At 41.0% G+C, this 144179-nt stretch overlaps 2 protein-coding genes across 2 annotated transcripts; both read left to right on the top strand.

The window, feature by feature from the left end:
* Positions 1–83213: 83213 nt before the first annotated feature.
* LOC147905318 (uncharacterized) lies at positions 83214–86130 on the top strand. Its single transcript, XM_087399889.1, has 7 exons — positions 83214–83408; positions 83637–84153; positions 84257–84484; positions 84572–84926; positions 85048–85178; positions 85292–85427; positions 85540–86130. The coding sequence occupies exons 2-7, from the start codon at positions 83810–83812 to the stop codon at positions 85777–85779; spliced, it is 1434 nt and encodes a 477-aa protein (XP_087256015.1). The 5' UTR covers positions 83214–83408; positions 83637–83809; the 3' UTR covers positions 85780–86130.
* Positions 86131–93577: 7447 nt separating this feature from the next.
* Positions 93578–136334, top strand: LOC147905317 (uncharacterized). Its single transcript, XM_087378926.1, has 13 exons — positions 93578–93760; positions 94363–94436; positions 94521–94625; positions 94813–95056; positions 95372–95452; positions 99271–99462; positions 99548–99670; positions 122915–123031; positions 123238–123603; positions 123729–123893; positions 124241–124326; positions 124529–124643; positions 136131–136334. Exons 1-13 carry the CDS (start codon positions 93578–93580, stop codon positions 136332–136334), a joined length of 2055 nt encoding a protein of 684 aa, XP_087235052.1.
* Positions 136335–144179: the final 7845 nt, after the last annotated feature.

Genomic DNA, 144179 nt, shown 5'->3' with positions numbered 1-144179 from the left:
GTTGTAAGAAATTTGCATTTTGAAATGGATATTACTCCTTCTATATATATTGATATATTTTGAGCAATTCAAATGATGTTGTTGACAATAGAAGTGGAACCGAAGAGGGTGAGAGAAAAGGAAGAGCCAGAAGAGAGATCCACACAAGTTTTGGTGGGTGCAAAACACCCTAATCTTCTATGTCATCCATATATATATGTGTTTGAGTATTGTACATAATTGGGGTTAAGGTACAGTGGCCTTTCACCCCCATAACCTCCCACTGAAAGGCCAATGTGCCTTTAAGGGAGAACAACCAATGGACATACTATCCAATGCCCATCAATACACGGGAATACTAAAATCGCTAACTAGGTAGACTCTTCGTCAGCATATCTACAGGATTATCATCTTTATGACCTTGACAAGCTCTATGTGCTTGTCCTCAAGTACCTCCCTGATGAAATGGTACCTGACCTCAATGCATTTCATCTTTGCATGAAATACCGGATTCTGTGCTAGCAAAATAGCACTCATGGAATCACTATGCAATGTCGGTACACCTGTATGAATCCCTAAATCTCCCACTAGTTGATCAAGCCATATAGCCTCCTTGCAACCCTTTGTGGCTGCAACATACTTGTCCTCTATGGTAGACAAAGCAACACACTTTTGTGCACAAGACATCCACGACACTACACCACCTGCAAAGGTGAACACATAACTAGAAGTGGATCTCCTGCTATCCACATGTCTTGCATAGTCTAAATATGTGTACCCAAGTGCACACATCTCTCCTTTGCCAAAGAAGATACACATCTCCTTGGTACCCTTCATGTACCTCATGATGCACTTAACTGCCTCTCAATGCCTCTTTCTTGGATTAGAAATATACCAGCTAACAACTCCCACTGCAAATGTAATGTCCAATCTAGTAGCTATCATAGCATACAGAAGCCTCCCAATCATTGATGCATAAGGGATCTTGGCCATCATGCCCTCTCTTCATCTGATTTGGGACTATCTGCCTGACTATATTTCACATATGGAGGAAATGGAGTACTTATTGCCTTCCCCCCCTCCATATTGAAACACCGCAACACTTTTGTAACATACTCCTTCTGTGAAAGCCAAAGGAGATTCCTACTCCGGTCATGCATGATGCGCATACCAAGAGTATGACTTGCAGGTCCCAAATCCTTCATGTTAAAGGCCTCATGCAACTTGGCCTTCAATGTATCCAGCTCGTTAGTGTTCTTGCTAACCAATAGCATATCATCCACATTAAGTGCTAGGAGTACCAGGCTCTTATCCTTAGCCCTTTTAGAGTAGAGGCAGTGATCAATCTCAATTCTTCTAAAACCATGGGACCAAATGAAGGCATCAAACTTCTGATACCATTATCTATGCGCTTGCTTAAGGACATAGAGACTCTTTTTTAGCTTGCAAACCAAATTCTCTTTGCCCTTTTCTTCAAAGCCTTCTAGCTATACCATGTAAATTTCCTCATGCAAATCCCCATGCAAGAAAACTGTCTTGACATCCATTTGCATCAGCTCCATATCCTCTGTTGCCACAAGTCCAAGTATACATCTAAGCATGGTCATCTTCACAACCAGAGAGAAGATCTCATCAAAGTCCAAACCCTTCTCTTGCTTGAGCCCCTTAGCAACCAAACGGGCCTTGTACTTAGGCACATCATCACCTATGACCTTCATCTTGTAGACCCATTTACATGGCAATGATTTCTTTCCATGTGGCAAAGAAACCAAGTCTCAAGTCTTATTTTTCATGAGTGAATTCACCTATGATTGCATAGCATACTACCACTTGCGCTAATGCTCATGCACCATAGCCTCTTTGTAGTAGCAAATCTCTGGATCAGGTTTGCCTAGAACAAATCTCTCAGGCAGGGTCTAGACCCTCTAGTTGATCTTCTCAAGGGCATTTTAGCTTACTGTCCCACCTGTATATATTAGCCACATTTGGGACATCATTTTCACCAATAGATGATCCATCATGTACCCTTCATTTTGTACCTATGGAAGTACTTGGGGCACCATTCGGTGCATGAACATCTTGCTGTCTATCAACATATGCAGATGGATTCACATCATGGAAAGTGATTCTCCTCATTTCCACATCCCTCATGGGTGTCTTATGCATCTTCTTCTCATTGAAGACCACATCATAGCTTCATATGATCTTCTTTGCTTCTGGATCCCAGAGACGATAGCCCATCTCTCCACTTTCACCACCATATCCTAGAAAGACGCATTTCCTGAGCATTTCCTAGACTTAGGATCTAGCTTCTTTTGAAGCTCTTTTGGCACATGTGCATATGCCTCACACCCAAATATACACAAATGAGAGTAAGAGGGATCCGTCTGTAGGCATTTAAGTGTTCTACCTGACTGATTTTCAGCCAAAGTCAACCATTTTTTAAATACCTGGAACACATGACTCTTTCAAGCTATAGTATAAGCCCATACTTTCCTAGTTGCATCATCAATGAATGTCGCATGCGACCACATACATCTGAATGCACCAAATCAAGCCTTTCAAGCTCTTTCTTTCCCCTTCTTTTATGGTATGATTTAGTCTGCTTCTCATAGAGACAATGCTCACAAAATTCAAAGTCAGAGAAACTCAAATGTGGTACATAACCCAAATAGCATAAGGTTTCATTCCATTTTGGCTCATGTGCCCCAACCTGGAATGCCACAAAGAAGTAGTTGGCTACTCGGTTATTGCAACAACATGATTAGACACCCCTGATACATGTAAGGGATACAATGTCTCACACTTGGCACCTCTTGTCAAAACCATAGAGCTCGCAAAAGGAAGTTCAAAATACAGGTGGAATGGAAAGTAACGGGCAATGGTCTACATGTCAGATTTCATGGATTAGTCAGGACCCATTGCATCCCATACACGGTTGCGATAGTAGAAGTTGTAAGAACTGGATGCAGAACCATTTATTGTTGAAACAATTGTAAGAGAAGAACCCTCCAAGGTGGACGGTACCATCCCAATCAACGTCTTAAGATGATGTTGGTATGGCTCCAATAGACGAACAATTATTGTTCTCTTTGGTTTTGGTAGTCAAAACTATGGCATTGTCTTAATTGTAAACTAATCATCACTCATGGTATGACCCCTTCAAGTCATAGGGATTGGACAAAGTAAGCCAGCCACAAAATTTGAAGATGAGGAAATTCGTGCGCCAATAGTAGAGGGGTTGGAACTCATAGTCGAGAAAGCAACCGAAGAATCTAACAATGATCAATAGTTTAGTAGCACTCACAGCAATCCACGGTATCCAAATCTAGTATCAACCAAAGGAGGCATCAGAACCATCACCCTCTGAGAGGTACTAGATCAGACCAAACAAAGGAGAAAGGAGATGCTAGTACAAAAGACAATATACGTAGTACCATAAGACTTAGTAGGACCCCGATTCCCATTGAACCCATTTAAGGAGTTCACTTCAAATGTTGCAACTTTATTCAGTCTAGATAAGCATAAAGATCCGGTAAGTCAGTTCATCCCACCAACATTTTTTAATCTGGTACCAGTAATCCAAGTGAGCTGAGAAAACTCAATTGCTCCATGGAATATGGAAGGTTACATATACCAAATGATACCAGTTAATCCAACCATCCACCCACAAGTGCCAGTAGTGCCAGTATTGAAGTACAGTCTTGTCGAGTTCAGGGGTCAAAAAAGAATGACCTGGATAGCCATGTAGCACAATTTGAGACCCCATGGTAGGCGAGCATTTTCAACACAATGTTTGGGGGATCCGAAAAAATTACAACAGTTTGTAGTTACCTTGAGTGGCAAGGTGATGAGCTGGTTCATCTCGTATGGCCTCGCACATTTTGTGGATTATCCAAAACTGAGAACTTTCTTGCATAGTTTCCATAAATAGAAAACTCCAAATGACATCAGTAAAAAATTATGAGAACTTCAACATAAGAAATTGATGGTGGAAGGTTGCGCACATAAATTATAGAACCTCAATGCTAGGTTGGAGGTGGTGGAAAGACCCACAACCGGGACATTTGTGGAATATTTTTGCAAAGGATTGAGGCAAGACATACGTAGCATAGTAATTGGATTGGAAATCCAAGGCATTAAGGGCTTCAATGATTTGATAGAGATAGCTAAAAGAGAGGATAGAGATGTGGATTGTTTTAAAGTTGATCCAAGGGTGATGATTTAGATAGTGAGTCAAATTTTGACATAGATGAATCCGAAAGTGATACAGAGGATGAGGTTACAGAATCCAAAAGTGAGGATTCAAAAATTGATTCAGAGGATCAGGACAAAAAGTCCAAAAAGAAGTGAAAACATAAGAAAAAAGAAGTCCAGCTTGAAAGAGACAAAGAAGTTGAATAAGGAGAATAAGAAATCAAAAAAGAAAACAAGTGATAAAATGAAACTGTTAGAGGAAAACTGAAGGGTTTAGGAGTGAAGTGCGAGATATGCATAGAGAACCACCCAACTGGGGTCTGTTGGTCTAACCCCAATGCTCAAATGAATCTGGCACGATAGGTACTTGACCACTGGTAATCGGTGCTAATCAAGTGGCCATCGACCCAGTAGTGGCATAGAATGTGACCCAGATTCAGCAAAGGAATACTTGGGATTAGAGAGGCAACTAAAACTAAAGGGGAAAGTGGAACCCGCAAGTGGTCAAGGGCCAACAAAATTCTAGCATAGATAAAGATTGTAGGTACTATTTGCAGAATGGACATAGAGAATGCTCAAACTACCCACTGTGGTGCAAACATAGAATGGAGTGAGGTTTGGAGACCACGCACTAGCTACCAAGGCAAGGAATGCCTCCACATGACCAACCACTACAAACAAATGCAGTATTGATTGAAGAATGGGAGGACACCTCCATGTGTTGGATGAAATGCACAGCACAGGCTTACAAATGGCAGCAATGCAAGTGCTCAACGTGTACAAAGTAGGTAGGATTTCCATAGAATGAATTAAAAAATATCAACATGTATGGTACAACATGATCCAAGGGTCCATTTTGCAAACCTATAGAGGAAGTGGAGCCAAAGAAGAAGAAATGTTAGAAGTGGAAGACCAAGAGGAGATTCGAATGGTGGTGACATTAAAGCAAATTAAGAAAATGCAAGTGGATGGGAAACCAGAAGTGGAACAACAATAAATCACATTAGAATGGGATCCCAGATGCTCTTCTCCCACAACTAGTGTAAAGCTAGAGAAGGAGACATAAGTAAACCCTATAGTTTAGAATAAGGACAAAACTCTTGGATTGGAGAATTTTTTGGAAGTATTGTTGATGGACCTTAAGAAGGTGGAAGTAAAGAGGATGAGAAAGCCCATCATAGAAGTGCGCATTGTTACATCAGAAGATTCGACACCTGATGAGGGATTTGAATCAGAAGAGGACAAGCCAACCATACCAAATGCCGAACCAGATGGGGGGGGGATCACACTATACCAAAAATATGGACCGGAGTTAATCTTGAAGGCTGAAACGGCGTATGAAGATCAGATGTGGAGAACATCAAGGGTGAAAGAAGATGACTTGGAAGAGTTCAACCTGGGAATAGAGGCTAACTAGAGCATTTAGATAGGAATTGGTGAAGTTGTTGCAAGAATATAAGGATGTATTTGCATGGGAGTATACATATATGATGGGAGTAGATCCGGCTCTTTGTGTTCACCATATTAACCTAAAAAAAGGCATCAAGCTCATAATTCAACGATGGTATCGAATGAACCCAAATTACCTAAAGTAGTTAAAGAAGGAGATAGATAAGCTATAGAGAGTAGGAGTCATTTACCTGACATATAAAGTCACATGGCTATCACCAATTGTAATTGTGTCGAAGAAAATTGGAAGCTCTGAATCTACATGGATTACAGGAAGCTAAATGCAGTGAGTGATGATCATAGATCCATTTTATTTACCTTTTTATGATATGCTGCTAGATGCGATGGCAGGGTATGAAATATATAGTTTTCTATTCGTCTTTAGCTGCTAGTACAATTAGATATAGACAATCAAGGAAGATAAAGACAAACATCATTTGCCACAGAATGGGGACTATATGCTAGCAACATCATGACATTTGGATTAAAGAGAATGCACCACCAACATTCCAATCATGGATCCAGAAGGCCATTGAAATGTATCTAACCACATTCATGCAGGTGTTTTTGGGTGACTTTAGCGTGTTCAGAAAGAAAGATGAGCACCTAGATCAGTTTGCGATTGTGCTTTGAGAAGTGTAGAAGCACTAGGTTAAGCTTACACCCAGCAAAGTGTGCGGTTGCAGTAAAGACAAGAATGTTACTATAGGTAACATTATTTCAGAAGAGGGAATGGAAATAGATCCCATGAAAGTGGAAGCCATTCAAAAGGCCAAGGTCTTGTGGAATGTTAAGGAGTTACATAGATTTGTGGGTCAGGTGAAGTGGCACAATCGATTTTTGCGGTATCTGTCATATGTTTTCTAGCCTCTCACCAAGCTGACGAAGGATGCTCCATTTATGTGGGGGCTAGAACAGGAGAAAGCATTCCAATTGTTGAAGAAGATCCTAGTAGTTGCTTCGATACTACAGTCACCGGATTGGAGTCTGCTGGACTTCCATGTGTTTGTGGATGCATGGGACATTGCCATCAGCATAGCCTTGATGCATAAATGATGCAAGGGATGATGTCAACCAGTGTACTACACAAGTTGGAAACTCACTAGTGTGAAAAGGAACTATTCAATCACGGAGAGAGAAGGTCTTGGAAAGATTTCTTCTCTGGGAAAATTCCATCATTGCCTACTAAGAAACAAGATTGTATTCCATGTACATCATCAGGCACTATTGTACTTGGTAAACAAGTTGCAACCAACTGGGAGATTGGCACGATGTGGATACTCCTTTTGCAAGAATTTGACTACATGGTAGTGCATACACCAGGAAGCTAGCACTTGGTATTAGATTACATGAATAGGTTGGAATCAAGTGAGGTACCTCTAGAAGGCTTCGTGGATGATTTACCAGATGCAAAGTTGTTTACAGTAGAGCCTATTCAGAATATGTATTGGTATGACAACATGATACTATTTTTATAGATGGGGTTTTCTCGAAAGAAATGTCCCGGGATCAGAGGACGAGGATGGCACTGAAGAGCTAAGCGTTTGTGGTAATTGCCACAGGTATGTTATATCACCGAGGAGTAAATCAGGTGTTATGACGATGTGTTCTAAAGCATGAATAGAATGCAGTGCTAATAGAAGTGCATATCAAGGGTATCTGGTGGTAATTTTGCAAGAGAGATTACAGCAAAAAACATCTTCCATGTAGGCTGGTGGTGGCCAACAGTTATCAAAGATGCACATGAATTCACAAAATAGTTTTGGTACTATTAGAGGGATGATCATCCAGTAAATATAGATAGGATGCCTTTGAACCCAATTCTTCCATTGGAACCTTTTTAAAAGTGGGGCCTAGATTTTATGGGACCATTTAAACTAGTAGCCCAGTATATAAAAAATAAATACGTAGTGAGGGCTACAAATTACTCAACTAAATGGGTGGAAGCACATGCATTCAAGGACAATATGGTAGCCAACAAAACAAAGTTTTTATACAAGAATATCATCACAAGATTTGGGTGCCCAATTGAAATAGTATTGGATCAAGGAACTCATTTTTTGAACACCATAGTAAAGCAACTGATGGAGGTACACAAGGTAGTGCATAAAATGGCCATGACGTATCACCCATAGGGAAAAGTAGAGGCAGAGAGAGTAGCAACAAGTCCATGAAATGGATATTGAAGATGACCGTATCAGAGAATGGGAAGGATTGGGATACATAGCTTGATTCAATACTATGGGCATATAGAACAACATTTAAAGTAACTACAAGCATGACACTATTCCGTTTGGTATACGGTCTAGAGGCAGTTGTCCCAATGGAGTTCATCGCATCGAGTTTATAGATTTCGGAGGAAAAAATGACCCTAGAGGAATCCATGTAGTTTTGGCAAGAACAGTTACTCCACCCAGAGGAAGACGATTCATAGTCAATATACGGTTCAAGTCATTCAAGAACTGTGTAAGGCATGGGTGAACCTAAACATTAAGTTCAAGTTGTTTGGAGTGGGATATATGGTATTTCTAGATCAAGAATATTTCCGAGCAAGCTCAAATTGAGGTATTAAGGCCCATACCAGATTGTGGAGGACCTCAAACAGGGGAATTTCTAGATTGTAGATCTACATGGCAACGGGTTCCCAACTCCAGTTAATAGATTCTGCATGAAGACATTTGTATGGGTACGGGAAACGATGGCTCAGTTAGAGGATCTGGAAGCAAAAATCTTGGTTAGGACAATATCTAGGTATAATACAGAAGAGGTGATGGCCCGTATTTAGTGGAGTGACAATTTGCATGTGGGTCAAAATCAAAGGGATGGCTTAAATATCACATGGTTGATTCCTATACCAGTTCAACATCATCTTAGTATTGCAAATTGTTGGGAACATGTGTACAATCAACTTTAAAACTCAACATGCAAGGCCTCCTATGTTGGTGGGAACATGTGTACAATCAGCTTCACTGATTCAAAACTCAACATGCGAGGTCTCTTATGCACAAATAGACCATTGCCCACAGTAGACACTGCAAGCACCACTTTGCAAGCCTAAGTAGACTCAGACTCTTAGATGCAGTAGAAAAGTATGGGAAAAAGAAAGGTGTCTTTTGGAACATCCAAAACACTACATTCTAAAGCCCAAAAGTTGGAAGAGCTTGAGGAGCAAGTCGTAGAGTCGACCTAAAGTGGGCAAAGCAAGTAAGTCAATATGCTATAGCTGAGCTGTCTACATTTGTGGATTTTAAATTTCAATTGGATGATGATTTATCCAAAAATTTAGTATGGTTAAAGAAGATGGAGCTGGAAGGTTACCACAACTGCCATTGGTGCAGGTGGTAGATTAATATGTAGGCCGATAAGTAGTTTGTTTGCTTTCAAGAATCAAGGGGTTATGTAGCACCAAGACTATGAATGACTTAGTAGGTGGTGTTACAAGTATTTAACTTACCATGGTATCCAGAGGCACATAAAAAGGAAGAAATAAAATGCACTTCATAACAGATGGTTGCAAAATACGGGATGCCTCAGACCACCAAAAATTACTATATGATTAGAAATTGCATAAACATAGTGAGACAGGAGCAATTTTTATGGTTTCTAGAGTGCATAATGTTTCTTATGAAATATGACTATATGTCAGAATCCAATTACTCACTAATTCTTTTAGTAGAAAGTGGATGTAAGTATAACTCAACAGGGATAGTGCATCTAGAATAATGGGATAAGTTTTGGGTAAGGAAAAATGTAGAAGTGTTACATAGTCAAAGGTCAAACATATGCTGGTTGGACTTCTTGAGTATGCAAATATAGTTACACGGCCAGAACAACCTTTAAAAGAAGGGGATGATACAACTAACCTAAACAAGATTCCACTCATAGAAGAGGAAAGGGCCAAGTTGAAAGAAATTGGATACATAGACAGGGATCTTGATGAGTCCTACAAGAGGTTTAAAATTGTTGAAGATGTGTTGCCATCTCCTCCATGGAGTAGTTATCCTACAAGAATATTGATGAAGTTGAGATTCAAACAAGGGAATGCTAAATCAAAGACAAAGGAGGACAAGGGATTGGAAATCCTAGAGTTACTAACCAAATACAAGGATGTATTATTGGTAGAGCAAGGAAACGATAAAGAAAATATCAATCCAAAGGAGGAGAAGCCAATAGAATAATGGGACAAGAGGAGCCAATAAAATGCAAAGAGTTTATCTTAATCCCATGACTAGGATGAGAAGAATTGCAGCATCAGCAAATTCCAATTTTGAATCTTCCTAATGTGAATGATCAGAGTATGCTTGAAGAAATTTTTGAGCAAGAGGCAGATTGGGTAGTAAGTCGAATTGTATCTTTTGTTAAATTTTTGACCACATTTCATCGATAGTAAAGGCTAATATCTCAACATGAACAGATGTTGCTAGAAGAATTAGAAACAAAAGGACAGATGCATAAGAGCTACAAGGAAGGCCATGAGAAATTTTCTAAACATGTGCATATTAAGGTGACAAGATTGCAGATTTAGATTGAACAGCTTACAGATGAAAAGGCAAGGTTAACTCAAGAGAGAAATCAATTGCCATAGCAACAAAAGGAGGCCCAGGAGAGAGAAACAACTAATATGTTGATGATGGGATAACTAAAATAGCAAAATGCATAGATTTAGGACAAGACCAAGAAGTTGTAGAATTTGTTGATTGGTATGGTTGAAAATATACAGAAGTGGCTACTGGAGGTGAAATCACCCTAATTGAATAGTTAAATATCTTGATGGAGGGAAATTCAAAATTGTCCAATGAGAATACAATATTACAAGAAAGAGTGGATGCATTGACAGATGTAGAGGCTCAGATCAAGGTCATGAATGATGAAGATACTCTTGAAGTAGAAGGCATGTTCATGAGTAGTAAAGGTGTAGAAGAGAAGAGTTGCAGAGAAGATTGTACCATTACATGACTAAAATGTGGATGAACATAAAATAGAAATTTTTAATTACACTTGAGCAACCATTTGGATAGCATATCAAGACTGCAGAGTCAATCTGGGTGAATATACTATAGGAGCAGTTGGAGGTCTTGCAGAAAGAGTTATATTAAAGAGGAGAAATCAAAACATATAATATTAGCACCCTCTATGTCTGAGTTGGGGGAGAGTCCCAATTCACAAAAGAAGAATTTAGGACATCAAAGAACAAGAGGTAGTCAGTGCACCAATTACTAAAATAGCAGCAAACTTTGTTTTTCTATTGTTGTAGGTCAAGGCCGATGTTGTGGGGGCTACTCGTTTGCTGATTGATGTCTTCTGGGAGCTTGCTATGGTTTCTGTGGGAGCTTGAGTCATTGTAGCCTCTGTTTGGACATTGTAATCACATGTGAGTTTAGCTGCATAGGAGCTTCAGTGCTGTCGAGCCTATCATTGTAGGCATAATAGACTTGTTGAACACAGAGTCTCTGTGGAGCTAATCTTCACCATTAATGGTGCTATTGAGAGATAGATCTGTGTTTGGATGGAGTCGATATGTTGGAGGTTATTTGATGCAAGCTGGTTGGCTTGTGGGTGTAGCATGACCGTGTGCAGTCCTTCATTGGTTGCTTGTCCATACCCACTCATGTTGTTGCCATAGAGGGCTTGTGAGCTTGCTATGTGGGATGGTCAAAGCTCTTTTCTTTGAGCCATTGAGGAGCTGTTGACGTTGTTTTCTTGGCAAAATTGGAGTCATCACTAGAGTCAAGCTTCTTTGAGTGGCATAGTCCTTTAAAGCTTTGGATGGAGGCTACCTTTATGCCTTGTCATTGCAGCTAGGGCCCTATTGTAGTTTCAGGTTACCTTAGAGCCTTGTAGGTGGGTGAGATGTGTCTTTGCTTTGAGTATTTGAGCTTGCTATAGTAGTTTTTGAGTCATAGTAGGCTATCTTGCTGTTGAAGCTCAAGCATGGTTCTGAGAGGAGTACAGAATTCTCAACAAATAAAAATTATAGAAATATACATTTCATATATCTTGAAGAGTCCAAAAATCTCTCAGAGAATACATCACAATGAACCTCTCCATCTCTAGACACAGAGACCTAAATGATCATGTCTCAAGCTCCATAAGGCAAATCTTGGGCTTCTTGAACCAAAACGGAGAGGAGAATGAGCTCTACATGAAGAGCTAGAGAGGATGAAGAAGATGCCTCAAATGGAGTGCTTACACCTTGACAAGACAAAGGATTTTGTGCCTTGACAGAACAAGGGATTGCACTCTCTCTAATTTAAAACTCACTCACAAAGATTGAATGCCTTGCATAATGAGGGATTGGTAACTTGACAAGATACAAGAGCTTGGGAGCACCATCAGCTTTGATACCATGATAATAGAAGTGACAGAGGGAGAGAGAGGATTGCACACAAGATGGACTAGCTGTACACTGTATTGAACATAAACATGAATATGTACATTAAAACCCCTTTGGGTATGGTTAGGGCTTGCAACAAATGACCTTAAGGTATTATGTAATTACACCATGGTACTCACTACCTTCCCCCCCTCCATATTGAAATGCTGCAATACTTTTGTAGCATACTCCTTTTGTGAAAGCAAAAGGAGTTTCCTACTGATCTGGTCACATGTGATGTGCATACCAAGAATATGAATTGTAGGTCCCAAATCCTTCATGAAAAAGGCCTCATGCAACTTGGCCTTTAATGCATCCATCTCATAAGTGTTCTTGCTAGACAATAGCATATCATCCACATAAAGTGCCAAGAGTATCAAAATATTATCCTTAGCCCTTTTAGTGTAGAAGCAGTGATCAATTTCACTCCTTTTGAAACCCTGGGACCAAATGAAAGCATCAAATTTCTGATACCATTCTCTAGGCGCTTGCTTAAGGCCATAGAGAATCTTTTTTAGCTTGCAAACCAAATGCTCTTTTCCCTTTTCTTCAAAGCCTTTCGACTACACCATGTTAATTTCCTCATGTAGATCCCCATGCAAGAAAGCCGTCTTGACATCCATCTGCATTAGCTACACATCCTCTTCTACCACAAATCCAAGTACGCATCTAAGTGTGGTCATCTTCACAACTATAGAGAAGATCTAATCAAAGTATACACCCTTCTCTTGCTTGAATCCTTTAGCAACCAAACAAGCCTTATATTTAGGGACATCATGGCAATGCTTTCTTTCCATGTGGTAAAGAAACCAAGTCCCAAGTCTTATTCTTCATGAGTGAACCATCTCTGATTGCATATCATACTCCCACTTGTGCTAATCCTCGCACATCATAGCCTCTCTATAGCAAGAAGGCTCCCCACAATCAGTAAGCATCACATAGTCTACCCTTGGAACAAACCTATCAAGTGGTCTAGACAATGCAGCTAATCTTCTCAAGGGCATTTCAGCTTGCTCTCCCGCTTGCATATTAGAAACATTTGGCTCATCATTTCCACCAATAGATGACCCATCATTTGCCCTTGATTGTGTACCTATGGCTCACTTGTGGGAATATCTAGTGGTACCATTTCCTACACATTTGGTGCATGAACAACTTGTTGTCTATCAACATATGCAGTCAGATTCACATCCTAGAAAGTGATTCTCCTCATTTCCACATCCCTCACGGGTGTATTATGCATCTTCTTCTCATTGAAGAACATATCATGGATGCATATGATCTTTTTTTCTTCTGGATCCTAGAGATGATAGCCCATCTCTCCACTTTCACCATAACCTAGAAAGATGCATTTCCTAGACTTGGGATCTAGCTTCTTTCGAAGCTCTTTTGGCACATATGAATACACCTCACACCCAAATATACAAAAATGAGAGTAAGAGGGCTTCTTGCCACTCATGCCTCTTCAAGAATACCACCATCCAAACTCTTACTAGGTGATCTATTGATCACGTGTACTGCAGTCTTCATTGCCTTAGCCAAAAAACCACCAGAAAGACTTGCATTGGAAAGCATACATTGCAACCTTTCCTAAATGGCATGGTTCATCTTTTCTGCATCTAAAGTTTTGCTCTAGAGTACAAGGGCACGTGATTTCCCTCTTGATCCCACGTGTATTACAAAATGTTGAAAGTCATGAGAGAGATACTCTCCACCATTATCAGTTTGTAGGCATTTAAGCATTCTACCTGACTGATTTTCAACCAAAGCTATCCATTTTTGAAATACCTAGAACACATCACTCTTCTGAGCCATAGCATAAGGCCACACTTTCCTAGTTGCATCATTAATGCATGTCACATAGTATTCAGCCCTACATAATGACCATCTAGGCATGGGATCACATTGCCTAAATGCACCAAATCAAGCTTTTCAAGCTCTTTCTTTCCCCTTCTTTTATGGGCTAATTCAATATACTTCCCATAAAGATAGTGCTCACAAAATTCAAAGTAAAAAAGATTGAAATGCAGTACGTAACCCAAATGGCATAAGAGTTTCATTCCATTTTGACTCATATGGCCCAACTGGCAATGCCACAAAGGAATACTTGGCTGCTCAGTTATTGCAACAACATGATCAGACACACCTGACACATGTAAGGAATACAGAGTCTCACATTTGGCACCCCTGGCCAAAAGCATAGATCCCTTTTGAATTTTCCAAATCCCAAAATCAAAGATGGTCTAAAAACCAGCATCATCTAGCTGACCCACTGAAATGAGACTCTTGGTTAGCTTAGGCACACGTCTCACATTTTTTAAAACAAATGTAGACTCATTTGCAAAAGAAAACTTTATGTCACCTACTCCCACTTTGTCACATGCATAGTTATTTCCAAGATGCACACAACATGTCTTTCTCCTATCATAAATGGAGAACCATTCCCTATGGGGATTAACATGGAATGAAGCACCAGAGTCCAAAATCCAATCTTGTGAATATGCATAATCTAAAGTGGTGAGCAACTATGGAGGTAGACTAGACATGAAGAGAATGGCATAGTTACTATTATTAGTCATGATGCTGCATTGATCTCCTCAATCTTCACTTTTCCTTTGTCCTCCCTTGGACTCTCTTGCTTCTTATTTGCACCCGAAATTTGCATTCTTTTTCTTATCCTTTTGCTCTCCTTTCAACTTTTAGAAGAAGGATTTCATGTGGCCCTTCTTGCCACAATGGTAACACTTAATTTTCCTGCCCTAGATTTGTTATGAGACTTCTCTCTTTCTTGAGACTTCCCCCTGAATTGTGATCTACCCCTTTGCACATTTAAGGCTCCATCCTGCTTGTTGCCTTCCATAGACTTTCATCTAATCTCCTTTGCCAACAAGCTAGCCACAACATCATCAAACTTTAGTGCTCCACTAGGTGCAGAGTTACTGATAGGTAGCTATATGGAAGGCATCCCATAAGCATGGCAATGAACATAAGAGGAATATTTCCTTAGTCTCCACATCAAAATTTTGAAGCTGGCTGAAAATAATATTGAATTCATTTAAGTTAGAAGCAATGGAGACCCCTTCCTTCATCTACAGCTCAAACAATGTCTTCATGAGGTAAACTTTATTAGAGGTAGTTTCCTTCTCATAAGTGGCACATAATTTCTTCCACAAATCTTTCGTAGTCTTCTCATTTACTATTGTGAAATTGCAATATGAACATTAGACCTTGGTAATGCATCCAACTCATTCCAATCATCCTCATACATAGCTCCTGTAGGCTTAGCCTAATCCAGGGGTTTAATCTACTTCTTTTGAATAAGCACATTCCTTATCTATTCTTTCCACAAAGAAAAGTTTGTCCCATCAAAATTTTTAATGCTAAAAATCTCCAAGAGAATGTTGGTGAGGCAAGCAAACTACAGTGTAGACTGTAACTTTTTGCAATTTTGCAGGTCCTATAATTTTTCATGCATAACTCGGATGCCAAAACTATAAACAACAAATCTGTAGCCAACTAATAGCTCTACAAACTTCTTCTTCATTTTTTTCCTTGAAAAAGACTTGTATTAAGTATGAAAAATTACCCGCGTGAGCAAGCTCATAACGGAAATACATCATGTTGTACAAGAGGAAAAGTACTGAGGACCCTGGAAATTCCCATCCAAATGGTTCTTGCATGCCTATAGTCCCATAGAAATGATGAATCAACTCTGCAGCAAACGAGCACCTAAGACAACAAGTGGGGTCTACCCCAAATTTAGACCTCCACCTGTTCACTGCAATCCCTCCATGAATAGAAAGCCAAAAAAATAGAGCGACCTTTGTATTTCTTTGGGATCTCCAAAGCCTCCGCTAGAAGATCCTCTACAAATCAATGAAAACGTGATACCTCTCCCAATGAGGGGATTTGGAAGGTCTCTAGCATCTACAACTAATCTAAAACCTCCTAGAGTTATTGACCGCATGATCAAAAAAAGGAAGGCTCTTCTCTTGGTTCCCTCAACAATCCATTCCCACGCTTTGGAGTCCCACTAAATAAACTTTATGGGGACTCCTCCAAAGAGCAACAACCTCCAAGAACCTAAAAGAGAAAGACGAGCGCTTGAATCAATATGACATACAGAGTCCTTGCCTTGATCTAAAAAGCCTATGATCCTGTGACAGGCTAGAAAGATATGCCCAAAAGAATATCTTCTGAAGAAATAACCAGCTTGCCATCTACCTGTACATAAAAAACCAAGGCATCCTTTTGTGCTCCCAAAAAAATTCCTATCCTCAAGAAGACCCCCATCCACATGGAACAAACAATAAGCCAATCATTTATATCCACCCAATCAAGGGGAAGGGCTGCATCAATCTAAAGTATCCCCTTCTGCGGTGACTAATTGTTATTGTTGACAAACTTCTAGAAGCCTCTTGGAGGCCTCTCTCCCACCTGAATCTTTGCATATAGTGAGACATACCAAGCTGCCTACCATGTTCGTCAAGTATACTATCATTCCACATAATCGGCTACCTATCAATCTCTTCGACAGAGTAGGGGAACTCTCCGAAGGATACTTCTAAAGCTGGCCTAAGCCTTCAAAATCGCAACCATAAGCGAAGAGGAAGAACACCTTAGATGGGCTGAGGTGAAGATCCATCTGGTGCTATCCATCCAATATCCCCCTGTGGAGGGGTTGCAAGCTTGAATATTATGAATGAAGAAAATTTCCCAAGGCTCATCTTAGGCGTAAGTCCTCTAACCCACCAGAAACTTGCAAAGCAAGGACTTGCATTGCAAGTCTGGATATATGATGCTTAGACCCCCCTCCTATTGTGACGTGGTGACTTTCCCTTATGATATAAGATTGTTATACTTAAGATATTATGCTTTGTGGCTATTATGTGTAGTATATAGATATGCTTATTTAGGAAATGCGACTTATAGTGCAACATGGTAGGCTAACCACTCTTGTTAATTGATAAATTAATCTTGCCAAAATGATTTTTAAACAAAGTTTTGTCACTCTTAGGTGTTTGATATACTTATAAATGTTTTGTAAGAAATGCTAGCTCCTTGAAATCAATTTTATTTTTAGGCATGCTAGATAAAGTTTTAAATCAGAGTGTTGTCTAGGTGAAAGACTGTGTTACCATAAATTTGTGAAAATTTTGTAATCACATGTAATAGTTTTTTGTGCCCTTATATTTTTAGATAATAGTCCTATGAGTCTACCGTTACAAGCTAAAGAGAGGAAATCACCCAAAAACACATCTACAACAAGTGATTTTTTGGCCAAAACCTCAAAAGGACACTCTTATGTCCTATTATGCTACCAAGTTTGTAAGACTAGAATACATCCAATCATTTGTGATTACTAAAAAAGTGTGGTGGGTTTAAGATTTACTATAAAAAGCAAGCACAATGGTTGGAGAACAAGCATAGTGGGGATTTACTATATGGGATTCACATAAAACAAGTGCAATGGTTGTAAAACGAGCACGATGGGTTTGGGATTTATCCATTTCTCGAGAATAAGTGGAACACATTTCCCTTAGAATGCATTTTCTTAGTTGTTCACTACTCCAAGACACCCCATTTTCCATGTCATGTTTAGACGGTTAGGGATTTAAACCTTGAGACAAAGTCAAATGCATGGGTTGATTCAAACTAAGAGGAAGCACCATATGATCATACCCAATGTTATTTTCTTGTACATGGGGATCATCATTTTTAAGCCATTCGCAATGCAATAGAAAAGCATGCTGCACAAATAAGGTGTTGTATTCCCTATCCTCTAAAATGTAGAAATGGTATGCACATTTTGCTAACCTAGACTCTGAGTCAGCAACAACAAGCATGTCATCTTGTTCTTGAAAAGAGTGGTTTTTGTAAAATATATGACAAGATAATAGTGTCATGGGGAAATTTGGTAAGGCACTTCCTGAACTACTTATCTTGGCAGCTAGTTGTGAAATTGTGAAGCATGTATTTTGGGATGGATGAGCCAAGTGCTCTACAAGCTCCCTCGGCTGAGTGCTCTTATCATGGGGTGCCAACTCAATATGTAATATGTTACTACCCTCGTCCAAAATCCAAGGTATGGGGGGACATGGACCAAAAATAATATGCATAGATTTTCGTTTTAAAATTCAAATATTCAAGGGAAAAATATGAAAATTTCATGTCCCCCCTCCCACAAAATATAAGGTATATACCTTGAAAAATAGGTAAGATTTTAAGATTTGTACATATTTTTCATAATATGTGAGACTTAAGGGGGGGGGGGGTCTTTTGGATGAGGGGGGGTAAGATGAAAATTACACTAAAATATGAACAAATGAATTCAACTTTTTCATGTGTTACCAAAATTTCAAGGTGTAAAGACATATTTGAAGCTCTTTTAGTGTAGAACACTCTGAATAATTTCTACACACGGCATATTGTTAAATTCATCTCATACTCAAGATTTTGATAGGTTTTCTTAGTAAAGGGAGTTGGTGCCCTAGGGCTCTCATACAATAGTAGCTATCCATTTTTCTTAGATCCTTCAACATTATCATGTTCAAATCTCATCCATTTTAGAGCAACAGGGTTGTCTTCCCTCATTTCATTAGGACATACATCATATTGCCTCTTCTCCAGATTACAATCCGTGCATGTGCCACAAATGCATTCAATCTAGTGCCACTCAGAGTCTCCCTTTAGACAAACTATTGGCTCCAATAGAGACCTTAGGCTATAAAGCTTGGTCTCCCTCACAACACATGGTGAAGATTTGGGTGGCCTACAAACTGCACATTCATTTGTGAGACATGGACAGATATCTCCATCGAGAAATGCTTCAACACGATAAGCTCTTAAGTCACTCAAAGCTTTTTGGGCCAATTCAAAGTCTATGTGTTTTACAATAACACACATTCCTATCTTTGAGTTTCCTAATGTACCAGGGGCTCACCAAGACTTACAATGCTTAAAGCTCCTTTAACCAATCAAAAGGTCAGGGTTTTGGGCCATAAACTTTAGATACAACTGCGTCTGCTCACCCAACATGCAAGAAATAAAATTTTGATGAAAGAAAAAAAATAGTATAATCAACCTAATTAAACTAATCAAGCTACTAGAAAGCAAAATAATTTCACTATACTACAAAACTAATCAAGCTAGTTAAACTAATTAAGCTACTGGAAGGCAAAACAATTTCACTACTACAAAATAAAACAATTTCAACCAGCGGGTTGGTTTAGGACAAACACATAACTAGTGCCTAACCTATACCAGCTCGGTGCTCCAACCACTGGGTTGGTTTGGGATAATCACACTACTAATTAAAGTAATCAAGCTAGTAGAAAACAAAACAATTAAACAACTAAATAACAATCACATTAGCTAGATAAATTATATATTGTTGTTCCAATCACTAGGCTAGTTTTTGATGATCACAGTCTAAGCATGATCCAAGCTAGACCAGAAAGTAAACTAAACTAATTTAATGACTAGTAAAATAAACTAATTTAACTACTAGAAAGCACAAACCACCGGGCTGGTCACATCAATTATTTAGGCTGAAAAATATGTTTCTATTTATTTTCTGTTCAACCATGTGGGTTAACAACTTTGTTTAACTTGAACCAGCTCGGTGATATATTGCACAATGTTCTAACTGTGGGCTGGCTTAGGATAATCACATAAGTCCAAGGCAACTTGGTTTGGAAATGACTAGTGTGTGATCCAAACCAGCCCAAAAGTAAACTTAAATAATTTAACTATTTTGAAACACAACAATTTCAACCAACAATTGGGTTGGTCATTAATTATTTCTATTTTTGTAATATATTTATGTTTCAACCGCGCTATTTAGGACAATCACATAACCCATGTTTGACTTGAGCCTACTTGGTGATATTTTCACGATGTTCCAAACCACTCAACTGGTTTAGGACAATAAGTACAAGCCAGACTGGCTTAGAAATTAACTGATATATGACCCAAATCAACCCAAAATTAAACTTAACTAATATTTAACTACTAGGAAAGACAACATTTTCAACCATCGTGCTAGTCATCAGTCAGACAATAACAATATATTGTTTCTTTTTGTTGCAAAATATGGTGTTCCAACCACCCGGCTAGTTTAGAACAATCACATTACGTCCAAGCCAACAGTTTGGAAATTAAACAATTAAACTATTCCAAAACTCAAGCAGAGACAACCACCAGACTAGTGATATATTGATGTTCAACCATAAGTGGTTTAGGACAATCACATAACCCTAGGGGGCCACTAAGAGATACGTAAGATAGCACACAAGATCAATAGAATGGGTTTTATATCTTTATGGAGTTACAAAAAATATACACACATAAGGGGTTTTTTAATTCAAAAAGTGAAAATTTTCATACATAAGGGATACTTTTATTATCTCAAAATTTATAGAAGGGCTGTATATAGGCTATAAACATCCGTAATTAGGGGGTTTTCTTAATACCCCTTGATCACACGTGCTATATGGGGTTGATAAATAGTGCCCCCCCTAGGCACATAACTAGTGTTTGACTTACATTAGGCTGGTTTAGGACAATCACATTAAGTCCAAGCCAAACCAGTTTAAAAGTTAAATAATTAAACTATTCCAAAAATCATTCATAGACAACCATCGGGCTGGTGAAATATATTACTATTCAACCACATTTGTTTAGAATCATCACATAACTCGTGTTTGACTTAAACCAACACAATGATATATTGCATGGTGTTCCAACCACCGAGATGGTTTAGGATAGTCACATTAAGTCCAAGGCATCCCGGTTTAGAAATTAAGTTGAACAATTCAACTACTCCAAAACTTATTCATAGACAACCACTAGACTAGTTTAGGCACCAACCGCTGACCTATGTTGTATTAAACATGTGTATGATGTGCTTGTCCCACTGCTCGCATTCCGTCCATTTTTGGCAGATGTCATTATTATTTGGAGAAACTCTCGTAATCTCATGCCAGAATGTTGTCACTCGAGAGTCACTCATTCAATAACTTCTGCACTTAAGCTGTTTCTCCTTTTCTTATGCTCTATTAAAGCTTGAAAGACTTCTCGGGTCGAGATGACATTGCAAAAGTGCCTTTCCTTGCCGTTTTGATAATGGGTCATTCTTTCCTTACCCCCTAATTTGTCTCTTGTGCCTTGATCAACCTTTTTAACTTTCCTACCTCATAGCCTATATTTGGCTCACTTACAAGCCATGACAATCTGCATCTTGCCATTGATGCCATGGCGGAAAAAGAATGAGCTCATGTAGAGCTAACTCTGCATAGGGCAAGTTGCAGGACGGGAGGAGAACGCACTTTGCAGGGTGGCAGGTTGAGGATGCATGCACTTTAATATTCACAGATTTGCCGAGCGAGAGGTGAAACAATTCAAAAGTGTGAAGGGATAGCACCTGTAGTGATTTTCCCCCTCCAGTGATACACGTCAGTGAAATTGGATATATCGGTTGCCCTCAACCAAGTGCAATGTGGCCCAAATTGCTTGAAAATATAAATAGGGTAAAGGGCACACAATCGGGTTTGATGTTGTATATTATGAAATGCAATGTCCATTCACATGCTTATGAGCCACATAGCAATCAAGTTCATGGAAAAAGAACCAATACAAAATTGTAAATAGTATTGGATTTATTAAGACATCTTTGCACCTGCACAAATTGCACATTTTCAAATTCCTCCATTTTAGGGTAAATCTAGATACCAATTCCACCAACTATCAATGTTTTAAGACCACCATGTAGTAGTCCCACCAGTTTGGATTCCAAATTTCCAATCTATTTTGGTTTTCAACAAATGAGGAAAAAGCTATGGAGCATGCACTCGAATGGGTGTGGAAAAATTTAGCAGAACATTGGAGTCCCCTTAAACCACATGCAAAGCTCTCAATTAGGTGTGTTGTTGGGTTGAGGAGAAGCTCACGTAGTGTACTTTTGAATGATTACTCAGTTGCATGCATGTGTAGAACAAAAATTTGATGCTTTTGAATTAATTGTTATATCCTATGCTCTTCAAGATACATGCTTCACATGCAACATAGCACTTGTAATAATTTAATTGTCTTACTCCAAATATTTATTCCATATTTTTTTGGTCTCATGTTCAGGATTAGAATGTACTACAATTAGAAGATAGATTTTGTCAAATTTCATTGAGCAATGCATAAGTTATGGGTCAAGCAAAATACCTATTTACAAAAAATGCCTTGAAACTCACCAAAAATGGCTACACCCAAGCAAACATCCACCCAGCAAGAAATCGAGTTTGGGCAAGAAAGAATATTTGAACCTTTGATTTGTACAAGCAAGAAAACTAGTTTAGGAGAGAAATCACATTGGAGTCCGTGATCTTTTTCAAAAATGACTCCTTGTCCAGTTTATACAGTTGTACATCCGTAAAGTTTTTGTTTCTTTCTCTTATTATGTGAATTATTTTGTACTTTCTTAATTTTCCCGACTTTACATTGGCCCTCTTGTTATTGGTGGAGAGGGATTTTTCATTTTGGCCAAAAGGCCCCAAACTGAGCTCTCTTTTCTCCTAATGCCGCAGGAGACCACATAGCATAGCAGTCTTGCTATACAACTCAAATGATGTGGAATTCAGGGCAAAAAAATGGTCATGAAGCTTTGAATCCCATAGTCCAACAAGGAAGCATAATGGTAACCACACATTGCTAATCCTCTCGTGAGCCTTGTAGTGGGAGTTGTGCTTGATTCTAGCAATATAATCCCAAAGAGACTTGGTGTCTTTCTACTTTACCTCCTATAGTTTGTTGATAGGGCTCCATTTGGGACTGCTAGGAGCAAACCCCACCCTTAATGACTTTCAGAGCATATCCCATTTAATTTTCTCTTTAGGGTTCAATGCTCTATACCACTGGCCTGCCTTTTCATCAAGGCTCAGTCCAAATGTATTCACCTTATCCAAGTTACTTGTGTCCCCAAAGGTCTTGCAAATCGCTTGAACCTCTCCACGTTGGATAATTAATCGAGACCTGATCTCCTTCTCCTAGGAATTTAGTAATAAGCTTGGAGAATGTGGTTGGTTCTTTGCTTCAAGAGTCGGTATCCCTTCTAGCAAAGGTTGGTGGTGTGGCCCCCCTTGCTAGTGCTTGCACTAGGATCCTCATAGCCTCATTAGTGGGAACCATTTGTCGTGCAGGAGGATTTGCTCCCAGTTTGTCAGCGGGGGGTAGGCATGGTGCCATAGTTAGATGGAAATCAAGCGATTATAAAAAGCCGTTGGCCGTACAAAACATGGCATTGGTAGGTCTTGGCCCACGCATCTTCCAAATTGTTGCAATGTGAGTCCACAAGATGAAGAGAGGGAGAGGAGAAGGGAGAAGAAAGGGAGAGGGGAGGACAAGAGAGGAATGAAAGAGGGAAGAAGGGGGGAGTGGCAATCACAAGGGTACTATGAAAGAACACAAGACAACTCATGAAAGAGAGGAAGAGAGCTTGTATTCCAAATGTGTGCATCATGAAACAGAGGAAGAGAGCTTGTATTCCAAATGTGTGCTACAATAAGGAAGACCAAAGTCGATCCTTTAGCTATTTATACATTCCATCTTTTAAAGGGATGACCAGCCCTATTCTCTCTCTCTCTCTCTTTCTCTCTCTCTCTCTCTCTCTCTCTCTCTCTCATCTTTACCAGGCAATTGGGTCCATATGGCTCCAAGTTGGACTTCTATTGTATTTGTCTCATCCTCCCCCTCTTCTCCGTGCTATCTTGCAAAATATCCAATCGCTCAATAGCCATTTAATTTTGTGTTTAGGTAACCTTAAACCCCTTGAAGAGCTCCTTAGCAGTTGTTCAAGTGCAATGATGATGGAAATGGAAACTTTGCATAAACTATTAACCGTGGCAGTTCACACGCCTCTTCAAAAATCACATTTAAAGGGGGCATACAAGTGTCCATGATTACTATTTTAAAATAATATTCAAGACAAGAGTGCTCTTTAGAGCAAAATGAAGCATGGGAGAACCTAAAAAAGAATCCCTTGTGGGTATCCATTAAAAGTAAAGTTGAAGAGGAGGAGGATGCTCTTTTGGGCTTCTACCCCAAATTGAAAATTTATTAATCCAAAATACACATTATTTGTTATATGCATCAATAGTGGTATACCTCAACTGTTTCTTCTCATATAAGTTTGTTCTCCTAAATAGTTTGTTTTTAATTGTTGGCAACAATGATAAGTGATAACCTTTAAAAAAAGAGTACCTTTTGAAAATTTTGAACTTTTGGGTACCATATTATTTTTGTTGCTCTTAGACGAAATCATTTAAAAAAAGAAAATGAAAAATGTTGTAATGTTCTTGTTTGAAATGTAGACATGTTGCTGGTTGTGTGACGTCCCCACTTTGACATAGGAGAAAATTTTGCAAACAGAAAAAAAAAAACATGCCAAGAATCACATACTTTTAGACTTTCAAACTACAATTACATTGTAAGGAGTAGGATGGAAACACACAATATACCCTACCAGAGAGGCGCAAGGTAAAGTTTACACAAATACAAGAGCCACTAAAGCAAAGTTTATGGAAGTAACCTTTTATCCCTAGTCTTCCACCTTAATTATGGATGAAAATAATGTATAGTTACCTCCAATAAAATTTTCAATGCCTATCCCAAAGATTGACTAAAACCCCATGATTCGTGAATTCCATTCACTTAGTGATTCCCCGTTAAGGCTGAATAATCAATAAAGGAAGCTGGAAACTTTATGTACTATAGCTAAATATGTAAGCTCAATGGGTGCATTTAATTTCCTCGAAAAGAAAGTTTAAACTTTTGATGAAGGGAGAATACTTGAACCCATATGTAAACATAGTTTTTACATTATGTCACAAATGCATGCTCTCATTATTGTCTTGTTATATTGAACCCTTAAGAAATCATAGGTGTACAATATAAAATCCTAAATCGTTTTGCTTTTTTACATATTGCAATATGAATGGTAATAGATCATATATGATGTTGGGTATTGCCAGGGGCCAAGGCTACTAACCCTATCTTGTGGGAGCTCTTGCATGCTTATTATAAATTATTTTTTTGCAAAGAGAAGATTTTTAGGAAAATACGAAAAGTACAGTCAAAGCTCAAGCAGTGTCTTTCAACGCTCTATAAAAATATTAACGTACATTATGTCCTCGAATGAATGGATTATGCCGATGATGGATAAAGACGTACAATAAAAACCTTTTAGCACCCAAAATATTAGGAATTGGATCCATAGAGCTTACAAGCATTTTCTTATAGTTTATGCTTAACACTTCTGGCCTCTTTGACTGTCAAACATGATATGAAGAATTCAAATTTTAATGAATGCACGGGTGGCCCTTATTGAGAGCTTGACCGTCATTCAACGAAGACCACTCAATTAATTGCTACTAATGCAAAATCAAGGGCATAGATTCCTTACTCGTTCATGACAATGTCTTGACTATACATGGAAACATGAAAGTGGGAATTCATTAGGGGTATAATATTTTACATCATTCATATCCGTAGAGGAAGTGATTAATATGAGGTTTAATTTTACTAGCTCCAATCATTCAAACATCTATGTAACATGATCTTTCATAAATTGTTTGGATTCTTTAACTAATGAGAAAGCTATGTTGAGCCAAAACTTTGTCCCTTTTGCTTGTGTGGTTACATAATATAAAGCCATCTTGCATAAGCATCATGATGCCTCTTTTCCTTGTTAATGCAAACGTTTTTGGAACGTTGTGATAGATGGGGTGGCTGTAAGTTTAGGATCTCCGAGAGGAGCACCCTGTCGGCTTTGCTCACTCAAGAAATGGTTGTCTCTTTGGGAACTTTGTAAAGAGTCAAAACGGTCAAGCTTTATGTAGAGCCAAACATTTGTCTTTTCTCTTGCATTTTTGCGTTTGTACACGAGAACAAGGGCTTAAGCCATCGTACATGACACGTCATGTTCTTATATGCCAGGATGCCATTTGTCACAGCCACATGGCAACGACGCCGGTCTGGTTGCGATGGACTACAGCGTTGCGACGTTCAAATGTTTGAACCGTAAATCCATAATCTTTCGCTAACGCGGGAAAGCTATTGTGATAAAGCGCATGAGCGAATAAGTACCCATTGGAGTCTCGACAAACGCAGCTACACTTTCAATGGGTGACACAAACAATTTCGACCATTCAATGCACAAGATGAATGGCGTCGATTTGTCTGGATTTCTGTCGGAGGCTCGATTACGTATGAAGTTATGAACTGAAATTTGAATCCTGGGCAGCGGGTAATATTTCTTCGCCAAAGTGAGATATGAAAAGCAGGATATTTCAACATTAATCGGATCAAGGTTAATGAGATCAGCTGTTTCGTAGGCTGCTTTGTTAACTGAGCAGTATATCCCGCTTTGTTAATAGCTATGCTACATGAGGATATGCCGCTGAGCTGGAAATGGGTCTCAAGCGTGCAAGTGGTCGCTGCGCCGGCGGCTTTCGATCGGAGGGCCAGGGTGACAGAATCAGCAAAATCCGATTGTTACCAAGACCTAATCTTATTCAAATCTTGTAGTTCCTTACCAGTCAGATTTTCACAAGTAACGAAGGGGGGGACAGGGTGAAGGCGGGCAAGGGCACTGGCACTGGCACTGGCATGGAAGTGGCGATGAATCTCACGGAGCGAGAATCAACAACGTGGGCAGTCGGCACAGCAGAATCAGACAGCGCAGGCCCTAATTAGTATCCTCTTCAAGAAAACATTCAAATGCCCTAAAAACAATTGCAAATAGCCGAAAGAGTCCACCAAAATGGGTCCGTTTTGGTAAAACTTGCCCATCACACCTCGCATCCTCTACGATGCATGATCCTAGATCACCTACAAACTTGTAATGCTACTTGAAGAAGGCTTGGCTCTTACAAGGACAAGAGGCACCATAAACGAAGACTTCTCTAAGGCTCCTAATTCTAAACATGATGCACAAAAATATGAATTGCATTTTGGTGCCTCCTCTAATCAAGCAATAATTTTACTTCAAAGCATTGTGTTATGCAAATGCACATGGTGGTTATTAGGCCATGTTGAGAATTGCCCCTATCCCTTCCCAAGGACAACATTGTCGTTATTAAAATTTCCACTCTAACCACAAAATGACGGGTGTCTACATCGACCTTGTATTTGTTACCTAGTGGATGGCAATGAGTTGATTAGTACAGTACCATGGTCATAGCCCTTGGTACCCATAGATTTACAAGGAAGGCATTTGCCTTCCACAAGGCTATTATTTGCATCACAAGCATGAACATTGGCCATGAATACATCATGTCTCTTGTGTAATGGAGACATCATCCTTTTATGCTTGGATGCATATGTTCCCTTGACTAACTTGTCTAGGCTTTGTGGGATGGATTCCTTTGGCTTTAGGCTAGCAAAAGATACGTACCCACTTTTTCATGTTAGTTTCATTAAGAATTGAAAGTTCTATAAATTTAGTGTTCTAAGTCTATAATTTTTGACAAAATTTCATCTTTTTCTACTATACATCTTAAAGGGAACACATATAATTTTATTGAAATTGTGAAGCTTAGAAAACTAACTATGTAAAATTTGAAATTCCATATTAATTATAAGATATAAACATAACTTACATAATAAAAACATGCATGGACCAGGTCATCTACTTGATTTTGAATACGTGGATTACAAGGGAGTACATTATCATGTAGACTCTCTATGAATGATTGTTCTACATTCTACACCTTCTTAGATCTATGTAACAAGTCTCTATGCATCTCTAAGCAAGTGTAGCTGACACATTTTCATTAAGATTTTCATAACGAAAAAAATCGTTCATACATCACCTCAAGTGGATTTGTTTTACTTGGATCAACTAGGACACTAATTTGATTGCCTATGATGACTATGCTTAAAAATATATATATAGCTCCTCTACTATCTCAGTTGGCAAGGTTGAGTCCCCCACTTCCTTATTTATTAGTGCTTGGTAGAATATCTTAATAATGTTTTATAGATATTGAGGAGCATACACGTCTAAGCATTTCTCATGTGTGCACTACCACTTTCAAGTATGCCATGCATGGAATACTTTGTGCATTCGGGGGAAACACAACACAACACACACACACGCACACACGCGTGCGTGCATGCACACCCCCCACACACACACATGTGTGCACATGCACGCACACAGAGAGAGAGAGAGAGAGAGAGAGAGAGAGAGAGAGAGAGAGTCGCCATGATGTATGGAACTAGAATCGAGATATAAAAGAAGCAACATAAATAACCAAGCCTCCTTAGACCTATGGGACTTTTTGGAGGACTACATAATAAGCAACCTATCTGATACTCACAAGTATAATGAGCCATAACAACCAACAATTAGAAATGGATGGGGGTAGCTAGCCATAGGTTGAGGAAGCATAAAGCTAAGAGATGGCCACCAAGAAGATTTCACCTCAAATGAAAGACCACAAACCACCAGATCCAGCTAATAAATTAATCGTTCCCTCACAATATCTGTCATGCATGCATGTAATTGCCATATGCGCTATTGACCCCTTGGCTGCACTTTATTAACCCTTTAACCGAAGTTGGTTCTATTAGCCCTTTATTACATTCTTCTCTTCTCAACACCCTCCCCCCAAACTAAAGGTAGAAGGTAACATGAAAACTGGTTGAAGAGTCGTTTGTCGAAAAATAATGAAGACTCAAAACCAAGAGCCCCACTTTACAAATATGTTAAATAGCATGCTGTAATGAGTAAGCCTTAAAGAAATCACCACCCTCACAAAATAAGAGAGGTTATCTCAAAGTATAAAAATTTGATTATTCTCCATAACCAACAGTCAGATCTGCCAAGACATGAAGAGCTAAATGTGGATAAGATTGACACAAAAAACACCAAACCTAAACTACTATGTAGTACTATGTAGAAAGTCTATTCATCATCATATGTGTTGGGTTCTATGACACAAAGTCCGGCATAGTTGCTTGTCACCATATTTTCTCCAACATTCATTTTCTTAGTATCATTTCTCTCCTTGAAATAATAGTCTTACTTATGATCCTACTTGTTTTAGTACACCAGCACTTGAATTGCTCCTGGGTTTTTTTCTTGATGTTTTTATTCATATGTGTGAAAATCTTATTAATATACCCCTGCTTATAGCCTTCATGTGTAGAAGTTATTCTCACTTGCAAGCTTTCACAAGTACTCAACAAGTCAAGATGATGGTTATACTCACTCCCAAGAGTTGTACCAAGAATTTTCGAGACCCATCATTTTTTGATTTCTAATGTGAGATCTTCTCTAAGCCTTGGTTATTGCCCAGCTCTTTCTCCAATCTAGTGACAATTGAACATAGGCCTCCATTAAATGAATTAAAAGCCTAAGCTACCATGCGGGACAGTGAGGGCAGATAAACTTCTCAAGTTATCCTTCATGTTCACAATCCATCAAACTTGCTTTGATACCATGTGCTGGTGAGAATATTTAATTTAAAGCATGCAATTAAAAAAACCTCGAAAACATAACATACCAATTTGACACGCGGCCTATTCTGGTCTCTTACACATCGTGCATGCTCATGCACATACAACACATACAATGTACATGTGTCAAACCCACTCTTTTTTGGGGTAAAAGATATGTGTCTCTCACTCACACACACATGCATGCACGTGCACACACACACACAGACACACACACACACACACACACACACACACACACACACACACACACACACACACACACACACACACACACACACACACACACACACACACACACACACACACCCAACACACACACACACACACACACACACACACACACACACACACACACTCATGCCTCCTAAAAGGACTTAGCATGATGAAAGATCATGAGCCCAACTAGACCAAATATGGGTGGCCCCTTATATTAAGCAAAATATAGCATTCTCTCAAATTAATAGATTAGCCTACGATTAATGGTTAAGGGATCATACCACTTGGGGATTATGAAATTTGCCCCTAAGGGGACTATGGCCATGAAAAATGAGAGCCCCCAATGGGGATACGAACCTTATAATAATAGCAATACACCCTAGGAACACGATAGACTACAGAGAACCCTAGCCACTTAGGCACAGTAATTGGCACGTCCTCCAATATGGAGCACTTCCCCATATACTACTACACACACGCACACACTACACTACAGGTATTAATAACAAGGCATGGCGCAGCCCGGGACCACAGAGCCTCGAGCCCTGAGAGGAGCCATTGGGATGCACAATCACTGAGGGTAGGGTCCAAGCTCTTAATGGCCTCGAGGAGAAGTAGCAGTAATTCAAGCCCCTGGTAGAAGTCCACATGCTAGCGTGATGGCCAAAGCAAAAGGACCTTTGAGCCATACAACATCAAAAGTCCTTTGGGTGGAGCGCCAGCGAAGAGAGCACCAACCCAAATCTCAAGAAAACACCAACAATTGGATCGGGAATACACCAAAGATCTCGGCCAAACAACGTATCCTAGAGGTGTTAGTTTGAAGCTCTGATAACAACTGAGCCCGATAGGAGCTCGAGAGCAATGCCAAAGACTTAGGAGGTTCACTATGTATAAACCCTCTATATCACGTGCATTCAAGGACTATTTGTAAATTCCCTTATCTGTAAAATTTTCACTAATAAAATGTACCCTTTTTCTATACAAATCTATTAAAAATTTTCAAAATTATTTTAAAAACTCCCTTTTGTATATTAATTTGTGTAAATTTTAGAAAATAAAAATATCCTTTTGTTGAACTCACGTGATAGGGTTACATATGATGACCGACCCCCCTGAGGCCAAAGATCCATCCACCAGCACCCTTAGAAGATATGAAGGCTACATAGGTAAGTTCGGGCATTTTATTTCGAGCCTCTTGCTATGCAATGCTGAAGCGCTCCCTATGAGTTACCACAAGCCACACGACGCCCTCTCCCCTTGAGACGATCAGCTCCCACTGAGAGCTAAGAAAGAAGAATAGGATGGAGCGGGGACCATGCAGGATGCAGTCGAGGGAGCCAAGCCCTGCATCCCCAACTAATGGGGAAGGCAAAGCCCTATGGCACCACTCCAGACAACCCTCCAATCTGTAGAGCCCCTCAGCTACTTAGCCGCAATGGGACATAGATGCTCCTCATTTTTGCATCATTTTTGCATCACTTTGTCGAGCCTCCTTCCTCCATGCAACTAATGGATATCCCACCATTGAGGCCCCGTTTAGAACATAGACGTTACTAAGTAAGGAACGGTACTAGGAATGCTATTGGACGTGGATATCCCGACAGAAGACGTCTGAGTGCTGGTATAGCACGGGGAAGACACATGGTCTGCACTTCCACTTACTAGACACTAGATTTATATGATCTAAAGGCACATACTAGTTAACAATTACCATGATACACCTACATAGAAATCTAGGTGATGTAATCCTTCTGTTATTATCCAGTTAGTATGAAAAGAAAAATGGTCTACAACTCGGATACTTAATCCTAGCTGATGTCCCTCCCTAAGGCTATGAAAAATTGCATTAAATGAAAAAGGCATGGTAAGCATAAGAGAGTAAGATGGAGCTCATGCACGACATAAAGACTTTTCCTAGTCTACTTAAATGCTAGAGATCAAAATTATGCGGAAGCTCCTACAATTTTTGAGATAGGAATTAGTTAATAAGTTTTTTGCTATAAATACAGATTCTAACATTGATGCCAGTTTTTGAACTCTTTAAGGGTTCACCTATAGTACATTGTCAAACATATTTCAACCCTTGAAACTTTCAGGGAAGAAACTAACTTTATGCCCTCTAAGATTTATCATCATTAGAGGGACCTTCTAAGTGAAGTCAATATACTTTCTGACATTTAAAATAATCAATGTATCCTTCTTGATTAGGAATTTAATAAGGTGGACATGGATAACAACTACAGCCAGGCCGTGAAGCCTGCAGTCCCATAATGTGTAGTATTCATGTTCTAACATGCTATGCTTATGGATGGATGCAGGTGAGTCCGGCTACTTACCCTGACTTTTTGATATAAGGGAAGGAAACTGAAGGAATGCATACAAACTACTCCGACCAATCTACAATGGTCCTTGGCTCAAGTACACTTGCCAAGGAAGAACACCTTTTGTTTTCCCCCTGGGGGTTTTTGACACTTTTTGATATTCCCTTAGAGGTTCCATGAATCCAATATTTATTTGGATAGTAAACTGTTCAATATATCCTGGCTATTATACCAACCAGATCAATTCAATGGATGTCCTTGATCAATCCATGTCTTAGACAGAATGGAAATTAAGACTAAGGAAAATATCAGATTGACAATGTTTGAATTTTGCACTTTGTATATATAAATGATATGAGGAGTTTAAATTGATTTTGTGATAATAATGATGTCTTTGCAATAGAATTGTATATGTACACCATCCTTGGATGCAGGCTACATCACCCTCATGAACCTATTGCAGAATGAAAAGCAGTAAATGCATGGGAATGGGGATACATTGGATGTAAAGGGCTTTTTACATATAAATCAAGAGTATGTAGTAGGGGAAGAGGTAGATTACACTGTCTTAGTAGGTCACACACACGCACGCACACACACACACACACACACACACACACACACACACACACACACACACAACTCCTTATGATATTTAGGCCACATTATATAGTAATAGGATAGGGGTCTATTCCATAGTTAAGTTTGCTAAGTCTTGGTTGCATCCAAAGGGAAGCAAGAATAATCAGAATAGTGTGACCATGATTATAAAAAATACAATTCTACTCTTGAAGTTATTAGTTGATGTAGCACCTAGGATATTCCCTTCATGATGGTGCAACATGGATCAAAGGCCCTGTTGTGAACGTTTGCCTAGGTATCCTTGTTACCCTTAATACAGAGCTATGAGTGCCTCACCCATATCCTTATCCTCCAACTTGACATGCAAAAGGGCTATAAATTTTACGAAAGAGACACATCAGGCATGTAGTGTTAAGAGTAGTAGATTGAGGGGTTAGGAGAAGGGGCCCATTTAGCTAGATGATGAGGAATAGCACTTGAGTTTTATCAAATTTTCAGATGTAGTGCGAATGTTCTATCGTTGCTTCGATGGAACTTAGTGCATTGTGATGCTAACATGTGCATGTCTAATGCACTCACAATTGAAAATTATCTTAGTGAAAATTTAGCACTCTTTCATAAGTGCCTAGCATATACAGAATGTATTTGGTATTTTTTCCCAAATGTATCATTTAGACAAATTCAATGAACCTTAAATAGAGGCAATTTGAAACTATCCTTTAACTTCTTCGAAAGTTTCATAGTATCTTCAAGAAAATTTAATCATCACATGCTCTCTAACTATTATTTACCATGACAACCATTTCCATTTGATCCCTTGGGACTATAATTTGACACCTCTCGGAAGAAGTTCACAATAATTTGATAACTTGAACCACAACAAATCGATTGAGGACATCCTTCATAAGTACCCCCTTTTCGAGTACTTACATAAATTTTTGTGGGCTCTAGGCTATTTTAGGGGGGGAGACATCTTTTGCCATTGGAAGTAACAATTCTTGTTCATTGTAAGGTTCAAATGCTATACTTCGAAATGCCTTTCCTCCCATAATGCATCTTCAAGTATAACCATTCACATTTCTCAAAATAGATACTTGTAAGGTTCCACTCAAACACAATGAGTTCTCACCCAAGCAATGAGCCCCTTGGAAACTTTTAATAATGGCAATAAATCCTTCCAACTTCATTAATAGAATCCTTAAGAATTAGTCCAAAGTTTCTCACCATAGCAATGGAATCCTTTTATTAGAGGAACAAGGGGTGATATTGTATATTATGTATAATTTGTGGCATCCCTTATAACCTCGGGAATCTACCTAATCATAGGCCATTGATGTCTCTGATAACCTTGAGTGTAGCATTAAAATACTACTATCATAGGCCATGATGTTGATTTAAGTGTATATATAACCTTGGTCTAGACCATGCACACTCTGAAAGTGATCATATAATTCCATTGAGTGTTCTTGCATACAACTTCTTTCTTAGCTTGCAACCATCTTTGTGATTGGCTTCTAGATTTAATTAATAAATATTTGCAACCTTATCCCATGGTCCTAAAAGAATGAAAAGGGTAAAGATGATTGGATATGGACATTAATGTTGCTCTAGATCATACATCTTTGTTAGCTATATGGAGGAAAAGGCTCGGTTTGCAAATTGGACCCTTGGTAGTTATACGAGTTTGGAATCCTTTTATTAGAGGAACAAGCGGTGATATTGTATATTATGTATAATTTGTGGCATCCCTTATAACCTCGGGAATCTACCTAATCATAGGCCATTGATGTCTCTGATAACCTTGAGTGTAGCATTAAAATACTACTATCATAGGCCATGATGTTGATTTAACTGTATATATAACCTTGGTCTAAACCATGCACACTCTGAAAGTGATCATATAATTCCATTGGGTGTTCTTGCATACAACTTCTTTCTTAGCTTGCAACCATCTTTGTGATTGGCTTCTAGATTTAATTAATAAATATTTGCAACCTTATCCCATGGTCCTAAAAGAATGAAAAGGGTAAAGATGATTGGATATGGACATTAATGTTGCTCTAGATCATACATCTTTGTTAGCTATATGGAGGAAAAGGCTCGGTTTGCAAATTGGACCCTTGGTAGTTATACGAGTTTGGATTTGCTATCGTAGGACATTAATGCATGGAATAGAAGAGTTCAATTCTTGAAGATACTAATGCATAGAGGACATCAATGCTGCAAACATATTGCATTGCTAACAATTGAACTCTTCTATATATAGAAGAGCTTTAAGATAGAGGACATTAAAAGCCTACAAGAAAACATTTGTGGAAATATTATAGAAAATTTTCACATTTGTTTGTAAAGGTATGGCTAATGCCACCAACCTTATGCATAAAAAATACTCAAAATCATGACAGCCTTTAATTACCTCTAATGAATTACTTTGTTGATAATCGAAATTTTGATATTTTATAATGTAAGTAACAAATTCACCTACCCTTTCTATTCCCATAAGGAATAATGACATCCATAGGACATCCGTTTTTGGGAATATTAAATAGGAAAAAATAGGGGAGGCTAATGTGCATCACCGCAAGCTAACTACTATCTTTTGATTTCTTTGACACTTTGGTTGTCTCCTTTGCACTAGATATGAAACACAATAATTGGAATTCACAAAAGGATAAATATCCCATATACAAATGTGGAAACGAGACATTCCATGATGTAGAGCATAATAGATTAAAGGTATATCTTATGCATGTATTAGATATTCAGTTGTGTATCCATTATAAGTTCCAATATATTCTATGTTATGGGCATGAATCAAAGATTTCATACGTCGATCACATATATGTGCTCTTTCATTTCACATAAAGCATAAAGGACTAGCGGTTGCTTACTCAAATGAGTAAAGAGTTTATTAAGTGCATTTCACTTAAAGAGACATAAAGATAGCTTATTTGAATGAGGACATGTTGGTCACTCATTTTGTCTGAAAAATCAATATACAGTGCACGCCACTCTGGTCTTTGGATCATTAGAGATGATAACGATACTACATAAGTCCATTGTACATATGGAAAATTGGAAAATACTCATAGAAGCAAACCATCTTGTATGGAAGATTTTATGATTGGGATTAGAAAAGGAAAGCTAGTATGACATTCTGAAGGGGGCACTAGGATAACAAGTAGATTTAAAACTTAACAAAGTGTACCCTTAAAGGGATGGGTAGCAAGGGAGAGTCAAGGGGGAGGATGTCTGATATTCATTGGTGGGAAAGCGTTATTATAATGTCCTAGGAGGATGAGCATCTGGGACTATTAAAGGCACACATGACGAGCAATTTTGTAAGGGGAGGGTGAGGAAAGGGGGGAGGAAATGCGAGGCACGATGGGTGATTTTGTGTGGGGGGGGGGCAAGTGGAAGGGGTATGAACGTGTGCATGCAGGAGATGAAGAAGGGAGACAAGGGGGAGGGAGGGCCAATGGGGGAATTTAAAAAAAAGGGGGGGGAAGGAAACAAAAAGGAGGGGGCAGAGAAAATATAAATAAAGAAAGAAATAAGAAGGGAAGAAGACGACGCTTACAACAAAATCAGCAGCGGCCACTCACTCAACGCAGACCGAGGAACAACAACAACAACAACACTACGATAACAAGAAGAAGAAGAAGAAGAAGAAGAAGATCGCCATAGCTAGCCATCGCCATACCCTCCCTTCTCCTCCTCCTCCTCTTCGTCTTTCCATCTTCTTCTTCCTCTCCCATCATCTCCCCTCCATCTCCACGTTTCTTTTCCTTGCAGTTGCTGCCGCCGCTGCCTCCTCTCCGCCTATCTCACCTTCCCATCATCATGCTTGCTTTCGTTGCCTCCCTGCACGCACGCACCCTCTCTTGCTCTTGATTAAACGGACACCACTGATCTGTTTTTGTACCTTCCTCGTCTCTCTTTGCCCCGCCTCGTCCCATACACACACGCGCCCTTTCCTTCGCCTCAACGTGCAGCTGCCCGCTCGTGACGAGCTCCCCAATCGTCCCGCAACGCCCCCCACCCCTTCTTGCATTTCATATATTGGAACTTCCCTTCCCTCCCCGGCGGCACCCGCCCTTGCAGTTGTCTCTGATTTCTGATCAGTGTAGTCGCACGAGGAAATTAAGGCCTCCGCGACAGCAGTTTTTGCTTGCTTCCCCCGCTCGCATGAGCTTTCACCCTCTATTGCCCTCATGTTGCAAATGTCTGCCTTCTGGTACCCTTTTTCCATTCTCTGATCTGCAAGTTGTCATTCCCTGCGTAGCTGCCTTCTGGTACCCTTTTTGGCAAACCTCGGATCTGCAAATTGTCATTCCCCTCCGTAGCTGCAGTACGTATACGTCCTTCCCTTCCGTTCTTGCGTTCTCACTGTCACTCCTGGGTATTGCTTCCTATGACCTGCAAGGAGATACCACTAGTGCACTACTTCAGGCTAGCTAGTTTACGCCTTGCAGCGTGCAAACCGTCTTGAAAAGAAAGCCTCACCATTGCCCTCGGCGTTTTCGAAATATTGTGGAACCTTGGTGGTTTTTTCCACTTCTCCAAAGATGCCAGGGCCTCAAAAGTGTCCCAAATCAGCACGACCTTATGCGAAAACATCAGGCGCGCTCAAGAGGACTCAACGCATAGCTGAGAAATATTTCTTCTCGGATTCCGAGGATGAGTTAAGTCCTTCAAGATCCAGGGTTCGGCCGAAGAGGGTACGAGTGATATGCACTGATCCAGATGCTACGGAATCCTCCAGCGATGAAGAAGTCGGGTCCTGCAACGTTCATATCAAAAGACAAATTCAGGACATTTACATTGATCCCGATTTTTATTCTCCCAGCATCGGAGACGATATTGACGCTGCAGCTGAGAGTAATCTGAAAGAGGAAGCTGAACATTCGGACCAACACGTCAGTGACTTCCAGAGGAACTCTGTTGGGCTGACTAAAAGTGCACCTCTGTGGAAGAAAAGTAACAAATTGTACACAAAGAAAGAAGCTAGGACTGTGAGAGGCAGCCCAGTACCGGGCAAGGTAGCTAGGAAGTCTTTGCCGCCTCCTCCTACAAGTGTGAGGAGCTCTCAAGAACGACAGAGAGCTCAGAAATTTCGGGGTGTGAGGCAGAGGCCGTGGGGAAAATGGGCTGCCGAAATCAGAGATCCCTCAAAGGGTGTCCGATTGTGGCTGGGTACCTATGATACAGCAGAAGAAGCTGCGCGTGCCTATGACAAAGCAGCCAAGAGAATTAGAGGCCCTCAAGCTCTTACTAATTTTTCTGCCCTGTTTCAAGATCGCAGTCGGGGGAAGTTTCAAAAGGTTTTAAACAGAAAGACTGCGCCGTCACTTGAAAGCTACTGTGAAGTTGAAGATGTTGGTCATTCGAGTGAAGCAATCAAAGCTTCCTCGTCGAAGCTAAAGTCCATCGATTGCTGTGAATCAGATCATGGCTATAAAGATTCCACATCGAAGCTAAGCTTAGTAGATTGCTGCGAATCAAGTGGTGCGCCCATGAGCTTCTTCGAAGTGCCGCAGTATTTCGAGCCCAAAGAAATTCTGTCTGTCTCTTCACCTTCTTCTGTTTTGATCAATCACTTGACCTCCGGATCCCCTGGATCACCTGGAGCTTGCTCTCTTTCCAGCAGTCTCGATCTTACAAGCTCCCTTGAGTTTCTGGATTGTGCAACCTCTAAAGAAGTGTCCTCATGCCCAGAGCGAAGGTGCCTTTTCCTAGAAGCCTCTTCTGCACCCTGCGAAGGCTCAGATTCCATGGAAAGAGACCCACCTTCTTCCTTGGATTGGCTATTAGACCAGCGGTCAGATTCTCTCTCTATCTCCGGCAATGTGTTTCAACCTGGGATTGCACAACTTTGTGACGATGCAATCGCTCCATTAATGGAGACGCAACAAGAAACCATGGAACTCAATTCCGAATTGATGCCAGACGATTTCGACATCGAATTCGGAAGCTTAAGCTTCTTTGATCTTGGAGGGCTGCCGCAAGAGAGTGTGGTGGAGCTAGCGGATGTTGCAGATCTCTTCAAGGAAGAGGATTACGTTGCGATTATGGATTTGGAGGACGATACAAATGCGCTCTCCTCTTGGTTCTAACTTCTCAGTTTATAGTGTTCCTACAGTTTGTATTATGATATCGTGCGTGTCTTCAATAAGGCACAGCTTCTTGTACTTTGTATGGCATTGTGTACCGTCCTCAGCAATTTGGGATCTTCCCAAAACTGGTGTGAGTTTTTGATTTGGACTAAAAGTCCTTCGCCTTTTGTAGAATGAGTTAATACTCTTCTCATTGCTTAAGCAAGCCCAAACTTTTCAAATTTAAAGCTTATATAAATAAAATTAGGAAGATTTTAAAAGTCAAACTTTATGGGTGCAAAAGACTAAGTGAATCTTGAATGGAGATGTTGATGGCTCCTTGTCCTTGACATTTTTAGACACTTTATATGTTGTTGGAGCCAAACATCTATTTGAAGCAAAGCTCCATAATATTTCAAGCTCCTACTCATGCATATAAAAAAGAGTTTCAAAAGACTACATGAGTGGGTACTAGAGGTGTCATAACACCCCTTAAGCAAAAACATGTTCTTCTCAACATTTCTTGCTATTTATAAAGCTTTTTAACAATCCTTTCTTCATGAAAAATCTTGAAGTCAATACAATAAAGCCTCCTCTAGACCCATATCAACACAATAATTCTTTGCTTGCCTCACCAGCTAGCTTCCCTCTATTTTGGTTTAGCATTGTCGTCTTTCATTGATCGTTGCCATGGCAACATGCAGCTCGCCATGGCTTACAAGAGAAGCAAACATAGGTTGTGAGATAGAAAAGCTGAAAAGCTTGGTCAAGGCACAAGGAACAAAAGACTCCTTGCAGAGCAGCAGCAGGAAGCAGTTGTTGCAGATGCACGCATTCGATCATTGCCATCAGAGCGAAGAAAACGAGCTGTGATGTCATGATTGGTGGTAGCATTCAAGGAAGCAACATTAGGCCATTTAGGTAAATATCATTCTCGAGTCTTCACAAGCTTTAGCTTGCACTCTAAAGTTCATAGAGTGAACCCTACCAACACCTTGTATTTTTATGCCAAAACGTCACCACTATTGCAATGACTTCTGTACTTAGGCTGTCTCTCCTTTTCTTGCGTTCTGTTGAAGCCCATAAACTACTCGGATCGGGATGATCAGGCATTGCTTCCACTCTTCGTGCATCTCTCAAGAGTTTCTCCAAATAACAAGGACATCTGTAGAAAGCAAACGGGATACAAGATGTTTGACGAGCACATCATACACACGCTTGATGCAACGAAGGTCAATGGTCGCCTAAACCATCCCAGTGGTTGCTTGTGATTGAGCTTTGGGATAGTTTACTTGTTTCATTTCTTGATACAACATAGGTTAGTGGTTGCCTAAACCAGCCCGGTGGTTGTTTGTGATTTGAGCTTTGGGATAGTTTACTAGGTTGGCCTGGACTTAATGTGATTGTCCTAAACCAGCCGTGTGCTTGGAATATCATGCAACCGTGTGGCTGGTTCAGCTCAAACACCAGAACCAGACTGGCTTGGACTTAATGTGATTGTCCTAAACCAGCTCGGTGGTTGAAACATCCTGCAATCGTGGTTGGGTCAGCTCAAACACCAGTTATGTGGAGGTTATGTGATGGTCCTAAACCAGCCCGGTGGTTGGAATATCATGCAATCGTGTGGCTGGTTCAGCTCAAACGCCAGAGCCAGGCTGGCTTTGAATTAATGTGATTGTCCTAAACCAGCTCGATGGTTGGAACATCATGCAATCATGATTGGGTTAGCTTAAACACCAGTTAAGGCTAGAGGAGGTAGGCACTAGCCAGAGGAGGTAGGCACTGGCAATGAAATGCATTTTTGTTGGTTTAGGATTACCTGTAACCCCCAAAAAATATAACCTTTAGTAAATCCCAAACAACCACTATGCTTGTTTCAATAAATCCCAAACAAGGGGAAAAAATGTAAATCCCAAATAGTATACTAATCCCAAACACTTAGTGACAATGACTATGCATGAGGGACCATCTAATTCATAGGTTCAGATTAGCATTTAGTCAGAATCAGATTGCAATAACAATGACTATGCAAGAGGGACCATCTAATTCACAGGCTTAGATTAGCATTGAGCTTAGAATCAGACTGTAATAATAATGACTTTGCATCTAGTTCACAAGCTTAAATTCGCATTCAGTCTATTTATCAGGCTGTAATAACAATAGTTTAAAATGACAACTAGCATTAAGTTGAGATAGACTATAAGAACACATCACATGGTTAGAATTACCATGTAATCGCATGTCATGAGTGAAGCAATCATAAGAAAATAGAACCTTCGAATCCAACTAAATGCAACATTTTCAAATTATAAGGTCTAGCTAAGTGAAGCAATCATATCCAAGGATGTATAAATGGCAAATTATTGCTTTAAAACTCAAGTTATATAGAAAAGCCAAATGTATAGTCAGTCCCTAAAGTTATATACCCAGGTAGTATACAACCAAGTTTTACTCTTCTACATTTTGAAAAGAGACCACCATCGTATCTAAGTATAAATAAAGACAAAGACAATTTACTTTTTTTTTTTCAAAGAAGACAATTTACTACTTAACTCAAGTTCGATTGTTGAAAAGCTGACTGTATTAGAGGGGTGGTCAGCCCCTAAAAAAGTCTTGGGTAATATATATCCAAGATTACAAAAGTCTAAGATCTTTGAAGGACTTTATATTTACGCAAGGATTCTAGGACGTAGGCTCGACATTTCGCACAGTGGAAGCCTTCAACAACATACTTCGCAAACTGTGGGTTCTTATAGTATTGAAGGCATTCCCACAGCTCCTCATGCAATACGACCATTTTGTGAATGACACTCTTAGGAATTCTATGTTCCTTCTCCAAGCAATCAATCTCATCTACGATAATCTTGGGTTGTCGAGGGACCCCTTGCGAAATGGCTTCATCAAGCTCAAGACAAGTGGCAAGAAAAATGTCATTGCCTCTGTGGCTTTCCATCTCTGTTCCTCCGCTATTCCTTCACTTGAGACCTATCGGGTTTTTAAACTAGTTTGCTCTCCTGCTATCTAAGATGTAATTGTTCACATATTCTAATCTATCAAATCAAGGCATCTTGACATGCTCAATGATGTAATCCAGTGAGATGTTTTCCATCTTTGAAGTACCATGTACCGATAGATTCCCCACACATTACATTGATGAATATGATAGGTTAGTTGTATGATAGTTAAGGCTAGAGGAGGTAGGCACTAGCTAGAGGAGATAGGCACTGGCAACGAAATGCATTTTTGTTGGCTTAGGATTAACTGCAACCCCCACAAAATATAATCTTTAGTAAATCCCAAACAACCACCATGCTTGTTTCAATAAATCCCAATCAATAAATCCCAAATAGTATACTAATCCCAAACAGCCATCGAGCTTGTTTTAGTAACAATGATCGTGCATGAGGGACCGACTAATTCATAGGTTCATATTAGCATTGTCAGAATCAAATTATAATAACATGGTTGTGCATGAGGGACCATCTAATTCATAGGCTCAAATTAGCATTGTCAAGCTGTAATATCAATGACTTTGCATGGGGGACCATCGAGTTCACAAGCTTAGATTAGCATTCAGTCAGTGTATCAGGTTGTAATAATAATAGTTTACAATGAGAACTATTGTTGTTATTATAGCCTGATGAACCGACTCAATGCTAATCTGATGTCGTATTTTAATCTTTCCTTTCTTCAATTGACTGTAATAACAATGACTTTGCATGAGGGGCCATCTAGTTCACAGGCCACCTAGATTAGCATTTTTCGATGACCAAGAAATTCTCCCATGGCAACCATCTAATCGCACATCATGGCTAGATGATGATGTATATGACCACCTATGCTAGGCTAGGCTATCAGCAACGTTGGGTGTATGTGCCACCGCTCCTCCCCCATCATCCCATTGAATTATAATGATCTTGGCTCCAATGACCGAGAAATTCTCCCATGGCGACCATCTAATCGCACGTCATGGCTAGCCGATGATGTATATGACCGCCTACGCTAGGTTGGGCTACCAGCAAAGCTAAGTGTATGTGCCACCACTCCTCCCCCCTCATCCCATTGAATTTATATGATCTTGGCTCTGATGACCAAGAAATTCTCCCACGGCAACCATCTAATTGCACGTTATGGCGAGTCGATGATGTATATGACTGCCTACACTAGGCTGGGCTACCAGCAAAGCTAGGTGTATGTGCCACCACTCCTTCCCCCTCATCCTATTGAATTATCATGATCTTGGCTCCGATGACCAAGAAATTCTAGCATGGCAACCATCTAATCGCACGTGATGGCTAGATGTGTACATGACTATCTATGCTAAGTTGGGCTACCAACAAAATCCAGCTGGTGGATTGTGTGCTCTTAGCAGTGATAGGCACCCAAAGTCGCACAACTGACACAAGATCTTGGCTCCGTTGACCAAGAAATTCTAGCATGGCAACCACCTAATCACACGTCATGGCTAGACGAGGATGTAGATGATTGCCTACGCTAGGCGGGGCTACCAGCGAAATCCAGCTAGTGTGGATTGTGTGCTCTTAGTAGTGATAGGCACCCAGAGTCACACAATTGACACAAGAAACAAAGGGGAAAAGAGTGGGAGGGTGGCAAGTCTAGCTATATAAAGTCCTTAAGGGCAAATAAACAATTCATCGCACTTAGGAAAATTTCTCTCATACCCCTTCCATGCTCTCTCCAAGCCTCCTTCTACCCCTATGATGAATCTTCTGCTACAACCTCGATGCCCCTTCATAATGCTTCCCAAGTGATGGGATCCATTGTTTGCCTTGGCTCTCCATCCTACAACACTCCACCAGCCATAGCCATGACCAAGGGAGTTGCAAGATGGGGACAAGGGAAATGTGTTGTCATTGAGTTCTCTCTACTAGTGGTGCCTTGAAAGAAGCAATTCTTTGATAACCCCACCAGTGCCTCAAGAAAGAAGTTGCTATGACAAAGGCAATTCCTTGAAAGACTTGAAATAAAAACTTCATGACCAACCATGTTGTAGGATGGGGAGCTAAGGGAAATGGGTCATCATTGTTCCGTGAGGCACTGGGAGAGAACTCAACTTGGTGTTGAGCCTCTCGTAATTGTGCACAACCTTCTATACTAGGGAAGGAACTCAACTTGGTGATCAGCTCTAATGCACTAAGAGCATGCGTCAGTGTGCTAGAGCTCACCACCATACTGTCAAATGTTGTGCTCGATTGAGCTCACCTCCAAGTTGAGTTCCCTTTTCCAATGCCTTGACTTCTGAAGTTGCTATGAAAAAGGTTATTTTAATTACGAGGTGCTTGTATTGTCCCCTACATACGAGGAGTTCCAGGTCAAAATTTTAAGAAAGTCCTACCTCTACGATAGCACTATGAGGTGCTCGTAATACCCCTGCATACAAGGCACCATGTCAAAAGTGTAAGAAAGTGCTAACAAGGGCAAAACGTGACACCTAGTCCTGCCAAAGTGGTGGTGTTGACAAGTGCTTAAAGAAGTGCCACAAAAACAAAGTGCTAGCATCTTTGTATGTAATCTGTTTTGTTAAATGTTTGCTTTAGATGTAATTTATTTTGTTTCAATTTTGATGTAATACTATTATCGCAAAAAATCTCGAATGTAATTTCTTTTGTTTCAATTTCAATGTGGTACCATTATCACCAAACTATTGTTGGCTGTTACTTTAGTAGTGAAAGTGGCTCTAATTGCATAAAGCTGTGTGGACCAATATCAGAGGACTCAGGATTGGAAAGGGTAATGGTAAATGTATGAATTGTCCCTCTACTAATGAAGATATCTTCCATCTCTTTGTGGCTTCTCCAGTGACCAGAAAGGTATGGAAAATAGTCCAACTAGAGATAGGGAGCAAGTGAATTGGAAGGCCATCTTGCTTGGAGACTCTTCAAGGACAAAACACGACACCTGGTCACCCTTGAGAGCACCTGCACTTTGGTTTATATGGGTAACCAAGAAAATCTTCAGTTTAATCAAGTTATTTTGCAAGCTAACTTACTGTTTGTTAACTGGCTGAACAGGACCAGAAGAAAATCATAGAACTGATCCACACTTTCCAAGCGGAGGTTGCCATCTTCAATGCTGACTTATACGAACACACTCAAAGCTGCTTTGGGATTGATAATTCCACACCCTTTGAATTCCCTGCTGAGATCACCGAGTTTCTTAATCAGGTACCCTCCACAAAGGTAAAAAAAGAACCAGACTCACCTTGTGAAGCCCAGGCAAATGACACTAATAGCTTTGGAGATTCAGAGAGTTTCAATTACTCTGATTACTTCAATGATGACAATACAAATGACATTAAGGACTCCTATGTCCCTCTCTTTTGATTTTGTTGCTATTGTTTATGTTTTACTCAGAAATGTTTTGATGAAACTCTCCCCATGGGGGCTGGTTGTTCTTTACCAAAGAACATGTAAATACTTATGATGATGATTTCCTAATATAACCAAAACTTTTTATGCCCCAAAAAAAAAAAAGTGGCTCTAATGAAGAACAAATGGCATATTTCTGCCCTCGTTTACATTTTACTGCAACCATAGGGATCGTTGCACAAGAAATTGTCGAAAAAGCCATTCTTACTGTAGCGAAAATGGTTCCAATAACCAAAGTGGTGCCTTAGAACTATGATAACTCCAATAACTAGTGCGATGGTTGCAAGGAAACTATACTAAATTGTAAATGCTACATTTTCCTTAGCTTGGAACTAAAATATCTCCAAGAATGTGTGCGGTGTTGAGAAATTGTTGCATAAGGAGTAATACGACTAAAATATCTCTAAAATAACACTATTTTCCTTGGTTTAGAACTAAAATAGCTCTGACATCCAATGCGGCGGTTGCGGATATGGACCTTGAGGGGTGGCATTAGAGATTGACATGCCACAGTGGTCTACCACAGTGGTCTTCATGCCAATGTGGTGGTCCCTCCATGCCAACATCATTGCTTGAACCAACACGGTGGTCAGCGGAGTAAAAGATTGTGTTGCGCAGCGATAGTTGGCGAAGGTGCATGATGATAGGTAGCAAGGAAAAAGTTTTGTGCTATTGTTAGGCCAACAGGGCTGTGCTTGAACCAGCACGGTGGCTAGTGGAACAAAAGATTGTCTTGCATAGTGACAGATGGTGAAGCTACGCAAGCAAACATGGTAAGGCAAAGGCTGCGTGATGTAGTCGAGGCAGAGCAATAGTCTCTGTGCTCATGAGTAAATGCATATAGTGCCATGCGTTGAGCGCTGTGCTATTGACCATGACAATATTGTGTCTCATTATTACACCAGTGTGTGTTCATGACGTCAGGAAAATTTTCGGCAAGAGCGCAGGTCCGTGCAAAATTCAAATATTCACCCAAAAGCGTATCGAGTCACGGCCCCAAAATGGCCTAAAAAATAGTTGCACGATTGGCTACACCCAAGCAAACGTTGACTCATAAAATGAGCCAAAAAATAAACTTTTTCTTAATGGTAAAAATTGTAATATTCCAAACAAGGTGAATTATATATATCATTCATGAGGCCTACCTGAATGAAATGGGCACACACCCAAATTTGAGGAAGACAGCGAGCGTGGGTGGCATGATGATGCTAAAGAGAATGTTCACAAAGGTAGCAGACCCCATAATGGTATTCCATGGATGGATAAAGAAAATTAGGCAAAGAGACTACAATGAAATAGGTAAACGAGGATGAAAGGGCAAAGTAAGGAAAGAGAAGGATGTCAAGGCAATGGAGATCAAAGGGAAGAGAAGAGGTAGGTAAGCCTTGGCCTTGTTTAAGGCTAACAATACTTCAAGGTTATCCCTTGCCATCGTATAGAAGATAGTCTATCACATGAAATGCTAAATTCCATTAGTTAGGGCTTTGATGTATGCAATCCCCTGATACTATCTATTTTCTTTTTGAACTTTTCTAGGAACTCCCATCTATCTTTCATCCTAACATTGAATTTGATAGGGATAACTAATAGCTTGAATATCTGTCCATGGGGAACCTTCTTGCATCCAAGCTATTCTAAAAGGTTTAGGTTGTCACCAAATAATAATGCATAACCTATTTCGAAGTGATTTATTTTTGACCCAGATGCATTACAGAATATATCCATACATTCCATAGCTCTTTGTATGTCTACATTTGTGTTTCTAATTGTTAGGGTAGTATCATTGGCAATTTGCTGGTATACCAGTTGCTTTCTAGAGGGGAGTTCTATACCATTGATTTCTACTGCAATCACCAGTTCTTTTATCAACCATCCCAAGGCATCAACAGCTATAGCAAATAATGGACCTTCTCAACATGAAGCTTTGAGACATATCACCATTCACACACACCTTTGTAGAGGCATTTGATATTAGCAGAGCTACATAGGAGGTAAATTTCTTCCCCAATCCCAAGCTGTTAAGTGACTGTAGCAGAAGGCCCCAATTCAGCCTATCATATGCCTTATCAAAGTCCATTTTAATAAGACAGATCTCTTAATTTCTTTCTTCAACATGAGTGCACCCTTCCCATAATTTGATGATTGCCTCTAATAGATGCATGTTCTTGATGAATCCTTTATGTTCCTCCAAAATCCACTTGTCCATCTTGTGTCTTAGTCTCAAAGCAATTTCTTTAGCATATATCTTATAGGAACAGTTTAGTATAGTGAGGGGCCTCCAATATTTTAAGACTGTCCTGTCCCCTTCCTTTGGTATAAGTTTAATTACCCCTCCATTTAAATGCTTTGGGAGTAGGCCCTGTTTAACACTCTCCCTCCAAACAGCCAGTAAGGAGGGGCCAACAATGTCCCAAAAGAATTTGTAGAATTCAACAGGTAGCCCATCTTCCCTAGGTGTTTTGCCATCAGTCATTGCAAACACCTCCTCTTTAAGTTCTTGAAGGGATAGGTCAATTTCCAACTGATTTTTGTCTAGGTTAGATACATAGGATTTTTTGGCTACATGGCACCTATTTTTGGCCTCCAAGACCTTGTTGTCTATTAACTCCACTGTGCTTAAAAGGTTTTTGAAGTGAGTGACTATGATCTCCATATTTTCTATTTCTGATTTGACCAATTCCCCATCCTCCTTTTGCAACCAAGGGATTTTGTCATGATTCCTCTTTTTTCTAATCCTTTTGAAATTCTCCTTAGTTGGATTGTCTATCTTGCCTACCCACCATTCCCTAAAGTAGACCTTGGCATTATGTAGCTTGATTTGTTCTTGTACTCTGACCTCTTTTCTTTTGACCAATAATTGATGTTGGGTATTGACATCATTACTTCTAGCTCTTTGTTCAAGACCTTCAATATTCTTCTTAAGCTTGTCCATTCTTCTTGCTCTAATGGCTACTCTATTTTTTTTGGCTTCCTTTAAGATTGTTTGGACCCTTTCAATAGCATCCTTCCAACCCTGACACAAGGAGTCAGCTACTACAAAAGACAAGTGCCAACTCTCTATAATTTGTTGTCTTTGAACTGTCTGAAGCTTAAACAGGGAAGGATCGGCCTTAAAGCAAGAGTCTCCTTTCTTCCCACACCCCAAATCAATACAAGCTAACACTGGCTTGTGGTCTGATAAGGTGAGGGATGAAAAGGTGGATTGTTTGACTTCTAGAGCTTGGTCAATTAGAGATTGAGAAATATACACCCTATCTAGCCTGGCTTCTCTCCTCAAATTACTTACCTGTCTATTGCTCCAAGTGTAGATGCTGGGAGTCCCGATGTATACCACTTGCAAATTTTCTTTGAGATCTTCCTATATTTGTTGTTTAGAACCCCTAAGTACTGATCCCTTCTGCATCCATCTGTCTTTGATATTCTCAACCATGTTGAAGTCCCAATAATAATACAGTCACTTCCTAGATTCAGCATTAAATCCCAAGTGATTCTTCTTTCCATAGAGCCTATTGGACCATAAACTGAGACAACTGTGAAATAAAAAATTTTCATTCTGCATTCTAAAGCAAGCCATTTGTGGTTTGGGTCCTGCCTGCACCTGATGACACAGTCCTTGTCATGAGACAATATCCCAATTGCAGTGCCACCCCTTCCTTCATCATGACTTGTGAAATGCCAAATTCTTATGATGTCAACCTTTTTTAACCTATTATCCAGGGTGACATTTGTTACTTTCACCTCTTGTAAGATAAGAAATGTAGGAGACAGAGAACTATCTCTCAGCCACTTGGCTAATTCCTGACTCCTCCAAGAGTCAGTTAATCCACAAACATTGTGAGAAAAGTGAATGGTTTATTTTACTCTTCCCCTTTTTAGCCTTGGGTGTTGGGCTTTTGGGTGGGGCACTCTAACCCTTTACTTGGAAATCCTTCTCTTATTCAGAGTTGTGGCTTGAGGTTTGGCAGGAGGTCCTATAGGATTACTCAGTTTTTGGGCCAAAGGAAGTTCTTCCTCTGAGTCTCCTAACTCTAATTCACTCATACTGGCATCTACTTGATTTACATCCTCCATTAGGGGAGAAGGGTCTCAAAAGGGCCTTCAATTAGTGTTTCCTAATTTTAAGGGATTAGAGAGTGATTTGAGGTGTATCAATGAGAGTGCTAGAAGGTGTGGTGCAATGGTATGCTGAGGTGGAGGGTGGGCATGCCTGCAGAGAGCCCCTATTGGTTGCTCCCCTTACACTAGGGACCACCCAAACCATCCCCCCCCCCTCAACCCATTTTTGACACTCCTACCAGGTGCACCTCCCCCACATGAGCCCAAAACTACCTTCAAGGGGATGGTATGGCCCTTGTGGCAAATTTTTCTTCTCCCCTCCCTCTTTCTAGGGCCTCTGCCGCCCACTGTTCTGGTCCAGCCTACCAAATCACTCAAATTTAAACCAAATCCTACGCATTTTCCCTCTTCCCCCTCTTTCTCTGCTCCCTCCTACTCTAGCCTGCTTGCTCCAGCTCCTCTCTCTCTCTCTCTCCCCTCTCCCTCTCTTGTACCTCTGTTGGAGCTGCTCTACTACCCCTCTCCTTCTCCCTCTCCTGTGCCTCTGTTGTTGTTGCCCTGTCCCTCTCCTTCTCCCTCTCTTATGCCTCTGTTGTTGCTGCTCTATCCCTCTACTTCTCCCTCTATTGCTACTACTTTGTCCCTCTCCTTCTCCCTCTTTTGTGCCTCTATTGGAGCTGCACTGCCTTGTGTAGGAGTCCCGTTCTTGTTGTTGCAACTGCTGCAAGCATGGTGAGGAGAAAGGCTACAAGACCATGCAATGCTGTGACCTCTTGTGTCTTCCACAACACCAAAAATGCATTGGATGATTAGATCCCTTGCACCTACAACTTAAATGACTGGATAGTGATGAAAGGATCGGCCAAAGGTCCACATAAGATTCCCAAGTGCAAGAGAGGTGACATCTTGCATGAGTGGAAGGGGTGCATCTTGAAGTTCAAGTTTGGGAAGAAAGGATGGCTCGCAAAAGTGCAACATGTTTACATGGGAAAAGATATGCAGCTTCCTCCATCATTCAATCAATCTAGGATACCATCACACTGTGAGCCTTTCTATCTATGTATCTTTTTCACCTATAAGTGTAATGCGTCCATTTGGAAATTTTGTGTTTGGTTTCTAAGAGCTCTTATTCATGGTGGCAAATTTTTTCCCTTTGGACCTCGAGGAGTGGGAACTAGTTGAATCATTCATAGGCAAGTTCACTGCGATTCATGAGGATTTAGGTGAGCAAATGCATGCCGGGGAGAAGTTGGCCTCCTTGTGAATGAAGAATGTGTATTGATATAATGCAACATACATCACTCCAACGACATCATCAAGCTATGGATGTCTGTAAACCATTGCACTACCACAACTTCAAGACATGGATTGCAGCAATGTGGACTCGAGGACATTGCAATCATACAAGGACAAGATTGCAAAGGATGTGGGCATGGCCATGAAGTTTACATTTGGATCCAAATGGGCAAGGTTATCTTGGTTTATGCCTCTGCACATTTTTGCTTCTTTATTTCAGAATATACATATGCATAGAACAAAAACTATGTGGTCCTGCAAGCATGTAGATGAAAATGCTCTTGAAGATTTACTTGGGATGAATTGGGAAACCAGGTCAGGTGACCAAAAGGGTGATGTGTTTCAATGTCATGCATGTAAAGACAATGTGGTTATTAGATACATGCGAAATGTTGTATATAGCTTTTCAGTATAGGAACTGGAAGAAAACAAATGGCCGGTGGCTTCCCCTAGACTCTAATGATGAAGACAATATGGGGGTAAGTTTGTCTATTCATGCTGAAAAAGGAGATGTCAAGAATGTGAATGTCACATTGCAATGGACTCTAGGGGATGTGCGAGAACCCCTATTGGTCATGGAGGACAGCATGTCAGAGTTCTTCTACTTTACCTTAAATGGTGGTAAGATCAGCCACCATGTGGAGAAGTGCATGCATAGTGCCAATTTCATTCCTCCTGCAACTTTGAAGATTGCTAACAATGTGTTTACTAGTGCAGCATTTAATTTTTTGTCTATCAAATCCTAGTTATTGATTCAAAAGATGATGGACAATTAAATTAAAATGTTATTTCTTTTAATGTTTTCTCCTTTCAGTTCATGGTAAATGTTTTTCAAAAAATTTGGGGATTTTATGATTAATTTTAATTTTTAGGGTTTTTATATATATTAAGGGGTAAGAGCCCTTTTTACATCACATTCTCACTTTCACATTTAGAGAGCCATAGAAACTCCCATCCTCAAAAGTTACTCCCTCCATCAACTGCTATTTGCCATGGATTCAGCTAGAACTACATTCCATGACTTCATCTCACAAACTGCATTTGCAAATCATGAGGAAGAGCTATTTTTAGTGTTTGATAGGAGTTTAGATGTCCTAAGCACATATATGCAGGCCAAGGATGACTTTTCAGATCTCATCCTTTACATGTAAGATAATTTCGCAAATTTTGCCTATACACTTGACCACACTTTAAAGAGATGGGTTCCCATAGATTACATAAAGTATCTGTTCGTAGAGGAACCCAAGTTTGTAAAGCGCTTGGCCCGCTTTTGTGACAACCTTACATACGAAGGGTTTAGGACAGTCGAAGTTCAAGACATCCTAGACGCAAGGATCATAAGAAATACAGGCACCAAATTCCTTTCATGGGAGATGAAATTTAGAGGAAGAAACCTCATCGTCTAGCACCCCCTCTATCAGAACTACTGATATGGTCGTCCCTAGACTCGGAAATCTACATGGAAGAGATTCTTGATGATCCAATAGAGGAGATGGAAGTAGCTCAAGCATTGAGCCTGCTTCAAGAGCCCCCAGTAGAGCAAGAATCTGCATCAGAGACCGTTGACCCAAACTCAAAATTATGGTCCTTGTTTCCCCTCGTCATCGATGGAGAAAAGTACGTATTCCTCCATGACATAGAGATTCTTTTTGGACTACGAGAGGATGAGGCACTCAGAGTCCTATCGAGGTTTGATGTTGACACAAGTGTCAAAGATCCTAGGGTTTTAGGTATCAAAGACTAGACAATGAAAGACTTTCTCTTGACAATGCTGGTTTCAATGAGGGATGTAGACATGTCCGTATACGATGCACAACCCTCTCATGCAGAAGCTTCCACCTCCAACACAAGTCAGGAGAAAGCGTCCACCTCCCAAATGGAACATCACATAGCACCTGGTTCCTTCAACATTGCAAATGACGAAGGGATAGAAGCCGATGACGCTGTAGTGGTAAGTTCGAACAATATTTTTTATTTTGATGTTGTTTCAGTATAATTTGTTTTGTCGGTCTTCTAATGTTTGTTGAATTGTTGCAGGATGTGTTCGAGCTTGATGAATTCTCATCTCGATAGGGTAATGTTCACAGCACATTTGGGCGAGATCATTCTTTGGCCCATTACCTTGGCAAAGTCGTAGAGCATATCGTGGTCTTTCATAGCAAATTTTCTCCTCGAGGTCCTTTGAAGCTGCTGAAGTGCAAGGCATTATCGCGTGCTATTGGATACTTCAACATTACTCGGAATGTCGACAAAGTCATTTTGGTACACCACCTGGTTGCTATCAATGCCTTTAGATCGAACATTCATGGCAGGGCATTGACGGCAACGGCTATCTTTGGTAGTAGGAGAGGAGGATGTTAGTGCTGTTGTGGCTAGATTTATATCTAGGAATCCACTAGGGGATTCAAAGACCCCTATTCTCAATGTACTCGAACTAGCCAAGAAGAAAGATAGCCTGTGAGGCCTTTTGTATATATAAACATATATCTAAATGGATATTTCAATGGATACATGACTACATGTCTTTATTATTTGTTTTAAGTTCTCATTGCTCGTCATGAATTCCATTGTATTTTGTTTAAGTCGATGATATATTTTCTCCATCATTTTAATTGTGTTAATTTAATAGATTTCTAGCCAATTTAGTATCATTTTCACCAATTCTGGGTATCAAGAGTTCATTTTTGTGAAATCCTGAAGAAATTTCACCATCGCACAGAAGGTAAAAGTGTCCGAAACCTCGCCAGGGCAAAGTCCAGAATGCCCAAATTCACACCATGGCAAGTTTTGGGCTTTCTGGGGTCCTGGCGATGTGCCAGACACTTTTCCCTTTTGCGCGATGGTGAAATTCCTTCAGGATTGAACAGAATTCAAAACTTAACTTAAAATGATCATTTATTGCAAGCATTGAAATGGAAAATATACAACAATGCGATAGTGTAGAGAATGTTGATATATTTTATTTTAAAAAATAGGCCCTTGGGTTTTAGATATAAGATAGTGCCTTCAAGGGCAGGGGGTGGTCTAAGTCCTAAGAGTGGGTTGCAAGAGAATCTAGGGATTCAAACTTGGGTCACTCCATAGCCGCTTCGCCAGAGCCATGTCCTTGTCCATGACCGTGACACGCTTTGCATGGATGGCACACAAGTTGGCGTCCTCAAAGAGAGCGATGGTCACTTGCTCTGTAGCCTCCTGGAGCACCCCCATAGCTCCTATGCTGAAGTGCATGTTGTCCTTGTATCCCTGTCTGATCTCCCATACCACACGTTGGAAGGGAGCACGCGGGATCAAGTTGTCGATGGTCTTCTGCATTTGCCTGATCACCCGCACTCCTAGTTTTACTTAGTATGGCTTCTTGACTCTTGGTGGGGGCCTTACAAGTACCTGAACACCTTCCCACGGCCTCTTGTCTGCCTTGAACTTCTTTCGCTGCTCTTGTCTACGTTGGTCCTCGTTTGAGTCCTCCTCTCGCTAATGTCTGGAGCTTTGGCCTTCTTTGGGATGGGGCTTCCTCGGAGTCTGCTTTACCCTCCTCATGGGCACAAGGGTCATCTCTGCCATGGGTTGTATCTCTGGGAGAGGGAAGATGGTGCTCTTCATGGCAGCCTGTTGACCCTTAGGAAGCCTCTCTATATCCGAGAGGTTATCGAATACATTTTGTTCGATCGAGAGAGGGATCTCATGGGGAGGGGAAGGCCTAGAGAAAGGCTCAGGGGAAGGTTGAGGGGAAGGCTAAGGGTTAGGCTGAGGCTGAGGCCAAGGGGAAGGCTGAGGGTCATGCTAAGGCTGAGGTTGAGGGGAAGGCTGAGGGGAAGGCTGGGGAGAAGGCTGAGGGGAAGGCTCATGCTCTTGGGTCTGGGGAGTGGGCTCACGGGACTTGGGAGGAGGAGAAGGCTCAGGAGACTAGGGAGTGGGCTCACGAGACTTGGGGGAGTTGGGGGAGAGCTCATGAGAGTCGAGGGAGGTGCCATCGAACCCGAATAGGTTTGTGTGCATAGATGCCATGGAGGTGGTGGAGCTAGAGGAGGAAGGGTGGAGGCGATGTCCAGTGGGTCTAGCAGTGTTCTTCACTCTTGCCATTGAATAATGAGAGTTAGGGTTTTTAAAAGCTTTTTATAAGGGCCCATCATGTTTTGACATCCCTTTTAATTACATTTAGGGTTTCATCATGTCCCCTGCCCCCGCCCTACTAACCCCTCCAACCCCCCCACCCTCGTTGCCCTTCCCCCCCCTGCCCTCCCCCTACTTGCCCCGCCCCCATCGCCCTCCCCCATACCCCCCATCCCCCCCTCCCCCCACCCTTGCTACCACTCCACCCCTCCCCTTGCCCCGCCCCATGCCTCTCCCTTCTCTCGCCCCTATTCACCATGTCCCCACTTTCCCCAATGTCATGTAAGTACAAAAATTGTGGTCAAAATAAGCAAGATATTAAAGAGTAAGTACACAAATTGTGGTCAAAATAAGCAATATATTTATTTCATATTTGTATACAATTACACCATAGCTTTTGTTGGTGGTTGGACTCATCTGATCCCTTCTCTCACTCTAGCTTGCAACCAACATGTGACTCCTCTACTCCCTATGGATGCTTTCCAAGCACTATGTCTTCTATTCTTTGATACAGTTTGAACTGCTTTTGCAAGTGTGACTCCTCGACTCCCTATGGATGCTTTCCAGACACTATGCCTTCTATTCTTTGATATAGTTTGAACTGCTTTTGCAAGTTCTGATGCCTTTGCCTTTTCAGACTCCAAAGTCCTTCTTAGTAAACATCGAAAAAACTAGTCGAACATCTCATGCAATGCATTGCTACGAGTGACACCACCACCATGCCTCGAGTTCTTGAAGTAGGCTGCCTTGGCTCTATAGTGCAACTTCTCCATGCCTTGTGTATTCCAAATTGACAAGGGACCCCAATTTTGTACAAACCATGGTCCATGTGCATAGAGAATGCTACAAACATGATGAGAATCATATCAGCAACAAAAATTGTTTATAAAGCAAGTGCTAAATATTAGAATGGTGCCAAGATTACCATGTAATGTGTAATGTGTGACTCCCCCCATGCTTTCACCATTAATTACATAAACTCTTTCACAGCCAGCCTGAACCTTTCATAATACATCTCATCGATTTGAACCTAGCAAAGCAATTTTATCAATGCATCTACCTTTGTCTGTACTTTAGCTCTCAAAGTTGCTACTTGAGGATGAGAAGCCTTATTGGTCATGCATTCACACAATGCTTTCCAGTATTCCCAACCCAAACTACTTTGAGACAATGTATGTTTATGTTTGTTGAGATTGTGGTTTGATAGGAATCTCCTTGCCTTCCCTCCACCCATGGACACTTTTGTAGGAAGATTCTATGTTGCCCCAGACATTTCTTATCCTCCTTAAGTTTGACATGTCCTCTATGCAATCCCATCTCTGACAACAACTTCTCAGCTTCTGCAATGCACCATGTGGATACTTCTTGTAGAATTAAATTCCAAGCATAGACAAGATGCAAATACAACAACTTATCAAGTACGCACAGTTCTACATGTAAAGTACATATGTGTACTCTCTCAAGTGGGATGGGCAAGATGGGATCCCACTTTGGATCCTTCTTGTCACGATTCGGAGCTTGCGTTTGGCTACAAGATAGAATGACATTCTCCCATTGTAAGCCAACCTTTTGCTTACATTGCGAACACATGCAATAAAGGCATGTGTTCATTGCATTTGCCCCTGTATCGTAACCATGCAAGCACTTGAGGGTTTTCAAATCACCAGCAAGATGCCATTCAACTTGAAAAGTTCCATGGCCATCGACTGTCAATGTTTGCCCTTCCTCTTATCTTTGAATCGTCGATGGGATTCATTTTCTATCTAGAACCCACTTCAATGTCTCATGGCACTCTTTTGAAGTCTCAAACGCTACAAGCCACCATATATCTTTATCTAATTGCACTGATAAATCTTGCTCTACTTCTTTGTCCCCTTGAACAAAGGCTAAGGCTTCATTCATAATGCAGATGCTGACTCTCTCTAACTTGTGTTCTTTCACCAATTGAGCTTCATACATTTTGATGACAAATATGAGCTTTCCATTGCAATTTGTACAACAAAAGAGAAAATCCATTAGGATAAACATGATATAGGAAATGAACTAAGTAAAGTGCAATGCTATAATGGATTTCCTCTTACCATCTTCTCTCATGCCATAGAAGACCATTGCTTGTTGTAGTTTCTCAACATCTAAGTAGACATTGTTGAAAGCATTCATCTCAAAGGTTTGCAAGCTAGATTTCTTTTTACTCTTCCAAGTCATTGTGCCCCTTACGCAATGTTACCCTCCACGCTTTTCTCTTGCACATTGGTTTGTTTCTCGCCATGCACGTCTCACAGACCAAGGTGTGGGTAGGGGCACTATAGACTTCTTATACTTTCCCAAAATAGCAGACTTGAAAATTTTAAAAATAGATGTGTAAGCTTCATGACTTACACCGGCAGTATCACAAGCTACAAGCATCTCCTTTGCATCTACAATATCCTTGAAGTCCTTCATCACCTCCTCAACAACTTGCACACATAGGCGCTTGTGTCTTGGGTCCCTTAGTATCTCAATGACATCGATTGACTTCAATAAACTAGCTAGAGCATATGAATAGTCAATATCATCCCCATCCATTCTTCCCATCACATCTTCCATGAAGTTCCTAAAGAAGAACACAATAAAAACTTAGTCACAAACAGTGTAGCACAAAAGAGTGTAATCTCATTGGAACATTTCATAACCAACCTTGTAGCCTAGACTCTCCTCTTTCTAGCACCACCAGTGGGTGCCAATGCATCCATGTTATGTAAGTACCTTCTTTTCCTCTCCTTCAATCCCAAAGGTGTTTCTTTCATCTTTTGCACTCGTTCTTCTGCCTTCTCTCGTTCCTTCTCTATGGCTCATCGTACTTGATTGTATATAGATCTTTTCAAGCCTTTTTTGGACTTAGCTAGCTTATAGAGTGACTCTTCTAATTTACGTTGCTCCAAGTCCAATGCTTTGGCTTTATCATGAAGATCCTGGTTCTCCCTTTGAAGATCCTACATAGAGTTATGCATTACAACAATGGTGCTATTTCCTAAATGTGCTAACATCTCTACTTGGGCTCTGTGCATCTCGCTTGCTTGCATAGCCATTGACTAAGCATTGTTTAACCGATTGCAATAACCAAGCAACCTCGCATGTCCATTTCCAAAAAACGGAACTAGCTCATGCATTGTATGGAAAGGAGGGCTCTTTTGGTTGGCAGGATCTAAAGGATACAAGGATCCTTCTACCCAAAGGTTGAGATGCTTCTTTCCTTGCGAATAAAGACTGCGGATTTTGGAAGCTCCCCTCGATCCTAGACTACGTGTGCTTGCATATTCAGCCTCCAACTCTAAGTGGACCTGGTACTTGTTGGAGATGTCCTTGAATGGTGCCATGACTAAAGGAGTGCAGAGAAGGAGAAGGTGTGGAGATGTAGGCTTGAAGGAGCAGCACGAAGGAAGAGGGAGGGCGAGGAGGAGGAGGGAAGGGTGAGGGAGAACCAGTAGTTGAAGAGGAGGAAATGGGGGCAGACCAGTAGGTGTGGAGGGTGAGGAGGAGTAGGCATGGAGGAGGAGGGAGGAGTAGGAGGGAGGGGGGAGGAGGAGCAAGGGAGGGGAAGGGCAGGAGGAGTAGGCATGGAGGGAGGGAGGGAAGGGGAGGGCAGAAGGAGCAGGCATGGAGGAGGGAGGGAGGGAGGGGGAGGAGGAGGAAGGGGGAGGAGGGAGTGAGGAGGGGGAGAGGAGGAGACGGGAGGGGGAGGAGGGAGAGAGGGAGGGGGAGGAGGAGGGAGGGGGAGGAGGGAGTGAGGAGGGGGAGTGAGGGAGGGGGAGGGATGAGGGGGAGGGAGCGAGGGAGGGAGGAGAGAGAATGAGGGAGGGAATTCAAAATTCAAATTTTGAATTTTGAATTTTTTGGTTCCCACCTAGGAGGTTAATCCATTCCTTTTAAGGCCCTTTTGAGACCCCAATTTTCCCCTAATGCTCAAACTCTCTAAACCATCTAGGTTTGATTTCAGCTTCCTCCATTTGTGCATCTTGAATCCACTTCTTAGTTTCTTTGTCAATAAGAGCCTCAAAAGTATTGTTGGTTGCCAAAGGAAAAGTCACTCTCTCCTTTTCTTACTATACAATAGGTTTCTTTTGAGCCTCTACCTTCTAGTCTGAATTGTTATCTATCCCTATTTCTGCAGTTTTCTCCATGTCTTGGTTTTTTGCCCTACCTTTGATAGTCCACTTTGGTTTTGTGTGGCTTATCCACACAAGAAATAGGAATGTGGAAGTTTTTATATCTGAGGGGATATTCCTTGAAGATAGAGCCATTCCTATTAGCTTAGGGTGACTAGAGTTTCACGAAGTTCCATGGCAAGGTCTATCTCAATATAAAACTAAGGGCTTCCTATGGGATAGAGAGGGGCTACCATTATGGTCATATTTATTCTCTTTGTTGGGCATGTTGTGGATTGTTGACTAGACTCCTTTGGGTATTTTGTTGAGGCTTAGGTTTGGGATTCAACTCTTCATCAATGATATGGCTTGGCATGGAGAAAGAGATAGAGGGAGGGATATATGGTGATGGGGCTATGGAAGTAGAGGGAGACACAATAGTAGAGGGAGTAGTAGAAGGGGTGGTGAGGCTAGTAGGAGTAGTGAAGTGGTGATGAGGCCGGTAGAGGGAGTGGCGAGACTCACAGTACCATCATAGGAAGTGAAGGATTCCATATTGTCAAAAATGTGATAGATTCTAAAAAGATTAATGAGGGATTCATTTAAGCTAGAGGAAATAAAGATTTGTAGTTTTGAAAGTTGGAAATAGGATGCAAAAAGATGATAGGATTTCCGGGGAAATTTTGGTAGAACCTGGGTATGATTACTAATTCAACATTTTGAAGGACAAATTGATGTAATGGGATCTAGAGTCCTAAGGTCAAAGGTTGTGGGTGTGTGAACACATGGTGTGCCTAGATAGGTGTCAATAGGTGTGATTGAGTGAATATAGGTTTTCGGGTGCCATGTCATCATCTTCTTCCTCACACTCTCTTCTTCTCCATTTTTCCCTCTTTTGAGAAAAATTTTCAAGTGCTTGTTCTCCCAATGTAGGCAACCATTCTCCAAACCATTTCAGCCATAGATTCCCCTCATAAAGGCGCACTTCTACTCCAAAGGGTTTTTGGAAATTGTCCTTCTATAGCCCATGCTGATACTTGCTTCATCCTATGCCATTTCTATCAATTTAGCTTATTGGAGCTAGCATTTCAAAAATGGTCTGAGGTGCACTTAGGTGACTCTATGGGCTACCTGTTGGTGAATTCTTAGGGAAAATGGTCAAGGGAATGAGGAGAAACTAAGGCAAAACCAGTTGGGTTTTGAAGAAGAGACATGGTTTTTGGAGGTGGAGAAGATACTACTTCCCCTGGTGGTGTGAAGCTTCATTTGGTTTGAGACTTGCACTGAGTCTTCTACTTCCAAGTACCTTTGATTGCACAGCAAATTCCCTCTTCTTGATGCTTTTTGGAGTGAGGTAGCAATCCTCCAAGGTTCCTATGCTTTCTGGCATTTCTAGACTATTTTTGAAGTTTGATGCTACACTAAATGCTAAGGTGATGCTTGAGGAGTTAAAGTATAGATCAGCGATTCAGAGATTGCTTTTTTAGTTGTGAGAATGCTTTTTGAAGTTCAGTTGAATGCATTTTTCATATTTTATATTGAGGTTATGGTACTTTGAAGTGGATTTCAAGTCATACTATCTTGTTGACTAGTTGACTAGTGTGGGTTGACTATGACAAGAGCCTACATGAAGGAAGGATATATCATGACTTGCATGATGATTTCCAATGGATATGATTGGAACAAAGGTTTCAACTACAACCATTATGATTCTTATTTTGAAGATGTCTTAGTTATGGTTTCAGTATCTTTCATGATGTATGAAATGTACTTGCATTTGGTTGACTATACCTTGCCATACAATCATGACCACCTCTTGTACAAGAGTAGACACTGCCCTTGCATGACAAGTGGTAAGAGCCTCTTCAGCCCATATGATTCACAAAATATTTTTATGGCTTGGACACTCAAAGAAGGTGAAGGACTTGTATTGCAAAATATGACAAGATACATTAAAGAGTGTGGACAAGGACAAAGAGCAAAGGAGCTACACATTGGCTACACCAAGAACCTCTCCAATGACAATGAACCTCACACTATGGTAGCTTGGAAGAGAAGGAGAAAAAGGACAAGACATGCCATCAAAGGGGGGTATTTCCCCACATCTTCCACTTAGAATGTTTTTGTATGTGTAGTCAAGACTCAATAAGGGTTCTCTACCTTAGGATGTCCCCCTAAAACGATTGTTAGTCTTATGTATTACCTTGTTGGATCTAAGGGTATTCCCATGCATAGTCATTGTCTATCTCCCAATTGTAAACCAACAAAGTAAAGTCAGAGTGAGATCATGGATGAGGATGCCCAAATGAGTCTACTGCTGATGCAACTAGAGTGAGTACCAGGTTGTGGATCATGTGTGTTACCACTACAGGTGGGCAGATTGTGAAGTTTCCCATGGACTATTGCTAGGGTTGAGGTCATCAATTTGTGGGGGGGAATGAAGGACAAATTGATGTAATGGGATCTAGAGTCCTAAGGTCTAAGGTTGTGAGTGTGTGAACATGTGTTAGTAGGTGTGATTGAGTGAATCTAGGTGTGTGGTGTGTGATTGAGAGAACCATGGAGCTGATTGAGAGAATTGTGGATCTAGATGCTCTACTAAGCTCACATGTGATGTCACTACTAGATGTAACTGGAGCCTATACATTGGGCTTGTCTCTCTTGAATAAACTCTCTCTTTTGCCTCACTTGCTCAATCCTTCTTGCAACTCCAACACATTTTTGGCCCATGGGGTGGGTTTTTCCACAATTTGCTATTTCACCATGCACTAAATTAGCTTATTTAAACTTGCGTGGAATAAATTATTATGGTGATGAGTTAATATCTCCATGCATATTGAGTTACCATTTCCATGTGCATTGAATTACCCCAAGCACCTTATTAGCATTTTAGCACATCATTGAATTAGCAATTCAACACGTACTAAGTGACTAATTTAGCATGTGATGATTTTTTCTTGATTGAGTGTTTCATTCTCATTAACTATTTTTTGTTATTTAAGGAGTATTTGGACATTTTTAACCTTCCTTAATATTTGTTGACATTTTATTGACTCTAACTCAGCCTTATTTGACCTTTGGACAATGAGGATGGGAATAAAAATGACATAGTGAGAGGTGGACCTTTACCTTTTTCTTACATGATTAGGGATTTGATGCACTAACATGCATATGCTAACCCATTGGACCCTTGGATTGGAATACTAGAGTCACCTAGTGTATGTTGACTCTGTGTGGACTCTTGATAGGGGTTTGTTTGATTGATGAGACCGTGAGTCACACAGATGGATCTTATCAAAGGCCCCCCTTATGGGGAGGAGCCTACATAGGGTCTGGCAAAGATTAGCAAGGGGCCTCATTCATGCACGGCCCTAATGCAAAGAGGAGTTTGAGCGTCAGCCCCTATTTGGCACCCAGAGATTAGGGATCAGGATGGATGTATTCTCGGGCAATGGAGTCACATTGATTGGGCACAGTGGGACAGCGGATTGGCTAGCTTCTTTGGCAAGTAGAGAAGATTAACCATGGAGGCAAAGGTGAGGTTTGATGCCCTAGCACATTTGTAAGGGGTAGGGCAGTTGATGAGAGAGATTGACCTAGCCATCCCTAGTGGGATGCACTTCATGTGTGGATAAACAACACATGGTTGGGTCAATTTTCTTGGGCTGGTGTCCCCTTGAGGATGATGATGCAGCGAGGCACCACAAGCAACCAAGTTTTTTCCATGTAGGGACTAGAGGCCTACTCCAGGCACTCACTGAGAGAGACCCAGAGATGGATGGGATTTATTGGCAGATGATCAGAGTGGTGGGACGTTTGGGGAAGGAGTGGCACATTGATCCTCCCAGTATCCCAGAGCAGGATGACCCCAAAATGGCACCTCTATCTTTGGGAGGGTAAACCCTTGCCAGTGGGATCTGCAAGAGTGGTTCTAGCCCTCCAGGGGAAGGTGGATGATCTACCCTTCTTTTCCTACACCACACAGATTGGCAGGAGGCTTCAGATGGACTCTTGAATTTGGACCCCTTCGAGGGAGAGGAATTGGGTGGCCTAGAGAGGATGTTAGTTCTAGGTCTTTGATGTGGTTATAGTCCAATTTCTAGCTGAAGAATATCTCCTACTTCTTCTAGCTGGCCACCCATGGAGGCTTGCCCATGGGCCCATGGTTAGAGTAGATGCGGGTGGAGGTGCAGTGTCATTGTTGCTACCCTGCTAGTTTTTTGGAGATGATCCCTCACTGCCTCTAGAGCTATCATAGCACATTAAGGATTTGGATGGGAGCCCTCAAGATTATACCCATATGCAGAGTCTTTAGAGGGACTACACTTGGGGTATCATGGCCTGGTTGACTAATGGAGGACATGCATTCCAGATTGATGAGGTCTCCCCAGCTTACTGGATACAGGGTCAGAGCATTTAGTCCATGAGGTGGTCCCTCTTAATAGCCTTGCTCCTCATTCTCCTCTAGAGGACAACATATGCTGCCGCTTCCCCATGTGGGGTGTTCCTGAGAAGCTCTCATTGTAAGAGGAGCTTCCAAGCTCTGCACCTGGAGTGAGACCGCACACAACCAACTTGCCCAAGAGGGCTCTGCTGTGCATCTTCAGATCAATGATGCCCAAGCCTCCCAATTCTTGTGGCATGACTGCCAAGCGAAATAGACTCTAGTATTCCTCATGCCATCAGATTTTGCCCAAAGAACGTTGTGAACCAAACATTCTGAACCAACCATTGGAGCTGCCCAATGTACACTCTATGAAAACACTGGCAAGAGGCGATATACCAGGCAAGGAGGACCTGGTTGCCACTAAGGCATGTCCCACTAGGGATGTTGAGATATCGATCTCCACTCGTGATATGCCAGGGTGACCATTGTGCATTTATGTCACCGACTTGTTAGCTGCAGATGCGGTTGGTACACCACCCATGAATAATAGCTGGATGACAGCTATCTTTATGTACTCTAGTTAGTGGCTCAGTTAGTATGCCACCTAGGTTAGCTGAGTTTGGTTTGAGACCCACATATAGGGTTCACCTATTCCTTTTGTACTAAGAGAGAGTTCTTTTGGCTTTCACAACTAAGAAGAGGAAAACTATTTTTAGCCTCCACCTTTGTGTGTATTCCACCATTGTGTATGTGAGAAAGCTACAAGTGAGACTCCTTACTTCTCTCCCACTCTCTTCACATAGTATCAAAGCTCGATTCATGGTAAGGAGCTCAAGAAAGCAAACCAAGTTCACGGTGTCTTGGTAAGAGGATCAGTGTTGCTTTCCTTTTTCGAGTTTGGGAGCAAATCAGAGGCAAGTAGCATAGCCAGAAAGTGCAAAGGTGCACTTCTCAGATTGGGATGCCCTTCATAGTGTGGCGAGAGGCCATTTTGGTGCCCATTTTGGTGGTGGAAGTTTTTCGCAAGCACTCAGAAAAGTGCACTGTTTTTGTTGTGTGACCACTGTTCTGCAGGTCGGTGAAAAGTTACCACAAAAATTGCATTGTATGCCTGTGCACAGAGATATTGGGAATGACAAAATCATTCCTATTGCCTGTTGATGCAAAATCGTCACTAGGAAGTGACTGTATGGTTAAATACCACTTTCGTCAGTTTTGCAGATTTGCCCTTGTGAGGTAGAAGTTGTGTTTTTTGCAGTGACAAAATAATTTCGCAGTGTTCTGTAATGGCATCTGATGCTCTTTCACTGATAGTCACTGAAAAGCTTGACAAGAACAATGTCCAAGCATGGAAGTTTAGAATGACGAATTTCCTTAAGGGAAAAGGCTATTGGGAGTTCATTACTAGAGCTGGACAAGAACCAGTTATTCCTAATGTTCCCAATCAACAAGAGTTGCAAGCATTTAAAGGCTGGCATGAGAGAGCTAGGAAAGTTATGTACTGGCTGTTTATCAGTATTTTAGATTCTATGATTGTGCATATTCAAGATGCAAGCACACCAAAGGAGGTGTGGGATACTTCGACAAAAATGTATAGCAAAAATATGCAAGCCAGGAAAATGCAGCGCTCAAGCAGGAGTTGCATAATGTGCAGAGAGAAAATATGAGCATCAATGACTACCACATGAAGGTGAAGAAGATTGCAGATGCACTTGCTTCTATTGGGTCACCAGTGGAAGATGATGATTTAGTTTCTGTGACCTTGAATGGTCTACAAAAGGATTATGCACAATTCCGTCTATCTGTGAGAATTTTCCTTATTTTGAGGAGTTGATTGCTCTTCTAATTTCTAAAGAGCAGAGAAATGGTGGTGCATCTTCTTCAGGAGGAACTTGAAAAGAAACTGTCTTCTACTCAAATGCTAGAAGAGAAAGCTAGCCCCTGTTTCAGATGGATGTAAAATCCGGCTTTCTAAATGGAGATCTCAAGGAGGAGGTATATGTGGAACAACCTACAGGTTTTGTGATCCCCGATTCAGAAGATAAAGTCTATAAACTAAAGAAAGCACTTTACGAGCTAAAACAGGCCCAACGAGCATGGTACCAGTGGATTGATGCCTACTTTTTGCAAAATGGGTTCAGGAGGAGCCCATCTGATGCAAATTTGTATAACTACAAAGGAGGCAGGTGTATGATCATGGTCCTTTATGTGGACAACCTTGTCATAACATGGAACCATGAAGAGAAGATCTCGTAGACAAAGCATTTGCTAGGAAGAGAGTTTGAAATGACACTGATGCATTTCTGTTTGGGGATTGAAGTTTGGCAAGAGCCAAAACAGATCTTCATCTCATAGCCGAAGTATGCTAGAGAGATACTGAAGGCATTTGGCATGGCTAAGTGCAAGACAGTTGGCACCCCTATGGAGGTTGACGTGAAGCTCTCAAACGAGGATTCATCACCACTGGTGGACGAAGCAAAGTATAGAAGGCTTGTCGGCAATTTGATTTACTTGTGCAACACACGGTCGGACATCAGTTTTGTGACTGGTGTGCTAAGCAGGTTTTCTAATAAGCCCCGAGAGAACCATTGGAGGGCAGGGATGCGGGTGCTGAAATACATCAAAGGCACACTTGATTATGGCATCATCTATACCAAGGGCAACATCTTGACCAGATTCTGTGACTCGAATTGGGCAGGAGACGTGGACAGTAGGAGACCAGTGACAGGTTACTATTTCTCACTTGGATCTGGAGCTGTGTCATGGGTCAGCAAGAAGCAACCTATAGTTGCTCTTTCTTCTACTGAGGCTGAGTACAAATCAACATGTTTTGCTTCTTGTGAGGCAGTGTGGTTGAGGAGGATTTTAGGGGACATGGGTGTAGTGCAGAACATGCCTACGCAGTTATCATGTGACAATCAGAGTTGCATGGCGATTGCAAAGAACCTTGTGTTCCACGCTCGCACAAAACACATTGAGATTCAATATCACTTTGTACGCGAGCTCATCATGGCGTTGGGCCGAAAAAGTAAGTTCACTTGCGGGTGGACATATTGGGGGGGTGTTAGATATCAATGCTCCACTCTCGTGTAACTACACGGGAACCAGCTAACTCTACTTGTAAGCCCCCATATGAGGAGAAGGCATTTGAGTAGCTCAGTTATCTGGTAGGTCTTGGTTTTTGGACACTAGATGGGAGCCATGTGTGGCCTGATGGCTGGACAGCTTCAGATAGAGTTCACACACTGCCAACTAGGCTACATGCAAGTGCGGGAAGGCATCCCATCACTGACTGCACTAAGGGTAGACGGAGCATTTCTCGAGGCACTCTCAGGTTGTGGGGCTCATTTAGAGCCCCCGATGATCCTAGATGGTGGAGACCGTAGGTTAGTTGCTCTATTTTGTGCCACAGTTCTATCATGTGGTCGGTGGCCGACCGAGGTCGTTTTGGCTGGACTGGGTCGGTCACCCAATTGGGTCTAGCCGACTATGACTGGTGGCTATATAAGAGCAAGCCCATGAAGCCCATCATCATCACTTGCTATAGCAACCCTGATTCCTTAGCATCCAGCCTCCGTCCTCTACTGTTTCCAGCATGCCATCAAAGCTTCTCTCACAGGAGTGCACGGCTGGGAGGTAGCACCATCTATTGTATTAGTTTTATAGTAATCAAATTTTTTATTCTCCATACTATCTATTTTTCTCTCTTGCATACGAGATCCTATTATCTGTTGAGCACAGACGTTGTATTGTTTTCTTACAAGAAGACAGCTCAAACTCAGGGAGTTTGTTCCCCCAAATATCATCCCGGGACAGGGTTACCATTAAGTGTCTTGACAAAGCTGAGTCTCGCCACTCCAGGTTTGAGTCTCATGCATCATGCATGACCACAAATACGTGAAGGTGTGAGGGCACTCAGGGAGTTTGAGCCCCAAATCACCCTAACCTAGGAGTGACAAGGCTAACACAAGTGCTATTTGGAAACCAGTTAGGATCACCTCCTAACAATAGTATGAATCCCAAGAGTTCAATGTCTTTGGTGGTGGTGTAAAATGAAGGTTAACTCAACAAAAATTTCAACAGTTTGGCTTATCTAGGTGTTTTGAAACGAAAAGTTCAAGTTTTTTTCTTCTGGGACTTGGGGAATAAATGCACCCTACCTATTAATTTTAAAATATTGCATAAATTTACTCTTGTCATAAGTAAAAATACCCCACATGTTGAACTATAGCATGTACTTCAATTATTTGCATCTCGCATGCATGCAATATGTATCGCATGCTTGTCTTACAATCAATGTGCATGATGCATCTTGTATCGTGTTGCATGCATGCATTCAACGTCATGTTACATGTATTGCATGTTACATTTGGAAGCGCTATAACTTGCTTGTATCTTATGCACATTTATAGAATTGTATGTGTTAAAACTGGCATGAATTTATGCGTGCAAAATACCTCAAGATACCTTGTGTGCACCTGTCTTTTCCTTGAACTTTCACACAGCACTGTTGAAGATTTCAAGAGACAAGTCACCTCATGATGACAGAGCTAGAAGAGGAGGAAAGAGACCTTTGACAAGACAAGAGGATCGAGAAGAAGAGGAGCATGCATGTGTAATGCTCATACATTATGAGTAGATGTGAATGATTGCCACTGCACTCCTTTCATGCTTTTCGGATGTCATCCAACAAACTCATAGTGGGAAAATCCTAAGGGCTCACAATGGAATGACATCAAAAGGTTAAAGTCCAAGGAGGATGTCTTGACCATTTGGCTGGTATATGTAGAGGCACAGGCAGAGCATTCTCAAGGTGAGGGAAGTGAAAGAAGGGAAAGGCACTTGACATCGTTATTGGGTGGCATGATAGACATCCAGTGATCACCCTATTGGGTGGCATGACAGATGGAAAATTAGTGACTATAAGAACTCGGAGATCAGAGTAGGCAATATTTACTTCAATGTGTGTGGTAAAGAGCCCTTTACCATGGATATGTCCCTCTATACTTCACAAAGAAGTTATTTTGGCACTTTGTGAAAGAAGTCCCCATAAATATCTCTTTACATAGCAATAGACATGTAAGGCCTCACACAAACATTGCGATAACATGAGAGATGCTCTCACATGCATTGGTCGAAGTGCAAGAGAATGGTGGAGAACCAATTGTAGAGGATTTGTGATGAAAACAAAGCACATTTTGGGGAGATTGAATGGCATAAGAACACAATGATGGATGAAGTGGCATATGACTCAAGGTCATAGTAGCCCAAGCTATACAAATAGTGTCTTTTTTTTGGCAAACAAGCTGCACAAATAGTGAGCTTAACCGAATTGAAGACATAGTTAAGGCAAGAATGTATTGACCAAAGAGCCACATTGCAAGGGGTCCAACCACAAGATACATAGTATAAAATATGTCTCCACCTTGCAATCTTGCCAAATGAAGAGCACTTGCAACTTTGAAGGTTTCTATGTGCATGAAATGGGCAGGAAAGTTAGTCAAAACTACCAACAATACAAGCCCTAATACCATTGATTTATGCACTTATACCACTAACAATAGTACATGTATAAACAAGTTTTTAAATATGCCATGGGTATATACATAATTAGTACCAATATTGTACACATTACCATTGATATTATACGTATTACCAGTAGTATGATTACCCAATTCACTAGTGAATTTTTTAGGCTACCAATATGATCACGTTATTTTCACAGGAATGAAAATGATGTTCATGAATAATAGTTAACGCAATTTGAAAATCCTCGATTATGAAGGTTAAGGAGCGTACAAGTTTGGATGAAGCTATTGCAAATCCAAACTGGAAAGCTTCCATGCAATTTGAGTATGACAGTATCATTAAAAACACTTGAGACTTGGTTGATCAACCCATGAAAAGGAAAATAATTGGTACCAAATAGAGGGTTCTAAGGGTTAGTAGACCCCATAGCTGAGGATCTGGGGCATGCAATGGTCCTCGACCTAATGCTACAAGTTGTATACAATTAATCTACAATTGGCTTGATAATATACAATCTATAATTGAATTGATAGTGTACGATCTGTAGTTGGCTTGTATATTATCTATAGTTGGATTGAGAGTATGACTTCTAAAGGTCCCTATTGTAGACATTGGAGAGACATTGGACGGGGTTCCTAGTTTGTAGACCAGATAGTTATGAGGCAACCTATGTGGAGTCGGCATGATCGATTGGGATAGAACTTGATAACAGCCTTGATGGGGGTTTGGGAGGGGATTAGCTAGGCCCCCAAATAAATAGAGGGGTCTGGTGGGTGGTAGCCCCCATAGCCCTCCAAATAAATAGAGGGGTATGGGGCCCCATAGCCCCCCCAAGAAATAGAGGGGTCTGGGGGGTGGTAGCCCCCATAATAGTTGCCCCTCTTGTCTTGAGTTATCTCAAATATTTAGTGTTCATAGTCCTCCATCTAGCATCTATCTAAATCACCATCTAAGCTCTCTCTTGAGAGTGCATGGGTCAACAATATAGCTATATCAATAGATTTGGTTTTTTCTTCATCTCTCTATTGTGTACTTGCATTTCATTGTTATTTTTCATTGCATACATTTTTTCTTTTAGATCCTCAATCTTCATGCAATCATGTTTAGAAGCATCAAGCCATAACACAAGAGTTTACTAAATGATTTACAAAAGGTGAACACATCAAGTGGAGGACAAATACAAGGCTCAATGTCTCAACCAAATCCAAAAAAATGTCACTTAATATTCATAGCTCTACTAGTAAACTTGTGACCACAAGATTTGCATTCTACATATAATGTTGAGGCTGGTACTTTCCTGAACTTACTCACATATAACCATATCTTGCCCCACACCATGCTTATCTATAAAAAAAGCTCTCTTTTTAAAAAATGAATCCATAGATAATCAAAAATTAAAATAAACTGAATTTGCAAGTATGAATCATGAAATGTACATCCTAAATGCAATTAAGTAGATTGATATAGATTTAACATAAATATAAATAGATAGATACTGATTAGCATAAACATATACCTAAATTATCATTATCAATACAAATCATTAAAGGCATGAAAATCATACCATTGATTTAATTGATTGATAAAAACTTAGATCACTATTAATTCATTCTCAAAAAACTATTGAGAATTAAAAGAAAGTTACTCACACATTGAGAAAGATAGCATATTGATTCACAAGTATAAGATGAAAGAGTGGCTTTGATTCATTGAGAAGAAAAAACTTTTCAAGTACAAGTGTAAGAATGTTTTTTAAAAACCATTCATTCAGCCACATGCATGATTGGAAGAATGTCGAATTCATTAGAAGCACACTTATAGGAATTATTTTTTCTAAGACATTCATTCATCAACATGCACAAGTGAAAGCATGCTAAATTTCTTCACCAATGCATGTGTCAGAATGATTTTTTGTAAAACCATTCATTCATCTACATGCATGAGTGAAAGAATGCTAAATTCATCACAAGCATATGTATGAATGGTTTTTTCTAAAACCATTTATACATGGACAAGTGAAAATGAAAGAATGCTAAATCATTCACAAGCACAAGCATAATTTTTTTCTAAAACCATTCATTAATTCACATGCATGACTGAAATATCCTAAATTCATTCACTAGAATAAGTATATCCTAAATAATTTAACTAGCACTAGTGAAAGTATCTTAAATTCATTCACCCACACAAGTGGACTATTTTTTCCAAAACCATTCGTTCATTCACATGAACAAGTGGAAAAAATGTGAAATGCATTCAACAACAATACTGAATTCCAAACAAAGTAAGAAATAATAAAACTTCTTGCATTTCTATAACAAAAATACCACGAACATCTAAAATCATATTCTAAAATCATAAAATCAAACACAAAAATTCAAACACAAATCATAGATAGACACACACATAGAGAGACACACATTAATCCCTCTAAGCTCAAACCTTCAGATTGCTTTAGCAATCCACTTTTCTTCTTGCCTTTTGTTTTGAATTGGAGAGCTAAGCAAGAGACAGTGGAAATATAGGTAGGGTCGCAAGACATATAGAGCAAGTTATCCTTAATATAAAAGTAACTATTGGTATGAATTAATATTCATCTGAATAAATTTATTCATACAAATACCTATGGTCCATGGTATATTATGTAGAATTCATGATGTGACAAGGTACAACATCATTATTTTTAAAGGCCTAACATGTTATTTGCTCCATTTTCATGATATATCTAAATTTCAAATTTAATTATTTATTAGCCCCTTTAGTATCATTGGTATCATTGGCCTCTTTGGTTACCTTGGTGTCATTTTCTTTTTCAATTGTTCGGTGGTCATCCCATGTGCAATCCTTCCTCCTTGACTTCTCATTTGGTTTGCACTTCTTCTTCTCCCTCTATCACAACTTTGGTCTGACCACCATTGCTATTGTTTGTATAAGTCTATTTGGGGGGCTAGACATTGCTTGTAATTATTAACTTTGTGCTCTATTAGAGGAACTTGAATAGAGGAATGTTCAATCTTTCATCTCAATTACTACTTCTTGTGCTCATTTCGTATGCAATAAGTCTTTTCTGCAATGTCCTCACGTACCTTCTAGCTCTCTCACTTGCTCCCTTAAGTTGTTGGGACTATCCAATCTAAGATCTCTCCCTCTCATAGACCTGAGCATGTCACTCCCCTTGATACTCCCAGCATCAAAAGAGTCCCAACGTGATTGCCATCAAATGTATGAAATGGGGGTTCACACTCTTTGGAGATATTATCAAAGTCCAAAGACCACAAAGTGAGATGTCAAAAAGTGTACATCTCTTTAATAATAGCAAATACACAAAGGTGTCCTTTTATTATTTTACAAGTAAATGATGTATATTAGATAAATAAAAGGTGTTCTTTTATATATGTTTTACAAGTAAATGTATATTAGATAAAGAAAAGGCACAAACCCATGAGCCACTCTCTCAATTGTGTAAATCCAAATAGTAATGCATCCACAACAATTTTAGCACAAAAAGAAAGCTCAAATGAATAAAGTCAAACACTAATGCATCCATAGCAATCTATATTCATCACAAAAATCAAGCGTTGGGCTTCAGCACTTGTAAAAGCAATGCTTGCACTTCACCATTTTTAAAAGTGAGAAAGTTCAACACAAATCTTTAATCTAGTATATGTAACTACAAGACCTTGAGCTAATAAAAAGGCCACAAGAACAAAGAATCTCAACAAGTTGGCACAAATGTGATGTCACCAAGTAACACTCTTTCTCTTTGCTATCACAATGCTGCATGACATCTGATATCAATGTGCTTTGTCTTGGAGTGATATACTAGATTCTTGGCCAATGCTTGAGATGATTGATTATCACAGTATATTGGTTTTGGCTTTGATTCATCAAAGTAATCTATTTTTGACAATAGAGGGGAGAGGAGAAGAGGAGAGAGGGCACAGCTAGAGAGCACACCACAAATGACTAACTATTCACTAGATTTAGTTGAAAATGTAGAATATATACAAACCCTTTTAGGGTTAGGGTTAGGATATCTAACCCTTTCCTTTATAGCACTGTATATGTGTTAATGCTATGCACATATGATCACATGATGTTGAGCTGATCTCTCAACACCTTCCCTCAAGATCAACATCTTGAAGTAGGCCTTCCCTCAAGATGATGATTCTGGGGAATCAAAGAAGGATTGAGCATTACATTCCATCACACCCCTTTAATGGGAATGTCCTTCCTCTACATCAAACCAAGAGCTTGTCGGTGCTTCTCGAAAAGCTCTTTACCTAGTGGTTTGGTAAAGATGTTTGCAACATTCTCTTTGCTATCAAGTAACACTCTTTTTCTAATGAAGTGCTCTTTAACATGAATGTGCTTTGTCCTAGTGGAGTGATATATTGGATTCTTGGCCATTGATTATCACACTATACTATTGTTGGTTTTGATTCATCAAAGTAATCTGTTTCTAACAATAGTCTTCTGAGCCATATAGCCTCACATGCACCTATAGTGAGTGCTCTATATTTTGCTTCAGTTGAAGACAAAGAAACAGTTGATAGTTTGTTTGACAACCATGATATAGCACCTTAACTGAGGAAAAATGCATATCCCTATATCGATCTCCTGGTCTCATGATCTCTGGCATAGTCATTGTCACAATATCCATGCAACCTTGGATGACTTCCTCTGTATTCTATCCCAAACTATCTTGTACCTCTGATATATCTCAAGACTCTTTTGGCTACATTCCAATGAGACTATTTTGGATTTGCCATAAACTGCACAAGTGAACTTACTAGATAACAAATATATGGCCGTGTGATAGTCATATATATAAGAGATTCGATGAGCTACCTATAGTACTTGTCATTGAATGTAGGCTTTTCTGAATCTTTTGTAAGTTTCAAACTCTATTCCATGGGAGTGGCTGCAATCTTGTAATCTGCCATATGAAGTCAAGTAGTAAAGTGAACCATTGATGCTGCGGGTCTGGGCATAATGCCATACATCTGTGTGAATCAAATCAAGAATACCTCGTGCTCGAGAGATGCTTTTGCCAAAGTTGGTTCCCTTTTGTTTGCCGAAGCAGCATGCTTCGCAAACTTTTCGAAGAAACTGTAGCTTTGGAAGTCTAATTGCCATATTCTGATTTTTGAGCTCTATCAAGATTTTGAAATTAACATGTCCATATCCCTTGTGCCATTTTGTGGATAGTGGCATCTGTTGTTGCAGTTGTGTTGACATGGCATGCAAATCTAGTACCGAAGCTAGCATTTTGAACAAGCATCCTTCCCTGACTGCTTTTCCTTCTAGCTGATATCCTCTAGATTTGTCTCTGATCGTGCATTCATCTCAATCGAAGATGACTCGATAGTTGTGTTCCATCATTTGACCTACTAATAAGAGGTTCTTGTTGAGCTTTAGAACATAGAGTACATCTTTCACCAATCCTTTCGTACCAGTGGAATTGCTCATAGTAGGGACAATGCCTTTCCCTTGAACTGATTCGATGTATTATCTGCTGTGTAGATAACATTCTTCTGACCCTCTAATGGCTTCATCTCTGTGAACCATTCTTGATATTTTGTCATATGAGATGATGCATTGCTGCTATCAATGTACCAAGGATCCTGATCTGCTTGGTCGACTTGATAGCTAAATTCATCTTTTGAATTGCAATCAGTGTCAAGATACACTACTGTATCAGTCTTCTGCATTTCCTCGCTTGCAAGAAACATGTTCTCAGGTCCATTTGCATAATGACTGTGACTAGAATGTCCACCACGATGATTTCCTCTTCCTCGAAAATTCCCTCGATTGTTGCTGGATTGACCGCCTTGGTCGTACTTCTTCTTGGAGTGGTAATCTCTTTCATAGTGTCCAAACTTATGACAATAGTTGCACTAAATGTTTGACACGGTGGATGCATTCCCTCATCCTTGGAATCTTCCTCAATTGGAATGATTTCCTCTTTGTTGATGTTGACATTGCTGAGGATGATGTTGGTGCTGACTTTGTTTCTGATGATGACCACTTCGTGGGAATGATCTACCTTAGCCTTAGCCTCTGCCTCAGCTTCTATCTAAAGCTGTAAATGCTTGATCATTGGAATGACCTTTGCATGCGTGAATGGCCTAAGTCCTGAGTTCTTTACTAAGTAAAACTGACTGGAGTCCTTCCAGTGTCAAAATTTATCATTGAATGGCAATACTCTGGACTAGATTCTCGTATCCCTCTCCTAGTCCATTTAGGATGACTTGAACCATTTCTATTGAATTCATGGTTTCTCCTATTGTTGCGAGTTAATTGTTGTAATCTTTGATTTTGAGTACATAAGCATGACTCGTTTCACTACTGTTGCAAAAACTCTCATTTATCTTATTTCTCAGTGTGAGAATCTTGGAAGTGTTCTTGAACTCGTAGAGAGTTGTGAACATATCCCATGCTTCTTTGGATGTCTTGACTATGTTGAGTTGTCCTAGCATGTCATCTTGCACATTCTGCTTGATCAGATGATATGCATACTTGTCTTTCTTGTCCCATTCTGCCTGTGCTCGGTCAATGGCAGGATCTGCTATTGGTGCAGAAACTTTTGGTGTAGCTAGAGATCCCGTTGTAGATCCCGCTGCTAGTATTGTAACAACAGGTAGAGTAGAGCTATTGCTGTCTGGATCGTCCAATGGTCTAGGTGTAGAACCATCGACATACTCCCATTTGTCCTAAAGTAAAAGAATGGTCTCCATTTGGTATTTCCATGTGCCGTAATTAGAGTTGTCTAGCTTAGCAGATGCCTCCAGTTTGAGGTTGCTAGTCATAGACATGGTGCAAGAAATGTACTCAAAGTGTATGTGAAATCACTGTCTGAATCAACTATAATACACTGACTGTGTCAAGTGAAATATGAGCTCTTGGTGAAGATAGAACTGCAATATATAATCAATATATTATAAGGCTTGTGGCAAATGATGCCGGGAATAACCAAGAGGCTTTACAAGGCTTGAATAAAGTGCACAATGCCGAAAAATAGCCAAATAGGCTTTACAAGATGGCATGTGTGTGTGAAATCAAATCATGTGCTATCTGCCCCCAATGATCTGTCAATCAATATCTTTGAACACTCTGAAGTGTACCCAACGAACTGTGGCATGTAAAGTTTCAAGTAATGTGATGATGTGAAACCATATGTGAGCGCTCGGACTAACTCCGAGTAGGAACTATTTAGGAATTTTTCGGCATGGCTTCGATTGGGTGCCACATCATCCATGACACATGAGCAAGTCATGTCAACTCAACTAACTGTACTACCACATCACCACTGACACATGGCACCGTGCCACCTCATCTTGTCCACATCATCATTGCCACCTCAGTAGTGACATGTGGCACACTAGCCCTTGTTAAGCACACATAGCACCTTGCATGTGCACCCAATTGCCAACTCATCATGCACAACTGCTTCTACATGTGACCACTCAGCTACCACCTAAGCACAGTTATCCCTGAGTACGGTCCCTGCTAGGCACAGTATCTTCATGTGAACTCACCTTGCCACATCATCACTAAGCACATTTGCACCCTTTTTGCCCCTCCACTTAGATCAAGCCGTATCTCTTGATCTAGGAAGAATTTGAGGGTGCTCCAAAAAGAAAAATCGCTCAATTTTTTGTGCTGTACATGCTTGTTACATCATGCACACATTTTGGCACAAGTTTCACTCACTTTTGAGCCTCACGAACAAATCCACTTCCTTCTGCACATCTAGAGTTCTATAAAGGAAAGGGTTAGATGCCCTAACCCTAACCCTAAAATGGTTTGTATATATTCTACATTTTCAACTAAATCTAGTGTACAATTAGTCATTTGTGGTGTGCTCTCTAGCTGTGCCCTCTCTCCTCATCTCCACTCTTCTCGTCTCCCCTCTTCATATTTTGTCATGGTATCAAAGCTCCCTTGCCTTTCGTGCGACAGCGGCGATCTTTGCAAAGGCTCCAACGGCTGGGCCACACTCACGACAACCATCGAGCTCCCACGCTCCTCCAACCGCACAACCACATGCTACATCTCCATCAACGGACTGCCACGGGTGCCCACATGTAACACCTCCAACGAGCAACAACCGGTCTTCTAGCAAAATGACTCTATGTGCAGCCCCGGCTTGTAGTAGAATCCACAGCCGACTCAATAGCTCTTAATGCTACAAGAACAACAAATCTACACTCAACGATGACCGGCTACTAGTAGCAGAGGCTCAGCCATGCTTCTACAACAACTCCACTCACGGGATATGCGCCTTTGACAACGAACCCTTGACGAAAATCCAGTAAGGGACGAAATCTTTCAAAGATTTTATTGGCATATATCTCTAAGGGTTTGGTCAAACAAGCGACGCATGGCACATACCTTATCCCAAGGTCATCACCCAAGATGGGGTCATGAAAGAGTTACCATGTGGGAACCATCATGTCACTCGGGTTATCTTGTCTCACCCACAATTGGGGTCTAGTCAACAATCCACCACGTGGCACCACACCCATAGGTACACATCACCATTGGCCCGTAGTGCCACGTCAGCCTGACAATCCAACTACCATTTCTCATATAGCTCATCAATGCACCTCTTGTACCCTCTTTGTATTGAGGGGGTTGGAGATTTACCCTATACCATCTACAAGCTGATCTTGGTATACAATGACTAATTTTGTAACTTGATTTAGCTATTTTTGTCTATCTTCATGTCTTATGTTCCACATTGCTTCGCATTAGTAAGGATCAATATGCTATGCATTCTTGTAAACACTCACTCATAGATTGCTTTCTCTTATGGTTATCTTTTCCTCTGAAGCCCCATTTGTTTATTGTGCACCATTGGAGTATGAAGACAACTGGTTATAACATAGTATAATGAATATGTATGGTTGCACAACAAACTAATATTTCTAAGAATCATTATCAGAGGGATGGAAATCTTGTGAGAAATCATTATGTTTGTTGGAAGAAAAGGTCCTGTGTGAGGCCCCATATGACGAAAGAGATGGGCTTCCTTGTGGGAAATAAATAGGCTACAACATGGGTAGAAAAACTTCCATCCTTCTTAGGTTTATTTAGGGTAGGCACATGGGCTACATAGACCATTAATTAGGGTAGGCAAATGGATTGATTAATGGCTAGTCATGAGCCCAAGGTGTGAGTAGAGGCCAAGTAGTTATCATAGATTGGTATAGACACCAACAAATTGTTCATAAAGGCTTATTAGTAATTTGATAATTAATGAAACAACATACACACTAAATCCAATACACTAATGTTCAACAAGAGTTGCAGGCATTCAAAGGCTGGCATGAGAGAGCCAGAAAAGTTATGTACTGGCTATCTATCAGTATTTCAGATTCTATGATTATGCATATTTAGGATGCAATCACGCCGAAGGAGGCATGGGATACTTTGACAAAAATGTATAGCACAAATACGCAAGCCAGGAAAATGCAGCTCAAGCAGGAGTTGCATAATGTGCAAAGAGAAAATATGAGCATAAATGACTACCACATGAAGGTGAAGAAGATTTTCCTTTTCAGCACTCTCCCTCACTTTACAACCATGGGCTCTTAGGCTCGTAGGGCGCCAAGGCATATTGCTAGAAATGTATCGTTCTTGAACCACAAAACCTTTTTTGAAAGAGGTTGACCCATTCTTTCTTGAAAGAAAAAAGAACTCATGAAGAACCTTGCAACCTTAGGAGAAGTTAAGAATTAATCATTGAACGACATGATCGTTTGATGAATGTGGACAGATCATACCACTTAAAGACTTGTTTTGTTACCTTAGATGTTTCAATCTTTATTGATTGGATTGGATTGCTTTTATTAGTCACATGATGCTCTTTCAATTAAGAAAATCACATGATTCTTTATTTAGTCACATGAGAGAAGCTAACTACTCTATGGGTGAGACCTGAGCAATCCAGGGAAATGCAAAAAAATATGCAAGGCGACGAGATGGAAGAGGAGCAGTTCCGATGGTGAAGGACAAGATGCAATGAAAAATTGCATAAACAGTGGCAGGGAATAGTGGAGATCTAGGGACAGATAAATCTCCAATCAGTAAGAAGTCCCACATGGCATCCATGTAAGAAGGTGGCTTTGAGACATCATCATCCAGGAGGGAGTCACTTAGATCCATTAAAGGTAGAGCATGTAAAGGCAAGGCCTTCAGCAATGTGTTTGCACCTTTGTGAAGGATGTGGATCAACAAGACCTTGTGGATGAAGACGACTAACAATCAGATGTAAAGGCCAGCTCTGGGCATCATGAACTAGAACATTCATGGTGCATGCACCAGGTGAAAACAAGTAGTAGCTAAAAGCATGATTAAGAAGCATGAGCCCCACGTCTTTGCATTATAGGAGTTAAAGACGAGAGAGAACAACTATGACGAGTGGAGTATATTGGGATATATTGGGATATGAAATATACATCAATTGCCCGTACCTTGGAAAAGGTGGAACTGATTTTTTTATCAGAACATAACTAGATGTATTGTCCTTGTTTTTTTAATCAGAACATAACTAGATGTAGTGTCCCTCTTTGCAGATGAACTAGGGAATTCCTTTTGCTTGAAGTGAAATTCCATGCTCTTGATTCACAATGGTCTCTATCTATGCTCCCAATCAATCTGCGCAAAGGGATTTTCTTTGGCAAAGGCTTAGGACTAACGTTCAAGGGCAACACGCCATCTACCTAGGAGATTGGAATAGCATTATGAATCCTTCTGGTCAATCCCATGTGGGAGAAGGAATAGTGGGATGACTTTGCGAGCGCATGCAAGTTGAAAGACTCGACATCTTTTGATTCCTTAAAGCACGTGAAGTTCTTTACTTGAAATAATTGACATGGATACGAGTTGTGGTGAGCAGCACACCATGATTAAATATACTTTGCAGATGATTAACCCCTTGCTTCAAGGTAGGGTTTTACTTGAAGTCATATCTTCAGATCATCTTCCTTTGTTACTCTTTTTAGATTTTGCAGAGTTGGTAGCCATAAACAAAGACCCAATCCCCTTCAAGCTCAACACTCGGTACTTGGGGCTCCAAGAGTTTGATTTCTCCATATCTTTTGCCTTTGGCTCGAGACCCCAAACCCGATTAAGAGATGGGAGGCTTGCATGTCTTCTGCAAACAAACTGGTGAAAGCTTTCGGTAAAGATAGAGCTTAGAGAACTAGAATGGAAGAAGCTAATGCAATTTGGACAAGGCCCTGCTTATTTGGAAACGGTTCAAATTTTCCCTTTTGATGCAAAATTGGCTACTTTAGCAACCTTAGTGGATGCCTTTATTAGCTGGACAGAGCATAACACAATGGTAATGGCCCAAATGGATGCAAGACGGAGAAGCCGTCTTCCTTCTTCTTTACACGAATACATGAACAGTGTCAAAAGAGACAATCTCAGTAATCCATGATGCCAATGGGAATTGCATTTAGGGTGATAGTAAGCAACATAGCGAGATGCATGCCTAGCAAAGTGCACAATTACATTGATCGGATTGAAGCTTTCTTAGTTAATATTTAAAGAAGAATGATGCCTTATAAAGCATGCAGTTGCCAAGACCATTCTCTAAAGTCAAAATTAAATTCACCATGATGCATATGCCAAAATAAAAGGCACCTGGGATAGATGGCTTCCCGATTGGATTCTTTTAGTACTACTGGCACACTTGTGGATTTGATTTCATTGCACTGATAAATGCATGTTGCTTTATAAGAATTTTGGCTCATAGAATGAATACAGGGATTATAAGGCACTAAATCTTTAGGCAAACTCAACCCAAGAATTGGACACCCCTTTGCATGCTCAACTACTACTATATAGTATTATTTAAGGTAATGGCCAACAGAATCAAGTTAAGTTTGGGTCTGATAATTCACCCTAGGCAATATGGTTTCGTATATGATAGGAATATTCATGATGCCATGTTAAATGTTTTGCTCACAATATATTATGCAATCACATTCAATGAGAAATTTCTTATGTTGAACATAGATCTTGTGAAGGCATATGATAGGTTGAGTTGGGACTCCATAGTCATAACCATGCAAAAACTTGGCTTTGGTGAAGGCTTTTGGCAGATGACAAGAATGCTCTTTTCAAATGCCTATGGAAGGGTGGCAATGAATGGATATCACTACTAGAAATTCAAACTCCAGAGATCTATTCATCAGGGGTGCCTGTTGGCCCCTTTACTCTTTGCAATAGCAACAAAGCCTTTGCTTTGCTAAATTGACTAGTACAAAAACAGAGGTCTAATAAGAGGGATTCCTATGCCTGACATCTCAACCTTCCATGCCCAATTCTTTGTTGACAGCAATACTAGTATCTTGCTTGGTAATGAGGAAAATCTCAAAAGTTTGCTGGAAGTGTTTAAGGAAGTTGCTGCAGTGTCTAATTCCAAAGTTATCCCTCAAAAGACTTCCAACATTGTGGCTTGGCTGAGAAACCCCCCCGCCCCCCTTCTTTTCTCGAACTGGTTACGCAATGGATCAAACCTGGACAGATAATAAGATACTAAGGATGCCTAGTTGGTTTGGGAGAGTTGCTTAAAATGGTGCTATCAGAAGCTTTAAAAATATAAGCATGGAAAATAGCCTTCACGGGCAAATTGGTTGTGGCGAAACACATTTTGTCCTCCTATGCAAAGTATGCTTTGATAATGTTTCCTTTCTCAAACAGATCGTTAAATATTCTTGATAAGTTAATTTGAGATTTTTATGGAGGGAGCACTGGCATGCCATCTCATGGGATTTGGCTACAATCTGTAAGGCGGCGGGAGGCCTTGGATTAGAGAAAACAATGCACAATGTATGATATGGTTTCTCCAGCTACACTCTAATCAGCTTTGGGCTATGCTGGCTTGTTATTGGATATTTTGAAATGGTCTGCTCAACATTGTTACTAATAGTCTGAAGTCCCATTTAGATTTGGAAGAAGGCAAGAGGATGCATTTGGATAGGCTAGAGATCTCTGCATGGAGATGGATTGTTAGTGAGATCGCCACATAATTGACAAATTGGGTGCTCAAAGGAGGGGACGATCTTGCCCAAACTAGTCCACGAATTGACAAGAAACTATCCCTCAAAGATATTCAATCTTTTTCAGACATATGGGACCTTGGCTCAAATGATTAGTTGCCAATTGAAATGATTGGATGCACTATGCTTTATCTGTCAAGGAAAAAGCAACTGTAGCCACTCTAATTAACAAAATAAGAGATTACTGGCCGTCAAGCCCGTTCTATAAGGTTACAAATGACTATATGGGGTTTGCTCTACCCTCAGGCAACCCCCTTCATAACTGTACGACCAAGGATTTTAAGGAGCTAGAAAGTATCTGGGTTGCCACGGATACCAAAGTTCATTGGAAAAGACATGCCCCTTTGGATGACTTTTCAGTGTGGAAGATAAGAGTGCTGAGGCCTTCGAAAGAAAACCCCTCTCACAAATTGAATCTTCTCTTATGAAGGGTAGCTCTTAGCAAAATTCTGGTTAGAGATAGACTCTCAAATTGGAACTTGAGAATATCCCCTCTTTGCCTGCCATGCGGAGACGCATATACACATTTTCTAGGAATGTGATGTCACTCGTGGAATCTAGTGGACGGTATCTAAATGGCTTGTAGGACACTTAGTTTTCATTCAACCAACTCATAATATCTTTTTTTAGAGATTCTTGTCCCCTAGCATAATTTCAAAGTTTGTTATGTGAGTTATCTAATATTGTATCCCATAGCATCTTTTATAGGAATTTAGAGCAAAATTACCATCACACTTGAGAGAGAGAGAGAGAGAGAGAACATTGAAGCTATGCATAAGTGTGAGCATGATACGATGCCCAATTGTGAATTAGCTTGTGAATTTGCCATGTTTAGGTGACATGAATTGAGCACCTTTGAATGAACAAAGACTCATACATCAATGCACAATGTGTAGTAGATATGTTATTTTAATAAGGTTCCATGAATGCTCTACACATTCTTTGGGGATATGTGAGATAGGTAATTTGAGAGAGAGAGAGAGAGAGAGAGGAGAATATAAATAATAAATGTACTCGTTAGCACTTCCCTTAGAGGGACGAGTTGATTTGGGAAGAGAGGGAGAGAGAGAGGGGGGGGATCGAGGGACAAGTTGATGGGTGAGGAAAGAGGGAGAGCGAGAGAAAGAGAGAGACTCAAAATAGAAAGGAGTATAGGTATTGGATGAAAATAAGTAGAGAGACACGTTTTTTCAAAATTGTAAGGGGCTCCTGCGCTTTGCACATCTGTGTTTAAAGGGAAAAAAGTGCAAGGAGCTAATAAATAAATAAATAAATATATGTAGGGGATGGACCTTGGCTAAGGTGGAGTGATTGATAATGTTTTGAAGGTTATCTTGGCTCTTGAGGAAGTCTCTTTGAACATTTCCAGTGTAGCCTTGACCTAGTACACCTTAAGGCAAGGACTTAGACATTGTTGAAAGCAAAAAGTAGAAATTTTTATTAGGAAAAAGTAATTACAAAAAACCATCAAAGATTATTCGTCCTCTTGGCAAGTACTTAGATAGCCAAGGGGTCTTAGAGAAAGCCCAATAACTTCTTTAGAGAAAGGCAAAACGTTTGCATGTTATGCTAAACTCTTATTTAGAGAGAGCAGCCGGCATCATCCACTCGACTCGTCGGCCTCTTCTTCATTCCCTTCACAAGACTAAAGATTTCCCCACCGCCTTGCTGCACGCGCTCTAGATCGTCGGTTGCCCCTATTCTACAAGGTGCAGGCTTAAATCTTGTTTGTGCACTTCCGTTTTTCAGTGTCTAAGAGAGTAGCGCCAGCATTCTGCAAGCATCTCTGTTAATCTGTGCGTACTTGCGAGAATTTCGCTGTGAATCTGTTTGCAGACAGAGCGAGAGGCTTGCACATCTTGTTTGTGTGTGTGGGTGAAAGGGACAGCAGAGAAGACGCCTTCCAATTCCTCTTTAGTAACACATTTTGTTCCCAGATCGACCTGCTTCTTTGCTCTGCCCAACCACGTCAAGGATCAGGGCAGCAGGAATTAGGGTTCTGGCAGGCTTTTCAAGAGCCGGCGCTCGAGATCGTCAATCGAAGCGGCAGCACAGGTTTTAGGGTTTGTGCACAGATCGTTTCCGGCTCTGTTTCGGCTTGAGCATCATCATGGGAGGAGGCTTTAGAGTCCTGCACCTTGTTCGTCCGTTCCTTTCTGTGCTCCCTGAGGTGCAGACCGCTGAGCGGAAGGTGCCATTTCGCGAAAAAGTCCTCTACACCGTGGTTTCGCTTTTCATCTTTCTTGTTTGCAGCCAGCTTCCGCTCTATGGGATCCACTCTGCGACCGGTTCCGACCCCTTCTACTGGATGCGTGTTATCCTTGCCTCCAATAGAGGAACTGTCATGGAGCTGGGGATCACCCCCATCGTGACGTCGGGGCTGGTGATGCAGCTTCTGGCCGGATCCAAGATCATCGAGGTGGACAACAGCATCAGGGAGGATCGAGCCCTCTTGTGAGTCTTTGAGCCTTCAATGTCCAGACGTATATTCTCGTTTGCTTATGGATTCATTGCTCTGAAACGGCTTTAAGCTAACTAAAATATGAACGTCATACAGAAATGGTGCGCAAAAGCTTCTGGGTGTTATGATAACGATAGGTGAGGCTGTGGCGTACGTGCTTTCCGGCATGTACGGTGATGTGAGAGATCTTGGTGCTGGAAATGCGATACTCATCATTGTCCAGCTATTTTTTGCCGGGATCATTGTGATCTGTTTAGACGAGCTTCTGCAGAAGGGATACGGCCTGGGTTCTGGCATCTCTCTGTTTATTGCAACCAACATCTGGTATAACTTTCATCCTCAATTTCAGTTCTTCTTTGGTTTCCGTCACATTTGAGCGATTCTCACTTGCCCTTGTTATTATTTGTGCAGTGAGAACATTATCTGGAAGGCTTTCAGTCCAACTACTATCAATAGTGGTCGTGGTGCTGAGTTTGAGGGGGCTGTGATTGCTCTGTTTCACCTATTGATCACCCGAGCAAATAAAGTTGCAGCTCTGAGGGAAGCATTCTATCGGCAAAATCTTCCAAATGTGACAAATTTGCTAGCAACAGTGCTCGTTTTTCTTATTGTCATCTACTTCCAGGGGTTCCGAGTTGTTTTGCCAGTGCGCTCGAAAAACGCTCGTGGGCAGCAGGGCTCGTACCCAATCAAACTATTCTACACTTCTAATATGCCAATTATCCTTCAGTCAGCCCTTGTGTCGAATCTATACTTCATCTCACAGGTAAGATGTTCTAAATCTAGGTAGGTGTTTGTTAGCTGCCAGAAGGCTGCTGGAAGTCAGTACGTGTGCTCAACTTGGTTACATTCAACTTACGCATGTCTAAATTTTTTTCATGCTACAGCTTCTTCACAGGAGGTACAGCACAAACTTCATTGTCAATTTATTAGGAAAGTGGAAGGAATCCGAGTATTCCTCAAGTGGTCAACTCATTCCTGTTGGAGGTCTCGTGTATTACATTACTCCTCCTGCAAGGTTGATAAACTATGCTTAATCTATTGTTTTCAGCTATACATTGTTCACAATGACGACTATTAGGTGACAGAAATATTGTATCTGACATTGCATGCGACCTGTGTTATGTGCAGCTTGGCTGATATTGCAGCGAATCCCTTCCATGCACTTTTCTATCTGATCTTCATGCTCACAGCTTGTGCTCTTTTCTCAAAGACGTGGATTGAAGTCTCTGGCTCCTCAGCTCGAGATGTTGCCAAGCAACTAAAGGTACACTTGGGGCTACCTTGGAAAACAAGATACTTAGCATGTTCAGCCCTTGCAAGTTTACAGATTAAGGACTAGTTTTCTTCTCTGATGACTGGTTTTCTCCTTGTTTCAGGAGCAACAAATGGTAATGCCTGGTCATCGGGAATCTAACTTGCAGAAAGAGCTAAATCGCTACATACCCACTGCGGCTGCATTTGGTGGCATGTGCATCGGTGCTTTGACTGTGGTTGCTGACTTTATGGGAGCTATTGGGTCTGGAACGGGGATACTTCTTGCTGTCACAATCATCTACCAGTATTTTGAAACTTTTGAGAAGGAGAGGGCTAGTGAACTTGGTTTCTTTGGGTTCTAGGCAAATTTTTCTTTTTTGACTGGTCATGGGAACAATCTGAATCGACCGCAAAAGATCTCTGTCAATATACTTGATGACTACTCAAGTATAAGCTAATTACCTAGGGGACCACTAATCTTTAATGGTGGATCAGAAATTCCTGAAATTCCACTGTGAAGTTTTGCAGCGGGTTCAGTAGCTTATCTATTGTAATGCTTTGGATCCTTGCTTGGTTTATGAGGATTGTCAAAATAGAATTGAGGCTTTGATGCTCAGGTAGGCTGCAGTTCGGAGCCTTTCCATTTGTAACTTCAGGATGGATCAAAGAGGCTCAATTTTCTTTTTTAGTCAATTGTTGCAATTTACTGTTGAGCCATTGGTATTCTCAGTGTCTTATCCCCTTCTATCTTTGTTATTCTCACTTTCCAGTTATAATCAATGTTTAATATTGGTCTTATGATATTGATATTCCCAGAAATTACATGTCAACAGTTATAATTCTGGTTTTGTTCCAAGTTTGATAACTTTCTTGCAGGAGGGACTGCTTCCTTTTTTATAACCACAATTTTCTCTCTTAATTGCTTGCCTGCTGATTCATGCTGCTGTAGTTTGCTTTCAACTAGCTTGTTTCTTCTTTTTTCCTTATGTATGCTCCCACAAACTTTTGCCATGAAAATTCTTTCTTTCAAAAGTCTCTTTGCATGGCTACATGTAAAAAAGTGTCCTGAATGTTTTGGGCCCATGCCTGCCGCCCCGCCCATGCCAACAAACAATCTGACAAAAAAAACACCCATGCCCTGCTGCCCAATAATTGTGTGTTGCAAGTTGTTTTTGCAGTACATGTTTCTTGAAATTTTAACTAGTGTACTGTTGATTATACACTCACCTCCCATGCATATATGCACATAAGCTTCGCTAATGTGATACCACATCCAAATCTCTATGTATAATTGCATGCTGCAGGGTGCTAATCCACTTACATACCTTGCTATTATTCTGTTCACTTTGCACCTGTCACGTTGTGATTATCATGAATGTAAAAACACCTAGAGAACTGGAGGTTTTAGTTGTGGGTGTATTAGTTTTACATTTCTTTGCTTGGAAATCATCTTTTGAATTGAGCATCGATTAGGATAATTTTGGACATGATTGCACTAGAACACCTTGCTGCTGATTAACTACATCATCACTAGAGCTCTCATTTTGTATTTGTTTTTTGTTTGTCCAATTCACATGTTCAATGCGACAATTGGACTTGGGGATACACGACTCTTTGTCAAAAGCCAAATGACCTTTGTGATCTCATTGTTTATGGCTCTCATCGACCTTGTGAATGGATCATTTACATCTCCCTCTTTTGCATATAACTGTGCCTCTTGCGTATTTGCTATTGTAAGTATTGTGCTCTATGATCTCGTTAGTACATAATAAGGACAACAAAATTACAAATAAGAAGTCCGTTTGCAATGAAAATTATGCCCTCGGGTGTTCTCTTCTATGTAAAATGCTCATCAACATCCACTTCGTTTTGTTTATGGCTAAATGACCTTTGTGATTTCATTGTTTATGGCTCTCCTTGACCTTGTAAATGGATCAATTACATCTCCCTCTTTTTCATGATGGTGCCATAACTATGCCTCTTGCATATTTGCTATTGTAAGTATGTGTTCTAGGATCATGTTAGTACATAATGAGTATAACAACATTATGAAAGTTATGCCCTTGTGTGTTCTCTTCTATGTAAAATGTTCATTAACATCCACTTTCATTTGCTTGTTGGTGCACATGTTTACACCAACCCCTTTACCCCTTGTGCACTCTATCCTCAAATGGGAAATGGGAATGCTATCCTCCTCCCTCCCCCCCCCCCCCCCAAAAAAAAGAAAAAAAACCTCGCCAACACCACCCACCAGTCCCTCTCTTCCTCATGGACTTACCATGTCACTCCAAGTGATGCATATCCATGCCTTCTTGTTATTAAGTACAAAGAACTTTTGCATTGTATTGGGGCCGCTAACTTGTCTCCTTGAGGTAGGAGCATAGATGACTTTGTTGGCATATTAGTGATGTCAATGTTGAGATGGGGTCCAAAGAGTTGCGCGAGGACGAAGTTTACTAGTAAAGGGTTTGCTCTAAGGATGAAATAGATAAAAATGAAGAACAGTTTGGGAGCTATTGAGCGAAAACCTGTAACAAGGAAAGAAAGGGGGTTGGGATGAGAGTTATGAAGAAATAGCAATTGCCACCAAGCAAAATGCTCACCCTAAGAATGATGTAGGTGCATCACCATGCTTGAAAATACATTAAACATTCGGAGATATGATATTTGGCATCATGTTGTTCAAGACAAGCTGATTCAAGATACCATACTTGACAGCCCATTGTTCATCCAAACGAATCCATATTGCAAGGAGTAGTTTGAGTGCCAACCTAAGCTTAATCTAGAAGAGGGGCAAATATTGGGACGTCGCCAATTGGGCACAATGGGATAGTGGACCCACCCTCTCTCTAGGAGCCTAATGATGTCCGAAGTAGTTGTACCCCACCTCCATGACTAATCAATTTTTTGGAGTATAGTCCAAGGAAGTGTGTTACTGAAACAGTGAGATCTAAGAGACCGTGATCCTTAAGATGATGGTGCCTTGGCCTCTTTTTAATGGTGGAACATTAAAGTGGCTGGGAGATGGGGGAACATCGACCCTTGACCTTGTAGAGACGGGCACCTGTGGCTCTAGAAGGGTTGCCCCCAGTGAGAGATTTAGTGGGACCGTAGGGGAGCAGTTTTGGCCATCTAAGGAGGGAGCTCAGACATACTGGCATAATTGGAGGTATTTTCATACACCACTCGGATCGAAAGATGAGTATAGTTGGAGGCCTTAGCTTGGAGATCATCCAAAGAATGCTATTGGAGGAGAGGTAGATCTCGACTGAGGTGATGACCAAATTCTGGTCTTGGCTCCCTTCGCCTAGGAAATATTTCCTATTTATATGGCTATTGTCTCATGAGGATCTACACATTGGTCTATGGCTAGTGCAAATGTGGATAGATGAGACTTGTCAATGGCATTTGTTAGGCGATTAGGACATTGCTCAAGGATTTGGTTGGGCTCTTTTAGGATTCTGGCTAGGGTGCTTCGTTACGTTTTTACCTAGAGAATGGTGGCTTGGCTGACAAAGGGGAGGCATGTTCTCCATGAAGATGACTTTGCCAGGCCATCGCATTGATGACATCCTTGAGACCGCCCCTTTGAGTCACGGTGTCTAGAGGCCTCAACAGACGACACCGTTTCGGAGACTACTTCCAGCATCAAAGCTTGGTACATCCACTAGCCCATCGTAACCTGGCTATGGGGGGGTTAGTGGACTCAAATTGTGGCCACCTGTATGCCATCTAGAAGAAGGGTGGGAAGGACTCTAAAAAGACAACAGTGAAAGGCATGAACATTTTTGCAAGGCTTGGCCTACATGCATTTTCTATATTCCCATACATTGAGGTATCTGTTAGTTGATACCTTTCCATATAGTTGTTGGAGCTCGCTTCTAAGATACTCGTGGCAATGAGCTAAGACCTTGAGAGGTAAGTTGTAGGATAGCCAACATCCTTTCATTGTAGCACCTCACAGATAGTTGAATTAATATTTCTCAAAGTTTCTAAGCTATAAATGACTCTAGCAAGGTTGTTGATAGCACCTGTAAGGATTAATGCATGAAAATCCTCATGCATGGAAAAACCCTTACATGCATGGATTCATGAGGTTTGGAATGATTTAATTGAGAAAACCCTGCATGCTCATGCTAGGATTTCATGTTTTTCTCAACCATAACCTCTTGAATAGTTCTTGTTTTATCTTTTCCATGCATGAAAGCATGAAAATTTTCAAATAGCTTGCACTTTAAGGGCTTTTGATGGCTTAAATGTGTACTGCATGCCCCTTTTTATGCAATATCAAAGTTTTTAGATGATGATATCTCAAAAATTCCTTGCAACTTCATATTGAAATTCATACTCAAACCGCATAGAAAAGAGGTAAAACTTTGAAGCTTCTCACCAGAAGCAATACGCGCTTTCTTTTTGCTGCATTGGAATCATTTTCTTACTCAGCCCTTGAGAGATTTTTTCAAAGAATTTTCCTGATGGTTTCTTCGTCACCCATTCCCTATAGTGGCACCAAAATGTTGTCACCGCTTCTCATTCATATGTACTTTGAGGTTTTACTCACCTACAAGTGTGACGTTTCTCATTGTAGCTAATGTGTTCATAAATGTATCATAGGGCCTTGGGTCATATTCTATTATTGAGAGTTGTAGACTAAAGCATCTTGAGGAGTTCCTACATAAGCTCAAGAGAAGATGTAATGCTGTTCATTGAAATTGATCAAATTTTCCACCTCCATTCAAGGTTTAAGGCTCAGAAAATTTTGGAGGATTCAAGAGACATTGTAGGGTTCAGGAGAGAGAGATAGGGTTGAGGGAGTTGGGGATTAGTCTAATATACGATTTTGAGGGTTACAAGAGTAGATCTTGATTGAGAGGTTGATAGAGAAAAGGGATGTGAAAGTATAATGCAGTTTGGAGATGGATCTTAGAAATGAAGTGAAGGGAGGTAGAGTGAGAGATGGGAGAGTAGATGGAGTGAAAGAAGATAGGGAGAGAGTGGGAGAGTGTAAGGGAGAGTAGAAGATGTGATATTGCATTGTTAGAGAATTCTATCACACTTTAGTAGTGTTGAGGGAGCATGGACACTAAGAATGAGAGTACACATGAGCACAAGAGTGGAGTGAGCACACTACCCAAAAAGTGTGGGTATCTTACGTTTTTGCTCCATTGTAACACAAACTATGGGTTAGATTTTTCCTCATTCTCCTCAAACACAACAAGGATTTCAAATCTATCTGCCTCTTCTAGTGCATCAGTGAGGTCATCAAAGTCCCCCCCACGCTGTGCTTCATTGTTTGTCTCTGTCATGCAATCTCCATATATTGGAAAAATGTGACACAGCTCCCATTGTTTCACAATTGCAATGTCCTCACACTTGTCATAATCTCCCATGATGCATATAACTTATTATAGTTTGAGAGAAAGTTGACCTGTTTGAAAAGCATCATATGCGGTGCGAACTTCTTGCTCCATCAATGGTGTCACATTCATGCTTAATTACATCACCACATCGATCATGTCCCCATTTCCATGGTTATAACAAAAAAACAACATTTTAGACTAGTCATGGATTACATCCGCGGGTTGATTTAAATTACCACATCCAATGTTATTTTATTGTTTCCAATACTTGGGGGTCATGTTTGATTAACCAATCCTAGTGTAATAGGAAATCATGGTAGACAAAAAAATGTCATGTTCCATATTTGGTGACATGTAGAATTAGTATGCGTGGTGTGCTTTCTTGAATTCCTTGGAGTCAGTAGGGTAGACATGTTTCAGTGACCATAGAATCAAGTAGATGGCTGTAGGTTATATGCACTGCAATTGTTATATGCTTGTTGTACTAGTGTGCACTTTTTATTTTATCTTGTTCTTGAAACACGTAATTCTTAGCAAAATCTATCATAGAGATAATTGTGTCCTTGGGGAAATTGGCAAGGCACATCCTAAATTGCTTGTATTAAAGCAATAAGCTATGAAACTACGAAGCGCGTATTTTGGATTGACCTAAGTGACCTATAAGTTCGTGGATGAGTGGTTCTATATGATAACGATCATCTCTTCTCGTTTGATCCTTCAACAGCAAAAACCATTTCAAATATCCTCCATTTTATAACGACAGGCTTAATCTTCTCCTTCACACCACACTTGAGCATTCGCTCCAAATGCATTCAATGTGACCACGACTATTTCAGATCCCTTAGGTCATGGCTTTGGGAACTAATTTTTATAAGTTAAATTGATTTTCCTTCCAATTAAGCAAGTAGCCAAGTCAGTCTTTGGGAATCCACAGGGAGTTTGATCTCTTTAGAGTTGATGGGTGATGCGGCTTCAAATAGGTGAGACTGCAATTGTTATATGCTTGTTGTACTAGTGTGCACTTTCTATTTTATCTTGTTCTTGAAACGCGTAATTCTTAGCAAAATCTATCATAGAGATAATTGTGTCCTTGGGGTAATTGGCAAGGCATGTCCTACATTGCATGTATTGAAAGGAACAAGCTATGAAATTGTGAAGCACGTATTTTGGATTAACCTAAGTGATCTATAAGCTCATGCTTGAGTGGTTTTATATGATAACAATCATCTCTTCTTGTCTGATCCTTCAACATTAACCATTTGAAATATCCTCCATTTTACAATGATAGGCCTTAACCTTATACTTCACACCACACTTTAGCATTTGCTCTAAATGCATTCAATGCGACCACGAGTATTTCGGATCTCGTAGGTCATCACTTTGGGAGATAATTTTTATAAGTTAAATCGTTTTCCTTCCAATTAAGCAAGTAGCTAAGTCAATCTTTGGAAATCCACATGGAGCTTGACCGCTTTAGAGTTGATGGGTGATGCGCCTTCAAATAGGTGGATTTCATGAATGAATTAGGTAGTATTATAAAGTAAATTATCAACCGCTAATGTGTCTCTCTGCCTTTCCTTTCTTTTGAGGTGGCCATGCTCCTCCCAACCTCTATTTAAAAATTACACGATAAAGCGATGCTTATGCATCTCTTAAAACAGAACATTGCTAGCTTGCATTCTTTAGAGTGCAAGCTGTAGTTATGAGATGCTTGTGAGATGTCTATTATGAGCCATTTGCTAGTTAGCACTTGATCAATTTTCCCTTAATGTAGACTTGCTACACAAGTGGCATCAATACTAAACATATGGAAGTCTTAACTAACTTGAAATGTCATAATGAAAATATTATTGTAGCAAATCAAGCTTGTTGACTAAGTACAAGCTCTTTTAAACATTAAAATGTTTATGTGCTTCTTAAAAAAGAATGTCACTAGCTTGCATTGTTTAGAGTGTAAATTGTAGTAGTGAGATGTCCATTGTGAGCCATTTGCTAGCTATAGCTTTGATCATCTTTCCCTTAATCTAAACTTGGTACTCAAGGGGCGTAAGTACTCAAGATATTGATGTGTATCCTGCCTTACGTGCTGTTAAAAACAAAAAAACAAAAAAATGGATTTTAGATTAAAAAAAGTGTGGTCAACATGAAAAAAAGACCTTACAAAAAGTGGCCACTATGCTATAAGCAAGAAGAGAGCTCCCCTAGTTGGGGAAGGAAGCAGTTACCTCCATGAGTGACTTGCTCACTAGGGTGTCTATATTACGGAGAAGCGCAACTAGGGTCTCTCTGACATAATCCCATGCTACCATGATTACAGACGCTTCGATGTATGACCAACAACCTTAGGCTCAGTTCACACCACCTTGTAGTCATCCTCCATAAGGTGGTGTGAAGGGCTGCCGTCTTAGTTAAGGGACGAGGCTCGGACATTGATACACAAGATTTGTGTGTGGCCCATGATTAGATGATTCATTCCATCTCATCTACACCAATCATCGGTTAGTGAGATAAATTAGTAGTCTGATGGCCGTGTGGTGGTTCAGACCAGCACACGGGTGGCCATTCTCCAATTCTATTTAGTTTTAAAACGGGGGGGGGGGGAGACGGGGGCGAGTGGCCTGAGGTGGTGTTGGGAAACGCTTGAGGGGTATTAGGGGTGGATTAGCGAGCGGATTACCGACCGCTAAACGCGTCCCCTCTGCTCTCCTTTCATTTGGGTTGGCCATGCTCCTCGTAAGCTCCCAGCTCTATTCTATTGCCATTCGCAAGCTCCATCGCCATAGCCTTCTCACCAGCCTCCATGGACGTCGATCCCTCCACTCCGCCTCCCCCTCCCCCTTTGGAAGCCTTGGAGCAAGGCAATGGTGACCTTCAGATCATCCGCGACGTGCTTTCTGTCCACCACGTGCCCGTCGTCGCTTCCTTGCACTGGGATAAGCTCCACTCCATCCTGCTCTGCCTCTGCGATCGGATCTCCGGCCAGGCTCGTTTCGTTCGCCATCCCTTGCTGTTTCGAGTTCTCCGTTTTCTTTCGCGGGTGTGTAGAACGGGGAGGACTCGAGGGAGACCGTGGCTCTCTAGTGCGGTTATATTTATGTATTTCTCGATCGAGATACTTACAACTGTTTTTCAACGTATCCGATGCCAGCGTATTTGTGTGCGTGGAACGTGCAGTGATGATGTGACTACATAGGTTACTTCCCATGCATTGGATGGTCTCTGTTCCATTTCATATTCTACATTGCAAGAGCTTCGCTTAGTGACATGCGTGTAGGTCGATTCTGGTTTTGCAATCATGTATGTGACTGATCCAAGCACGCCTTTTAATATCTTTACAGTGTGTGTGAAGTGTTCTCGGAGTGTCGATTATTTGGCCACCAAAAGGCGATGCAGATGCTCTTTCATATGCCTGTTATTGTCATTGATAGTTTTACGTATATTTTGGCCTTTAAAACATGCTGTTGTCCGGTTGTCTTTTAGAGGTACAACATTGACTGGTGAGTTATTAGAACTCTGTCGAAGATGATCGCTTCTGCTTGTTATCTCAAAAAGATTCCCTGTTGATTTAAATCGTTTGGATCGAAGGCTGAGCGTCTGGAAAAGGCAGAGGAGCAAGGGAAAACCTTCCTTGTCTTTAAGGACGAACTGGATCATTTGTGGTAAGCCTGCACGGAGTTTTAGTATAATAAAGCGTTCAAGTGTGCAAAAGCCATCTGACAGGCAGAAATATGTGAAAACTGCAGCAGGAATGCCTTTCAAGAGATGAAGGAGGCTAAAGAAATCGAACTGGAACAGCAGCAAAACTGGTCAAAGATGGTTGAAGAGCGTCTGCAAAATCTGCAGCAGGGGTAAATTGCTTTTGTCTAATCCAGACAGATGAGTGCCGATAATATGTGCATTTGTAATGGTGGCGTGAAGCGTGAATGTAAATCAGTGCACCCCTCGACAAGTATCGTGTCTGCATCATTCGTTACTTTGCAAGCTCTCATAATTATATGGATTCCTGTTAACATAATGTAATCATCATCTACACAGGGTGGATGCCAACAGCAGTGGCATGAAGCAACTTGGAGATAGTGTAGCGGAACTGCAGAATCTAGATACTACAGTGCACTCTTTTGCACCTCGTTTGGATGCACTAGAAGACGTCACTAAGAAAACCTTGGAGGCACTTGAAGTTCCTCAGCCTATTTCCCTTGAAACCTTGAACCAAAAACTCGAAGTGTTACTGCTAGACTTTGAGGAACAAAATGAGAAACTCCACTCCTTGGAAGAACAAGTAAAGGGCTGCTCAATGCTTTTTACAGTACACGAAGTCTTATTGCTTGTTTTAAAGAGAACATGCCTCTAAAAGGCCCCATCTTGTGGAAAAACTTATTTACAAAGCAGAGACTGTTTCCTCCTCTTTGCAGCTTCAGACAGAGCGAGGATTGATTTTATTGGTGTTGCAATTACATAGTTTTAAATTCTTCCTTACATAGTTTTTATTCCTCATAAAGCAAATTATTTGTGAAATTGCTTGCTTGCTTTCTTCACCAATTCCTCACAGCTGAAGCTAATTATCATTTTCCACAATGCGGCTGTGTGTTTCCAGAATGAGCAGCTCAAATTGATGCTGGATCAGACATCAAAGTCAAATGCCTCTGACTTGGACGCCCTCCAGCAATATTGCAGAGTAAGTAGACTTTGTCATTTTTTTTGTGGGGAATGAGAGGATCCATCTTTCAAATGGGAAAATCCTCAAATTATTAAAGCAACGGAAAGAGACAGTTGACCTTCCTGCAAAGAACAATGGAAGGTTGAGGAATCTTGTAAGCAAACTATAAATAAGTAACTGAACATTCATTGAAGTGTTTAGTCGACTGAACACTCGTTCAAATGTTTAGTGGCGCCATTTGCCCACCATGTTTTCTACACATAATGTGTCTCTAAAGCTATCAATTCCTGACATAATATCTTCAAATTTCTTTAATTGTCACTGTCTTTGAACTGCTTCACATTCAAGTATGGGGCATCCTCTCACAGGACCACTTGGAAGTCAAACCCACTCAGGTCAAAATTGTTGAGTGTTTACAGTTCATGATAATATCCACTGCCCTTATATTGGCTGAACTTTATTTACCGGGATTGTGCTTAGCATTTTGAAGCATCTCCGCCTAGTGTGTTGGGCCTCTATTCAAAGCACAATTAAGCTCTATCTCCAGGTCTATTGCCTCCACATTCAACGATTCTTTTCCCTTTTTAAAATCTTTGAGAGCCTATACCTGCATAAATCATTCTCTGTCTTTTACATGCTAATGTCCTTAAAGCTGCTTTGGAGGTCACAAAATATTCACATGCAGAAAGCCGATGTATTCGGTGATTCTTTTGGGTTGTCCATGTAGTCACACTTGTTGGTACTACATGCCTCCCTTTGATAAACAAATTGAGGTAGGAACATATAAGTTTGCCATAGATTTAGGAAAAATCATTACCTTGCAGTACTACCCTTACGTGTTGTATGCTTTCACAAACCATCGAATCCTCCACAGGCTTACCACTGAAAGTGCATCTTATTTGGGCATTCTATATTCAAACTCTTGTCATTTTTTAGAATTAGTCCCATAGAGTAGTAAAGGAACATAGTGGAGTAGGAGAGGAGGTAGGGTAGGAAGGGAAGAGAGCTATGGAGGATGGAAGCAAAGGAAACAACCAGAAAGTATGAAAGACATAATGAAAGAGCATGAACCAAAAGAAAGTACTCACATGTAGACCAAAGTACTTGTAGGCTATTAGATTGAATGACTTGACAAGTGACACACACTAGAGTGCACAAATGTATGTGGGATGGCTCCCAATAAGACACGTGGCACTCACACATAAGACTACTAGAACTCCTAGTAGAACACACTAAAACACACTCAGCTTGACTTCATGTTCTAACAAATAGTCCATCAACAATGTTAGTGGTAGCTAGAAAGCAGTGACGTGGATCATCAGTCACATACACCAATGTACCCTTGTTATCGGTTACCGAAATTGATTGATGATTCTTGGTGTTGCCCTAACCTTGAGTAGCAGGTGGAATGGGCTCAGATTATTCTCATCATTCAACACAGATTGGATTTGGTCTTGTTTATTGTCATGAAAAACTCTATAAGAACCCTCAATGGTTTGAAATAGTGCACAAATTTCTTGAGCCCGTCCCCCTCACCACACCAATGCTTTAGGTCCAACTGCTCTGTCTATATATCCCGTGTTTGTAGATAGACATTTGACCTTTCAAATAGCCTTATTTTAGGGCACGCTCTGCATAAAGCTACCAAAGATGAGTGTCATAAAGATTTTATCCCCACTAGAAAGTGTTATTATTTGCCAATATGTCTGCTGTCACCTTAATCTTCAGAGAAGATTCTTTGAAGAGAAGGAGAAGTTGGTCCTCGGGCAACTTCTTATATTGTGGGGAGATAATGGTGTGCTTTTCATATCCCTTACCCATCATAAAAATTATACTTCTATACAAATTCTAGTATGTTGGATAGTCATAATGGCTTGTATGGTTTTGTTCTGCCGATTCTGATGGTGCTGCTACTTGAAGCAGCATGCTATTTTAGTTTTATATGGTTTCAAACACATGCTATTTGTATGTAGGAGAGCATATGTTTATACTATGGTCTACACCCCCGTCAGTGGGGATGTCATTGTAGCTAGTCCCTGCTATGTGTGATGGAGTTTATGGTTTTCAACCTTTTGAGTGACTATCATGAGATCGGAACTGCACTATGTTGTGTTTTTAGAGGATGAGTTTGGGCATGTTCCTGGATTCATCTAAATATATGCTTCTGCCGTATTAGCGGACATGCAAATTTCACCTTGTGTAGTTTTCGTCCATGTTGTGGCCTGTTGGTATTGCGATAATTCTTTCTATCTTAAGTCTTGCCTTGCCCTATCAGCTAGACTTAAATGCTCATCTGGGAGAGACTAAAATGAAATCATTTAGTCTTCACAAGCAGTTTTAGCTTGAATGAAGAGATTTTGGACTTCTTTTTGTGTAGCCTTCTCCTTTAGTGCTAGCCTTCGTCATGGCTGAGTCTACCCTTCAACTCCGGAGTGCCGATAGAAACTTAGTACGAAGACTTTGTATAAATGGATGCTCAAGTATGTGTGGGTATGTGGATTTGTATGTGTGAGAGCATATGTTTATACTATGGTCCACACCCACTGTTGGGCGCTGATGACGTCAGTGGGGATTTCATAGTAGCTAGTCCGTGCTATGCATGATGGAGTTTATGGTTTTCAACCTTATGAGTGACTATCATGAGATTGGAACTGCACTATGCTGTGTTTTTAGAGGATGAGTTTGGGCATGTTCCTGGATTCATCTAGATATATCCTTCAGCTCCATTTCTATCAAAATTAATAGGTGAGTCCTGCATACTGACAATTACAAGATGCGACTTTGCAAACTTCATTCTCTAGTTGCACTTCTTTGTCAAAGCAATGTGGCAACCGTACAGAAGCCAAACACTTAAAGGCTCAACTATTAAGGTGTGCTCAGGGTATGTGGTGCTGTTAGGGGTGTAACTTTTGTTTAGGAAAAGGTGCGGTGTAGGCACTAGTCCAGAACCTCATTGACATATGTGTGGCTTGAGTGTTTTCTATTCGTAACTGTTGTTGTCCTTAGTGCTTCGAAACAAAATGTGTCTTAATGATTTTCACTGCTATCATCCCTATGTTAGAAATCTAGTCCATCCCAAACTCAAAGTTTGTTGTTTGTTGGTATAAATATGTCAAAACTATCCTTGGTGACCTGCATGTATTGACTTGGATTGTTTTCTTCGAGCTCAAATTCATCCCCTTTTGGCCTTTGCATTCACTTCATGAACAAGAGGGCTAGACTTGGAGAGAACACATGGCCACTTAGGGCTGCGTAGGTCAAGGATAGGAGTGATTGCACATTGCCCAAAATGCGCTGTGCGTATGCCCAACTGTAGTGGGGACTGGCTATAAAAATACAGATCCTACAGCACTGGGTATTGAAGAGCCGTATTGGGGACTTGTTGATACAGTCGTTTGGTCAAACAGAGCAGAAGTAGAGATTTGAGAATTCATTGTGAGAAGCCTGTGATCATAGTCAGTCTCATTCCATGCATTTAGTGTTTTTCCGACTGTGAGCTAATAGATTCAGTAGTCACTTTAGCTTGTATAGAGATTACCCACAAGCTAGGGATGCGTCTTTATTGGCATTCCTTGATATAGATTGTCAAAAAATGAATTAAAATAATGCGTCTTTATTGGCATTCCTTGATATAGATTGTCAAAATATAAACTATATTTTAATTTCTTTAAAGAAAAACTCCTCGTAGCATTGCATTTTAATATACATAATTGATGTGCTTTGAAAGAATCACAATTATAAAGTTCTCATGTCTTAAGTTTCCATTTCTTTACATGAAAGAGTTTTTAAGAAGATTACCCTAATCTATAAAATACATTTTTTCATGCCCTTTCCAGAACCTACGATCGGATTTTGAAATGAAGTTTCTTGTGGATGTTGGTAAAGTGCCAACAGCAGAAGATGAACTCTCTCCAACCTCAAGTTCTAAACTGGAGGTGGCAGTTGCAGAACTTCAGAATCGCATACAAAAGAAGGCTGATGTGGATGATATAGAGAAGATCTCACAATCTTCTCAGAATACTAAGGATGTAAGAACCTTGTCCTAGCAAATTTTGTAATATTTTTGAGTTCAAAGGGTGACAAAGCATTTCCATGATAGTAAGTGTTATGCAGGCTCTTGAAAAATTGGAGTCAAGCATGATTGAAATACAGTCACAGATGAAGAGGTTGTCTGCTGGCTCTAGAAGAGCATCAAGAATCTCTTTCAGCAGTGGACCTGTACCTCAAGATAATCTGGTAAGAATTTGTGCACAAAGCCATATCAGGAAGATTGAGTAGGCCTGGTAACACTTAATGTCTGCAATTACTTCCATAACATTTTAAAAGCCATGCATCGGATGACCATGTTTCTTGACAGTGTATTGAATTATTCTTAAAATTTCCACAGTTCAAAGTGTGTATGTGCCTAGACAAATGCCATTTATTTTTGCTTCTCCTTAAAAAAAATAATCCAGTTGCAGCCAAGTCAAAAGTCAGACACTAAAAAGACAGTACTGAAATGGGTCAAGCTATTCATTGCCACAATATACTCGATTGGGAAGAACAAGATAAGAATTTAAGATGGCCACTTAAAAGGTGGGCCAAGATGGTACTTTCTTGTGTCATGAATGTATTCAGAGGTAATGTGAAACGGCAGGTCCCACTGAACTTTGTCAGAGGAATTGTGTTCTGCCTCTACTACAGTATTTCAGTGCAAATGCTTGCAGTCTGAGGAGCTAATTGCTAGACAGGATAGAGCACTGATAGCAACTGAGCACATCAGGTAATGGACTGTTATGCTTGTTGGGACTTGGAATTTATTCATAACCAATTTCGTCCTCCAAGTTATGGATTCCTGTGGAGGTTGAAGTGATCAGACTTATGCTAGTTAATGATTGATCTTGTGGCTAAAGAAAAATGTGAAGTGAAGCCTGAAACCTTGCAATGTTTCGTGGTAAAGTATCCATATAAGTTACTAATCCACCCTCACCTGCAAAATTCAAAAGCTTGTGTAACCGTAGTCCCCTGATACTTGTGTCCCGTGCTTGAAGGAAGCTTCAGTCACAGAAAGCACTACAACTGAGGCAAATGGATCTATCAAAGCTCTACACATTAGAGTAGGTGTTGTTACTTGTTTGCCACATCTATTGAAGAAACATATGTGCTCTGGGTTTGCCCAAGAGACTCTGCGGGCTTTAGAAACCCAGTATAGCTGCTTATGCTTGGGCACTGGTGATGACATAAGTGTTGCTTTGCTTGCTAACTATGCCTTCCTTTTTTTCTCTTTCATTTTCTCTTTTATTTTCTGTGTAGATTTTTTGGAATTTAGAACAACAAAATTTCTAAATTTGTACGATTGGATATATTCTAGTCGTACAAAGGTATATATATATATATATATATGCTCGTGGATGGTGTCATCCTGAACAAACAAATCCACTGGGTGACAAGTCTTCTCGAAGTCCAAAAGGAGGTACCACTAGCGACCCCAACCAAATGCTACGAGTCCAACCTGAAAAAGTTGGGAGATCTTATAGGTGATAGCTGTTAGATTCTCACTGTGCCCACCTGTGAGCCCCTGATTTGAGGGGACAAGGGGCAGTGAGAGGTAGGAATGCAGAATTTCCGATGTATGAGCCCACATTCATTGGACATTTGATCGGTCGGAAGGTGAATTGAATGGCAGGTGGCAGTTGACCAAATCAGCAACCTGACCATGGTGTCCAGATCAATCAGCAAAGTTGATCAAATCCCCCGCTTATGAGCCCACATTCATGGGACATTCAATTGGGAAGGTGAATTGAATGGCAGGTGGCAGTTGACCAAATCAGCTATTGCCCAATCAGCAAAGTTGGCCTTGGAGCAGCAGCAGTTGGGCTGTAACAACCCGCTGGGGAGGGGATGGGGCAGACTTCCTAGCCCATTTGGGGCATCAGCCAGCAGCAAGAGATTTAGCATCCAGCAACAAGGTGCATGCAGCAGGTCAGCAATGGCCGCACAATTGGAACAAAAAGTAGCACAGCCATAGGCAGCAGTACATGCCCATCCGAAGACAGCTCATGGAGCAGCAGATAGAGGCATCTTAATAAACAATCTCAGGCGATTTGGATCATGCAACTCATGGAGGAGATCTTGGCAGTTTCAGCCACATCTCCCTGGCATGGTACCAGAGTACTTCCATACAGGGTCAAAAGTATCTTTGATACCATCTTCTCATTTTAGCAAGCATGTGAATGGGACAAAGAGAATCACCAGCACTTGTCCATTCTCCTACTTGACTTTGAAAAATCATATGACAGGGTGAGGAGGGGATAGATTATGAGGAGACATTTGCTCCAGTGGCCAAGATGACCACCATTCGTTCCGTCATCTCTCTTGCTGCGTTTTATGGTTGGTCAGTGTACCAGATGGATGTCAAGACCGCTTTCATCAATGATCTTAAAGAGGAGGTCTATGTACATCAGCCCCAAGGTTTTGAGGTGAAGGGACAAGAGCACAAGGTATGCAAGCTCAGGAAGGCTCTATATGGGCTGAAGCAAGCACCTCGTGCATGGTATTAGAAGATACATCAGTTTTTGCTGTCCCAGGGCTTCGTCAACATTCTTGCCTACGCTACAGGGCTTTTGAGCCAGTTCATGCATTGTCTTACGATCACACATTGGAATGCAGCAAAGAGGGTTCTCAGATATGTCCATGGCACTCTCTCTCTCGGCTTGCATTATGCTTCAGATTGTGATCTAAAGCTGAGTGGTTTCATCGACTCAGATTGGTCAAGGGACATTGACGACAGACGGTCCTGGCTATTGCTTCTCATTGGGTTCAGCCTGTATCTCATGGCTCAGTAAGAAGCAAGAGCGAGTCTCTCTTTCCTCCAAATTAAGCCACTACGGAGTTAATGTGGTCAAGGAAGCTTTTGCATGACTTGCATCATGCACAGGATGGCGAAGCAAACTCTATCTTCTGTGACAGCCGGAGTTGCATTGCCATAGCCAACAATCTTGTCTTTCATGCTTGCATGAAACACATTGAAAATCATTATCATTATGTACGGGATTGTATTTCTAATGGCTTCATTGATCTCATCTATTGTCCATCTGAGGACAATGTGGTGGATATCTTCACCAAAGCCCTGTCAACAGATCTTTTCTTACGACATCGACATGGCTTGGGGATCATAGACATTCTCACAACGTCAAGGGGGGTTGTGAAGTGATTCACAATGACATTGTTTTCATGTACTCCCATAGGTTGCATATCCATTTGGATGAATTTGTGCAACCATGGTACTTTAGGTACTGCAGGGTACATCTGAGATGTTTCCAGGGTACTTTCAGCCATATCTTTGAGGGGGGATTTGTAAGAGATTACAAAGATATGGTGTTGTAGGCATAAATTCAACCCTATGGTTGACCAGTAGTACTAGGATACTATATATACCAAGTACTTGTATTGCTTCATTTGAACATTTCTATTGGAGCTGTCTTGTGTGTGCACTCTTGCTCACTTGTGTTCACAACCTGTCTTCACTTTGTTCCTACAGGAAATATATATGTGTTGCTTCTATATTTGTCTTGATACACAGTCTATTTGTTGGCTTGCACACACATGAATGGTTGTGAAGTACACACATGTTGATGAAGCGTGATTCTATGGTGAAATGTGCCCGCGTAATTCCTGGGCTCATCTATCAGTCTTCCATTGCAGGATACTCTTTGGGGGGATTTTCATTTGCTAACAAGGTATCAGAGCCCTAACGAAAGTTCTCAGGAAGTAGAGCTTGACAGCAACGACCTGGTTGAAGGACGACCTTGATTCATTGCTCGGAGGAATTAGCTTCGGTGTTTGTAGGATTGTATCCAGGTGGGAGCCTCAGGTTCAGGTAGGCGTTTGAAGGATTGTACCCAAGTGGGAGGCTCAGGTTCAAACATTTATGACACTATAAACCCTTTACTTCTTTTAGCTTATTATCATGGCTAATAGATATTAGATCCCAAATTTTGGTGAGACAGGCAAGCTCAACGAGACCGACTAACCGTTGTGGAAAATGAAGGTTCGGAGCCACTTGATGTTGAGGGAGGCGTGGGGGATTGTGACGGCCCTATTTCCACACCCCCTCTCACTGACCCACATTGACATGATCCAAATCCATAGATGAAGATGCTCCAGTAGCTCCCGTGTTGTAGCCCTCTGAAACACTTTGGGTTCGTCATAGTCTTCTTCTGGCTTTTCAATGAGTGGCTTTTGCTCCACCACCGATTTCGCACACCAGTCACGGTGGCTTGAGGTAACATCCCACCTATGAGCCTCCATATGAGGAGTGCATCGAGGAGGTAGACCATAGAATAGGAGTAGGCATGGGGCTTCCACATGGGCAGCAGAGAGTGAGAGGAGATAATACTTGGCGGATCAGGGCCACCATGGTGGGCAGAAGTGGTGCGGGAGTACCACATGGCTGTCCATGGATGGAGAGGACAAGCATGTGCAAGGAAACCTCAGTACGGACTGGTTGGAAGCTTTCCAGGGCCTAGAACAGGGCTGAACAGAGATGGAACAGGTGCAGCAAGCTATGGAAGGCCTAGGGGCTTGGGAATGAGGCTGGATATGGGCAGGCTTGCGCGGGCCAATGGCAGCCTACCGCATGGCCAGGCAGGGCCAGCGAAAGGCCTGCAAGTGTGTCCCTAGGGGTGGATTTATAGGCTGCCATTTGAGTCAGCTGGAGGGCCTGTTTGGGTTGGGTGAATGGACAGTAAAAGGCGGCTGGTAGGGGTTGCTCTAGTCACTATTTTGGGAGGGCTGGGAGCCCTATAAAAGGGGTCATTTGGGGCCTCTACACTCATCACTTGGAGCAGCCCTCAAGACAGTTGATAGGAGCAGCAGTCAGGCATCCTTGGGCCTATACTCAGGAGGTGAAGGTGACCCAAAAGCAGCTGTGCAGACTAAGCTAGAGTGGCAGCCCACCTAGGCTGGCTTTCCGGATAGCAAGGTGGAAGGGATCTTCAGAGAGTCTACATAAGATCCATGGAGCACGCGGGCTTGGAGATCTAGAGGTGCCAAGCATATAGTAGGAGAACATTTTGGTATTGTATTGTGTCCAGTTTGTGGACGGATGTAAATATATAAGTGTTGCTTCTATATTTTTCTTGATGCGCAATCTAGTTGCTGGCTTGCACACATGAATGGTTGTGAATACACACATGTTGATGATGCTTGATTCCATAGTGAAACACTCCCGTGTGTAGTTCCTAGGCTCATCTATGAGTCTTCCGCTGCTGCGGGAGACCCTTTGGTGGGATTTTCATTTTCTATCAGGAATTGCTTCTTGTAATATAAACAAGAATTGCTTCTTATAATTTATGGGATCATCTATTGGGATCTCATTATCTAACATAAACTGTTTTTGTAATATAAATAAATATGGATTCCACAAAAAAAAAGTGTGTGTGTGTGTACATACACACTTTTTTTAGGGGTGAAATCCATTTGTCATTATATTACAAAGAAGAGTCCCCAAGAAAGGGACAACCAGCCACAAACAACATAAGATGTCATTATATGACAAGAAGGCATGATAATCTATATTGCGAACATGCAGACAATCATAAAATGATTGTTGTAGAGAGGCTTAGAAGAAGCGAGATTTAGCCAAAGACCCGATGATTGTGATCCTTCCATAGGGTCCCAAGTACCTAGTAATGAACCCGATAAATAAGAAGATCATAATATTGCCTCACAAGATGAAAACCAAACAGCCAGAAATTCTTGCCAAAGGAAGCACTGGGGAACGAGCCTGGAGCTGTTGCTATACACAAAGTAAGAAATCATGAGACACAGGGCAACGCCAAAAAAGATGAGGCATAGACTCTCGAATAGATAGACATCATCGATCAGTGGCAAGAGCAACCATCGAGAAGACACCTCATAATGACTCCTTTTTCTTTCCTAAGAATACAAAAAGGGACCTCTTAGGCCTTAGGCCCTATGCATGCTTTATCCATATTTGGTCAGATGGTTTGAGATTACATTTTCAAGAATCTACACACACTTTTTTTTATAGTGAAATCTTATATTTATGTGTGGGAAACCTCAAAAGAGGTAAAAACCCACCAATAAGTACAAGGAAAAAATTTACAAGTAAGGCCTCAAAGCAAAAGTCATGAGGCAGCCAAGTAAAAACACACACTTTTTTTTTTTTTTTTGGGTGAAATCTTATATTTCTGTGTGGGAAACCCCAAAAAAGAGGTAAAAACCCACCAATAAGTACAAAGGAAAAATTTACAAGTAAAGCCTCAGAGCGAAAGTCATGAGGCAGCCAAGTAAAAAGTTACATGTCAAGCTGGAGGAGGATCAAACACAACATCCTCCAACTTTAGATTATTGCTTTGTAAAAACTGATGTAGTGTAGAAACCACACCATCAATAAAAACAAGCTGTTTTTTGGCCTTGTGATTCTTCTTAATATAGGCGGGCACTCGAAATTTTTGAATCACAGGGTCAAAAACCTGTTGTAACATGGGATGAAAAGAATTCAGTGAAAATGGCACATCTGCATCCCGAACAGAAGAAGACTCTGGCACAGGCATCAGAGGCAAAGGAGCTAGATCAACATCTGTATCCTCCGATGAAAGAGCTGCATCTGATAAAGCAGGACTCAGCATTTTAGCGTCACTTCGAGGATCAACCTGAGAAGGAGCATGTGCAACATCCTGTATGATCCCCTCTGCAAGGGGCACATCCATATCCTAAGGAGAAGGAGTCTGATGATGCTCAACATGAGTCGGAGATATGGAAGGAGGCTGCGCAGATGACCGTATATGTACGGATGGCCGTACAGCAGGTATCGAAGGAAAAAGTGGCGGAGTAGATGGCTGCAGAGAAGGTTGTACGGGTATGTGCAGGGAGCACGGGAGCTGTACGGGAAACTGTACGGGGAGCTGTATGGGGGTTGCAAGGTGCACGGAACCTGTACGGAAGGCCGTACAGCTGATGGCAGCTGTACAGAAGGCAAGGTTCCTACTAGATGTCAAGCACTTCTAGATATCTGAGCCCGCGTGCTCCACCTCAAGCATACGTAGACTCTCTGTCCAGAGTGTTCTTCTCCACCTTACTGCCTGTGAATCAGCCTAGGTGGGCAGCACCTTGCTGAGCTAGGTCTGCAGCCTTCCAACTCCCTTGGTCCTCCAGGATAGGCTCCAAGTGTGCTGGTGTCTGCTGCCCCTACTGCTCCTGCTTTTGCTACTCCAGAAGATATCAAATGAGGGCTTGGAGGCCCTCTTTATCTAGGGCACAAGGCCCTTGAACCAACTGACCTGGTAGGGGTCAGATCTGGCCGACCAGACTGCCCCTACCCACGCGACCGTGTGGTCTGTAAACCGACCAGTGGGTAGCCCATTGGCTGCCCCTTTCTGGCCCGCCTTGCCATGTGGCAACCCACCACTTGCATTGGTCTTTTTGCTGCCTTGTCGTGGCCTATTAATAATGCAGGCTTCTGCCTGCCCAATGGAGGCGCCTCTGTCCTGGTCCCTTCCAGGCCCTAGAATAGCCTTGACCAGGTCCGTTTGTGCTGATGCAGACAGCCGTACCAATGCTGACATCACCCGTACCTGTTGCTGACATCAACGCCATCTCTTCGCAGCCCATAGCTTCTGGAGACCCTGTGCAATCTGGCCTGCTCCAGTCGTGGACAGTCATCTGATAATTCCACCTTTGTTCTGCCCTCTAGAAGGTGCCTTCTCTGCCAGGTAAGTCCATGAATATGCTGCCCACATGGCAGCCTGTTTGCTGCCCATGTGGCAGCCCCTCTATGTGTCTTTTCCTTGCTGTGAGGTGTTGTCCATGTGGCAACCGCCTCTCCAAGCTTTTCCCTCTGGACATGTCTTGCCCTAGGTCTCCCTCCCCCATGCTCTCCTCATATGGGGGCTTACAGATGGGGAGGCGACCTTTCCAACAAGGGGGAGGCAGCACAACCCTATACAAAGATGCGACGGTTATAACAGCCAACGGCAATGCATGGCAAACACGATCTTTTGATTGAAGAACCCAATCTTTGAGGCGAAAGATCTCAAGGCGAGATACTGGCCGAAAATCATGGAGCATCTGTGATAATAATTACCATATAGGCCTGTACTGCTGTCCCAAAGCATATTGCCTAACGCTGCAGGAAAGGAGATCACCATGGTGCATGCACATGCGTGCGCGCGCGCGCACACATGTTTTCTATGCTCATGAACTAAGGAGAAATCTGATTTTAGTTTCATTTATTGCATATGAATAGCATGTGTTGGCTGAATTTTAGGATGAAAAATGTAGAACTAAAGAATCCACTAAGAATATGACGAGGGACTTCATAAGCTTGACGTAGAGCCTATTTTACAACATATTTAATTGTTTCAATTCCATTTGTAGTGCACTTTTGCATGCTAGATTTGTTGGGATTTATAAAACCCATGCAAACTCTTAAGTGCATTCACTCCCTCACTCAATGAATTAAAATAGAAAGAGAACACAAAGACTACTCAGTAGACAAACCAAATTCTACTTAGATATTAAACTAGAAGGAAAGAACTCATCCCTACAGGGCTAGTAGCCTGCTACAAAGAAAGAATCGAAGAGACATCACCCAACTATCATGACTCTGTCAGCCACCCGTAGAAGGCCGACGGACCGTTGGAGAACACAACAGAGGGTAAGCTAACTATCACATGCACCGTTGTGTCAGGTGCATGGTGACACACTAGTTGGTTAAGCTCAGTTTTCATAACTTGTTAAGACTACCAAAAAGGACATCAGAAAAAGCCAGTAGAAGGGCAGATCACAGGCAGCCGACTTCCTTCCGCAAAACAGGGTGGACCAGGTCGGACCAGTTGGCATCACCAGATTGACTGGTTGGTTGACCAGGCTGACCAGTTGGTTGACCTGGCTGACTATCCAGGCCCTATTTAAAGAGGCCTCATCCTCCCATTTCTTGCATACAGCCTTGCTCCATCCTTGCCATCTGTTGCCTATTCCCCGCCACACTTTTGCCCCTCATCGCCATCTCAAACGGTAGCACATTTTCATCGAATTACCTTGCCTACCTGCAGCGAACCAGCATGCATCAGATCTGTCCTTTCCAGCATAGTTCCAGCCAGTCATGGAGGGGATCTAGGAGCAGCCACCATGCACATCAGTTCAGCAAGCATTCACATTCACTGGGCAGCCATCTACCTCACTTTCAGCATCAGTAATATCCCGCATGATACATCTTTGTATCCAGTTTTGCAGTCATGTACAGTCAGTCCATACAGTCGGTCATTTAGGCATTTCTAAATTATAAATAAACATGTGTACAGTAAAGATGTTGCGTGCCCTTGGTGCTTGAGTTCTCTATTTCATATATCTATGTACACAGATTCAATACGCTTCCGCACATTGCAGTAGATAGTCTCGCGTGCCACATGGGATTCCCCAGCATGGCATGGCAGTAAGTACCCACATGTTACACTATCCCAAAGTAGATGTGCAGACAATAATTAGACAATGCTTGAAAGAGAGATGTAGAACAAGCAAAATATATTTCTGTCGAATGTGGACACAATACAAAATCTATATCTAGTGTCTCACCCTCTATCAACACAATGCTGACTAGATGTGGACCCTGTATATACACAAAACTGTTCTTCTACCTCTTTGGCACTTCCAAACTTTGGCTTGCATGCTCTCCTAGATATTGAGTTGGCCTCGTACCACAATCACACTTCTGACTGATCCTCTTAGATAGAATTTCGTAAGGTACTGCTTGCTATGGAACCTGGACATCATTGATTACCTGCAATCACACCTTGCGACTGATCCTCCTGGACACTCTTGGACCACCTCTCCTAACGCATTGCTTGGCTAGCTGCTAAAAGTATATGCGCCCGCTGCTAAGTATATGGGGGCTATTGTAAGTATCCCGATCATAGGCCAATTATCTAACGGCTTAGAATGTGCCGCATGGCTTCGTAGGATTTTAGAGTTTCATAAAACGCTCTAGTGCTAGCCAAGTAAAAGTGCTCACACAACATTGTTGACGTTAGTGGGCATTTGTGAGCAAGGGCTCCCACACAATGCTAGTCTCTCCTCCTAGTCCATGTCTACCAAAAGTCCTATTAGAAAAGGATATTGGTTGCAAGAGGCTGATATTAGTAAGGGCCCCAAACTGTTTTTTTTTCATCTCTAACAGAGCAATCGATTGCCACCTTGATAGTCAGTGCCTCTCATGGGAACATTGCAGGCTCTCAAAAATAATGTCATTCAGTGGCAATTAAACTAGCAAATTTGAAATTTCAAGCGGCTCGATGATAAGGCAAGTTTCACACATAGGCAGACAGGTGAACTCAGTATCCCCGTCTGGATGAATGTTCCATTCACACATAAGTGGACAGAGGTGCAGGAATGTAGAGTGAAATTGACAAATTTTTTATTTGTCCGCACCTAGGATGGCATCTTGATGCCAAAAGAGATTTTGCTAGGGAGACGGGCAAGCACTTTTTGACAAACAAATGGGTGATAGCCATATGGGCTAGCATGCAGGGCCCTTCACGGGCAGCCTCTTCTAGAAGGACTATATGGTGAAGACCTGTGTTCCTTGCAATCAACCAGTTCCCTTGCTGCCTTGTATCCTCCTGGATGGCACCTTGAACCAGGCTGAAGTGCTCCCAACCAAACTTCACACAAATATTAAACTAGAAAGAAAAAGGCTGATTCCTACATCAATCCATTCCCATTTGGTAGGTCCCACTACAAGTACTTTAGGATGAAACCTCAATAAAGCCAAAACATCCAAGAGCCTAAAAAAATGCTCTTAGGTCTAGGGTCTAAATACCAGCTAGAAGCAAAAAATCATTGCTCCACAAAACCCATAATCCTAACCGACTAGAATACTCTGATCCGTGATTGAGAGAGCATACTTCTAGAGACCACATCAAAGATCAAAGCTTCCCCATCAACCAAAGTATCCCAATCTGAACCTTTGAAGACCGATGACTTGAAACGGGATCCCTGCTCTTGAGAAGGCCCCAATCCATCTAGTGATACGATGTTCCCCCCTACAAGTGTTAGAAATTACCCAACAGAGGGTACGCATAGTGGAAGACTGATAGTAATGCCTAGGAGCTCACACAATGTGGTGTGGGGTGTGGAATCACAGACTTCTTAACTTAATGTGCAAAGATGTGCAAGCCAGTAAATAGATAATGCTCAGAAACAAATATAGAAGCAACTCTTTATATTTCCGTCCGTCCACAAAGTAGGACAGGATACAATACCAAAAGGTTCTCCTACTAAATGTCAAGCACTTTTAGGTCTCTGAGCCCACAAGCTCCACCTCGAGCATATGTAGACTCTTTGTCTAGATCCCTTCCACCTTGCTGTCCGGAAGCCAGCCTAGGTGGGCAGCCCTTTCTCAGCTTTGTCTGCAGGCTATGATGTACCTCCTTCACCTCCAGAAGATAGGCCCAAGGTAGGTCTTACCGCTGCTCCAATCTGCTGACTCTTTGCTGCTCCAGGTGATGTGATCTCAGCAACCTTCTGCCCTAGAAGACAGTCTAGGTTCAGCCTCTCCCTGGAGCTAAGTCTGGAGCAACACCTCTCTCCTTTACTTCCTATGTAGAGGCCCAACGATGGTGGAGATGCTCCTCCTCCCAAAGCTGCTTGGCTGGATGTTTGTATGAGGCACAATGGCCTCCAAATGGCCGACCCAGCAGAGGGATGAACCGACCCCCTCTGGCCGACTTGGTTGGCTGGCCCAACCCTAACCAGCCGACCTGCTGGTTGGCCTGGTTGGCTGGCTCAACCAGCCCTATATAAGGGACCTAGCCAGGCCCTTTTGGGCTGCTGCTAGGCTGCCCTTTGTTGCTGCTGGAGACCTTCTTGCAGGCTGTACCCCTGACGACAGACCCCCACCATGTCCTGCCCGTACACCTTCCGTACACTGCCCTGCAGCAGCCCGTACAGATCCGTACAGTGGCTGATGTCATCTCGCCTTCGTTCCTTGATGGAGATGCTACGCAGATCTGCTCTGCTCTGTCCTTGACAGTCACCTGGCCATTCTCTGCCAGATCTGCCCTCGAGGCAAGCTTCCTTCTGCTAGGTACTCTTCTTTCTTTGTGTAAGGTGCTGCCCATGTGGCAGCCCCCTCCCTCTCTCTTTTCCTAGGTTCACCCCCCGCCCCTCCCCCCATGCTTTCCTCATATGAGGGCTTACAGATGGGGAGGTGACCATTCCAGCAACAAGGGCCCAATCCAATGGTAAAGATGCATCAATCTCTTCAATTCTTGTTCTACTTCCTTTGACATAAGTAATCATCTAAGATCTGTAAATATGTAACCTTTTTTTTTGTGTGAAAAAGTTTCTATTAAGTATGAAAAATATCCCAAGAGCAATGCTTATGGAAGAAAATACATCATGCAAAGCATGGGAAACAAAATACCGTAAGTGGGCAAACAATTGCTCATAAACAAGAGCTAGAAAAGCACCAAGGTTGAGTGTGAAGGTGCCACCTCAACCCTACAGTGGACTTTGAGGAAAAAGGGGAGCCACTCCACTCCCCGAGGAAAACAACCTCCTAGTAGAAGCCTCCTGCAAACATCATCTGGGTTTGCAATCCCAAAGAAAATACTAAATGGACTCCTTAGTAGAAAGGCAAGTGGGAGTTGCCTTGAACCTTGTACCTCCACTAGTTCACTAGAAAGCCAAAAGAAAAGAGTGTTTTTTCTATTTTTGAGGAATTTCTAGAGTCTCTTCCAAAGTTTTTTTCCAAAGCAGAAATCTGAAAATTTTCCCAATCAAGAGCTCTAGTGATTGACCATCCCTTATTGTTGAGCTGAGACCTCCTAACCCTATAGCAGACGAAAGGGAGGTTCTTCTCTCGGTTCCTTACATCATTCCATTGGAAATACTTCCAAAACCATGACAGGCTCAAAAGAAACATCCACAAGGATATCCTCATCCTTGGACTGCCACCTGGAGTGAACATAAAAAACCAAGGCATCCTATCTGAACCTCGTCAAAGTCCTATGACTTGAGTGGGATACTTGACCTCGTAAAACCCGCGACGGTCAACCTCACTTTGTTTGAGGTGACTTACTAACTGAAACTTAAATCATCCGGAAGGTTTTTGAAATCCTTCCAAGAACCCATAGAGAAAGCGGGTCCTCTCTCCCCTCTGGACCACTTCATATAACGAGAAGTATCAAGCGGTCTACCATGGTCATGTCATCAAGTATGTTGTTATTCCACATGACAGGCTGCCTATCAATCTCTTCTAGAAAAGAGGGAAGGGGGGCTCTCCAAAATTTACTCTTGAAGCTGCCCCAGACCTGAAAATTCAGGATGGCAGCCATAAGAGAGGAGGAAGGATCGCTGAAGTAAAGATCCACCTGGTACCATCCATACAATCTCCACCTGGTATTATCCATCGAATCTCCACCGACTAAGTTGTCCAATTTTTGGCCTTCATTACAGAGAGAGAGAAAGAAAGAAAGATATATTAACATTTGCAGGAGGCCTCGCGGGCCTATGAGACAAAGAAACAAACCAAAGGGATATCGCATACAAGCCACTGTGGGCTGAAGCAAAGGGCTCACTAAGGCCCTTGCTGAGTACTAAAGTTCTAATCTAGTAACCAAAAAAGCCAAAATAGTATCAAGTACTCAAGGATAATGTGCGGAGTACATGCTCAGGCATGTATCCAGGTGCCATGATGGTTCTTTGGTGAGATGTGAAGAGCTCTTGTATCTGTGTCTGTCGAGTTGTCTCATGGGGTGGTGGAGGATGTGGTCGTCTTGATTGCTTTTTTGACCTTTTGAGGTTCGATTTTGACGTTTTTTGACATTTTGGCACTGCCCAAACACAAACGACTGTGTCCCACACCATTTCGAGATTTTTTTAAAAAGTTTTTTTGTCCGTACATCCGTACGGACCTCTGCAGTCGGCTGTGCCACAGTGCTAGGAGTCCGTACAACTTGTCAGAAGGCGATTCCGAGCAATTTTAGGCTACTTTTTGGCATTTTTTGCTCAGATTTGGACTCCCGTGACCTCCACCAGTGATTTGAGCTTCCCGAGCTTACCCACAGTCATTTCGACTGTATCAACTCTCCGGTACATTGACTTGAGGCTTCCGACAGTGGGGAATACTCTTTTTACATCCCGTCACTTGCTTCACATCCTGTCAACAACAAGTGAAGCTGCTCCGAGCTTGATGTGAGCTCCAAACACTTCCCGACTTCTCTGATTATCGCCCTGATTGTCCTTGGTGCCCAAGCTCCACTTTTGACCGACTTTCCGGGTGCTCGTGACACCTCTGGCCTCTACTTTGACATCAGTGAATCTCTCTTAGCCATTTTGAGAGTCATTATGTGAGTGCTCCATTTAGCTATCCCATGGACTTCGACACATCTTTTGGGGCATTCCTACCTAGCGCTTCATCGACATCGTCATCGTCTCATAGGGATGTGCACACATGTGCAGTGGCTACTTGGAGGACATCTCTTGTCATAAGAGATCTATTTTTTATTACTACATGCTTGATGTTATTTTGGGATCCTCTACCTTGGGTAGTTCTCCTAAAATGATATGTATTGAGTGTTTGTTTTTCATTGAGTCTAAAGGTTCTCTGCCTTGGATAGTCCTCCTAAAAAGATGTATTGGTTTTTCTATTTTTTTGGTGTGTGGCTTCCTAACATGCCTTGTTATGAAGCCAAGGGGGGATGTACTGTGGGAGCCATATGTATTGGCTTTGATAGGTCTATTTGTTTATCAGGCCTGGCTTGAGAGTTCCAAGATGTTGGTGCATTGGTCTCCTATACGTCTGAGTTGGTCATGCATCCATGCATGATGAGCCTCTAAGCCATGTTAGATGAGATTTCTATGTTATGCTCACTATCCTCTGAGCCATGCTCACTTGCCTCTGAGATTGTGTGGGAACCATGTCTAGTTCTAGACTGGCATGCACAGTTTTGATGACCATCATTGTCATGTTCTGTTCTTGGTTCCATTCGAGTAGTCTCTTACCTTGCCTTCATGGGGGGGTGTTGGAATATGAAGCCAGATTGAGTAAAAAATGAGTGTACTAGGTGTCTAGGGGGTGTTTTATAGTCTAGTGAGTCCTAGACATGCCACATGTCATATTGAGAGTTATCCCATATACACTATGGCTTTCTAGAGTCTAGTGTCACACTATATAGTGTTGTACTTGTCTTGAGTCATTTACATCAATCAAGTATCAAGCTACAAGCTCTTTGGTCTAGACACATGTGAGTACTTTCATTTTTGCTCATTGCTCTAGTCATTTCATTTCCATTTCATTATGTCTCCTTTTGAGTATCACTTCCTCTCTCCCTAGCCTATCCTCTCTCTCTCCCTCTCTCCATCATGTTCCTTCACTGTTTTCGTACAATCCATACGGTCGCAGCTCGCCATCAGCACTTGGACTTGTAACTCGCCATTTGTCTCGCCATTTGCTCGAATTTTGCTCACCATTTACCTTGCCATTGACGTTTCTTTTGATTGCAGAAGCACAGCTCGTGCCTTGGTCCTTGCATCCACTCATTTCGAGCCTCGTCCAGGTTGTATTTTCAGCTCCAGTTTGTACTTGCAGCCCGTGCTTTCAGTTACCTTGCACAGGTGTCCTTGGAGTACTTGGAGTACAGGTGCATTCGGAGAGTTTGAGTGTGCGCATTTGGGACAGTTTTGGGGCTGCGTATTAAGCTCAATCTATTGCTCAAGTGGTGTGCATTTTGAGGCCCAGTGTTGGCTGAAGGTTATGCACATTTTGGATGCCAGTTGAGCAAGAAGGGGCTGTTGCATTGTGAGCCAGTGTTTTCCTGAGATTCAGGTCTATTTGGAGCAGAAGTTCATTGCATTGTGAGCCAGTGTTTGGCTGTGATTGAGGTCTATTTTTTGGGTAGAAATATAAGGAAATTAATAAATACTTGCATGGACACAAATCATATTTGATCTTCGTTTCCAACCCCTTTTGTGGGTTATATATGAAGCATGGTCATGAAACTTTGCAAATACCTTTACCATGGTTAATTCCTATAGGCTAAATTCTACAGCGCAAGGTGAGGGAGAGGGAGAGGGAGAGAGGAAGGGAGGGGAACACGATGGGGGTGCAAGTAGAAGGGAGGGCATGATCAACAACGAGTTATGGGAGAGATGAGAGTCAATATATAGCCCTAAAGAAATTCGAACCCTAGAATTCAAACTTCCCACTCTAGAATTCGAACTTCATGCTCCACCCTCTCTCTCTCTCTCTCTCTCTCTCTCTCTCACCCCCCCTCCACCCCGTCCCCCCCCGCCCCTCCCCTCGCTTACCTTCCCCCTTCTCTCCCTGCCCTTCCCTCCCTCTGATCTCCTTACTTTCCTTGCCAATGCGATCGCACTTCCTTATGTTCCCCTCTCCTCCATTCCAATAATTCCCTTTTTTTTCCACTCTCCCCAATTTAAAATTTTAAGGGCGAATATTTGCCTAGAGGCGAATTTAGGAGCTTCTCCAAACTGATGTGGCTAATATTTCAATCTTGAAATTTGATAAAATTTTCCAAAAATTAACATAACTTCCTTATATGAGGTCCAAATTTGGCCCTCTAAGTACTCAAATCAATCAGCATAAGCCATCTAGAGTCATCTATATGGTTAGAATTTTCAAATTGCAGCTTATTAAAAACATATGAATGAACTTAAACCCATTGAAGCCTTAAAAATGGTAGCATAGACTAATATTTGTAACTCTAACCTAGGAAAGATTTGCTCCAAGCTCCTTCTCCCAATCAGATTGGGTCTCCATAATTCTATCCTCTGCGCTACTATGCACAATATCAACCACCTATGTCAGGGGGTGGATATGGATCCCCTTATCAACGTGGTCGACGGGGTGGGTTCCAAGGTGGACGTGGAGGTGGAGGTAGAGGTACCAACTTTTGTAGTCCCATCATGTGCTACAGATGTGGCAAGTATGGCCACTACCAAGATGATTGTACACAACCATTCAAGGGACCCTCTTGTAAGCAGTGCAACACAAATGACCACTACACCAGAGATTGTCCCAATGGCAGAGGGGAATCAACATCCCAAGTCAACATGGTTTACATATTAGTGGCAGGGGATAGTGACAAACCCCACTTGATTGGTGCCGTGTTGGGAGCTGTGACAAGGTCACAGACGAAAGGTGACAGTAGTACGGATGAATCAACATCAATATCAGAGGCCTCATCACCAACTCAGTCACTAGAGGAGCATCCCCACCTCCTTCCTCCAAGGTGGACAACGGTGGGAACAGGAGTGCATCACCCTTGTGTTCTCCTATTAGTGGATTAGAAGAACCAGAAGGGCTTCATAGCCATCAAGACCTGTCACTAGCTCTCAAAATACGTCATTTCCAAGTGAGCAATCTATGTCTTCGAGGTACCAGAAGGTGGTTATGAGTCTCACCTAAGATCTTCAATCCAGTTATGGAGATGAAGGAAGCACACCTTAGTTTCCCTTCTGTAAGTCTAGAATAGTGAGGTTTGCGATGGAGATGATGACTTTAGGACAAAAGCGTGAGAAGGAGTTACAAGTAGGCCCATCCAATTTTCCCCTAGGAAGCCCATTCAACATAGAGAAGGAGATGGGAGTGAAAACCAGTGGTACCCAAGAAAATGGGAAACAGGTGATGGAAAAGTCACTATAGGAGACATTGATTGAGAATTCAAAGGTACCTCCTCTCCCTTGCATGAGCTTCGACCCTCAGCCAAAAGCTCAGCAAATGAGGGCACAAAAGGCTGCTAATGGACATCCATATTCTTTGATTGAAGATTTGATGGAATTCAAGCCTAACATCACCCTACGACAACTCTGTCTATTGTCTCCACAAATCATTCTACTGTAGAGAATAACCAATAAAGATGCACTTCTCAGCTTTTGGATCCAACTTGGATCTCAACTCATCTGGCACATGAACATAGGCAATGCAACCAAAAACTTTCAAATGAGAAAAATCTGGTTTCCTACCAGTATACCTCTCCTCTGGCATCATGCCATGTATTGTTGCAGTGGGAGTCCTGTTCATTATGTAGACTGCTGTAGCAACTGCTTCAACCCAATAATAATCTGGTAGGTCTTTTTCGTTGAGCATGGCATGAGATTCCTCTCCAATATGCCTATTTTTTCTTTCTGAAAGTCCATTTCGCTATGGGGTATGACTGCATGAATATTGTTGCTTTATGCCATGCTCTTGCAAGAAACTTGCAAACTCATTTGAGAGGTACTCTCCCCCTCCATCTGACCTTAGGCATTTTATTTGCAACCCTGTGTCTTTTTCAACCATAGCTTTAAAAGCTTTGAAATGCCCAAACACTTTACTTTTCTTTTTCATAAAATACACCCAAACTTTTCTGCTGTAGTCATTAATAAAGGTGACAAAATAATGATAGCCTCCAATAGATGCAGCTTTAGTAGTCCACACATCAGAGTGGATTAATTCCAATAGCCTCTTACTCTCTTGAACATGTCTAGGAAATGGTTTCCTTGCCTGTTTTTCAAATTGACAGGCTTCACATACCTTATGCATTTCTGCAACCTTGAACTTAGGCAATCCTGCAACAATATTTTGGGCCTGCATTAATTTAAGTCATTGTACATTAACATGACCAATGTGTTTATTCCAGATATCAATATCTGCAACTACACTGGTCCCATGTGCAAACATTGCTGCACTCAATTCAGGCATGCCTGCATCCAACATAAACATCTTGCCTTTCTTCTTTCCTTTTAATATCAAGCGACTTTTATTTTTCATATCCTCAACAAAGCATCCATGAAGATTAAATTTTACTTGCAAGCCCTGCTCAACCATTTGACCAACAGAAACCAGGTTCTTGGTGATATTCGGGACATGAAATACATCAGACAAGTGCTTCTTTTTTCCATCCTACATAGACAAAGGAATTTTACCAATCTGCACAATAGGATGTGCAGTATCATTACCAGTCTCTACAAATCCTGGTCTTTTCATTTTCCTTACATCCTGCATCCATTCTGCATGGCCTGTCATGTGGTTTGATGCACCTGAGTCAACATATCACACATCATTGCTTTCTTCTGCACTTGTCACAGAATTGTTCATGTGCTGCACCATAAACAGATGCTCATTTTTGTCATCACCCTGTCTACTAGAGGATGCATAATTGCCTTGCTGCAATTTTCTCATGATGTCATTTTGCTTTTTATAGTAGTCTTTAACCATATGACCCATTTTACCATAGTAGTAGCATTCAACATTGTTGTTTGCATTTTGGCCTCTCTGCCATCCACCACGACCTCTTTGGCTCCCCCTGCCTCTAAAGTTATCACGTCCTTCTCCATAGGACTTGTTTTCTTGAATTTTTTGCATATTATAATTTCTACCATGGCCTCCAAATCGGCCTGCTCTACCTCTGCCTCTACCTCTTCGAGCATTTGAGTAGAAGATAGCTTCTTTTGAAGTTCCTCTTGAAGAAGATGCACCACCATTTCTTTGCTCTTCAAAAATTAGAAGAGCAATCAACTTCTCAAAATCAGGAAAATTCTCATGGACGGCAATGGATGTTCGGAATTGTGCATAATCCTTTTCTAGACCATTCAAGGTCACAGAAACTAAATCATCATCTTCCACTGGTGACCCAATAGAAGTAACTGTAAGTGCATCTGAAATCTTCTTCACCTTCATGTGGTAGTCATTGATGCTCATATTTTCTCTCTGCACATTATGCAACTCCTGCTTGAGTTACATTTTCCTGGCTTGTGTATTTGTGCTATACATTTTTGTCAAAGTATCCCATGGCTACTTCGGTGTGCTTGCATTCTGAATATGCACAATCATAGAATCTGAAATACTGATTGATAGACAGCTAGTACATAACTTTTCTGGCTCTCTCATGCCAGCCTTTAAATGCCTGCAACTTCAGTTGATTGGGAACATTAGGAATAACTCGTTCTCGTTTAGCTCCAGTAATGAACTCCCAATAACCTTTTCCTGCAAAATTGACGAGAGTGGTATTTGAGCACACAGTCACTTCCTAGTGACGATTATGCATCAACAGGCGATAAGAATGATTCTGTAACTCCCAATATCTCTCTTCATAGGCATACGATGTAATTTCTACGATAACTTTTCACTGACTTGTAGAACAGTGATCGCACAACAAAAATAGGGCACTTTCCTGAGTGCCTGTGGAAAACTTCTGCCACCAAAATAGGCCCCGAAATGGTCTCGAATCAAAAAAATAATTTCACCAAGGGGTTTGCCCTTACCCGTAGCATATGCTGCCCTCTCACCACACCGTGAAGGGCGACTGTGCAACCTGTAGAAATTTGCTCCCAAACTCGAAAAAAAAGGAAAGCAACAAACACTTATTTCATTAATTTTGGACTCATATGTCTACTTTTAGACTATTCCTTAAAATCCTTCCCAAATGAAAAGTTTACTTTATGAAAATGTCATTCGAGAATCAAAAGTTTACTTTCTGGCACTGTCATTTTCACATAATACATTTCAAAATATCTCTCTACAATGTTGTATAAATAATGCAAAAACTACTATTAAATCCTCAATTTGTATTTCTTGTTTATAAGAATCATATTATTAAATTAAAAAATCCGAGTTATTAGTTTAAATCCATCAAAAACCATGCTATTGAGGATTCACAACATTTTAAAAATGTATACATAAGAGACCTCCAAGACTCTTTTTACTTTCAATGTAGAAAACTATAACACACTTGAATATTCAAGAAATTAAAAGGTTTATATAGACATGAGACATGATGGAAGCCTCTTTTATACTCCTAAAAATAGCAATAGCTAGGCTTGCAATTTTACATTACTATATCATAAGTTTTACAACAAATATTGCTCTGGATAAGTCTTTGTACAAAGGATCTCCTGTGGCCTTTTCAATAATTTAAATTTTCCTTTACAATGAGTTTAGTGCAAATGGGCATTCCAAACATTTTCTTGTTTGAATGTCCTTTTCTATCATGATCACAAAAATGAGCGATCCAAACATTTGCTTGTTCAGAATGTCCATTCTGTCATGACTTGTCACTTGGGTGCCATCTTCATTCACTCTCATCTGACTATCACCACCACCTTCACTCTTTCTCGATATTTGAATGGTGTTATCATGGGCATTCTTCATTTGCGCTATCTCCTTCTACTTCCTCTTGGGCGAGCATCTTTATAAACTATGTAATGTGCAAAATAATTGGTTGCAATAATTTTATTTTGTCTTTTAGATCATATCCCATGTGCTTCTTTGTTTTCTTTGACCTTGATTTCTAGGATACTATGACTGTCTCTGTGGAAAGTCTTGAAATTGCATCATGGTTTGGGACCCATTCCTTTTTCAGACAACTACTATACAATGTACTGTTATCTTGGTTCTCCTTCCTACCCCTTGGCTCATACCATACTGCTGTAAATGTTGTAGCTCTCCCCCGGTCATCCATGCTCACGTCAACTACTTTCGCAACCCAAAATCATGATAAAATTCTTGTGGGGGTTAAAGGTCACTGTGCCTTTATCCTAGTTATGTACAATACTCAAACACATATATAAATGAATGAAAAAGAAGATTAGGGTGGTTCTGCACCCACGAAAACTTGTGTGGCTCTTTGTTTCTCTCTCTCCCTCTTCCGTTCTTGCTTCCGTTGAGAGCACTCTCCACTGGTATCAGAGCTCGGGTGATCTAGCTGAGCATGCATGAATGCCTTGGAAGCTCAGCAGCTCTGTGGGAGGAAGGAGAAGCTTTGTGGGAAGCTTTGTGGGTGACTTTACTTGCATCCGAGTGTGCAAAGACCTTGGAGGAACCTTTGGAAAAATCACTTTGGCTTTGCAAAGTGGTTTTGAGAGCTTGTTAAGTGTTTTCAAAGAAAAAGTCGTTTTTTAAGCTTTTCTTTGTTCCGTTCGATGACAGAGACTCCGTATTGACTTATAGAGGCAACTATTGCTTGTTTTTGGTGTCCACTTCACTTCAGGAGCTTGGAAACATCTTCATTCTTGAATCTGGGATCATTTCATTGGATTTCTGACTCACTGTGTCAGTTCTTACGTTTTTCTGCCCGGGTGTTGGAACTCAAGTTTGGAGCAACCATTTGCAGATCTGTCAGTTCCGGTGGACTTAGGAGGTCCTAAAACTTCTATGTTGCTCATCATTCGCACTCTAGTGGAGTTTACAAATAGCTCTGTTTTCAAAAACGTTTTTCAGTCTGTGTGTTGGACCCAGTGATTGAGACCATGGTTTCCAAAGCCGTCTGTCCCATTGCGTTTCGGACGCCCAAAAACCCCTACTTGTCAGTTCTTGCGTGATTCAGTGGAGTATTTTCAGAGTTATAGATCTCTGTGTATTCCATTTCGTCTCTCTATGATGCATTTTTCATTCTAAGGTTTTGAAACCTTAGATTTATGCCACATGGCAGTGGATAAGTGTTGACTCCCATTTCTCACTCATCGGTTGGGATTTTGGAGTTTCGGCAAAAGAGAGATATTTGCAGATTTTCTTGTTGAGTCCGATATTGCAATGGCACCCATGTTTTGAGGCATCTCAGGTTCTATTTTCAGTAGCGGTCTTTTCCGTAGAACCATGATTTCTTGAGCATACCTTATGCAGATCACTCTGGTTGTGGTTTGAGCCATGTGCATTCATTTGTGGTGTGCATTGGGTTGCAGTGGATGATTTATAGGCCATTTGGATGCATTGCGATCCTTATTGGATGTGCTGATAGGCCTAGATTGCCTTATGGAATGCTATTTTTGTGGATGCTTTGCACATGGATGCTATATTATGCTGAGGGACAGCTTTGACACATTGCAAGTGATGCATTGATAGTGTTATGCTCTCTTGGATGAGATATTATTGATGCATATGCCCATTGCCTAGCTCACACATTTAGATCACATTAGCAAACTCAGACAGGGTGCTCTTGATTCAAGGAGACCCCCCTTCCCCTTCCCCTTTATTTTCCTGAATTTGGACCCACTTTCCACCTTCAGAACTCACTATACCTCCATGAACTTGGCATGCAAGATTATTGCCAGTCTCACAGCAAGTCAAGTTTCACATTCTAGATGTAGAGAGGCCGTAAAGGCCATAGTGGGTGCTCATACCTACACTCTTAGTCTATTTGCATCATCTGGCATGACATTATTGACACTCTTATCTTCCTGAACTAGGAGACTTTCTTTATGAGCAAAGTGGGACCATGGGTGGTACTTCTCACACACACTCACAATCCCCTTCGTTGCATTTTTAAAGCCTTGACTAGCTGCACCAATCTCATTCTTTCTGATTGTATATAGTTATCATATGGAATGTTGATGTTCACAGGAAGTACTCCTGGTTTCTTTATATTTTCTAATTATATTCAATAGAATTCTCTCTTTTTGGTGGGGGAAAAACTATTAGCCATCCAATGTCTTATCAGATTCAATTTTGCTGATATATATAGCTTACCAAAATTGCAGGTGTTTGTACCAGATGCGAAACCGGCAATCATGGAAGAATTGAGCCCTAAGCTGGTGGAAGAGTTGACCAAGGATGTGAAAGAAGCCATTGAAAATCACAATAAAGTGTTTGCAAAGGTAACTGAGGAAAAAAGTTTGCCTATTCTGATGTAGGGCTTTAGCTGTCTCTGCGCTTAATCCATCATGATTTTCAAAGTCAAAGCCTGCTTTGTTTTTAAATGATAGAAATGTGAACTTCAAGTATCATAACTTTCCTACATTGTTCAATCGTAATGGTCTTTTTTAAGAAGTGGAGCTGATGATGAATACGGATACTGCTGCAGGTGCAAAATGACTTTGGCCTCCTTGGCAAGAGTATTCTTATAATGTCAGGGCATAATGAAAAAAAGTTTTCTGAAAATATTGATGCTATTGAAAAGGTATCCAAAATCCTTGGGGGTCCTAAAAATGCGCCAAAGATGTCAGATATGTCTACTGATGTTGAACATTATTCAAAAACTGTATGGGATAGTATACCAACAGAAGTGTTAGATGACAGTAAAGACTTGAGGACCAGGGATAGAGTGGATGATGTAGTGCCAAAAGCAGTGTCTGAAGTCTCTCTCCAGACAAATGACAGTTTACAAAGTCGTGCTGTAGTAGGAACGATGACTCAGTTGGATGATACTGCTGTTGTCCAAGCAATCGATGTAAGTTCATTTCACAGCTTGCACCTAATTATTGCTATCTAGAGAATGAAAGGAAGTGGTGAGTTAAAGAGGAGAGCAATCCATCATAATCATATTGCAGTTTATAACCCGATATTATACCTCAGGAAGCCTTGAAGATGAACAAGTTTGAGCCTAAGGAGAATATTAAAACCACCTCAAGGATGTCTGATGATCTTTTAAACATTATTTCGAAGCTCCAAAATCTTGATGCAACTGTACCTGCACTGAAGGATGGATTGGCATCAAAAGCTGACAAGCTTGACCTACAGGTATGACGGAGTGCATTTGTTGTTTTATCTTTTGAATTTTACCTTTCTACATGAGATCATTTCCTACCAATGCAATGAGAGGGCACAATCCATGTGCAAATTTATGTGAATCCATATTGCAATGACTGAGACAAGCTTGACCCGCAGTTGTGACTCAGTGCATACCTTGTGAATCTCATGTCTACATATTGCAATGCCTGAAAGTTATTGATATGATTCTGCATATTTTAAGAGTTCCAAATTTCCAAGGATGCAGCTAACCCTGTACTAACAACATCAACTTCCTGATTTACAAAGTAAGAATGTGTCACCTTGGTGTTGAAAAGCTGCTATATTCATTTTTGCAGAAATTGGCTCGCTATGTGAAAGAACAACTTGAGAGGCCTGAAAATGTATTGTTTACTGGAAAGCCTTTGTATGGATTCAAATGCATGTAAGAAACATAAGCATTTTCTATCCTTTTTGCTTCAATCCGGATCACTTCTTTTCAAGTAATATTGGTTTGACTGAATTCGGATTGAAAAGTATTTCTTTCTGGACATCTCATTTTGCCTTCAATTCTTTCCTGCAAGAAAGATACAAATGTTGAATCTTTTGAGAATGGAATTGAATTTTTCTTCTTGCAAATTATGCAGGTCGTGTGATCATCCAGTGGAAAAACTCAGCCCTGCAACTGGGGGACATGCACGGACTAATAGGATGCCCCCACAAATTCTTCCCATGCTTTCAGCAGAACGCATATTTGCATTCGTGAGCAATTGACATACACATTCTTCTATTTGCTTTTTGTTTGAAAACCTAACTGTTTAGTAATTGATCCATGATGAAAATCTACTTACCTTAATAGAACACTCAAGGATGTCATTTGACACCTCAAACAATTGATGAATATTTCCTAATCTATAAATTAGGCCCTTGCAGTTCTTCCATGATGTTGATCCTCTTTAAGTCTCTTACATAGACAAACTGCTGGCTTTACATTGATAATTCCATCTGAGTAAAGGACATTCTCCTCTGTTTCTTGAAAGATGTGGAATGGGGGCAGCATTTTTCATCAATCAATGTGCCTCTTTTGCAAAAAATGGTGCTGACTGTAAAGCATGGCCAGTTCTGCAATCAACCATGAAGTTTTCTGCTTGGAGGATCCTCTCCTGCAAGCTGTCATAAGACTGGTTATAAATAGAAGAGATGGTATTGGGTGATTTTGCTAGCAAAGACCGAGAAGTCAGGTCTCGTGGAGTTTATCCCAAGACCACGGCAACTATTAGCAACATCATCTGTTAATAGTGAGACAAATAAAAAGTCCCTTCTATGTTTGGCAAGCAATCAATGAGTAGGATCTAAAAAGCAGATCTCTGCTGTCAAAATGCTGGAGCATAACTATTGGCAGAAAAATGGCAATTGCAAACTAGTGATTTGAGGCAATTCAAGCACAAGACATGCACAAACACCAAAAACTGAGCAAACGTGAGCTCAAAGGCAGCTCCAAAGATCCCCCATCCTGTGAGTGCAAGGGATTTTTCAGGGGCCTGGATGTTAGAGCAAAACAATGCAGCGGAAGAGTTTCCCTAAACCCAGGGGTAAGGGTTATGTAGCCCAATTCTCACGCAGTGGTATATATTGGAATCCAAACCTTCTTTTGTTAGTGTGTGCTTAGCTTTAGCTTATATGTGCAGCGAGTAAATGGAGAATGCACCGAAGAGATGTAGAACCAACAAAACTTATATTTCCGTCCAAAATGGACACAATACAAAAAAATGAATGTCCATTGTCTCTTCCTCTAATAGCAGTGTGCTATTTAGATGTGGACACCTGTACATAAACAACAGTTGTTCTCCTACCTTCGTGGCACTCCCAAAACACTTGGCCTGCTTACTCCCGATGAGCTTAGGTGGGCCTCATCGAAGTGTCCCACAAACACACCTTCAAGCTGACCCTCCCTGACAGCCACAAGTTAAGGCAGTGCTTGACCTCCTTGCTGCTCCGAAACGCGGCCAACAGTGAGGCACAAGCTCGCCCTTTGATCCTTCCTCCTTGCTGCCCTGATAGACAGCCAAGTGATGAAGACTTTGTGAGCTCTTTGTCTTCTGGAATCAGCCACCTCCCTTGCTCCTGAACTGGTCCTTGAGGCAGGCTTTCTGCGGCTCCAACCTGCTCCAAAACTGGATCTCCCAATGGATGCGAAATGAGACCCCAGGGATCTCCTTTTATAGGCCAAAGGGCCCCTGAAATAATTGACCCAAACAGGCTGACTCCTCAGTTTGTGGGGCCGACCTGCTGGTCTGTGGGTTCAGACCCACATGCCCAGGCCCAAACCTGGACCAAAACCTGCTCCAGTCAGTCGCCTTTCTGCTCTAGACGTTCCACCTATGTTCTGGCTATTCTCCTGCCCTGGAACCTCTGCCATAGCTTCGTTTTGACACCTGCAGGCACCCGTATTAAGGTCCATGCGGACTTGCATCTCATCAGGAGAAGGCAGAATACGTGGCAAAAGGGTTTATCCAGGATGAATTAATCCGTGGAATGAAGAGAATCACAAAGAGATGTAGGCCAATTCATTCAATGCCATGGCTCTAGTAGTCAAGTAGTACACCGTGATGCCAGGAAGGCTCAAGCAAAAACTTCATCAAAGGAGCCGGAGTAGCTTTGGCCAATCTAGCCCATATTGGCATTTGTTTACTGTTTTGAACACCCAAAGTAACCCCGCCTGCTCATTGAAGCCCACAATCGGCTAGTTCTATTGTTGCACAATTTGGTGTTGGTTTCATCATCCTATAGTCGTATTGCAACCAAGTTCAATGCAGCTCTCAGCGGCTACAACCTGTCCTTCATCTTGAAAATAAGAGGAAAATACATAGCAAAAGTCTATGTGGCACAGCAAAGCAAAGGATAGAGCAAAGATCAAGGGCATATCAAAGTAGTGGAAGGGACACAGTTGATGTTGATCAATGCATTTGCTTAGATGTTTGAGGAGTAAACCGTGATGCCAAGAGGGTTCAAGCAGAGACTTTGACTCAAATCGTTCAAGCTACGTATAGAAGCACACCGTGACATCGAGAGGGCTAAAAGCGAGAAGGCCATCAAAGGGAACCATAGTAGCTCCATGTAACCTAGCCCACGGTGGCATTCATTCTCAGTTTTGTGCATACAGAGAAGCATCATTTGCTCACGGTTTTTGATTGATGATATGAATATGACACATCATGTGCAATGGTTCTCAGTGACGCTTTGTTTCTCAAAGCTTTAAAAGGAGTATTGGCCCATCCATCTCCATCTTCCTCCATGTCTTCTCTCTCCCCCTCACACCCTTCCCCTCCCTTCACCACCCTCAATGTGTCAGCAATGCAGCCTGTTGATCACCCTCACCACCCGCCCTCTCGTGATGCCATCTTTCTTACACTCTCCATCCTTCATAGGTTCGTCTTTCCCCTCCCCTTGCCCTGCTTCTTCTATCTCACAGCGCCCTCCCTTACCTAGAACCTCTGGCTAGAGTGTGGCTTCATCACGACAGTCCAGCTTGTCTCTTCTCAAGTTCAGGGTGACTCCCCAAGTTCTCTCTTCGTCTTTGGGATTTCTTTGGGATTGAAGCGTCGCCTAAGGCAGCCCCTCCCATGCGAGGCCGGGAGGTTGGGGCCCTAGAACTTGATGTTCCAAATGACTACCCCCTTGGGTTGGAGATGTCAGTCCTAATTTTGCAGCCCCGGAAAGTTTTGCATGATGGAGGAGTATTAGCTGGGACAGTAGGTAGGTGCGGGGGTATTAATTGTGCTTGGCATCCTCAATCCGTCCTTCATTAGATGTGGCCTCCTCTGAGATTTAGCCTCAATTTCTACATTTATTAGTATTTGTGTTGGGTGACATTAAATTGTAAAAGAAGGGCCACCTTTTCCTGTCTACAACCTCGCTCCTGGCTAACATGCCGTCTATAACAATGCGCTAGATACATTTGTAGTGTGGGAATGAATCTCACTCTCTAGTTATTGAGCACTTATTTTGAGGTGTATCATGGTAATCAACTTTCTTGATGGGCATCTCCACTACAATGTTGATTTGAGGCAGCCAATACTTTGTCTTTTATTGAGAAATTTCTTTTCGTGGTAGCATTCCCGATGGCTGCTCTCCTCTTCATTATTGGTCAAAATTTGCTAAAAATTGCACTATCAACATTCTTTTTTTTTTTTTTTTCATGGAAAAGACTTCTATTAAGTATGAAAAATACCCGCGTGAGCAAGCTCGAAGCGGAAATACATTATGCTGTGCCTGAGGAAACCCCCCTAAAATAGGGAACACAAAACTCAAAATGAGCTGCAAAGAAACCAAGGTTGAGGCTGAAAGTGCTACCTTAACCCTGCTATAGTCACTAAGAAAAAGGGGGTACCCCTCCATTCCCTAAGGAATATAACCCTCTTGGTTGAGGCTGCCTAGGAAGAACCCTGTATGCTCGCTCAACTGGCCATCAGTGTGTGGGGGATGGACCTGAGATCCGTCTAAGGCCTCTGTGCATCTAGCCCTCCAATTCTGCCAAGGAGTGATGCTAGCCAGTATCTCTGAAGCGGTATCCCCATCAGCATGTATTGGTCTATAGCGGGAGATAGGCACATCCTCCAGAGAGCAAGTCTCGACTAGGTGACGTCGAATTGATATGGCCTAAGGAGCACCTTGCCACTCATAGAAGATTTGAGGCCATGACAGGGAGAGCCAAGCCACTGATCCCCACTGAAAGAATGTGGTAGTGGGCTTGAGGTGGAGATTGTTAGAAATTAGACTTAAGTGTGTGTTAGTAGAGGAGTTACAATATTACTTAAATCAATGCATGGATCTCTTACATCGAGATGAGTCTAGAGCTAGATGTTGGAATGAGGGGGGGCTACAAGATAGAGACAATAATGGAGGCAGCTGACCTTGATTGATTGAGATAGGAAGTACAATGGCCTCATTTACAGGCAGAGGAGCCTTGTCTTTCATACATCATCTCTTATGTCACAGAAACAAAATCAAATCATTTCTAATATAATCTAGCCCCAAAGGTCAAGTGACCCTTCAAACATACAAAAGGAGAAAGCCAAACGTTTCACATTGGCATTCAAACTAACACTCAAACTAGAACCAAACTAGAACCCAGTTCTCACTAGCAAGCTTTGATATACTCCAACACAACATCCCTCGTGGTGATGGTGGTGAGACCGTTGGCAAAAGGTGACCGATCTCCAACTCCATTGCTATACTACAAAGAGGGGGTCTTACTATGCACATCTCCTGTGCCACAGCTATCGCCTTAGTCAGCTTGCAACGGACAATGGAGACCAATTTACCAAGTGACCCCCGTGACTCCAATGGAGATTTCAAGTCTCTTATAGAACAAAGGCTCACACCCATTTTTAAAAACTCGAATGCAATCATTTTAGGGGGACTACCTAGGGCAAAGTGAAGGTGCATGGTGGAGAGGGAGAGAGAGAGGGTAGGCTAGGGAGAGAGATAATAATACTTGTTTGGGAGAGACTAAAATGAAATCGTTTAGACTTCACAAGCAGTTGTAGCTTGAATGAAGAGATTTTGGACTACTTTTTGATTAGCCTTCTCCTTTAGTGCTAGCCCTCGTCATGGCTGAGTCTGCCCTTCACCTCTGGAGTGCCGACAAAAACTCGGTACGAAGACTTTGTATAAATGGATGCTCAAGTATGTGTGGGTGTGTGGATTTGTATGTGTGAGCATATTTTTATACTATGGTCTACACCCACTGTTGGGCGCTGATGACGTTAGTGGGGATGTCATAGTAGCTATTCCATGCTATGTGTGATGAAGTTTATGGTTTTTAATCTTATGAGTGACTATCGTGAGATTGAAACTGTACTATGTTGTGTTTTAAGAGGATGAGTTTGGAAATGTTCCTGGATTCATCTAGGTATATGCTTTTGTCGTAAGTATTAGCGGACAACGAATTTCACGTTGTGAAGTTTTCGTCCAAGTTGCGGCCTGCTGGTATTGCAATAATTCTTTCTATCTTAAATGGTGCGTTGCCCTATGAGCTAGATTTAGATGCTCGTTTGGGAGAGACTAAAATGAAATCATTTAGACTTCATAAGCAGCTTGAATGAAGAGGTTTTGGACTACTTTTTGATTAGCCTTTTCCTTTAGTGCTAGCCTTCGTCATGGATGAGTTCTGCCCTGTTGAGAGTTGTGGTGCCATGAGCACATGTAGAGCAAAGGTATGAGTAAAGGGCAAGCTGTCACATGGCATGGAGGAGATATCCCACATGTGAGCAAGCATATGGATGTAAGTACCCTCACCTTTAAAAGGGATGTTCATTTGAAGTAATATCAATCAAGCACTTTGCACTATCTCAAGATTCTCTTTATGAGTCCAAGCTAATCTATCTTGGAACCTAATTGACTTGAGGTACATGTCATGAGCACTCTCTTAAACATGTGTCCACATAGGTTCCATCCACCTTAGAGTGCTCCATAGATCATGAGGCACACATGTTTTGTCATGGTATCAGAGCTTAGGTCTAGTCTCCTAGATTAGTTGTAGGCATGCCTTAGGAACTCATGAGTTCTCCTAGGTTAATTTCAGTTTTAGAGTGAGTTTTTTCTTGAGTGATCTTTGTGAGAAAATTCCGTCCATAGGTTTCGGCTCATTTCGATTCTTCTTGTGAGAAATTCATGAGTGAGGTTCTTTGAGGGAGAGGGAAAGCACCATAGTTTCTCCTATCTACAAGCCAACAGAGGCCATCGTAGGCTGCACTCCAGCACTAAGGCGGTGTCTCCTCAATGACAACTTCTGCGTTAAGCACCAACACAGCTGCCATAGCTCCAACCTTCAAAGCTCCTTAGCTCTCTCGACTCATGACGTCCTGTAAGCTCTAGACTAGTGCAACACCCACAATCCAAGGTGCCCATGCTACAGCCTTTGAAAAGCAATCGTCTCCAAATGATTCTAGACTACAGCAGACGATTATAGTAGACTCTCGACGGAAAGCAAGCTCTAGGTTGCAGCAGACAACTCTTGGCCTAGCAGAACCAGATGACCACCTCCATCGACGACAAACCTCCTCCAGTGCAACTACAGCAAGTGATGACCACAGCTGCGCAACACGCAACACCAATGAGGCAGCCAACAACGAAGCAAGCTCCTAAGGCGCAGCCCAAGGCCAGCAAAAGCAGCAGACGATGACCAAAGCATCTCTAGTGGCTCCTGTGATAGAGGCGAAACGTGCCAATGAGCCAAGCTCCCAGTGCAATCAACAGCTCTGAACAACTCCAACGGCTCCAGCTCCTGCTCTAGCTTCATCAACGAGCTGCTCCCACGTTCTGCGCCATAGCTCACAGCTCCTGAGCTCCTCCATCTCTCGCAGCTCCCAAGCTTCTCAAGCCCATACCCGGCTTCTCTACAGGGGCTCACTCCGTCAGCGCAGCTCGTAGCTCCTCGAGCTCCCTTCGTCGAAGCCGCTCATCCGTCGTCGACCTTCCCTGCACAACAAACCTTCAAATCTCCAAGGTTCCTTAAAATAAGGATTCGTGGCAGATAAGGTAGTCAAAAATTAACTATGGTTGAGTTCAGCTAATTGGGTTAATTTAATCATGGTACAGTTTGTGTAACCCTAGGTTAACTAATCTAGGTTAAAAGGTGCATCACAGTGCCACCTAAGCACAGAGTCCCTTGCTAAGCACAGTATGGAATTCAGCATGTGAATCCCTGTGCCACATCATCAAAGGTCCTCTTCTTCACAGAATCTTCGACAAGCCATAACTTGTAATCCAAGAAGAATTTGGCCATGCTCCAAAAAGGAAAAGTGATTGCCTTTTTGAGCTCTACGTGCCTGTCAAGTCAGAATCATTAGACACTGCCAATATTGAAAGAAATCAATTGGTAAGACCTTTGCAACAAATGGAAGAGCAAAGCATGAATGCACACATCGTTGTCATAAGGCCAAAAGCACAAGTGCATGAGATGACCATAGCACGAAGCGTGGCATCCACACATAAAGCATCAAGGCACATGGAAGAACAAAGCATCATGCATGAAGCTACACCAAGCAAAGACACAAACGCTATCGTCATCAAGCCATGAGCCAAAAGGTGACATCAATGGAATGTATTGATAAACAAAAAACCTTGCCAACCTTGCCTATGTTTGTAAATCAAACCTGACCACCTGAGAATATTGAAAGAAATCAATTGGTAAGACCTTTGCAACAAATGACAAATCAAAGCATCAAAGCACACATCGGTGTCATAAGCATGCGAAAAGCATAAGTGCATGAGATGACCATAGCACAGAACATGGCATCCACACATAAAGCATTAAGGCACATGGAAGAACAAAGCATCATGCATTAAGCTACATCAAGCAAAGAAGCGAACGCCATTAACATCAAGTATTGAGAAACAAAAACCTTGCCACCTTTAGTTGAGATGTTTGTAAATCAAACCTGACCACCTGAGAGGACATGTAAACCACACTTGAACACCTTAAGTAGCAATTCATGCGCTAAGGGGAGGTGATGGATTTGTATCTCACATCTGACCACCTTGCAGTAGCCAAAGGATCATGGCACCAAGGGGAGGTGTTGAGAGTTGTGGTACATGTAGAGCAAAGGTATGAGTAAAGGGCAAGCTGCCACATGGCATGGAGGAGATATCCCACATGTGAGCAAGCATATGGATGTAAGTATCCTCACCTATAAAAGGGAGGTTCATTTGAAGTAATATCAATCAAGCACTTTACACTATCTTTATGAGTCCAAGCTAATCTATCTTGGAACCTAATTGACTTGAGGTACATGTCATGAACACGCTCTTCATCACGTCTCCACATAGGTTTCATCCACCTTAGAGTACCGTTTAGACTTCACAAGCAGTTGTAGCTTGAATGAAGAGATTTTGGACTACTTTTTGATTAGCCTTCTCCTTTAGTGCTAGCCTTCGTCATGGCTGAGTCTTCCCTTCACCTCCGGAGTGCTGGCAGAAACTCATTACGAAGACATTGTATAAATGGATGCTCAAGTATGTGTGGGTTTGTGGATTTGTATGTGTGAGAGCATATGGGCGCTGATGACGTCAGTGGGGATGTCATAGTAGCTAGTCCTTGCTATGCGTGATGAAGTTTATGGTTTTCAATCTTATGAGTGACTATCGTGAGATTGAAAGTGCACTATGTTGTGTTTTAAGAGGATGAGTTTGGAAATGTTCTTGGATTTATCTAGGTATATGCTTCTGTCGTATTAGCGGACATGCCAATTTCACCTTGTGAAGTTTTCGTCCAAGTTGCGGTCTGCTGGTATTGCAATAATTCTTTCTATCTTAAATGGTGCGTTGTCCTATTAGCTAGATTTAGATTTTCGTTTGGGAGAGACAAAAATGAAATCGTTTAGACTTCATAAGCAGTTGTAGCTTGAATGAAGAGATTTTGGACTACTTTTTGATTAGCCTTCTCCTTTAGTGCTAGCCTTTGTCATGGCTGAGTCTGTCCTTCACCTCCGGAGTGCCGATAGAAACTCAGTACGAAGACTTGTATAAATGGATGCTCAAATATGTATGGGTGTGTGGATTTGTATGTGTGAGAGCATATTTTTATACTATGGCCTACACTTACTGTTGGGCATTGATGACATCAGTGGGGATGTCATAGTAGCTAGTCCCTACTATGCGTGATGAAGTTTATGGTTTTCAATCTTATGAGTGACTATCGTGAGATTGAAACTGAACACTATGTTGTGTTTTAAGAGGATGAGTTTGGAAATGTTCCTGGATTCATCTAGGTATATGCTTCTGTCGTATTAGCGGACATGCAAATTTCACCTTGTGAAGTTTTCGTCCAAGTTGCGGCCTGTTGGTATTGCAATAATTCTTTCTATCTTAAATGGTGCGCTGCCCTATGAGCTAGATTTAGATGCTCGTTTGGGAGAGACTAAAATGAAACCGTTTAGACTTCACAAGCAGTTGTAGCTTGAATGAAGAGATTTTGGACTACTTTTTGATTAGCCTTGTCCTTTAGTGCTAGCCTTCGTCATGGCTGAGTTTGCCCTTCACCTCCGGAGTGCCGACAGAAACTCAGTACGAAGACTTTGTATAAATGGATGCTCAAGTATGTGTGAGAGCATATTTTTATACTATGGTCTACACCCACTGTTAGGCGTTGTTGACTTCAGTGGGGATGTCATAGTAGCTAGTTCCTGCTATGCGTGATGAAGTTTATGGTTTTCAATCTTATGAGTGACTATTGTGAGATTGAAACTGTACTATGTTGTGTTTTAAGAGGATGAGTTTGGGAATGTTCCTGGATTCATCTAGGTATATACTCAAAGAGAGATATAATGAAATGGAAATGAAATAGCAAGAGCAATGAACAAAATGAAAGTACTCACATGTAGACCAAAGAGCTTGTAGGCTTGATACTTGATTCCTTTGAGACTAGACAAGTAAAACTCTTATGTAGAGCACACACACACATATGAGCACCAATGCATATGGGATAGCTCCCAATGTGACACGTGGCATCCATAGGACACACTGGACTAGAACTCAACTAGAACACACCAAATTCACTCATCTTGACTCCATTTCTTAACACAAAGAACCCTTATTGACCCTCACATAATACCCTAAAACAAATAAAGAGCTCAAAAAACAGAATCTTCATCTTGAGTTCCTGAAGGATACAAGCATTGGTTTCAAATGTGTCCATGCTCGATTCCTTTTCTGTTTCATCACCTGCAACAAGGTTACCATGGTGCTCTTGTTGCTCCTTTTCCTGTTTTTGAAATGAAAAGCTTCCTTATGTCCAAATTGTTTGCAATAGAGGCAGTGTATCTTCTTTCAACCCCTCCTCCAGTTTGAAGAGGATGATGCAAGGGCAATGTCTGGGGATTCCTCTCTCCTAGAGGTTTCCTCCTTGTTTCTTCGATCCTTCTCAAGGCCACCAAGTCTTCAAAAGTAATTGAAGCCACACATAGCACTTCCAAAGATGACAGAAAACGTGCTACATACTTCGTAATCTTGATGAGGACAACCATTGTAACCTCATCATTTGGCTCACTTTTAAGACCAAGGAGTTGGTTGATAATGAAGTGCAGCGCAGCCAAGTGATCATTAAGTTTATCACTTTCTGACATTTTCAGCTCATAAAATTTAATCTCTAAAAACACTTTAGTTGGTAATCTTATCATCAAATATACCTTCTAGCACTCTCCAGATCTCGTGCACTATTGATTTGAAATCAACGTCATGGATAAAGGAATTGCCAATACAACATTCGCCTTCTGGTTGCATTGCTTCCAAAATTTGAAATCTGCTGAAGCTGAAAAAGGAGTTTCTCACCCCCAGAAACCAACTCCCACAGGCATTCTTGCATCAGAATAAGTTATATTTTCGTTTTCCATGTGGGAAATCCAGAGTGGGCTGAACTAACTCAAACAAGAACCTGAACTAAAAACGAGGGTAATGGTCCCAAAAGATAACCTGTTAAAACACATTCTGCATTCTCTCTCAAAATGAGGGATTCAATGCTGCCTTAACTCCTTCAGTAATAAGAACCCGAAGTACGTCTCCACAAACGCTAGCTATCAGAGCTGGTATTGAGCTTATTGGATGCAACATTGAAAGTTGTTAAATGTACTAAGAAGTGGATGGGGCGTGTTAATTTGATTATACCATTTGTAGCAAGGACATACTCTACGATGCAAGGTTATATAGGTAAGGGTTAGCCCTGGGGCATGTGATCAGCAGTGGATTTAATACTTGTTTGTTTGTAATATGACATTTTCCACCTTGGCCTCTTTGCTTCTCAATTCAAATTCTGAAAAACCTTCAATCCCACTATTTGCCTTTGCTTGCCTTTTTGAGTGATCCTATACCGAGTTGCCTGTTGGATGCATATCCCTCATGGTGACAAAGGTTGTGACTTATTGACATGGAGGCTGATGTTAAGTTGATAAAGATGTATAAGAGCAATATTTTATGTTGACACGACACCCAAGTCTGACTTGGCAAAGTCCCGCTGCTGGAACTGGAGTAGCAGGGGGAAATGAAGAAAGGCCCACCTTTTGAGTCTAATGCTATAGTGTTTTGGAATATTATGGTATTTTCTGATTTTTAGCAGTAATATACTTCAAACAAATTGCAGAAAATGCAAGCAACTATTCTGTGTCTTCTTGTTCCAAGATCAGGGAATCCTGACATGAAGATGTCCTCCCTTTTTCTTTTCTATTTTTCCCTCTTGGCAATATTGTGATGCAGGACAGAAGAAGCTTAAATGCAGCAAACGGATATCCCATACAGAGTACAGGGCAATCAAATAAGACATGGAAAGACACTCTTTCAAATCCTAATCTTATAGTCATGGACATGGCACAAACTGGAAGCACTGGGTCGTTGAAGAGCCGAAGGCCACAGAGGGGTGCACATGGGAAAAATGCTAGTCCGAGAAATCCTTCAAGGTAGCAAATTTGTTTTGTCGTGCCATTCTCCCTTATGCTGATGTACATGAAGGAAGAGTATCTGTCTGTATACACACGACTAAGATGACACATAGCCTCTGCGTTGAGCATTCCTGCATCTCTCAGGGGGCGATGGCACAAAACTCCACTAGTCTTTGGGTCCATGCAATCACATCATGATGTATGCTACAGTCCTATGAGTACTTGTACTAGTAGCTCAAAAGTATGATGTGGTCAAGCTTTCCTTATGATTCTTTATCAACAGATGAGGTTTGTCTAGCACAAGGGTGTGATATCTTGCTAAAAGCCTATGTGGAATTCCTGTATCTCTGATGATCCTGAAATAGCAATCTTGAAGTTGTATTTGCAAGTACCCCTATGTGTCACCCTGTGCTTAATTATAACTGCAGTACAGCACCTCCTAATGTTTCGTGTATTTTGTATGAGAAAAATCGTTGAATTGAAAGGAGGGTACCACTGAACAGTTCATCCCTGTAAATATTCTGAAAAGGGATGCTTTAAGATTGTGTTCCCTGTTCTAATCGTCTTACTTACTGTGAATTGGATTTGCACGCAAGTTGCTTACTTTTTTTGTGCTACCGTGCAAGTGTTTTTATCATTGTCTCAGGTATTAGCTGAAAACTCCATCCCCCTGAAACCAAATCTCAAGTGGTTCAAAATATTATGATTTGTTGCCCTTAGTCTATTGCAATCCTTTTGTTATTATTATTATTAATTTTTTGGGCAGAAAAAAGTGTATGTATATTATATCATCAGATCAAAGATCAAGTATTACATTCTCGTTCGTCATTACAAAATTTTCCAACCCCAGTAAGCAAAACGGTCTTCTAGATAAGCTTGACAAAAAAATTTGTGTAGTGTCGGACCTCTTGGGTAGCCCTGAGTAAACAGAAGTAATAATAGCAAGCTGCACAAAATTACTGTATTTCCTCTTTGACCTGGTAGAGAACAGAAGACTTTGAAGTCTAAAGAACCATCTCATCACCTTACATGTACCATAGAGCTGATCATGAGCAACAATTTTATTCTGGAGCTGAGCAAGGGCATCATGGTAGTTGAAAATCTGTTGATCAATGAACTTGTGAGCTTGGTCCAAGTCCATTACAGGATAAGAAAGTTAATAGGGAGAACAAACGGGAACTTAGAGATTTACAGCAGCCCTGTTTTTGCAAAACCATTTCATGAATTCCTCCTCAGAATTGCTAAGCTCACCACTAAGCTGCAGATTAGTTCTGGAAACCCAAATACACCACAAGGCATGTGCTCTTAGTTTAGTCCACACTCTAGCTTTGACTTTACGAGCATGTCCTAATAGTATGGCCTTGAAGCTCACCGGCTCTCCTACCTTGTTTTTTCAAAACCCTCCTTGCATTAGGACATGCAATAAAAGGGTGGAAGATATCTTCCTTTGAACCTTAGGCATCTCTTACACATACCATCACCTTTGCCAACAACCTCACCCCTGCAATTTGTCTAGACAGCCTTATGCAAAATTAACCATTGTAGAGTGGACATTTTCTCATTTGAAGAAATCTATTTTTCACTTATGTTTGCTGTCATATTTTGCATATTGTAATCAGCACTTTATAAAATTCCTGATTCATGGGAGTTGGTATGGGGGAAGAATGAGCACATCCAACCCAACTGAATTCTTTCCAATATATCAGTATTGACCCCTTTCCACTGGGTGTCAGTACTAGAGCTTGATTGGATAGTACGAACTCCCTTCTAATTTCAGGCCAGGTTTTCCATCATTTTGTGACCAAGAGTTGGCACCAACTTTGGAGCCCTGTTTTGAACAGCAGGTTGGCTTTGAGGAAGTCATTGTCTTCAAGAGAGTATTTCTTTGAAACCATTGACACCCATATTGAATCTATGTTCATAAAAGCTGCTTTGCCTGAGAATACAATGTAACTTTTGATGGCTTCAAAGGAGGACCAGTGGGTTTTTCACAGTTGACTCCCTTTAGTAGTGCAAGGTTCATGATTGCATAGGGCTGAGAGTCTGGGATAATGTTTCCATTTAGGGGCTCTTATTGTTCTCACTGAGGAGAAATAGCCTGTTTTGGCATGATTTATGACTGTTTTGCATGTGCTCTTAGTTTAGTCCACACTCTAGCTTTGAGTTTACGAGCATGTCCTAATAGTATGGCCTTGAAGTTTACCGGCTCTCCTACCTTGTTTTTTCAAAACCCTCCTTGCATTAGGACATGCAATAAAAGGGTGGAAGATATCTTCCTTTGAACCTTAGGCATCTCTTACACGTACCATCCTATTCTTGAAAGAGAAGGGATTGCGGTCTTATGAGCAACCCTTTTTTTTGGGAAAATGAACTTTGTTCCCTTGTTAGCTTCTTGCCGTGTTAACCCTGTGGCAACAAGGGTCAGAAGCACAGTCTAGAGCAATGAAGATGAGATTATTTTGTCGTAGAGAAGTTCTGCTTGTAATATCTTGAGCTTGATAGATGGTATGATGAATCTAAAAGAATGAGGATAGCTAAAAATTCTCTTTAAAAAATATCCAATCATACTTGTAAAACCAAGATCTAGAGAGAGAAAGATTAAAATTAGAGAGAGAGACTAAGAGCTTACACTTTCTGAGGTCCTCCCAAAAAGTATAGAGGTCCCTTCAAAAAGTGTAGAGACTCAAGAGGTCCATCTGAAAAGTGTAGAGAATCTTATCCAAAAGGTCTCCTACAAAAGAGATCCCATCCTTGGGGTTTTTACAAAAAGTGGAGAGAGGTCCTACTCGTGAGGTTCATCTCCAAAGATCTCCAATGAGCAGATCAATCAATAATTTAGCGCTATTGGAGCTATCCACTATATGTGATATGCCTATATATTTTAATGTTTTGTTGAATATAGTATTATTAATAAAAATTAAAAATTTCTACTATTATATTTTAAGTACTTGCATACTATAAACTTTTTTAAAAACTTATTATAGAAAGGTAACAAAGATACTCACAATGTGTAGTGGTTGCACTTATTAAACTTCCTTGTATACAACATTTGTAGTGTAGATGAATTTTGAATCCTTTGCATTGGCTTCGTATGCATTTTGTTGAACAAATACTTTGACAATATTTGATGATCGTACATATGAGAAAGCCACATACAGTTGCCCATGACTAAACACTACTGTTGCCAAGTATAATCCTAGAACAAACATTGTTTGACCTTGTGATTTGTTTCTTGTCATGCAAAATGCTAGACGAATGGGAAACTGCCTCCCTTTTATCTCAAATGGAAGTTGCAAATTACTTGGAATACAAGTTATTCTTGGAATGAATACTCTGTCTCCGATATTAGCTCCACTAATTATTTCAGTCTCTAGTACCATTGTGTGAAAGTCTTTGCATATTAATCTTGTCCCATTGCACAAATCCTTGCGAGGATTCATATTACACAACATGATTGGAGCATTCTTTTTCAAAAAAATTCGATGAGATGGGTATCCAACACCAAGTTCAAGGAGGTTGTTCAAGTACTCTGTTGCATATAAAAATGAATTTGCACCTCTATCATTTATTGACTTAGATACTCTTTACCATCTCCTGGCATTGAATTTATTGCAGCACTGTTGCTTGTATCAATTTCAAGGTTTCGAGGTGCTAGAATAGCATGTTCTCTAAAATTTGATGCATAATCTGTAACTATTGAAAGTACTTTATAAACCCACTCAATTAAGCCTTCCATGGAATTCGTCTCTAGAAGAATTGTGTTCGGAAGTAAAATCTTGCCTTCCTACATATCTCTTCTTATTCCATTTCCTAGGTCTATAACCCACTGTATGAATTCTTGCTCTATTAAAGTTTCACCAATTTGAAGAGCTCGCATATTTTTTGTGAGTTTTAAGACTTCTCCAAATTCTTAAGTGGCATAATGCAGCATCGACAATCTCCTCTCTTTCAGTCTTTAGAGCCACTGGCAACACCTGTCTGAAATCTCCACCCAATAGCACTACCTTCGACCAAAAAGTTTATCATTAGACATGATATCTTGCAATGTCCTATCCAATGCTTCGAAGGCATAGTGATGTGTCATAGCTATCTCATCCCATATTATTACCTTTGCCTCCTTTATAACATTTGCAAGGTTGGTGTTAACTCTTACTAGCATGCAAATCCAATGGTATCTTGAAACGTGGGTATGCTATGTGTACATTAGCTAGTAATAATGCTGCAATTCCTGAAAATGCACATGCTAAAGCAATATGTCCCTCTCCATGCAGCCGAGAGAGCAAAAAATTATAGAGGAAGGTTTTTGCAGATCCTCTTGGACCATCAAGAAAAAAAACCTCACCTATCACTTAATATATTGTTGCCAAAATTTGATTGAAGCGGAGCGCCGACAATCATTTAGAGTTCTTTCCATGTCTTGAGAAATTTCTTTCTGTTGCATAGAATCAAACATCCTCTCCTCTTGGAATAAATCATTTGAATTAGAGAAAGACATTCCATCTACAATAGGTAATCCATCAAAATCTACCAACCTTTTGTCACGTTTTTGAAGAATTTGTTGTAAATGCAATTATGACTTCTTTTCTGCTATTGAACGATGATCAATTATATTATCCACACTTAATTGCAATGCATGGAAATGATCATCTAAAAGTGTCCATGAAAATTTGTCCCATAAAGGGCCTAGAGATGCAAGCTCATAGAAGACCAAAATTGTGACAAATAGATGTCATAATTGCATGCTATTTTGATAGAACGAAGCCACTTGCATACACACAAACCACTCTTCATCACTTTCCAATAGACATCTAGCTAAGCATGCTGCCTTGAATGAAGGATGAAGCTGTCTGTCGAAAGTTCGCAAATCCTCAAAGCAGTTAAAACCCTTGCTATTTAGTAATATATGCATGAAGTATTGCTCTCTAGCACATATGGTAAAACATTGTACATTTGGCTAATACTGCTACTTGGTTTTCTTTTGGTCCATTTCTTGTTTGGTTTGTTCTAAATCTATTTTTTTGAAAAGTCACTGTAAAGTAGATTGTTTGCTTCGTATTGCAATTCATTGCATTGGAACCATTTTGTAAGAGTAGTTTTTCTATTTTGTTCCCTATCTACCACATTTTGCAAATCATCATTATCTCGAAATATTACACTTCAACATTGGAAGATGAACTTGCAATCTTTGGACATCTGGTTTTTCATCGTGCATTTCATACTCATAAATCCTTCAGAATACTTCTGATGCTGACACATAATGTGCATCTAAATACATGCTAATCTCATCTATGATGCCATTATTTGGATTGTTTGATTCACTTTTTCCTTCTATAGGGTTTTCTATCTGCATCCTCATTATAGCTCTATTTCTTGAAAACCTTTCATCAATTTGAGCACCCAGGGAGACAAAAGCCATCACACTATTGTAAGCCCTTATGTTCTTCTTAAATGCTTTGCTTCTAGAGTTATTACAATGTAATTAAGAATGTAATTAAGCTGCTTTTAAGATTTTTTGGTGGATCTTGTAATGGTAATAAAGTTTACACCACCAACTTTATAGGAGTGCTTTCCCACAACCTGATGCGTGTTTATTCTTGTCTCTTGATTCCATAATTTTGCCTTGCAGAAACTACAAATTTGATTTATAGGTCCTAGTGTGACTGAAGTGGAGGAGTACAAAACACCAATGGATACAAATATGGGTGATGTATATCATCTTTTAAAGGAAATTGAAAGAGGATAGAGAGACACTCATCTTTATTTGAAATGGTGCCAATGTTTTTGGCAATGCGTTCTCTTACTATTGATCATGTAGAGGACCTAATTGTAAGCATAGCTATCCTTCTACTTGTGATTGGATTCTCTGTTGCATTTTTTTCTAGAGATTGATATTCTTGCAAATTCACTGCTCCATTAGAGAAATATTCCACATTTCTCATTACGTTTGTAGTTGTATTTAATTTGACGATTGCTCTTTGTCTAGCAAGATGAGGATGTGCTTTACATGTCAATTGCAAAATTCTTCTCCTATGAAGATGTAATGATTCTGGTTCCACCATCTTTTGAAAACCAATAGGACTATATATATTTCTATATCTCTCTTGACGTTACACAATTTGCTGCACTTTTGTAGATTACATTGAGCTACTTTTTAATTTTTTGTTATTGCAAATGAATCATACTAAAAGGATCTACGTATGAGCTATCTAAGAGAATTTTGCTCATAATATAATTTCAAAATAGACCTACCAGTGTAAAATCATTAACCATGGCTTGCACCATGGTATAGTTTATGAGGCATTATTGTCATAATAGCTGTCATCCGATTTAAAATAATTCATGGACTTTTTGTTATATAGGTGTAAGTCTGTTCTTCCCAAAACTCTCATTGTATGTAGATGTTTTTTTAAAGCTATGTAATAAAAGAGTTTTTAAATGTTTTAATACTCTATTATTTCAATTATGACATTGATAATTAGCTTACTAAAGTAGTTAATACTTCACTATAAATGTATATGTATATGATAATTATTATATTCTTTCATACTGGGTTGCTTTAATTTTGAGGGACACCTAAAGAAGTCTTATGTTCTAGAGAGTTTATTTTTTTAATGGGTTCTTATGAGCAATGTTACAATTTAATGTAAACATATCAACTCCATGAGGTTTTGCATGTTAAAACTTATCGCTATAGTAATTTATGTAAAATTATCAAGACCAAAAGGATTTAATATATACTAATAAGATTTTAATGCTCATTTTATCCTTTGAAAAAGTCAAAGGAATTATATAATAAGAGCATTAAATATAACTAAATTTCTCTTACAAATTATGTTTCAATTTTAAGATAATATGGAGCATCTACAAATTGTTGTTATTGCTAATGAAAATTGAGCAATTTGAAATTCTAAAAGAGAAAAATATAGATTGCTCAAATTCTAAATATAAATTTATTTAGTAAGAGATGCATTAAGCTCATCATCATACTAAATGAACTAATGATTAGTAATCTAATAAACTTTATGGAATGTTCTTGTTTCAAATTCAATATCAATAAAGACATTCTAAGGTAAGTTCAAATGCCATTTGTTGCACCTTGGTCCAGCTTACGACTCATTTTTGTCATAATTGCTGCCATTTGATTCAAGCTAACTTTAAACATTGACACCTTAGTGCACAACATTTTAACTTGTTCCTTTGAGATGTTGACTTGCAACCTAGATCCATTCTCACACACGACAGAACCATCCTTACTTCTTCCTATAGAAGATATTGCATGTGGTTGTTTGTTGTCTTCACGCTATCTTCAATGTGGCAAATCCTCACATTCATATTTTCAAATGATTTCCCCTTGCTCTTTCTTATTGCTCTATCATCATCAGAATTTATTTTGCTCCATAAGGAGTTCAAATATATTGAATTGATAGAATTAACATGTTTGTTGCACTCACACAAATCTTGAATGAACTTTAACTTGTTTTCAAAGACAATATGGTTTTGTCTTGAAAATGAAGGGAGCTTGGTGGATTGTTTTGTTGTTATGTGTAATTCTTTGGAATTGTCAATCATCTCATTATATGCAGACGTTCTTGTTTACCTATAGACTTATGATGTTTTGTGATGTCAAATTTTCTTTTACTAGAAAATGACATTCACTTATGTGTTTTTTGGGTTTCACATGTGGAAGAAAATTGCCTTGCGATTCCTTTCAATTTTCAAAGACTTTGTCTTTCAAGGATTGATGACATGACTATATCATCAACGTCCTCTTCATTGTTTGGAACAATGACCATAGTCATATTCACAACTGCGAAAAATAAAATTTAAAAAACATATTTATGTTTCGTATAAATATACGTGTTTATAG

Source organism: Dipteris shenzhenensis, chromosome 1, assembly GCF_047967505.1.
Source record: "Dipteris shenzhenensis isolate YYH24624 ecotype China chromosome 1, Dip_SZ_1.0, whole genome shotgun sequence".
Classification (NCBI taxonomy): domain Eukaryota; kingdom Viridiplantae; phylum Streptophyta; class Polypodiopsida; order Gleicheniales; family Dipteridaceae; genus Dipteris; species Dipteris shenzhenensis.
Note: the sequence above shows the minus strand (reverse complement) of the source record. Positions and strands in the feature narration are given on the sequence as shown.

Excerpts from the sequence above, each read along its gene's own strand:
- LOC147905318 (XM_087399889.1), top strand. The coding sequence starts at position 83,810 with ATGGGAGGAGGCTTTAGAGTCCTGCACCTTGTTCGTCCGTTCCTTTCT. Across the intron at positions 84,485-84,571 it reads TTTATTGCAACCAACATCTG|TGAGAACATTATCTGGAAGG; the intron begins GTATAACTTTCA and ends TTATTTGTGCAG. Across the intron at positions 85,179-85,291 it reads TACATTACTCCTCCTGCAAG|CTTGGCTGATATTGCAGCGA; the intron begins GTTGATAAACTA and ends TGTTATGTGCAG.
- LOC147905317 (XM_087378926.1), top strand. The coding sequence starts at position 93,578 with ATGGACGTCGATCCCTCCACTCCGCCTCCCCCTCCCCCTTTGGAAGCC. Across the intron at positions 124,327-124,528 it reads TTGTATGGATTCAAATGCAT|GTCGTGTGATCATCCAGTGG; the intron begins GTAAGAAACATA and ends CAAATTATGCAG. Across the intron at positions 124,644-136,130 it reads CAGAACGCATATTTGCATTC|GACAGAAGAAGCTTAAATGC; the intron begins GTGAGCAATTGA and ends ATTGTGATGCAG.